Consider the following 144,179-nt stretch of genomic DNA (forward strand, 5'->3'; position numbering starts at 1 on the left):
CACATCTTCTACCATTACTACTTGCTAGTAAGAGCAGCGTAGTAGTTTCTATTCCTATAGTTTCAATGGAATGGAGTTATAGATTGCTATAGCTCAATGGAATGCTCGAGCGAATGCCACTGGGCATGTCACGTGACAAGAAACCGTTAGTGACCCACTCTCGCTAGCCAGCTGTCTTATACCAGAATGTACCAACTATCAGTGGTTTAGTCTATACTATTATTTATAATCTAAAGGTTACGAGGCACCTTTGTCGATTTCAGCACGCTACTTTTTGTTTTAAGCCATTATTAGAAAAACAAATTCACTGTTGTGAAAAGAGATAATAAATACAGCAACACCTTTCTATCGTGATAGAAAAAGGCTAAGCTGTATCTTCAATCCTTAGCTCCTGTAGCTCAATCCTTATGGAAAGATCAGCTCCATGTCATTTTTGATATTGATGAAAATTACTGATGACATGCTTAGCATGCCCATAGACTATGTGATCTTGTACACCTACCTGTACATCCAGTAACAAGGGAACCTCAACAACTGGAGATATAACCAGTTGCAGAGAGCAATTTAAGATCAAACATCTTTTCTGATGTACATGATGTATAAATTATCTTTTCTGACCACCAGAAGCCTATGAGTATTGAACCCCAAATCCCTTGATTGCAAATCGGCACACTAGACCACTAGACCACGGCTGCTCTTACCAAAGCTTAGGATTTTTTAATTATTTGTTCCAAAATCTGGCAGCTGACACATAAGCAGGAAGTGAGGAAGTAAGCATTATAATGCATCACCTGAGATTATAAATACACTAAATAGTGTATATTAGACTTCCTTCTCTACGCAGATTACACAGCAAAATAGAAGCAGGTCAGATGAAGAGATGTCTGATTGTTCAATAAAGTCTGAAGTGAACCCCAACTCCATAGAAAATTCCATTTACAATGAATAAAGCGATTTAACAAATTATAAAGATAGGCCTATGACTGAAAAGGCTATCAGAACAACTATTTACCACAGTTGAGGCATCTCTAACCGTCTCTAACAGAAATATTGTATCAACTATGTCGACAACAGAGGATTGCTCTAGTGAAAAAGCTGTGAATACCAATAAAATAAAAGTTAAAATAATATTTACATTTAATTTTTATTACAAATACTCTTTACCGGTAAATCAGCTGTAGATGCCAGTCAGGTCTGAGGGTTGAGTTAGGAGTTAGGCTAGGCTAGCGGCGACCATTTCTAAAACAGAAATCGGACAGTCTCAAGTTAATAAGGACTTGGGACAAGTTTTGAGAAACCATAAGGTGAGTTGTGCAAGACAAGACTTGAAACTTAGAATATTTTGACATGATGGGTGGCTCTGTCGATTGGTTTAGTTTGTGTGTGTGCTGCTCATCGGATTGGTGAGATATTTGGGTGGATACTTTTGTTTTTGCTCATAACTAGGTAGACCTTTGTTGTTTTTTGTGTGTGTAGACTATGGCCCGGCTTCGGCAATATCCCGCTAAAGGACACCTGTGGTCATAAAAATCTGCCTCATTGCTCCATGTCAAGTTTCAAGTTGTCATGGAGGTTATATTTTCAGTAATATCCAATTGTTTAAGAGCAGCAAGAGTTAACTGACGCAGTTTCGAGATTTCTATCTGCTCTAATCGATCCTGTCTTATCAGATTAAGTAAATTCAGAGAGGGCTAAATCTCTTACGTACATAAAATAACATGACAGATTCATGAAAAACGAGCATTAGCCTATTTTTGTTATCGCCTTATTGTAATACTCAAAAGCATAACATAGAAGTAAATACAAGATTATAATAACCTTCCCGGCGATTCACCATTCAACCCTTCTAGTAGTGAAAGCTATTAATGCAAATTGTATTTTCTGTTTGATATTTGTAGAGTTACGCTGGAGTTAGTTGATGTATATTTTCCAATTGTTATGAGTATATTAGCATAGCTTTGATAGAGACAGACTACGAACACAACTCACTGTAACAGAAGTTTTTATATAACCGAATTAGTACAGCTTATATAGCTTACAGCTTACATATAGTAATGAATCATTAGCATGTTCTGGAACAGTATTAATAGTATATCACATAGCAAACTTAGCATAGTGTGTATAAGTAAGGATGATGAGTGTGCCCCTATTGTTCACTAGAACGCATACGGTATGGAGGTTCAGTCCTATCTAATTACAAATCTCATCATTGATAGAAAATTCATTTGCAATATTCTATGATTAAATACATATTCAACTCTATGTAATTCAGCCTACTGAATGTCATATGGTTGGAGTGGAGTTATTGCTTACCAGTCGTGTACAAAATTACATATCACTTAACTCTAAGTTGGTGCCTGTCCGGGTGACTCAGCGCTGACGTAATTTACTATTAATTTACACTAGAATTCTTCTCTTTATTTCACACTTTTATCAATTAACTTGAAAATCTGGAAAAATTTTTGCAGATTAACAATAAATCATCTACTATACTAAGCTCTGAAAACTTAAATCGAAAGCCAGCCCATCATTAGGCCGCTAAATATTTCCATTATAAAATGGATTATGTCATCGCTATGATTAATCTTCTTTAAGAAGATTACCTCGAAAGAGTCATTCAAGCCTCTAATATCAGAGATGATCGCAGTCAGTAAGCATGGCTCTTTCTGATGGCTCGCCTGCTAAAAACGTAATGAAAACTACGCCTATTACGAGAGTAACGTGTAGCTGTAAATTTAAGGAAAGTAGATGGAGGTACGTACTTCTCACAGTTATGGCGGTTCATGTGGTCGGCAGCACGCTACAGCTATGTATTTCAAAAATGGAAATTAAAAATCTACAGGAAAGTTTAGATGCGACTGACAAGATACTAGAAGAAATTATTAAAGGAAATGTGAAAAGTGCTATGAAGGTTAGTAGGTAAAGACTTATTCACTTATATGTGTACTTTTAACTTGCTATCAACTGAATACTCGCGAGAAACAGACTGAGTTAAACACGCTGATCTCTAAAAGTGTGACGTGATTTCTGTTTACAATGGTAAAATATAGAACAACTAGCTGTACTACCCGGCGTTGTCCAATTGACTTTGTAATAAAAAAGTCTTTGGACAGAAAATTGATTTGTATTTAACATATATAATAGCATTTGCCATTCTAACTTTCAAACTACATATCATGAGAGAAGTGTTTTGTGTAGTTTAAATACATTAATAGAGAAATAAAAACAACTGTAAAAGTTTTCAAACTTTGGCAAACAACTGTAACTTTCAAACATATCGTGAAGAAATGATTTTGCGCAGGACAGATTCTTTTCTTTAGGGGCATTAGACAATGTGTAACTTCTGAGAATACATGTATTTAACAAATTAATAAAAAACATATGACAGAATATGGTAGTATTTTGCAGTTGCATGTTTATTAGAACAATGTTTACCAAAAATGGTTGAATGAAAAATTAATATTAATAATAAAAGTTGGAAACTAACTAAGTAATAATAATAGTGATAGGAGAATAAATAATGTTTAAATGTCAAACACGATACTCAAATTATGTTTAAAAAATGCAAGTTGAAATAAAAACGATGATGCAACAAACTGGAAAAACTGATAATACAAACTTCAAAAGTATAAAAAGTTTATCAATGTGATAAGAGAATGTAAATCTATATATACATATTTTTCAAAGTATGTAAGTGTATGTAAATATAAGAGAGCGAGGAATAACTGATACAATATACTTGTAATCTTACACGATAAAGCTTACAGTAAATCTTACAGATAATCTAACAGATAATCTTACAGTAATCTTACAAATGTTTGTTGTAAAATGTGAAATTAATTACGAATCACTAATTGGTTAGGTCTAGAAGGAAAGATGTGAAAACTAATACACAAAGCGAGCCTTGATAGAAACTTTTGTGAAATACGTGTTTAACGAACGCACTACTTGTCTGTTGAGGAAAAGAAGTTACGCTTGTTAACATACTATATTGCTATTAAAATAAACGTTAAACAACAAATTGAAAAATATTCATAGAAACAAAGATGCTTTAAATTGAACTAAAAGAAATAACGTAAAAAGATTTTTTAAACGAACAAAATCTGTTCGTATTTAAGGATAGTGGAGCGCAAGGTACCAAATAAGAATTCAAAAAACATAATTTACATGGAAAAAGTTTTCTGAGCAGCTGGAATAAATTAGTAGCGAGCTAAATGTAGACGTAAAATAAATAGCAAGTATGTAAATTATGAAATGTCAATGCAACGTATATATTTTGGTAACGTATATAATCAGTACAAAAATCGCTAAATTTTAAATTCAAGATAAATTATTAGCTTTAACGAAAAAAAACGAAGTAGCATCGCGTTGCATATACGTAGGTCCCAAAATGCTTCAGTATAATTATCCGCGTGAGAAAAATTGGCTTTGACCCCAGATATAGCGATTGAGCCTTGCGAAAAATATTTCTTAACAGGGGCATCGTAATGCGTGGTGGCATTGGTAAAATAATCAGCGTGTGCTATAGCTATGGCTGGAATGACAGACACGCATACTTTGAGAAATATATACCGTATATACATGTAGATTACCTATCAAATTCAAATTTAAGCAACAAGCTGGTTATACTTGACTGCAATGGTCCACTGCTCATTAAGTTATGTTTTACAATGCTATCCTAAGAAATGCAAATGAATGCATAGAAGTCAAAGTAGCTGAAAAGAGACAAATATATGTATTCTTAAAACTACGTTATAAACTTTTATTGATGTTGATCTATTCATATGTACTGTAAGGCCTGTATCACTCGAATTTTAATAATAATATACAAGTGGGATTATGAATATATGAACAAAATTCTATATTTATAGTTTCTAACTTTATGATATTTTCAACAAAAAATTACTAGACAACCATTAGCAAAACTATATATATAGCAAAACTAAAATATATTAACTATATATAACTATATATTTTAGCAAAACTAAAATATATATAAAATGTGGCTTGTCCAAATACCGACAGCAATCAACTCAGCTGAGTTGCAGAAAAGTGCGCTATTGGGAACAGCTAAAATCTTGAGGCGCGTGCTCAAACTCCCAGGTCTCTGATAGGATACCCGAGTTAGAGCAGAAACTACCACCCATACGGGGTATCCGGGGTGAGGAAACAATTTATATATATATATATATGTATATATATGTGTATATATATACCCTACTGAATGCCAGGCATTGCCCAGGTAATAAAACAGTCTTTGGACACAATTTAAGAGACAAAAGAAAACAATTGTAAAGGTTTTCAAACGACTGTAACTTTTAAATTTCATATAATAAAATAAGCGTTTTGTTGAAATTAATTAGAAAGAAAAATAAAGCTATAAAGGAGTTTAAATGTAAATTTGAAGTCATGAGCAAGTAATAGCTAAATATAGTCTGTTTTGTTACGATTACAATAAAAAATTAATTAGTATATAATTATATGATTTTAGTTTGTTTCAGTGTTGGCATCATAAGGCAAAAATATTGTATAGACGTATAGAGTGGTACAGAAACCCATAGTAGTTATTTAATGTAATTACTTCCTGGTAAAAATCATCAAAAACATCATCATTAAAAATAGTAACAAAACAATATACTAACCTTAGTAACTATAGTTATCTACAGTAACTGTAGTTCAATTTGTGGTTATTATCTGCAAGACAATGTAACATTACAATGTACTACATGCAGAGTTTTTACCTTCGAGAAAGACGTGTAACATAAATGCTGAATCTAACTTATATGAATTCGCAAACAGATAATGCATAACAATCACCAAAGTTTAATTTCAAGAAAGGTTATTGTTGATATCGTATAGCCGAAAACAAATTTGCTCTAGTATGGGGAGGATGAAAAAGCATCGAGTTGATAGTTTTAATTAATATGTCACTATAATATAATATATACGGTATGTATGTACATGTATATAGTAAACAATATGGTAAGATGTGTATGATTATAATATATTGCTATACAATCATTATCAGATTATCCATTTCCTAGTAGTTTTTTTGTGTGTAATAGACGAACATGTGTTTTTAGTCTAGATACATGTTCGCCTCAACACATGTCCGCCTCAGCACATATTGGCCTATTTAAGCTAGCAAATAAAAGTTCTACTAAATGTGTTTAATAGCATCTAGTGTGTGAGATGGTGACTTTACCCAAACACTTTATTCCTTTGCAGAGTCTATATTCCCATCAGCTTCGTAGACACAAAAGGTCGACTTTTGACAATCTGTTTGAAATAGATTTTGATGATTTATTCTTGGACATGAATGATGATGGCTGGTTTGAAGATGGCTTGTTTGAAGACTGTGTAGCAGAGGCCACAGAGACCACAGGGGTCACAGAGCCCACAGAGACCACAGAGACCACAGGGGTCACAGGGTATAGTATAGTACTACAGATTATGTAGTATTTATGTTCTGTGTGTTTAGTATGTAGTTACTACCGTATGTATTTTTTATTTATCAAACAGGAAGTGATATCAACATTGACATGCCATTCATAATGAAAAATGAGAACATCACTTTAATTTTTCTCCTGAACTTCAACCATAAATAATCATAATATGAACAAATGTGTTTTATTATGAACGTTAACAACCAGGAATATTAACAATTGGGAACATATAACAACCAGCGGTGTTTTTGGGGTATGACCTGTTGACATTCTCATCTCAAGATGAGCATCAAAGCAATCAATACCAAAGTTTCCAATTGTTACCTATTGATATCTATTTTCTATTTTTTGCAGTTTCACAGTAAATCCCTTGACATTAGATTCACATATAATATATGACATTAGTTGGCTTAGTTCATCACTCCTCAAAATGTCATTTTAAAAGTAGATTCCTAGAAAGTTTGCCAAGTTGAATAAGGTCGTGAATTCAATGAAGAATCAAACTAACATATTCAACAGGATTAGTCCTACAAGGCAACGGAAGGATCCAAACTCAGTTGGCTCTTCCAACTCCAGCTTTACGTTTGATGTGCCCTATACTATGGCAAACCTCAAAATAACTCATCATGAAGGTTGTACTAGTTCCTGCTGCCTCAGCAAGGATCAGGCTTGCAACCATTATAGTGATGTCAGTATTGGTGCAACCCTAATACTTCAGTAGGTTGTAGGCCTACTACCATTGCAGCAACATTAGCATTGGTGCAGCTCTAGTGTCCAAGGCACAGACCTGCTGCCATTATGATTATGTCAGTATTGATGCAGCTCTAGTGCCTTAGCAAGGCACAGTCTACTAACATTGTGGTGATATCGGTATTGATGCAGCCCTAATGTTTCAGTATGTTGTTGGACTACTACCATTGCAGCAAAATTAGAATTGGTGCAGCTCTAGTGCATATGCCTTTGATGCCATATATGTAGATTACAAACACGCAAATTTTTTAATTCCATGCCTAACCAGTTTCTTTAAATTTTATCATTTCTGGAAGCACAGCTCTGGAGCATAACTATTTTAAACAAATCATGCATGTAGCTATTACCTTTGTTTAATATTTCTCTATTAAAGCCAGACTGCCACTTTATGGACAGCAGCTGGCTTGTAAAGCCATGTAGTTTTTGTGAGTTAACATGTACTCAAAATAGAAACTAACACATTTTAAAGATAAAATTTACAATTGAATGTTACCTGAGTGCTGAAAGATGACTTCTGTACCTGTCCTTAGTTGGGTTATCAAACACTGGCAAGTCCAATGCTAACAAAACTGGTTCGAGCGCACTTGAATTTGAGCATTTTAAAGAAATATTTAGGTACAACTTTGCTCAAATGTGAAGCATATTTTTCAATCGTTTTATTAAACAATTTATTTCGGGTCTAATTTTAAAGATCACCAGCTATAGTTGTTTCATCATATAATCGGACGCTTGGTCAGAGGTAAAATAACTTTTTCATATCCAACTGAATGTATTACAAGCAATTACTGCTTAATAATCTCACATTCTGTCAGTTTTTCTATATAGTGGTGAGACGGGTAGGATGCAAGACAGACAGAACAGGGGTAGAAGACGCAGGCAAGGTAAAAGAAATCAGAACAGACAGCCAAGTGGAGGAGGAGAAGGAGGGGAAGGAGGAGGAGAAGGAGGGAGAGGAGGAGGGGGAGGAGGAGGGGGAGAAAGATGGGGAGGAAGAGGAGGAGGAATAGGAGGAGCAGGAGGATATATTGGCGGGTATACAGAAAACCGAGGTGGGCGACGAGGTTCAAGCCGATCTTCATCAACACCTGCAGGTGATTTTCTGTATAATTTCTTCACCTGCCATCCATGAGATCTCAACATAAAATACATAAACATAAACATATCGATTGACTTGTGCCCGGTGACCATTTTTCTTATTGGTCATTCCGGTGAACACTGAACCTACCAGTATACAAGTACCTACCACCAACCTACACCAACCTACCAGGTATACAAGTGCAGGTGTGAGTTACTAGTTAGGGCAGGCAGGTGTATACTAGACAAAATGGGTACATGCTAAGGCTGGGCTTGTACAGTATAGGCCAGGGCTGGGCTTGTACAGTATAAGCCAGGGCTGGGCTTGTACAGTGTAGGCCAGGGCTGGGCTTGTACAGTATATGCTAGGGCTGGGCAGGTACATGCTAGGGCTGGGCAGGTATATGTTTAGGCTGGGCAGGTACATGCTAGGGCTGGGCAAGCAAGAGCTCATGCTATACAAGAAATAACTTGAACCGCGTAGAATTTCTGAGTTTGGTTGTGACACGTGTGGCTGTTTCTCAAAACTGTTTGTATGGGTACATTTTTGAATATTTGGTTCGGTTGCGTTTTAGACAAGCTTTAAATTATACTTGCGTCACTCTATCAGTTTCCTGTGCTCTAGCATGCACATGAAGAAACCCAACTTGCATTTACAAAAGTTGGGTTTCCTCAGGTGCTCGTTAGACGTGCACAGAAAACTAAAATTATAGAGTGACGCAAGTATAGTTAAAGGATTGGTCACATGGCAGTTGGACCAGAAGTTCCCAAGTGCACCAAAACAACCAGTTTCAAGGGACAGCCACGATGATCCGAACCAAATTTAGATAATTGATGTAGTTCCAGCTATTTCTCGTCTTATAGTCTAGCGATTCTTTTTGCTGTGTTCTGAGTAATCACTGAGTTGATTGTTTGTCACATGATAAAGTAAATAAAGCATCTACTATAATAATAACCAAGAATAAACTGTCTAATCAAGCTTAACTTTGGATGTGACTAGCCAATCAAATTGAGGATAGGTGAAACCTTGTCATTGCAAGTTTTTAAGCTCGCATTCTTTCAAGCTCTATTCTAATTCAAAGCTTCCATTATTTTGGTCTTCACGTGGCCACCCTTACTGGCTAAACATGCACTTGTTAGGGCTGCGCCAGTAAATATTAGGGCTGCGCCAGTCAATATTAGGGCTGCGCAAGGCAATGTATGTCAGCATGCACGCAGGCAACGCAGTTTAGCTTTTTGATTTTGTGCTACAGGTAAGGTAAACTTTTGACACCATTTGATACGAGATGTATATAACAGTACTGTAGCCTACGTGTATATTTACCCATGTATATATTCTAATAAAACATTATGCAAGCAGACTACTAAAAGGTTGTGTCAAAGTTACCTTTCTGTTGCAGAAACTCCATTCACTGCGTGGGGAAGGTCTATTTGCCCGCAGAATACGAGATTAATATACAAAGGTATCAAATGCGCGCTGTTTCCTGGTGTTTCACGGTGCTCTTAATTGGATGCAACTACAGTATTATGGATCTTTTAATAAATAATTCTACCCTAGTTTTCTTATAGCACATATTCGCAACAGTCTTATGCATCTATTCAGTTCTTATCAGGAGTTATAGACTCATGTCATGTACTATTACTAGTTATGCACTAGTACTAGTCAAATATTAGTACTATTTGCATTTTCAGGTATGATTAGTTATCAAATAATACGTGACTGGGAATTAGTCAAATACTAGTATTATTTATGCACTTGCACTAGCCATGAACTAGTACCAGTCACACACTAGTCGTGTACTGACACTTGTCATGTACTAGCCATCTACTAGTTACTAGCACTAATCATGTACTAATAATGTACTAGTACTAATTATGTACTAACCATGTACTAATCATGTACTAACCATGTACTATCCGCATACTGACTCAATTCACACTTGCAGGCTATGCAGCTGGAGCTTATCCAACTGCTGGATCAGGCGGGTCTGCTTCATTGGAATGCCTTCCTACAGGTCCGACATGGTTTAACAACTCCACATCTACACACATTTCTAGGACTCTCATCACGGCCGCTAGATTTTCTCTCGGTATGCATGGCAACCATTTCTAAGAAAACAAGTGAAAAACAAACTGCTAGTATGCATATTAGTTTATTTGAAGGCATAAACAACCGAGGGAGAAGGTGATTAATTTAAAATATGTGACATATGCTGGTATTTGATATAACTTTGATAACATTTTGAGGCAATGCTGATAATTGCTATACATTGTACTTACATGCAAGATTAGTTGTCAGTGTGAAATTTTACCTTCGACAAGCTCTTTAGAAGTTGGTCCATAATAATATCGCATACCTTCATAATCTCCGAATCAACCAGCTTTGACTAATACCGCAGTTATATTAACACAAGGGATAGAGGCAGTTAGGAGGAGTGAAGACTGTAGCAAGTGTTTAGAGCGTATTGCGTGGCTGTCATTAATCAGAGGTACATGCTTTAACGCTGATGATTGATATATATATATATATATTTTTTATATATATATTTTATATATATACATTATATATATTACAATATACATGTATATTTAATGTAATATATATATATATTGTAATGTATATTACAATATATATTGTAATATATATTATAATATATATTGTAATATATATTATTTTATATAACATTAATTATATACATGTATATATTATTAAATCATTATTATATAATAACATAATAAATTAGAAAATAGCATATGTATAATACCTTCCTGGCTTCTCTTGCGAAAACACACCGGTGCACTAACATGATAGCTCATCTAAATCTCCTTTGGTGTTAGAGAAGTAACAGATGTAAGACACTCAGTCATGAAGGCATATGTCATGATTGCATCATTCATGTAATCACAGATGGGAGTCTATGACAACCAACTGGACTATTGGGTGAGCACTGTTGATGCTGGTCATCTGAACCTGCCCATATTAATATTATTACACTCATGATTTTTGTTATTAATCTAAAGCGAGGAAGGCTAGATGGCAGATTGAGGAAGAGTGTATTCAAACATGATTAGGCAACTAACAAATAAAGTTAAGCTAATAGGCATCAGATCATTCTACACAATGTAACCTTACTAACATCAGATTGCTCTGGATAACTAAACAGCAAAACAGCAAATCAACGTGTATCTATTACACCTTCTCATGAACTCTATGCTGATTTCCTGGTTAAGGGGCCCCAGGCTACCCAATTTAGCTGCATTGCTAATACAAATAGCCATATAATAGCATCCTCTTACAAAAAGTATGCTCCAGGTCTTTTAGAGTCTCACCGATAGTTCGTATAGAATATACATGAGTTGCTTAACTAAGAACCTGTACTAAGGAATAGTACGACTATGCCTGTTACTATCAGATTTCCTCTTTGGTGTTACTTTGAGCTGCCAACACTATGAGAAAACACTATTAACAGAACTATTAAGACTTCACATGAATCCATAGTTTTTCATTCCAAAAAATGTCATAAAAGGAAACATTTTATCATTATTCCAGCTTTTCTAGAGCATTCCGCTGAACTGAACAGTAAAAGATGGTGTTGCTAAAGGTTGTTTATGTTATCTTTTTAGTAGTTAAAACCTGCTATGGTAGATAATATGGAAAGGGTACAATTGGTCTGGAGATTCGCTTTCAATAACTTGACCCAGATTTGTTTCCTTACTTTAGAGTAAAACAGGCATGAGACTGTTTTACTTTTTACCTTGTTCAACGAAACAATGTGAAAAGTAAAATGTCTCACTGATGTGCTGCTTTTGGTTGTGAGCTTAAAAAAGTGCAACCTTTGAGATGTGAAAATTTTTTGGCATATGTGAACCATCTGGTACATTACCAATCTATATATATAAATCTAAAAGTTTGTACGTTTGTGTTTCGGTTTGTCCAGCTATAGCCATTAAAATATAAGATTACAATATACATTTCATGCTGGATTTGATCTCGAAAACTTTCATTCGCCAGACAAATGTTTTACCAAATTAAGCTATGCAAGAATGATGGATTCATTGAGTGATGCATATCGCTATGTGGGTGAAAACATGCTACCGCTCTCCATTACAATGCAACGTCATTTTGTGCTTTGCCCTCAAGGCTCTTATTAGTAAAAGCCATAGATAACTAGCTTATTCAAACTGGTCATTGGCAATGCGCTAAGCTAATGACAAGTAGCAGGCAGCTACATCACCTGTCACCATTTATAAACTGATTTTCAATACCTGTGCAACGCTTAACATTCCGCTAGTACCCGTTATATATGTATGTAGCACTATTTTTATAAAGTCAGTAAGAACGCGTGCATTACAAAAATATTACTTATATTATAATAGTATCTTCTTTATAGGAAACCATCTGGATGTGGAATACTATGGCAGTTCAGTGGAAGGGTCATATATAACTTGTGCAGTGTGCCTTAGCGCAGGCCCAACAGTGAGTATAACTTTTTTACTATTAAGGGTCAGCCATTGGGTGTTAGTGTGTTTTACCGGAAGCTCGCAAGCAAGTCCAGCATTCATGCTCTGGGTCAAAGCCTACTCAAAAGTAATAATTGTCATGTGTTTATATAGAAAATCTATTTTGTCAAAAACTTCAAAAGATAATATTTGCAAAATCGTTAAAAGCGGTGTGGTTAACTTGGGAAATGTACTTTTTTAGTCACTTGTGTTTAACTGAGCATGAAAGAAGCACTGTATAACACGAGACAAGTACTGTATAATATGAGAGAAGTCAGGTATAACATAAGAGAGGTAATGTATAGCATGAGAGAAGTACTGTATAGCATGAGAGAAGTGCTGTATAACATGAGAGAAGTAATGTATAACATGAGAGAAGTACTGTTTAACATGAGAGAAGTACTGTATAACATGAGAGAAGTAAGGTATAACATAAGAGAGGTAATGTATAGCATGAGAGAAGTACTGTATAGCATGAGAGAAGTGCTGTATAACATGAGAGAAGTAATGTATAACATGAGAGAAGTACTGTATAACATGTGAGAAGTAATGTATAACATGAGAGAAGCACTTTATAACATAACTTGAGAAAAGTACTGTTAGTCGTTGAAAATACGATTCAGTGAAACTAAAAATATTATTTCTGTTTTTAAAAATGGCAATAACATAATCATTATTCTTTACCAACATCATCACAAAAATAATATACAATAATAATATTCAATCAGTATACTGCTTCTGACCAAGTTTGTAATTTATTGACAATCATAATCGGTCTAGATGGTTTCAGGTGATGATACCTGGAAGGGTGACATGCCCTGGCTCTTGGGTAGAGGAATACAGTGGCTACTTGATGTCTTCTCCAGGTATTGCACATACTTATGATTTTAATTGAGTCTAGCAGTAGTAGACAATCAGCTAACCAACCAAAATCAACCTGAAAAACTGGCCTCATAAGTCTATCTTTTAGGTTAGCAGACTCTATTCTCTGAATGGCCGCTGTCTTATGTTGACAAAACCATACAACAGAAAGATTCAAACGTAATCTCGCTCAAGCTTGTAATACTTGTCTGAAGTCGTGCTTTCACAAGTAGGGCAGATAGATACTCACAGCTGTGCTAATAAGTGCTTGTATAATCCTACATAATCTAGAATAAGCTAGCGGAGTAATAAAAACATAATTCCTTGGCACCAAAATGCAAAAAATATTCTTAGTCTGTGATACATACAAACTGTATGTAGTTTTTATGTGACAAACAACCACGTCTTTACACGTGGCCAAAAGTAATGTTTATGTGCATTTTATAGCTGATCTTTGAAAATTTAAAGGCGCTAAAATGTTAAATTATTAAGAGAAAATGAGAGGGGAAGAGAGAGGGGGGAAAAAAGGAAAGAACGGGAAGAGAGAGAACAGGATTTTTACACACTTTGCATCCAATGTAGTTTTGTAACTTATGACATATTATGACATATGACATATGACATATGTAACTTATGACATATCTCATATTCTTGATTTAGATGACGTATGAGGCAACAAAGAACATAAAAGCAAGAGTTTTGGTTAGCCTGTCCGCTATATGGGTAGATATATTTTAGGGATTGCAAATGAATATTACCACTCATCAGAGAATTACTGCGTGCACAGAGTGCCTATGTACTACTCAGAGCCCAAAGACTCGCGTGGACCTAAGTTAACATTTGTTCAAGCTGGCCATTGCTATGAAGACAGAGCACCCTGTAATGATTTTGCGGAGGGGAGAAGAATTAGTTGTATTGTCTGCACAAAACTTTATTAAATTTTATTTATTAGTGATTTGAAAACTTTGCCTTTTGAGTAGCTTTTGTATTTTTATAAAAACCAAGATAAGCAGTTTCAAGTTCTCATGTAATTTTTATATTTGTTTCACTACAGAGCTATACAAGCTTCTAGCAAATATTCAGCTTTTTGACCAACCTTATTGTCAAAGGTTTTCAATGCTCGCTGTTGCCTTATTTTCATGAAGAGTTAAAAAGAATTCAGAAACATTTTCGAAAAAGATTAGCTTATTTTGTCGTATAATCTTTCCTTTTTGATATGTCTTTTTACCAACTTTATGAATTCTATATAAGCTTCTCTATATCATGTAGATAAATGTTGTCTTGTTGACTTCGTTACCATTTTCATAAAAATCATAATGTGTTTGGTTCAGTATTTGCTAAACAGCGGTTGCACCATCTATTAATGATTACATATAGAGAATGTACATAGTGTGCTATACATAGCATAATATTCAATGTATCTCTATTGTAATGAATCATTGATAAAGTTATTATTGGTATTCATCTTAAACTTTTGGAAAAAAAACTTCTTTTGTGGCAAGGGGTATGAAATTAAAATCAATTATCCCACGCCAACTCATCAACAATGAGGGTGGTTCATAATGTTGTAATAAAGTTGTCCTCTCATGGTTTCTTTATTGAACTTTAGATCGAGCGTTTGCAAACGGAAATGCGAATGTAAGATTACGTGCTATGCATTATCTTTGAGGGGCGCATACAGCTATTTCGTTTTTGATGTACGTATTTTGCTGACTTCGTACCAAGGACACTAGGCTTGACGGTAGATGGGCGTTTATTACCGAACGCGTGTCTAATTTTCGTTTATTTTACACGAAATACAAGATAAAAATATTTCAAGTGCATGGTTTGGTATAAAGTCGTATTATTTAATAAAATGATATATACATGTATTTACTGACGTAAAAGCACTTTTATGTTCATTAATTTCGTGCTACCACTAAGCCAAACTCCTTGGCTGACTCAAGTACAGCTTAATGTATTGGCAAGATCATACCAGTAGCTGAAATGATTAGATCAATCACGTAGTTATTTTTCAAAAATATACAACATTTAAAGCAACAAAAATCAAATGGTTGCAGTAAGCCCTTTCAATACAGCAAAGAATGTGTACTGAAGAAAACTCGCAAGAGTGGGGTGGGGACAACCCCTACCTATAGTCTCTGCACTGTAACCAGCGCTACAACCTGCTGAACCCAACTTGCAGGAGGAAGCTGAAACCAACTCATTTATGCTCTGCTGAACCCAACAGATTGCGCTGAACCCAACGCCGCTGACTGTACAACCTGCTGAAACCAACAGGAGGGAGCTGAACCCAACTCACTTGTGTTTTGCTGAAACCAACAGAGTGCGCTGAAACCAACGCTGCCAACTGTACAACCTGCCGAATCCAGCAGGAGGGAGCTGAAACCAACTCACTTGTGCCCTGCTGAACCCAACAAAGTGCGCTGAACCCAACGCTGCCGACAATACAACCTGCTGAAACAAACAGGAGGGAGCTGAACCCAACTCACTTGTGCTCTGCTGAAACCAACAGAGTGCACTGAAACCAACGCTGCCAACGCTATAATTTGCTGAAACTAACAGCAGAGAACACAACTATTGTAAGGATAATTATTTAATTATCCAATTTATTTGTAGTAATTTTGTGTGAGCTTGCTGTTAGTAACGATTATAAACGATACTTTTCCAACACTAACGACTTTATTATAGTAATACTAATCATGCGTCTATTTCAGGAGTCAAACCCAAGCTGAACTGCCTAAAAATTAGTGGCAGTATTTATATTACATAAGCGATTGGCCTAGAGATTGACGGTAATCGTTCAAACCGACCAATCATATCGTCTTGCTGACTGACGACGTTCTAGAAATTTTCACATTCATAACAATGAAAAATTATTGCTAGACAATAAACCATTGCAGCGTAACAGTCTAAACACTAACAAAAAGCCCAGAAAATTCTACATATACTGGATAGGAAACGGTAATCGTAACAAAACAGTCAGACATATTTTGATAATGAAAAGGGCTAATTACAAAATCTTATCTCGAGAAAACGTACTAATAAAAACGGAAACAGTATTATCTAAGTAATCTAAATGACTAATACTTAGTTGGAACAGAAACTAGATTATTTTGACACGGAATCATGAACATAACAAAATTCTTCAAACGAGCGAACAGTAAGAAATAAATCATCAAAGACTGTTCATTGCGTAAAAATCTTCATGCATGACGTCTGTTATCTTTCCTAGGTCAACTACTGTCCCAGAAGTCCCTTCTCTATATATATTGACTAAGTCACCTTTTCCTTTGATCAGTCTATTGTGCTTTTCTGTGTCGAGTGTCCGAATCGCCTCGATGAGCCTGACATCCTTGGGACCGATAGCATCCAAGTAGGAAAATTCTTCGGAGTTATTCCTCCCACAGCCTTTTTCAGGGCCACCACTCTTTTCATAGAGTTTGTTCTTTAGAATATCTCTCTTGATTTTCAAGTTTACTACAGTACGACGGATTTGCTTTCCTATAATGATGTAGGAGTACTATCAGCTTGAAATAGCAATCGCTTGAAAAGACTTCTAGCGAATAGATTATGACCTGTAGATGTCCTTGAAAAAACTTTGGATTTCAGAATAATTTGATTAGTCTAATGCTTTACCTAACTGATTGGTTATAAGTCGGACTTTCTTTTAATGTCAGCCATGTCTGATAGAAGATTTAACATCAAACATTGTTACTTTACAACAAATCATCGAAATTCTTGTAACTGTCACAAATGCATCTGTGTTTTTCGTTTTACCATACGTAACTTAACATTGTTTAGCAAAGCAAGCTTACAGTGCTCACATCATCCTTGTACAGAAGGTTCATTGAGATTCAGATGAAAGGAAGAGGAAACTGTCCCGAGCCTTCTTCATGTATAATATGACCTGTTGGAATGCAAACGCATAAATAATTAAAAATGGCCAAAGTTTCATTCAACCATGGAGAAAGCACCAGCATCTCACGTGCCTTTAATTGGACATTTTACCTTGTTTCAGCTACAGCAACAAACCTATTACACTTGATAATCTTCCCATTCTTACACCATAATCTTGTGGTATGGTAGATGTTGATCCCAAAAGTTGTTTGTCTTCACAAATTTTCTTGTTAGTTTATGGCATTGCCCCATACTTGCCAAGTCTCCCGGTTTGGCCGAGACCCTCCAGTTTTTTTAAGCCAGTCCCCTTTTGCACAAAAGCTCCCGTTTTCCTCCAGCTTTTTCAATAAAGGTAGTAGTTTAATTTTTTTACTTGTCGTTTTCCCTTTGTTTACTAGTTGTGAGCTCTCATCATCATACAAAGTTAGCGACAATGAAACAGATTGCTATTAAACCGTATGTTTGCCATAAAACCTGGGCTATTTAAATTTAGCAACATTGATGTCTAACGATTCGCTCCGCAGTTTTTCATCAATAAACAAAGATTATACATGGAGCTGTGACATATCGTTGGCAAACGACCATGACCTCACATTGATAGCAGAGCACCTAAACATTGAATAAAATCGTGGAAGGGCCTCCTATGTAGGTACCAATGAAAAAAAAACTTCACAAAGAAATCTAGGCTTCAGATTCAACTACTACATTTACCGTCAATTTCACGCTTTTTTTTCTCAACTATTTGGCAAGTATGCATTGTCTTGTGTAGGTATTTTCTTGTATATACATTTTGTCGTTTATTATCGTACTAGTTGAATGCCCAGCATTGTACTCGTAATAAAACAATTACCCAAGGAATTTGAGTAACTTACCTGATAAGCTAGTAACTTAGCTAATCTAAATCTTTACTATAAGAATATGACGTTACGCGGGATGACGTTACGCGGGATGACGTTACGCGGGATGACGTTACGCGGGGATGACGTTACGCGGGATGACGTTACGCGGGATGGTGTTAAGCTAGCCGGTAGTATTTTTACAAGTGCTGCATAAGTATGTGCGCTATTCTTCATTAGTATGAGAAGGACAGCATAGTGTATCAGGTTAGTTTGCCAGTCTGCAGACTTGCTGGTGCCAAGTTCAAATCCAGTGATAAGCAGAATTTCCATTCCTAAGACCTTATCACTATGACCGGACAGATGACAGACAAACACTGAGATTTATATATATAGATGCAACACTGCCATAGTTTTGTTTAGGCTGGACTAGTCTGGGGGCTTAGAATAAATGCCGTTCATCAACTGGCTGAGTGTTAGAGCAGTATATGGGTGAGACCTACTTTACGTGAATTGTGAGACTATCAACCAGAAAGAGTTCAAAACAACCAGACTGAAAGTACTAATTTGACTGCTAGACTGAAACAGTCTTGAAAGGGATGATAGTGAGTCACCACAAGAACTCTCACTAAGGGAACAATAAAATGAGGCTGATCAGATCTGACTAGCCAGACAAAAGGTTGTATAGAAACTTGTCAAGCTTGTCAACATTTGAAGAGAATCATCAATCAGGCTAGCTTTGCGTTCAAAAACTACAGATATAAAAGAAGAGATGATTTAAGCGACCATTAATCACTTTTAAATTATTTTAATTTTATCAAATAATTTTTTGAGATGAAACTGTTATTTTCGTCCATGTTGGTAAGTCTACAGCAGGCTACAGTTTTTGAACAAAAGGTACATGGATTTGCATACTTCATTACAGTATCTCGAAAGTCCGAGCAAGAGGTCATATAGCAGTTGAAACTATATAGCACATACTGTGAGCTTGGAGAGAGCAAAAAACTTTCCTGCACTATCGCTGGGAAATACTGTCATCGAAAAGATATGTTTATATATAAAATGACTAAGAACTTCTGATGGTCGCTATTGATGGGAAAAGTTACCAAACTAGAATTTGTAAATTTTTCTATAATCGCATTGTTTACCTATTACCTTTTTATTTCAATTTTTATGGCACATACGATTTATTTATCAGGTTATACATTATAGGGCTGAGCAGTAGATAGGTAGATATGTAGGACAACTGTGCGTCTGTTTTTGACTAATACGAAAGGAATGTTTTGTATTAATAAAAGCTTCTAAAGATTAAGAATATGTTCGATACGGTGATGAGGATTGGATCATTATTGGTTAGTTTCAACAACCACTTAATGGGATTAATTTTGGCTTGTAAGGTATATAAGGCCAGACATCCGCAGAAAAAATGCATAACTTGCTAAGTTGCAGTCTACAGCTGTAGCATAGTAACCTACTGGCTCAAAACTCAATGTGTTATAATAATAAATAAAATAATATAAAATATAATAAATAAAATGAGGCTGATCAGATCTGACTAGCCAGAAAAAAGAAGAGAATTTGAAGACATTTGAAGAGAATTATCAATCAGGCTAGCTTTGCGTTCAAAAACTACAGATATAAAAGGAGATGATTTAAGCAACCATTAATCACTTCTAAATTATTTTAATTTTATCAAATAATTTTTTGAGATGAAACAGTGTTATTTTCTTCCATGTTGGTAAGGCTACAGCAGGCTACAGTTTTTGAATAAAAGGTACATGGATTTGCATACTTCATTACAGTATTTGAAAGTCCTCCAATTTGACCAAGAGGTCGTATAGCAGTTGAAACTATATAGCACATATTGTGAGCTTGGAGAGAGCAAAAAACTTTCCTGCATCATCGCTGGGAAATACTGTCAAAGAAAAGATATGTTTATATATAGAATGACGAAGAACTTCTGATGGTCGCTGTTGATGGGAAAAGTTACCAAACTAGAATTTTAAATTTTTCTATAATCGCATTGTTTACCTACTACCTTTTTATTTCAATTTTTATGGCACATTCGATTTATTTATCAGGTTATACATTATAATACTGAGCAGTAGATAGGTAGATATGTAGGACAACTGTGCGCCTGTTTTTGACTAATACGAAAGAAATGTTTTGTATTAATAAAAGCTCCTAAAAATTAAGAATATGTTCGATACGGTGATGAGGATTGGATCACTATTGGTTAGTTTCAACAACCACTTAATGGGATTAATTTTGGCTTGGAAGGTACTGTATATAAGGCCAGACATCCGCAGAAAAAAATGCATGGCTCAAAACCTACTGGCTCAAAACTAAATGTGTTCCTTGGTGGTAGTCTAGGGACTCATTAGAGTCCTAACAGGTGGCGTCTGTGTGTCAGCATTTTTTGTGACTGTTGATTTCCGGCCAAAGACCGCCGAAAATTATATATTGTATAATAAATTCAGAATTAGGAATATTCTGCCCAAATCATTCATGAGGCAAGTCCTGTGTTTCAAAGACCAAAGTAACTATTTACTCAAGATGCGTCAACCTGTTTAGATATAAAGAGCTTCAAAATATCAACCCGTGAACTGAACATTCAAAAGGTACAAAATTCTGGAACACATTGTCGATCTCCCTGTGCATACTAAAGTTATCATCTATTTCAAATTTGGTTGTGGAGGGAGGTGAGCATTATGTAATGGATATCCACCAATACTGTCATTGAATATATTCAATAAATAACCAACATTATTCAATGTTATAGACATTTTTATTGGATGGAACTTTGTATTGTATCAGATGAATAAAGTTTGAAATTTATTATTGCTAAACTTGCATGATCGCTGTATTTATGGTTACTATGATTACACTACCGCATAACTTGGGCAAAACCACTCTATCAAAACAGACATTGATCATAGTTGTCTTTCGGCAAGAACTAGACTAGTGCGCTATAACCAGGCGGTGACACTTTTGCAAAAAAACAGCATGCAAACTGGCTAAATGTCACAGTTGTTTGTTTGTAACATTGCTTTGCAAGTCAAGTTTTTTGGACAAAACATTCAAGTGTGTGATTTCTTTTAGCAAGTGAGGTATCTTAGCCCGAAAAATTACTCTGAACCTTTCATTGACAAAAACAAGTGTAGAGCTACGGTAGTATCAAAGGAAAAGTGGCCAGTCCTTAAGACATACATTACAGTGGTGCTTCAGTTGATTTACTTTTTGACTGGAAAGATGTTGAGATTATACCGAGTACAACGTATCTGCTGAAAGATTTGTACTGACTACTACACCTCAATTGACTATCCTTTTTTATTAGCTAACTTGTCATTCCTATACAAGTCACACGTCATGATTGGATAATATGGTTCTAATAAATGGACTGTGCGGGTTGGGTACTGCGATTTGAATTCTTGGGTCCTAGGATTTACTAGTCTGTCGTTAGAAACAACATTTGATCAAATTCCTAATATGAAAAGTGTTGGAACATGGATTGGGAAATTTTAGAAGACTAGTGCAATTATGCAAATCTTTCTTCATCAATTGGTGTAACAGCACAGAATAGGTGAATTAACCATTGCAGTTCTACAACGATGATAATTACCAAATGGATACTTGATATATGGTTTAAAAAGAATGATGTTGACTAAACAGTGCATGAAAATTCTCACAAAGTGCATAGTTTCAGAACCATTAGAAAATCAACAGTTTCAGTTGTACAGATTAAACCATGTGACTGCAATTATTTTAAAGTTTTTTGGTTCTTTCATTTTTTAAAGTCACATTCACTTTTTTATATTACTTTGACAGCCTAGTTATACGGCAGAGTCTGTGTAGTAGGGCATAAGCAATGGTTGAGAATATCCCTGAGGTGATATTTTTCGAGGTAATTGTTAAGCTCTGTAGTGCATTTGAAGTGAACAAAATTGCACTGAAGATGTCTTTAATAAAAGTGAGGCAACAATACAAGCATAGATATGAGATCACTTCCTTCTGGTTTGCTACCTTCTGAATTAAGTGGTCTGTTTAAGGTATAGTGAAGCTAAGAAGTGCATACTGTAGGTAAACTCAAAACTTGCAAAGAAACAGCCCTCACAGGATGGCAGCGCTAGAATCTAATTACCTCACTATTTTTAGATAAATAATTGGCTTCTAGTAAGACAATAAGTTTATATTGTTGAATTTGTTGTATGTTGGTAAAAACAAATGTTTTAAATGTATTGTGTTGAAATGATTTTTTTAACTAACATATGAGCGTTGATTAAAAAATTATGACTGTTTGTATTAATTTGATCAATAAAGGAAGTCATAATATAACTGATGGGCCGTCTCATGTGTTTCATAGGCAAAATTATGTGATACATTAGTTTTTTACTTTACTTAAAACAGCTTATATATACTTTTCAGTAAGACCTTCAAGGTAAGGTGTGCTAAAATAAGCCGATAAGTTAAACAAATATTTAATGTCTGAAGAGTGAAATAAATTATAGTAAAAAATCACAAACGCAACTGACAATTTCTAATCAGACATTTAAAAGAATAAAGGTTTCGCTTACAACAAAACAAATTTAATGGTATAAACACTCATCTTATAGATATGAGTAACGTGTGTTCAATTAAAAACATCAGTTGAAGGCTTAAAGTTTTTTCAGACATCTTATCATGGCCTTGACATGCTGATAACATTCATTATTGGCAAAAAATATACCTATATATAATTTACCACTTTTGTCTACGTTTAGGACATAGATCTTGAAGATGCTTTTTGATGGGTACATTCCATGTTTAATATTATATATTTTTAAGTTAGTTTGATCCTTGTAAGATGTCATAATTCTATAGTAGTAGTTTTCTGAGTTATAATTATAATGCTGCATTGTTTATCTTTGCAATGTAGTTTTTGTGAATCTTGTAGTCTTCACTACGCTCTTTTCATTGCATCAGTTTAGAAAATAGCTTTAGCATCTGGTTGAAAATAGCCTTATCTGGTTGAATGTACACGATACATAACATAGAAAGGTGAGTGAAAATAATATGATTGATTTTGCTGAACGTCAATTGTAGCCTCAAGTATGGCTGCAGAGTCTGAGGATTTGAAACCTCATGCAACAGATGAGGACCTAAAAAATGTAGTTGAGTCGCTGTATGGCCTGAAGGTACGCGCTTCCATCTTCATCGTGTTATTTATGTTTGGGCTAAACTCGGGTGAAACTTTGTGTAAGTTATGTGAGACCCATAAAAAACTTGAGAAGCTATCTGATTTAATAATTCCTAACAGGAAAATATTATTGTACCAAAATCTTTAAAAGCAGTGTGGTTAACATTGGAGATGTATTTTTTGAGTTACCTATGTTGAACTGAGCATGAGAGAAGCACTGTATTATAGAACAAATACTGTATAGAATGAAAAAATTTAGAGTAAAGGATCAGCGGTGGTTCAGTAGTTAGCACGCCAGCCTATGATCAGTAGGTCAGTTGTTTGAATCACACAAGAGCTGTTGGTGGTGTTAAAAGGGCATCAAACCACAATTGCTCCTGATCTTGAACTAGCTTGCCTGTATTAGAAAAACATACAGCTGCCAACAGTGATTCCGCAATGTGTGTAAAAAGCTAGTAGAAGCAAAAAACTATGTCTATTTTTCCTTTCAGAAAACTAGAAAGGAATGCGCCATTTAGAAAGGACCAATAAGATCCTTTCTAACTAGCATATTCATTTATAAGACCACAAAAAACTGAGTTGTATGACACCACTTCATACCTAAATAGAAATGTTCTTATGTTGAAAACAACACCTCTGCTAATGCATACATCACTGTCTGTTGGTCACTGTCACCTTTTGCTAGATTTATTACCAGCTTCAATGCCCTTTCGCAGGTGCTGTCAATGAAAAGGTTGAATGGCTATGACGATTTAAATATACACGTGAAAGTCAACATGTCTGAATGGGACAATGACAATATTATAAGCCCATGTCAGTATGGGTATGTGTTGAAGGTTCTTAACACTCTTGACAGTCGCTTGAACCAGCAGAGTGTTGGTGAGTAGGAAAACTCCATTCTTCTCAGCATTCAATCACGAGTTTTAGATGGCTGCAGTATAGCTTAATAAGATGTTAGACAAACTAAAGGTCGGTAATGGTAGAAGCTATCAACAGACCTTGCCAGTATTCGAGTCACATCCATATTGTTGTTAAATATAAAACATAAATATCAATGTTTATTACTTTTTCCTCGCATGGCGTCAGCAATATTTATGGCCTCGTGATTCACATTTACCTCTTTCTAGCTGCTCAAGTTGATCTTCTGAAGATGCTGTTAGAAAAGGGTCTTGTATGTCCTAAGCATGTTTATGACAAAGAGGGACGGTTCTTCAGTGAACAAGATCTGCCGAACGGTAAGCTTTTTTAGAAAAAAATAGTCTACCTTGTTATGACTGATATAATTGCTATGTGAGACATTTTTGAGTGAAATTTTAGATGATATTATGACTGATTTCAGTAGCCCATTTTGTTCTAACTGTAAAATCTATCAATTTAAGTGGACCATGGATTAGTTCCAAGGCCAACTAACATCATGAGCATCTATCCAATACTAGCAAGAAGCCGTCGTGACCCGATATTTCCTTTATTCTCAATCAGGTAGGTGGGTGCTTAAGAGGCTGGTTCTCAGAACACAGATGCTCTTTTGAAACTGAATATTTTGGCGACCCTGCGGAAAATACGGATATTGTCGACACTTCATATGAAGTTTCGACAAAATTGGCCAAAAAATGTGGAAACGCGCGCCCGCATAATCACAAAGTGAGATCTATCTATACAATAATTTTGATGTTCATCCCCAATTGAAGTCATTACTGTTTACTTTGTCACTAGTCATCAGTCTCATCAATGTTAATGAAAATACAAATAGATAAAAATGCTTTACTCTGTAGGTTCCTTCGCCTTCATCTTTATAATTTTACCCAAAGTTCTCTATCTCTGAGCTGCTATCTAATGTTAAAAACATTATAGTACGGTAGACGCCCTATAATATAAACCTTCTTTTACGTCTATTCCACTTAAGGTAAAGAATTTATGTAAAGGTTACATTTACGTAATTTATGTAATGCTTTACATTACATATTCTATATAATGTAAAGGATCGAGTTGGTGTAAGCTCTTAAATTCGACTTAAATAACGAAAGCCCTATATTTAGCCTTAAAGATATCGTTTTTTATATTGCCGAACTTGGAAGAGAAAACGAAGTATAGGGGTCTCTATTATATTTTTTATTTTATGTTAGGCATAAATAATATTTTTATAATAGTTTTACATCCTTTTTTGTTTGCACCACAGACCTACTAGTAAAGAAAAAAGTGAACAAAATTGATTTAAATAGACATTACAGATGTGTTTAACTTAATCCCCTTAACTTAAAATAAAATTACTGTAAACTTGCAGCCTAAACCACATGTAATTGATAAGAAAAAAGGGGAAAGTTGTCAATACAAACTAATAACACTACAATTACTGTACAGTCATTAAATTAAGAAGTTAAATTTAGTTATTTTTTTCGTTTTGAAGGGCCAAAGGAGTGAAATTGAGAAGATCTTGGAATGGATTAAGCTATGTACATATGTTTTACTGTTCATATTAGGTAAAATTTCTATAACATAAACGTTCTTGGAATGGATCATTTACGTTGTAGGGGCATCTACTGTAGCTAACTTATTACAACTCATTGTAAGTATTCTGCACATGAGCATTTTTATATATTTTAGAGGATCGCGGTGGCACAACGCGACATGTTGTTAGGCTGTTGGAGTATATTGAAGGTACACCTATCTGTATTGCCGGGCTCACCAATGAACTAGCTCGTCAGTCAGGGGAGTTGTCTGCCAACATGGTTAATATGATGGAGGTGAGTGAGCTGGGAAACTAATACATATCTTTACAATCTTTACTATTGCAGAGATACAAAGGGTTGGGTATCCTTACAATATAAGCATTTCGCATAACTTATAATCTTACGTGATCGGTTAATTTTTGCTTACTTTTCAGTGAATTGCATTGTGTGCGCTATAAAGCACTAAAGTTCAAAGTCTAGCAAAATATTTGTACTTTTTGGTCGATTGGAAGCTTTTCTTTCGATTTGTGTAAACAGAACTATTCCAGCTAATACGATTTCTTAGTTGGCTGTAAAACATGTTGCAAGGGAGTATTATACGATTGTTTAAAAACGTGGCAGTTCGCGAGTATTTATTGAGAGCCTATGCGACACTGAGGATATAAAACAAGTAGCTAATATCCTGAGCAGTTACTAAATACAGCCGGACCTCTACTTACAATCTCATCATTCAACAAGAGATGTAAAATTTGAGCAAATCCAACTTTACACATGGAATAATCAATGTTCAAGGTTTCTTGAAACATTGCAGTATTGTAAGTAAAAGTGACAAGTCTGGTAAAAATAAAACTGTTAGAAATATAAAAACAATAATGTTATCTTAACCAAGTTAGTTTAAACTTGACTTGGTATAAGTTAATGTAGTTGTGCCTGTAGCTATTCCCGAGCCTATGCGTTGCTACACAAACATCTGTCTTTGGGTGTCTATAAAATAACAGCAAAATCCTTTTTAAAAAAAATCATTACTTTTACAATTATATTTTAAATATTTTTAAGTTTTTATATAGTTTCATATATATTATACATCTGACATAATATTATATGTAATCACTTTCAGTATTTATTATAGAGTTGATCATGTTTTTGGGATGTGGAATAATCAAAATGAACTACAGTGTTTTATTAACACCTGTGTGTACATATCATGCATTATATACATGTACATTGTATTGTATTAGTACTCGCGTTACTAGTTTTCGTGACTGCTAACTTATGCACGAGATTTTGTTATCAGTGTTTGTAGTGTTCTTTCATGTAGCATTCTTTCATTACGTGTACATGTTGGTAGCAGACAAACAAATAACTTTCTGCAAGTTTGGAAGATTCAAGTTTAAACCTATTTTTCGTGGTTACGCAAAACTCAGATAGCTTTGGAACTGATAATAAAAGGTTTTTAACGCCTTATAGAAACACGTTGACTGCCTGTCAAAGTGTTGTGGTACCCTGAAAGCATTTTTACAATCAGAAAGAAATGACGCAATTTCTGAAAATATCGTACAGCGATCGATATTGATTGACTTGGTAACAAACAGTGTTTACTCAGATAATTTATTATTGAAGAGGTGTTATTCGTTGTACAAACTTTTTTATCATCAGGACCAAGGCAATACACTACACCGTGTATATACTATAGTGTATATTTATAGATTGATCACAAAGAACTATAATATGCCATACACATAATACAGCTACAAATACTATATTTGAAGGTAGATTAGTATGAGAAATGGCATCATTGGACATTTATATTACAGTAAAAAAGCAGTCTATATGACAGGCTCAAATTGACATCTGGTAGTGCCGACAACTCTATTATCAGAAACGTTTAGATGTTAATATTTTGATGAGAATGAAAGGTGATATTGTCTGTTGAGTTTCCTGAAGAACCAATCACATCAGACCGGGCTGCTCTAACTTATTGATCTTAAATTCCTCAAACGCTTCCTTTTATTCAAGGATATGCTTTAGCATGTTTAGTAATACATAAGTCCATTTTTAGTATAAAAACAACTGTAAGCGTGGCATTTATTCAGGGCTATGAGGATGAAAGATTGCGGAAAGATGAGTCTATTTGGAATCACGACAACATTGCAAAGGTCCGGGAATACTTAGACTATGTGACTGATGAAGAGTACAAGAGAATAGCAAGAGAGTTTCTTGATAAGTGGGAATCATTGCAGGAGACAATAACTTCTTTACCTCGAGGTGAACTTTTACACTTATTCAGTACGATGGTTTTGCGCTTGCACTCGACATTTTTAGTCAATTCAACTTTCATACTTGCACATATTGGATACTCCATATCATCTATTTTCGTACACAAACAAACCTTTTTGCTGCCACATATGACAAATCATCTTCCATGTTACTACATATGACAAATCATCTTCTTTGTTACCACATATGACAAATCATCTTCCTTACTGCCACATATGACAAATCATCTTTTTTGTTACCACATATGACAAACCATCTTCCTTACTGCCACATATGACAAATCATCTTCCTTACTACCACATATGACAAATCATCTTTCTTACTGCCACGTGTGACAAATCATCTTCCTTACTACCACATATGACAAATCATCTTTCTGACTGCCACATATGACAAATCATCTTTCTTACTGCCACATATGACAAATCATCTTCCTTGTTCCCATATGACAAATCATCTTTCTTGTTACCACATATGACAAATCATTTTCCTTGCTGTTACATGTGACAAATAATCTTCTTTGCTGCCACATATGACAAACCATCTTCCTTACTGCCACATATGACAAATCATCTTCCTTACTACCACATATGACAAATCATCTTCCTTGTTACCACATATGACAAATCATCTTTCTTGTTACCACATACGACAAATCATTTTCCTTACTGCTACATGTGGCAAATAATCTTCTTTGCTGCCACATATGTATTAAGTTAGTTTTTGCTTTGCTTTTCTAACATACGCCAAAGAGCTGGTTTATCGATTAGATCTTTGTGTGCCAGAAGTTGTGTTGCTAATAATTTTGGGTCATTGTTGCTATATCAACTCCATGACAACTTGATGATAGTTAGCCATGAGAATTAGCCGGCTGTAGTTAGTTTTTAACAAATAATGGAGGTAATGCCTGTTATATTACCTTATAATGGTGAACTTGGAGAAGATATTCATTTACACATATATTCTGTAATTCTAGGACTTATACACTATGATGTTAATGAACAAAACATCCTAGTGAGAGAGGGTGACAATGAAGAAAAGGAAATCGCAGGCATCTTAGACTTTCAGGAAACAACCTACGGATTACATGTGTATGAAATTGGCATCTGTATTATGTATCTGATGACAGTGGCTGATGAGCCTATGGATGTTGGTGGTTATTGTTTGCAAGGTTTTTTGAAGAAACATGCACTGTCACAGGCCGAGCTAGACATTGTGTACTACTGTGTGGCAGCACGATTTACAGTATCGCTAGTGCTTGGCTTATATTATTACTCTATAACCAAGGATCCCTATGTTTTGGTAACGCAAAAGAGTTGGAAAGTCTTTAAACAGCTCTGGGATTCACCAGCCGCCGATGTCACAAATCACTGGCTTTCACCTAAATTTCAGCAATCAAAATAGTTTGCTACTAGTCAGTTAGTTATAGTTTACCGGTAGACTTGTGACTTGAAGGTGCTCTCTAGAAGATAGACATTAGTAAGTGGTAGAGCTGTTGTGGGCATCACCAAACACAGCTTTGCACAAGCAAAATGCCTTACAATAATGAACTTGTAAATGCTGCCATATTAATTCTTGAAAAGTTTATATGTTGTATAATGATGTGATGCCAAATAATGAGCTATTTTATACTAATAAGGACTGTTAACCTTATAGACAATAAAAGTTATTTAATAATAGTCCTTTATTGATTTATAATTGTTGTAGTTGTAACAGCCAGCCTAATGTTTCCACAAAATTCCAATCTTTTACAAAAGTATATTCCATTACATATCAGTTGGGTCATTATTTACCTTACAAGTTTTTATTCATATAAAAAATTTCATAAACTAGTGGACCTAATTAGTAAACCACAACGATAAATAACTCAATGATCTTCTTCATGAATTCAGAAATGAAATGATTTACCCAAATTGTAAATTTAGATGTACATGTATAAACAAATTTTCTACGTACAGTATTTGGAGATTTTTATTGAGGCGACATGGAAAAATGTACCAATCCTTGGAAGATGGATTGGTCCAATGGTTGCTTCGTCGTCTCATCTTCACAACGACAGAAGTCGATTCGCTACGATTGTCGAGTTCGGCGCCAAAGCTTTGCGACTGACATCGTTCTTTGGTACAATGTGTGTATTACGATGGTGAACATGTATTTATTGTTTACATGTCTGAATATATACAATTGTGAAGTGAAGTTCTCAGTCTAACTGGTTCTAAACGTGAGGCTACATAGAAGAAGAGAAATCGGCGTCATTTAAATTGAAGGTCTAACAAAATTACAAATTGTTGATTTGGAACTTCCCAAAAGACGCTAATGCGTATCTAACCGAATAAGTAACTGAAAAATAGCTGATGAATCATCTGACTGTATCTTGTTTCCATACTGTATTATGTAGTGTTAGGCCTACATCTTACGCCCAGACCTGCCAACCCAAGAGTGGGGCAATGCGTGAGATTTGGTTTTGGGGCAATTGATGTATCAATGATAGTATATATAAAATTGTGGAAAATGGGGCAAAAATTCCACGCGTTTCTCACGCATTTTCATTTTTTCTTTGGGGTGATTGCGTGAGTCTCACGCCCAATGCGTGAGAGTTGGCAGGTATGCTTACGCCTTCCTTTCTAGTAAACACTAGATCAATCACAAGTAGTGTGGTTTGTATAATTTTAAGCTTTCAAGCCAGCAGTTATCAGTTGTGCTACTTGACCTCGTGACTAAGGTTTCAAACATGTAATCTGTTGTATTACGCTCGATGAGTCCGATGAATGCATGGTGTTGTAAACTTGAAAATCAAGGAGATATTCAAACGAATAAACTCTATGAAAATACTGATGACCCTGAAAAGGGCCGTGGGAGGAATAATTCTAGAGAATGATCCTATTTGGATGTTATTTGTTCCAAGAACGTCCAGGTCATCGTGGCCGAGAGGATCTCGGGGGGGGGGGGGGGGGGGGGAAAGGTTCTTGGCGACTATTCGAGAAGAAACCTCGCGTATCGGAGTGGCCAATGTCCTAACCGAGTTGGATGGACGCCACACCGGTCTCCGGTGCACACTTGGCCAGTGTCGTATAGGGAGAGTTACGCCACCAACGGAGCCTATACAAACGCATCGAAAGTTCCAAACAAACATCGGCCACGCCTACTTTTATATAGAGTTACAATTGACTGCTCTTACCTGTCTTTGTTTATCAGTTAATAAAACTACTTTGGGTAACCTTAGAGCACTATCAAGTATACCACAAGAAAGCTCAGGTTTTGCTCTAACTCACATAGCAGTTGTAAAAGTGAAAACTCCATATTTACAGGTTTTCTGCTACTTCATAGTAAATACCTCCTATTATCTGCACTAGAATGCCTCAGCTAAATTGGGTTTACTTGCAATTTCACAACTTTGGGCGACCAAACAAACAATTAAATGTATTCACAATGCTAATTATATTTATAATACCATCACTTGCCAATTTTTTTTGTTCATAAAAATAATAAACGGGCTTGTTTTATGCAATTTAATGGACAACCACAAATTTATTTCGGACAATGATTTCAACTAAACGTGCAAGAAGTATGAGGTACAACATAAAAATTGAACAACTTTCCATAATAAAAACTGAATACTAAAAGGGCATATTATACTACATAAAAAATCTTTCATAGTAATGTTACAATAAAAATTATTAACTTTGAATAAACAAGTCAAAGTAGCTAAGCTGTACTAGTACTATAGTGAGGTATGCCAACGTACTATTTTGTGTGCAATGGCTGACTTACACATGTTTATAATATATATAAATATAATACTAGTCAACAAGAATGAGTACAGTAAAAATACAGAAAGCAACAACATTCAACAACACTTAATAATGAATATTCTGAACTAGTGTTCGCATGGCCATGCTTTTGCTACCAAACTGCACTGACTGTGAGGTGGAAGTATGTTTTTTACATAAAATATGAAGTCTAACATTCACAAACTTTCTCACTAGTTTCTGCAATATAGCATGACAAGTGGGCAGCTCACGTGGCATATCAATATTCTCCATGCATTTAGAAGCTATCAAAGTACCTATATGGTTGTTCTTAAGATGAGGCTAAAAGCTTCTCACGACAGACTCCCACTTTTTGAACAGAGCAAGTGTGTCACCAGAAACTTCACACAAAGCACCCCTTCTTTAAAGTTTTTAAATTGCAGAAAACCTGACCTACAGTGCGGAGCACCAGATGTGTTAGATAGGCTGGTGCAACAACCTTCACATACTTGCTTCAACTTTAGCAAACTCGGTAGACAATAGCAAGCAAGATAGTATAACAACTCTTTTTCTGCTGCGCTGATTTCCTCAAGTGAAGCCAGAGGTACATCTATGAGCAAAGGTTCGGCAGTTGGTACTTCTATGGTAGATGGCAATAAATCTCTGAAGTACTCTTGCCCATCTTCTACATAGAAGCTTTGGTCGGTTTGAGATACTGTGCCACAGTGATCAGTTTTAGAGCATATTTAAATTCTGTAGCTGTTGGCACAGGACTCCTACATCTTACCGCGCTGAAAAGGTTCTCGATACAGTCTTGTGTCAACCTGGAGGTGAGTAAGAACTCCATGTTGGCAAGCAAGTCATCACAAATGTTGAGTACGGATCGTGTAGATAGGTGAATACCAGCTTGGACTGGCTTCCATGCATACCTGACTCCTATCCGCATTGACTAGTTTTACAAAATCATAAAGAAATGAACGAGCATCAGCATAAGCGTCAAATTTGTGTTTAGATAAAGCCATTACAGAATGACGAGAGGCCATAAATCAAAACAATGATCGACTGTGTCAATAAACCAAGCCGTTGTCAAATACTCCTCAGATCTACCTTCCTTACTAACGGAGGTACCTCAGAGCAGCACTAACAGACTTACTAAAAAGATGCATGGCATTCGCCACATTCATCTTGCTGAAGTGTCCTGTAGATGAGACAGTTTTATCAGACAGATTAGGTGCTAATTTTAAGTCTTTACTAGACTGGAATTCAAAAAGATCCACAACATAGGATAGTTTTATGCAGTTAAAATGAAGATTATGTTTTCTACAAATATCGTCAGCTATTGTAAAAACTTTATGAGTGGCAAACGCATTTCTCAAGTTTTTAATAACGTGATGAACGTCAGCTAAGAATAGAGGTACATTATCACCAGACACAGGATGTGGAATACAGCTCACTAGTGAGTCCCTTTTGCTTTCAATACCAAACGTCTTCCACATCGCTTGGTTGCTTGACCCCATGTCTGAAGTAACAGCAACAACTTTCAGATCAATACCGCTTGCATGTGTTATGACATCAATAATAAGAGAAGCTAGACTGTCCCCGGAAATAGATTTACCAGTGATAAGGAATGCGACAATTTGTTTCCATCTTTCAGTAATTTCTGCAAAGATACAAACAACACTTGGATTCGAAGTACATGTAATATTAGTGGTAAAACTGCAGGCACAAAGAGGAAAGTAATAAATGAAATAAACAAGAACTTAACGTCACCAACCTCCAATCATAACCACTAAACCATGACTAGCAAGGCCACTATGGCCAGGTAACGTCACTTCTCCTATTACGGAGCTGTTGCTAGCATCATACTCAAGGGCTTCAGTAATCTCCATCTCATCCAACACAAGGCAACACTGTCGATTCCTCTCATCCATACTCGCAGCCTAAATCAAAGAAGCTTGTAAATGCAGTATAATCCGCAAAGACATCAGAATGTAAAAAGAGCGATTAGCAAAACAAATAAGAAACATAAAATTGAAAATAAACATAAGATAACTCTTTATTACACAAGCTCACCTTTTCCTTCATGTATTGAAAAACAGCCGTGAGAACTCCTGGCTCAAAACAAATAGTTTGAAGTCGTCTTTGCAGTGTCCTAACAGACGGAAGAGGCATTCCTGAACCCAGGAGATGGTTGCAACCTGTGGACCCACAAGTAAACCGCAACTTCAGCCCTTTCTTTATTGTATCGAGTTGCCATTGCAATCTTCTAGTGGAATGTCTCTGAAGAATTGAAAATTGGGAATTGAAAAACCTGTAGGCCTATCTCTGATCTGCCTGAGCATCCCACAGCCCAACAATTAACTATTATGATGAAGATGCTGTTTAAATCACAATTAAATTTCAAAATTATAAAAAAATAAAGGGAAAAAGTGTTAACGCAAAGATTGAAATAACTCCACGCTGGCAGATAAACGGAATTTTGATTTTAGCCTGGTGTAAATCTAACTAACCACAGATAAGATGCTCGTGTTATACATAAAAAGAATCAGAAAATTCTGACGATCTTAGTGGTATATAAAAAGGCTAAGAAAATGGTGATTTCAACTGTGTATAAATCGTATTTCTGATTCGATACCTTAATATCCAACGGAACTTTATATAGCAAAGCGAGTTTGTTTGGAACTATCGAAAATGACGTAACTCCAGTTCGCGTAACACTCCCTATACGACACTGCACTTGGCAGCTGCCTCGGAGAAGGCACCCTCCTCTCCCTTGGCCTACCGATGCATGGTGGCTTTGTGGGCGATGTCTGTGTGGCCACAGATCGCTGGTGTATCTCTTCTATGTGCTGTACTAATAACGCCCTGGTGGCGAAGACGCCCTCGCAGGAGGAACACTTAATTTTCTTGATGTGACATCGCTCATGTCGTTGCAGCTCTCTGAGTGAGGTGAAATGCTTAGGGCACTCTGACTCTATTGACGGCAGTGTTGGTTACAGCGCAATAAATAAAAATAAGAGTTGTCTCCACCCCACTCTTGCGAGTTTTGTTCAATATTTACCCAATAAATATGTATGCAGGAATTTACAATGAAGGTTCCATGTTTATTCGTAAGTAGCGAAAGAACGCGAGAGCAATGATATATATCAAAGCACTTACTAAAATATTCGAATATTGTGTTGTTCGTGATCTTAGGTGTAATATTCAAGAGCACAAATTATTTATTTATTTCCTGATGAGAGCGGACACACAGACCGTGCGTCTTTTATAAAATGCGAGTACCCTAGGACACTTATATTTCGCTAGTATTTAGTTTCGTGAGTAGCATACAGAGTAAAATTTCGCTGGAACTTAATTTCGCAGCTCTGATGAGTGCGAAAATATAGTGATGTGAAAATAAATGCAGTGGAACAAACATTAGATTCCTCAGGTCCAGTTCACTGGTAAGAAATATTTTTCAATTTGGGACTACCGTACTGTTTGGACTATAAACCGCACCTCTATATAAGCTGCATGTGCTTTATTTTCCAAAAACGATAATAAAACAATACATAAGCCGCACCTTACTATAGGCCGCAGAACTAAGGACTGCTTTTTTAACATGGCAGCAACTTTGCCATTTAAAACGGAACAGTGCAGAACGGCACAGTTTCGTATTATCCGACGCTTTTTAACTTAGTGCCTAACGGGACAGTACCGTGAGGCATTGTTTCGTATTTTCTTTCACAGCTAGAAGTGCACTAATTGGAGATTCCCGTTAGTGCGCCCTAGCTTTGAAAGAAAAAAGCCACAGAATAAGCCACAGTGATTAGCCGCACCCTTGTAGGCCTACCTATAAGCCGCATAGCTCAAATCATCAGAAAAAAGTAGCGGCTAATCGTCCGAAAAGTACGGTAGTTTGTATTTTTGAACCGCAGGTAGAAATGTGTAGGCGAGATCAATAATGCAATTTGATCGCTTGCTGCAGTTTGTCTCCTGGGCTATCAATGACCTCAAGGTCCCTGCTGCAGTGACTGATGTTGTACCAATATTAGAATTCAAGTATTTATAGCACGCGGTGCCGCGGTGGCCATGGCCCCAGGTTGTTATTGCTTTCGGTTGGTAATAAAATTCATCACCACAATAATTATTATTCAATTTTATGACTTTCCCTACCAGACTGTCATACTCATCAGTTACAAATTCAATGACTAAACTAATATCATCATCTTCTTCATTTGTCTAGGCTTTTCCAAAAAAATTTATTATCTTAATTTGTTTTACCAAGCTGCTCAGTCGGTGTATTAGCTATAATGAGTTTAGCAAAACTTGCCCAATGAGCCAACCACACACGAAAAATGCCTGCATTTCTAATATGACGATTTTATTGTGAATATCAATGAAGAAAGCCATTTATTTTCGCGTTTTCGCTCGTTCGTTATGATAGTTTAGTTTCGCTCATGAAATTTTCGCGAGAGGCTGTTGCCGCGAAAACGCGAAAGTTAGATGCCGTGAATACATAGTGTCCTAGGGTAACTCAAAAACATAAGCATAGAGCAACCGCAAATAGGCTGAATAATAAAGGAATGATAACTCCAAAGTTAATGTGATAGCCATTACGCAACATCTCCCTTCAGGTTCAGAACTAAGAATTACATTACACAAAAAGCATCAACTATAAAGCATATAGTAACGCGAGTATTCAGAGTTGACGGTTTCTCCGTTCTATTTTATAAGTTGATTGTCAAATAGTCATCGATAGCGTTTGGCCAATCGAAACAGCTCCATCAGCTCAGGCTATAGTTGTTTCTCAGGAATCTGTGCATCTTCCTCAGCCTCTGCGGCCTGCTATTTACTGAACCTGAAAGTAGTTGCCTGGCTGTGGTCATCTGACGCTGACTGCTGCCCTCTGTGACAATACCCTCAGGTACCTGAAAACTCGTGCTGGCTGGATTGGTCATGTAACGGTGACCGGCACCCTCTGCGCTACGATTATCAGGTGAATTTGAGGTTTGAGTAGCATATTTGGTCATTTAACGCCGACTGGTGCCCTCTGCCTTATTCCTCTCATCCTTTGGCTGGTCTTCTAGTTTGATGAGTGCACTTCTATTACACCTAATGACACCGGTAGGGGTTTCAACATTATAAGTACGAGGAGCTGCCTTTTTAAGTACAACTGCTTCTTTCGCCATATCTTGAATGAAGATGTGGGATTTGAGATCTAGTTCAGGCAGAACTGGTGCCTGGTGCCTACTGTCATGGTTTTGGCTAGCTCATGGGCGCTGGTGCTCTTCTAGGTCAATAATGTTTTCGCGTCTGGATTGATTAGGTAGGAAATTCGACCCATCAGAAGGTCAGATGGTGTATAACCATTTTCCAGGGGAGTGGCTCGGTAGATCATCAGACTCGTATGAGGTTCGGCGGTCTTTTTCCATAGCATTTTTATGGTGCCAACTGCCCTTTCAGCTTCGCCATTGGCTTTATGATAAGCCGGAGAACTCGTTACATGGCAGATCCCGTACTCAGATACGAAGTTCTTTTGACGCAAATTGTGGTCCATTATCTGACACTAGCGGTTCGCAGATGTCATGCGCTGAGAGAATTGACTCCATTGCTTCAATTATGGTATGGGAGCCAGGTGAAAAAAGTTTTCTCACCTCTATCCACCTGCTGGTAGTCCACAACCAGCCGAAACGTTCTGTTCTGAAAGTGGAATAAGTCTGCCCCTACCCTCTTCCAGCTCCGTTCCGACAATGTAGATGGACAGAGTGGTTCTACTTGCTCTGGAGCCTGTAACTTGCACGTCTCACACCTTTTAACCATCTCCTCGATCTGTTGAGACATGGGCGGCCACCATATTGCCTTGCCGGCTCTCGCTCGACATTTAACGATTCCTTGATGGGCTTGGTGGATTTTATACAGCATCGTCAACCCCAGATCTGTAGGAGTCACAATTCTGTTGTTGTACAGCAGCAAATCATCAATGACTGGCAGATGAGCTGCGTCCCAGTAAGGGTGAATGGCGTGGTTTGAATCAGTCTTGTAAGCGGGCCAACCTTCTTTGCCAAGCCGAGTTACTTCTCCACATACTGCATCCCGTTTCTGTGTTTCTTTCAGAGAGAGCATTTGCTGGTTTGTTGGAATAATGATGTGTGCCATTATCTCTAGTTCATCGATGAAACGATCGTCAGTTTCATCAGAAGCATCCACTGGTGCCCAAAACAAAACGTCAGCTATATGATGTCATGTGCCTTGTACAAGAACTAATGCCGCACTGTACCGCATCATTCTCAAACACATTCGAAAGATGCGCGCAGGCACTGGATCCAGGTCTTTCGTGGTCATTAGCGGCATCAGTGGTTTATGGTCCGTCTCGATAGTAACTCGTAATCCCCTCACATACTGGTCAAATTTTTTCATTGCCCAGATTGATGCTAATGCCATTTTTTTTTGATGGCGGCATAATTCTTTTTTGTGTCTGTCAGAGATCGAGATGCGTACATCACAGGCCTCCTTGACTTGTCAGATTGGATCTGGAACAGCGTAGCTACAATACCACAGTTGCTGGCATCAGTGGTGACAATGGTCTCCAGCTTTGAATTGCAGTGGGCTATGGCCTCCACAGATACTAGAATTTGCTTAATCTTTTTAAAAGTGTCTTCTTGAGCCGGTTCCCAGATCCATTCTCAATTTTCTTTGAAAAGCTCCCTCATTGGAGCGTGCAATGTAGCCAGGTTGGGCACAAACTTCGCCATTTTGTTGAACATGCTGTTAATTCTTCTTAATTCTGTCTTATTTGTCGGGTTGGTGAGCTGAAGAATGGCACGGGTTTTGGCCGGGTCGAGATTGACACCCTGTCAATGATGTGGCCAAGAAAGGCTACCGATCGTTTTCTAAACACACTTGTGATTAAGTGTTAGCCCTGAGCTTTGCACGGCAGTCAAGACTCCTTTGAGTGTATTGTCGTGGCTTGAAACGTCTTTGCCATGAATGAGGATATCATTCATGTGGCAAATAACTCTATTCCAGATAGCACCCTGGTCACAGCTCTAGAGAGAATCTCAGGGGCACTAGAAATGCCAAATGGTAAACGATTAAAGCAGTAGAGTCCTAAGGGCGAAAGGAAAGTGGTTGGTTTTTTAGATTTTTCACTGAGGTTAATCATCCAAAAACCCCTGTTTGCATCAAGTTTAGAGAAAATTTTGCTGCTGGCAAGTTGGCTAAGACTGTCTTTTACAGTAGCCATTGGATGAGCTTCTCATTTTACTGCATTAGTCAGTCCTGTTAGATCGACGCAAATCCTCACGTCTCCAGAAAACTAGTACCGTGACTAGCCCGCTACACCAGTCGGTAGACTCCGCTACAGGTGAAATGATGCCATCTCGTCTAGTTTTGATTTTGCTTTTTCTGTAAGTGGGTGTGGAATAGACCACGGTGTGAAAATATGTACTGGCTTCATGTCGCGCTTGAACGATATTACATAGGTGCACTTCTTCAACAGGCCTAGGTCTTTAAACAGGTCTGGGTACTCGCTGATTATTTCTTTGTCTACCTGGTTGATTCTTTTAATGTTGCAAATAATCAACTCAAGGTTCGAACTAGCTTTCTGACTCAGCATCGACACCTGTTGGTTCTGTAGGACATATGCAGTCTCATTGTGTCTTCTTGGTATTCCATATTTGCTTGAAATGTTCCAATTATTTTCAGTGGTTTCTTGCCTGGTCCGTAAAGCTTTTCAGAACACAGAAAAAGAGGAATCTGCTTTATCCAAGGTTTTGCATCACTGTTTCGTCCACTCCAGTATTGAGCTCGAATACGCACGGATGTGTGTTCACTTCAATTTTAGCTCGCCAGTGAACAGAAATCCGTCTTCATTTTTGAGTCCGTAGTTCCCGAATATTGCTTGACCTGTTCTACCTTTTGACTTCGGCAGCACACCTGGCAATGCCCTGCAGTTTCGACATTTGACATCTTCAACTGGACACTGCTCTCTTGAATGTGGTCCGCACCCACATCGTCTGCATTGTGGTGCGGGTTTTCCTTTACCAGACGGGGCTTTACTCATCAACTTTTGTCCGCTGGCAGATGGGGATTTTCTAAGTCTTTTGCAATACTGCATCTACTGCTTGGCTAGTAGTTCTCAAAAACTTCATTGCAGACTAAGCTGTTTCCTCACATCTGCATGTGTTCACGGCCACTCCAAGTGTGAGTGCATTGCCTAAGGAGATCAGTTTCATTCTTAAACTATCTTCTTTAATGCCCAGTACAATCCTATCTTTCAGCATTTCATTTAATGGAGGTTACGAACCTGTACCTGTGGCTAATCAAACTGACGCTTGTTGGCTAGGGTGCGTAGCTGAGAATAGAAACAAGCAAAAATTTCACCTGAAAGTTGGGATCGGGTATGAGACATATCTTTAGGAATAATATCTGTTTCGCCTATGCAAAACTGTTCCAGGATTTCCAGAATTGTGACACAAGATTTATTTTCAACATATTTGGTGTATGACTTTACAATCTTAGTGGCCTCAGGACCAGCTGTATAATTTAACAAGGCCTGTTAATATTCTGCAGGTTCATCTGAGATTCTAGACAGTGTGAAATAGAATTGCCAACGGCTCTTCAAGTCTCTAAAATCTATCTCCTTATTTTCATCTAGAATCAGTTTTGATGGCGGATGTATGTTAGGAATAGCTGCCTTTGGAGGCATATTGTGACCTGTCTCTGCAATCGACTTTCACTGAAAATAATGTATCTCAAAAATCTATCATAACATAGTTTTACCGCTGCCACCATGTGTTGTTCGGTGATTTTAGGTGTAATTTGCAAGAGCACAAAATATTTATTCATTTCCCGACTACAGCGGACACACAGACTGCGCGTCTTTTATAAAACGCGAGTAACTCAAAAACAAGCATAGAGGGAACAGCAAATAGGCTGAATAATAAAGGAAAGATAACTCAAAAGTTAAATGTAATAGCCATTACACAACAACTATAATAGCGGCATAGACACACGCAATACAACATCTCCCTTTTAAGTTTTGAAACTATGAATTGAAAGAAAAAACCAACTATTCTATAACAAAAGCTAAGCAAAACCTTTTTAAGCACTAACAGTCAAAACTACACAAAAACATGAGACACAAAATCCTGCAACAGACTTCCTGTGCTGTATCTTCCTTACCCTCCACCAAGCTGTGCCCATGGGCTTGAGTGTTTTTCCCTTCAGAAGTGTTTATGGTAGCTTCTTGATATAGTTTAATCCTGCCTTCAAGCAGCACCAACAATTTTCCATTTCGTTCCATTTTGTGTGTTTAGTAAGGCAGAGATTTTGTATCAGAATGGTTTTCTGGTTGAGGGTTATCTAAAATACCTTGCATTTTCACTAAGATCAGAATATGCGCCTGTGTTTTTTAACATGACTTAGAAATTTTACAGATGTTTGTTACCGGATCATATTCGAACTGGTTTTGGCAACAAGCAAATTTAATAATAGTTGAGTTTATTATCAGCTTGAACTTGTACCCTATAAAGGTACACAAATAAAAGTACATGAATGACATGTAAAACTTGAACTAAATTCTAAAATACTGACAGAAAATGTATGTATGTATGACTTTGATTATATAACAAGCAATACAGCATATGAGCAGGAAAAATACAGTGCGTGATTGCATAATAAGCAATGCAATACATGATACATGAAAAATACAACATAATGTAATACTACACAGCCTTCCTTGAACAATGGATTCAATAAAACGATGTACAAATTACATGTAGTTAATCAAAACTAAAATGTATTAGAATTTACAAATCCTTGTGTCTTCCAGTTCTTTTGATATCCAGTAACTGATTAAATATAGTGTGAAGTAATAAGATCCTCTAGTATAGTTTACGATAACTGAATTATTAAATATATGAAAATATAAAGTTGAGCTATTGATCTGATATTTACGCTTATATCTTGCCTGCTAGGAGGCTAGCTGCCTTCTGTCCTTTGGGCACTTTTCAGTTTATAGGATTGTCGCGTGACAAATTATGACAATTTTATCTACCATATATGGTTATAAAAATAGCTGACTGTCGTATTGGCCAATGAGATTAAACTTGATGCTGAAACATTCAGTAATACAAGTAAATAATGTGAAGTCTGGCTAGGCTATCACATCAATTGAACCACCACACAATGCATCCTGATACAGTGTTTTACTTGACATTTTTTCTATTCAAAGAGAGTCAAGCTTCATACAATTCCAAACAGCGGCCAACTGACTCATGTTCGGATTATGCTCTTTCATGTATGAGGATGTCATTCATATAAATTATGACCTTCTCTAAGCCGGCTAATATCTCATTCATACAGCTTTGGAACATTTTAGGGCCAATGATATTCCGAATGGTAGTCCGTTAAAACAACATCGTCCCTTCGATGTAAGGAATGCTGTTAATTTTTTCGATGACTCAGTAAGAGGAATCTACCACAAGCCTGAGTTAGCGTTGTGGCGGGTATATACAGTCAAACATGGATAACTCGAACTTCAAGGGACCGAGCAAAAGTGTTCGAATTATCAGAGCATTCAAGTTATCAGAGCACTGTCACAAGTCCATATATTTACTTATTTATTAGTAGATACATGTACATATACAAACTATAATACAAATCAAAAGCACAAATGGCTTGTTTCAAATTAAATGCTTCTAATGTAAAGTTTAAAACGTTTTCATGAAAAAGTATAGAGATTTTTCTATCGCTTGAGATTGGTTTGTTGTTTGAGGTGATGTTATTGCCAGGACGTTTTTCAGATTGACATTGGCAAAACTTGATCGTTGTTGAAATTCTCAAAAGAAAAGACATTTTTTTCTTTTGGGGTTTTACCCACCATCAATTTTGCCGTTTTTTCTTGAAGTTTATGCAGATTACTTTACTTTACCTGGGATTCGTTAAGAGCAACACTCCGAGGCAGTTCAATTAGAAGTTTTACGAGGTTTTACGGTACATTCTATATCACTTACGCTTTTTTAATAGATACTTATTGAATGTACACACGTATTATGTGTTTAGGTCAATCGATGAATAGTTTTTTGTAGCTCAGACAACGTATACGTTTAATTACAACATTTTTTAAGACGTTTTAAACATTCAACATTCCGACGTTGATTCAACACGGAATCAACGTCGGAAACTATTCATCACGGGCTAGCCGAGTCACGCACTCAAGGATTTTCGCCACGCACATACAAAACAACATGCGATTTTTGTTTTGTATGTGCGTGGCGAAAATTCTTGCGCGCGTGACCCGGCTAGCCCGTGCTATTCATCGTATCGCAGTATAAATCAAATTTCACCAAACTTTTAGAAAAGTCGTTGACAAAAATATTTTGCCGATGGTGGTAATAACGACGCTTATGAATTACGAAAAGATGAAGTTTACCTCTATGGCTTTGAATAAAGTGATTTTCTAAAGCGAAAACAACCGTTTCGGTAGCTGTTGGGCAAAAAAACAGTTCGAATTAACAGTGTTGAATTCGAGTTATCTATAGCAATTTATCATTACGTGGGAACGGACCAAAGGAAATGTTCGAATTAACCATTTTTTCGAGCTATCCGTGGACGAGTTATCCATGTTTGACTGTATCTTGCTTTGACATAATTTAGCAAGACTCTCGTGTGCTGATGACTTGAGGTGTATTTCAAGCTTAACCGCCTTATTTAGATTATCTAATCGCCTTGTTAGATCAAAGCAAATTCTTACCAAACCATCTGGTGTAGGCACCACCACCATACCACTACAACAGTCTGCTGATTGCCTGCTGCTTTTCTTTTACCTTTGGTCTTAATAACTGTGGTACAGTTTTGAAAGTATAAATACGTATTGGCACTGCGTGTTCTTTTAACTAAATTATATAAACATAATCTTTGATACAACCTAGTTCAGAGAAGAGTGATGAGTATTGTTGTTCTATAGTGAATTCAACTTGGTTGACATGGCATGATAAAAGTCCTAACCTAGAACGTGAATTTCTATCCAACAGATTGGTATGTTGGTTACGGTATTTACGGCGTATATCTCTTTCACATGAGACCTATCTTCATAGTTAGATGGTCTGAAATTCATCGATGGTAGCCAGGGTTTACAAGATGATATTATTGTCACAGCAGTTCCGCTATCAAGCTTTAAGTACGTTAAAAAAGAATCAACATACCCTAGTTGGCCGCTGTCTGCTATCTATGCTATCTATTAATGACTTGACAGTAAAGATATGGGTTTTAGTATTTGTGTTTCCTTGAATGTCAACTTCATTGAGTGTTCTGGATTTGTTTTTTTCTGATCTATGTACTTTAGAGCAATGGCCAGCTTTTCCACAAGAATTGCAAAGTGCGCTTCTAAATCGACATTAATTCCTATCTGACGTTCACCTCCACACCAGCCACACTTTTGATTAGAGAGCATGGTTAGGTCTTTGCCGGTTACCGCGGCATCGTATGGCATCTACTGGCATTATATTACTGTTGGCTGAAGGTTTAATGTCCTTCATCATTTTCATTGTCAATTCCTGTGATCTACAGAGACTTACAGTGACATATGATGTGAGATAATTCCCATAGGCTATGGGCCGTTTTCTAGCGTTATTGTTGTTAAACACAAGTACAATTCTGTTCCTAATCAATTTGTTCTTGGACGCACCAAAATGGCATCTGCAACCTGTCTGCTTTGCTTAGAGAGCGGAGCCTGAGTTATTGAGTTGAATAGCTAGCGGTCATGAAAAATGTTTCTCTCTCCACGCAAAAAGTGGATAATATCTGAAGTATCTGTGAGGCAGTGCTTTTAGCCGATAGTCAGTGCTAGATTCTATTATTTTTACACATTCCGGTCCGACGCAATACTTCAGTAAAGTTATCTGATAAGGTTCCTTTTATCTAGTCCAGTAAACACAGAGAATGTCTCCCAACTGGATTTGAACTGTTTAAAGTTCTCTTCTTTCTGGCTACTAATGTCAATACCACCTGGCGTCTCAATCCTCGAAATGAATTCTCAGCAGGTTCAACTTGCAACAGTTCAGCTGGAACATGTGTTATGGTTTTCTTTTTTGATGAGAATATGCTTCATAAGAATTTTTCAAAATGCTTTTGGACCATATTCAAAACGCTCTTTCAAAACACGAAACAAATATCTTGTTTTATTCGTTTTTCAGGAAGCGCATCAAGTTCAAACCTATCATTAGCAGTAGTGATACTCTCCCTTTTGTATAGCTGATATTGTTTTGCACCATTTTAATGTCTTCAATCAGTTGGCTAATGGGTGTATGCCACTCTGAAACTGCATATTCGATGTGTGCTTTGCTAGAACTTTTGTATGTTCGTAGATGAGCTTTTTTGGAGGATGGTGCAGAGCATGCTTAATCGTACCGCACTGGCATTCAGTACATATATAGTACTTTTTGTTGATGCGAGTTGAGTTTTCAATCAGATCGTGGTCTAACTCCAAGTTATGTTGTCATAAATTTGGTGCGAAACCGGATATAACATGTCTCCCTGACTTTTAAAATTCACAGTCCTTTGTGACTATGTTACCAATTTAGTGGGGAGGAAAAATAGCATCTCCCATTAAACCAAGTAATGACCAGGAATCTATGTCTAGTCAAAATGTACCTAATGTATACAAAGTCTTTTTTTGTATCTCACACAGCGAGAAGAACAGCAATATGACTTACCATAGCGGTTGAAGTATACCACCTGTTATTTGTTGAGCCCACAGAAAGAGAGCAACGTCGGTCAGACACCCATCATTGGAGAGTAAGAATATACAGCGGATTAAATATAGAGCTGGTGATGTCTTCTGACGTCTCAATTGGCCTATGATACGCCTACTGATAAAGCAGAAGCATGTAGCTGGTTATCACGAAAATGATGTATATGGGCATGTCCCTAATTAGTCGTGGGACAATCACAGCACTTTTCTAGTGATTTTTCCCCAACCATTAGAATTATTTGACAAAAATACACTTTGATAAGAAGATACATAGCCTGTGTAATTGTTTATGGCAAAAAAAACATTTCCCAACATTTCTAAAGGGTGCAATTTACATTTGAATGCGTTAGTCGTGGGACATCACAGAAATAGTAAAAAACCAGACTTCAATTATCTTATGTATATTGCTCTGAATTATTATTTGACAGAAACAGTGCATATAGCCAACATCAAAGTATACACTTTGAACTGTAAGATACTTAAGACAGGTTTTTCTATCATAAGATTGTACCGCTGCTATATCTAAATACTTTTGTTAGTCGTGGGACATTTGTGACATTTGGGACATTGTATACTATTTTGCACACATTGAAGTAATCAATTTGAGCATAGAGCATGTTACATTACTTTATTATATTTTTAAAACTTATAATTATTCGTACAGTATAATAATATGTTATAGATCAATTTCATTCATAATGTCAGAGTAACGAATTCTGGCAGCTCTCTCTGATGAAAATCTGTGTAGCTTTGTCGGCCCTGGTGCCACTGTAGAATAGGGAATGCTCTTATTTCCAATTGCAACTACATGATGAACCTTTTGGATGCTTTGAATTGACTTTACCTCAGCCCAGCACTCATTAAGAAATCGTCTCTTGTCATCAATTTCAGCAGTCTTTACCATGCAAATGTTAACACTGGAGTGCTTGGATGCAACTCTGTAGAAATCTTCAGCTGACGCAACCACTTCCTTTCTGGCCCTCACTAATCTCCACACTTGTCTCTTTACAGCTCCACCAATGCCGTCCACTGCACCTTTTCCATGAGATGTGGCAAAAAAGTTCCATTCTAAGTGGCCAAGGTCGTACGCTGCCTTGAGATAGTTCAGACTTGACATCATAAATCTTTGTTTGAACTGTTAGGCAGCTCCATCTGAGAATACATGCACTTTGCTTATATTGAGAAATAGCTACTTAATATTCACCAGCATGTTTTCCATAAAAGTATGCACAGCATACTTGTCATGCTGCAGATAGTCACTGATGATGCACTAGGATTGCTGCTGGTCTTTGGTCTATACTGAGCTTGTAAAGACGGTAACTTGCTTGTAAGGAAAGTGAGCCGACTGTATCTCATCTTGGTAGGCCGTCTGGTAGTTCTCAGAGAAATCAACCTGCACCACACAGCTATTTACATCAAGATTTTCACGACAATTTTCAAAATACTTGGATTGCTGGTCTTTGTAGAAACAATGATTCAAGTATTGTCTTCATTGTGTTTCTAGGGCTGTAATGGCAGTGCTGAACTTTCCAATGACTTTCATCTTAGCACTTCTTCCATCAACCAACTTCCATACAAGCCAATTGCATTTTTCCTCAGTATGTTGATCACCATAAAACTCACTTGGTGATTTGCAGTTTATGCACCCAATGTCATTGATCTTCATGCAGATAAGGCTCTCTCTATCACAGACACATGCATCAACAAGCTCTCGACCAGATTTTGGTGCACCAGTCAAATGGTTTAGGGCATCAACCAGAAATCTGACATTTTCATGTATCATGCAGACACATACAGTATGTGGCATATCGTTAAATGGTAGCACATGCTTTGGCCGAAGACAGGCAATCTTGCTTCTTCCTATTTTACATTCTGGATTGTCAAGCTTAAACAACTCATAAGTTTCATTGATGTTGTTGTATAGATGGCGCTTTTGAACCAGTTTTTGGCCAACCTTAACTCACACTTTCTTTCCAGGAGCAACTCTTGATATGTCATCATTCTCAAAGAACTCCTGCACTCTGTGGATAACATTCAGATCCTGATGCAAGGTGCACTTGATTACCATACTCTTCTGCCAATGACTGGATGATATGAGTCATTTTTCTTGGACTTCTTGGTAGCGCTGATTTTACTCTCTTTATAGCTTTACCAGCAGATTGTACGGAGCCAAACACTCTACGCTCACCTAAAAATGTTAAATGTAAACCATGTAGTTTGAGTTGAAAAATACGTTAAAACTTTGAATGTACATGTTAATACGGTAAATCTGATTTAGTTAATCTGGTAATGTCTGAGTTAGGTAATTTACCTCTAAATGAATCCAATTTAACTTGTAGTGGTTTACTCTTGGCTTCGCGTTGTTTTCTTTTCCTTTCTCTTTTATACTGCCGTCTGTGGTCCAATTCTTCAACAGTCATAGATTTTGTTTTTTTACCTCTTGATACTCTTGACTGATGAGCCTTTCTCCTTTTGAATTCGTCATACTTGTCATTGTCCAAATTCAACTTTTCTTTGTAGTCTTGATATCTCTGTGCAGCAGTTCTACCCATTGTGTCTGTCTATTGAGAACTGATTTTATGCTTGTTGCATGTGTGTATTTATGGGCAAAATATCAGGCCATTAATTGAACAAGTCATAAGAAAATCAGCTGATTACTTAACGTCAAGATGTGAGGCCATAACATCATGACTTTCAACAATACAGAAATCATGCCATAAAGAATAATTATGTTATGCCATAACATCAGGCCACAATGCTAATATTTCTATTCCAATAGCCCCATAGAATCATCCAATGTTTAACTAGTATGACATTAAAAGAACAAGAATATTGGATGAAAGTTACTTATGAAATTGGAATTTTTTGTGTTGGCAAGTACTGTCCCGCTACTAACAGTGTCCCACGACTAACATCAGTTTCCTACCATATAGTCAAGCAATTAACGAAAATTGCTCCCATGTATTGGCATTTTAAAAGATAATTTAAAGTATGGAGATTTATTCTCAACACACTTTCTGTAGAATAAACTTTTAGAACTAATTTTGTTAGTCATGGGACGTGAATTAGTGGTCAAAACAATATACCAGGCCACCAACTTCTACAGTTCAAATGCAAAAATTGTTTTGTTTTTAACATTATTTATATTTTGCACTTCAGTCAAAAGTAGCAATTAGATGTGTTCAACATAATAGGTGGAAGAATTTGTCATAATTTGTTTCGCATTATTTTGAGATAATATTTTCTACTTTCGTTCTCTGAACTTCAACAGCCTAATCGTAGCGACAGCAAATACATTTGATATAATATTGTGCAACTGTGACGCCAGTTTGATCAGCAGTGGCGATCATCCCGCACCACTTAGTAAAGTGATCTGTAAACATCAGGATGTGCTTCATACCTGAGTCAGATTCAACAAATGGGTCTTGGAAATCCAGAGATAAGACTTGAAAGGGATAGGATGCCATCTGATTCTTCAGTGAAACCCGCTTTAGGATTTTTCCTCTGTTGATTAGACCCACATTGAGCAATGTGCTCAGTGACATGTATAGTCATGTGCGGTAACCAATATTGGTCCTTGAGTTTTAACAGAGCTTTAGTGACACCAGGGTGTAAAGACAAGGGATTCATGAGCAGCATAGAAAATAGCTTTCTGCTGGCTACTTGGTATAGCTAAGAGCAGTTATAAGTCTTGATTTTTGTATAAAACCCCGTTTACGATGCTAAAACTTTCATTATCACTTCATACTTGGTTACAATTTCTATTTGTCATGTCTGGGGGAAACTTCGATTTCTTCAGGAACATCTTGATTGGACCAAGATAATAGTCACGGTTTTGTGCGATACACATTTCGCTTTCTAACTTGTCAGGTTCTGTGTTCAGCGCAGCAACTAACTCGACTCTAGAGAGAGCATCTGCAACACTGTTATGCTTGCCTGGAGTCTGTTCGATATCATAATCGAAATAAATTGCACTGCCCATCTGGCAAGCCTTGGGCTTAACTCAGCTTTCTTCAAAATTTATGTACAGGCTATGTTGTCAGTGTGAATCCTGAACTTCGTATTCAATAAGTAATGTCGAAAGTGTTTGACACTGCTCAAAATGGTGTACAGCTCTTGTTCGCAGACATCCCATTTATGTTCGACCTTGTTGAGAGCTTTTTGAAAATAATGCTATGAGATGGTCCTCACCGTTTTCTCGAATTTGAGAGAGCACACTTCCAACGGCTATGGATGAAGCATCTGTAGTTAGAATGAACTGACATGATAGGTCAGGGAAGCACAGTATAGGTGCTGAGGTTTTGACATTCTTCAGACCAATGAAAGGGTGCATCCTTATTGGTGAGTTGTATGAGAGGAGCGGCTATTTTGCTGAAACCTCTAATGAAGCTCCGATAGAAACCAAATAGGCCTGGGAGTCTTCGAATGCCACTTTTGTCTTTGGGGTTGGGAAACTCCACAATTTTCTTAACGTTGTGCGGGGCTACAGCTAATTCGTTTTGTAAAATGAAATGTCCTAGGTATAACACTTCTTTTTGACAGAAGAAACTTTTCGAGAGATGGTACTTCAACTCAGCAAAACGTAAGCAGGTGAAAACTGTTCTCAACAACCTTAGATGTGAGGAGAAATCCTTGGACGTCATTATCCAATCATCTAGATAGACTGCGCTACCTTCGCTCATTAAGTCGGCCATTATTGCGAGGGACAGTCAGGATAAAGTAGATGGTGACCCCGAGGCACCCTGCATCATTACTTTCCACTTATAGGGCCTCCACGGTGTGATGAAGATTGTGAAGATTCGTGCAAGGTGACTTGTATGTATGTATGTATGTATTTATTTTCATTATTTTAATATACAACATATAAAAGGTGAAAAATTTGTATCCATTTGATCCATGATCCATGGATTTGGGTCCACATGCGCAATAGCAGAGTTAATCATGGCGCCGAACCCAAGTCAGCAGACAAAGCAGCTAGAAGTCAATAGACCTAAGCTATCCCAGTAATCCAAGCAGATGTTGTTTCAAAGTCACTTTAAATTTGTGAGCATTGGCAATCAAACGTAGACTGCTAGGCAATAAGTTCCAAGCCCGTGCCATCTGATAAGAGACCTGTCTATGTCCACGCGTAGTGGTAATCAAATCTATGTTCAATGTTTGCCACTTTCTCTTCTAAATTTGACATTTTTGAGTTCATTATTTTTAGCTGCTCTAAAATCTGTTTGAGAGTGTCAGTGTTCTCCGACTCTGATTTTCCCGACTCGGCTTTTCCACGAGTTCCTGGTATGTTTTAAGTGATGTATTAACAACTTACCCAATTTGGGGATGGCTTATATAAATTAAACCACCTCTTGCAGAATTCCTTGTCTAGCAGCTGTTTCTTGAGATGAAATATAATCTCCTTAAAGCTTTAACTTAGCTATAATTAGCGTAGCTTGCATAGCACACAACCTGCCTGAACAACTGCCAACTGACAATTCTATTTACTTGAAAGAAACCTGAGCAGAGATCGATTGTGCTCAAGTATTTCTTTTCATGCATGATCTCGGCTACATTATCTATAGAGGATAGAGCCATAAATTGTTTAACTGTCACAGCGATAAGCTTTCGATAATCAACACAAAAACGCTAACTATTGTCTTTATTTTTAACAAGAACAATTGGGGAAGACCATTATCCAGTACCGACTGTGATCAACCCTTGCTTCTGCATTTCATCATGCTCTGCCTTGACTTCAGCATGGAGTCTAATGGGAATATTGTAAGGTTTGCTACGAATCGGAGAAACACCAGGAATGGTCTCGATAACATGTTGGACAATCTTGGTTCTGTCAAGCTCGGAAATGGATTCACCAACAATGTCATGAAACTCATTCAGGAGCCTACGAAGTTGTGGTTTCTCATGTTCATTGAGCATGGACCTATCTAAGTTGACCTGATCGCCTGGTTTCATCCTTTTAGCATTCGGACGCCTGGGTTCAGTCACTGTGGTAGTCATAAGAGCATCATCATCATCGCCAATAGTTTTGACCTCACCGATAACAGAATTTACTCTGGTTTCTCCTGTCATTACTCGTGTTCATCACAGGTATGTATATCTTGCTTCCTTGAATTCTATTTACACTACCAAATTCTATTTACACATCAAATCTACCTAGGGACTGTGGGAGTCGGACAAGTGTATCTCAGAGGTGCATGATACCCGCATTCAATGTCGTTAACTGGTAGACAATTGACTTGAGCCATCGGTGGCTCTCTCATCTGCTGCCCACCTGCTGTCTGTCATCGGCGACCCTTCATCTGGGCTGCTCGAGAGTTCATCCAGCTCAGCATCGATATTGGCTACCATTTGGGTTTTTTAACCAGGGCGTCTAATGACGAAATTAGGGCTAGAGCTGAAACGAGACCAAGGAATGCAGGGTTGGCCCAGACTCAGGGTCAGCAATGAGGGCCAAGATCGAGTCGGACCTGGTCAGCACGCGCGATTTTTTATTCATTCAAAGTTAAGAGATAGTTCTATTACAGCTTAATGTTGTGACATCAATAACCTAAGATAAAAGAACCCATTTTTACACCAATCATTATATTTTGTGGCTTGGTTTATAGATGCAATCTACAATTTATGGCTAGACATTGGTGGATCAATGCTATTCAATGGGTGATAGATTAATGGCATGACTTTTGCTAGAGTGTTTTTATTGCAGATTTTATTTTCAATTCTGCTATTATAATCAACAAAAAGAGATTAGTTAAGAAATGCTTCACAAATATAGAAATAGATAACCTACCATAGTGGAAAGCAAAAGTCCATCACTTCCCTAAAACTTCTGGTATTAGTGGAAAAAACTCAAATTAAAAACTGCTTGCTGACAATTTTGATTTTTTTACTCATGAAAGCAACTAAAGCCGGTTGTTTACCGTCTTTATCATTCTTTTGTTCTTTGCTGGATTGAAGGTTCTTAGATGCGCTTTCAAGTTCTTCAGGATGCCTTCATTGTAAATACCTCAATAGTATTGAGGTGGACCCTTCTTTGAAGCTTAACTTGCTTTCGCATATTTTACAAATAACTTGATCTTTCCCTTTCGTGACTGGCTTTTTCATGAACTCCCAGACCACCGACATGTTGATTATTTCTTGCCGAAAAACGTTGTGAAACCTATAGTCCAAAGACTATTGTCACAGACGTAAGAACATAGTCTTGACTCACCTTGTTCTATTTCGCCTGGTCATTCCGCGCTAAGACTAGGCGACTGTATTTTAATCGCACTTGAAAAGAAATATGCAATGTACAATCGCTCTCGTTTAGCCATAAACCTACCCGTGTCTTTGTATAGGAAGACCCGATGGTCCGGTGGCCCCACCCGGGCACCTCTGACCCGGTGGGTCAAGACCGGACGACCTCCCTGTGCCAGCTCTAATTGGGGCAACACTTCTTTCTTAATCGAGTCAGGACAATTTAAAAACCATCTAAGGTGACCAGAATGTTACAGGTGAATGTCCATAACTCGTAACCATAAGCAACATGACCTCCAAAAAGTAAAGCGAACAGAGAATTCTTAAGGAGTGATTCTTTTGATTCAAGTTCTTTTTTTTTTAAAGATTGTGTTTGTAACTTTGGATGCCCATGGCTGTAAGTACACTCCCTTGTCGGTCGAGGGTGGACAGTAAAGTGTTCATGCTAAAATAGTTACTAAAATTTTGTGGTTACCGAAATTTTTTTACTAAAATCACATCATAATGGTAGTTGTTTTCGGAATTTTGTCCATTGATATGCTTTGGATTGCCAATCTACATGTACAATGTTTTTTTGATACAGTTGCAATTGCATATCTTGAGGACCAGTTCGATTATGGTATGTTGTGTTCGGTGTGCATTCGTATCTGTGCGTAATGTTATAGATGTGGGAAGGTTCAGGAGAAGACCCACAGACCATAGGGTTGTGGGGAAGAATGACCTGGGCTGACTCAATGCAACCAACTAGGGTGAGAACCATTATGAAAGTTAGAGAGAAATAGTCTCTAGCTTAGAACCTCGAGATGTAGACCGTCTCTTGGGCGGGTTTGTCACGACTATATTCACTTTAGCTTCAACCTGTTGAAGCTGAATGCGATAAAGTTTGCCGTATTGAGAGGGGTTTAAGTCTTTTGACTCATTAGCGTCGACGCGCTTCCGAGGGAAACGGTTGGGCCAATGCTCGGGTTAACAACATGTCCAGCAACCATTGTTTCGGTTTTTGGCATGACTGTTGTTAGATTGAGGTTGCTCACCCCAGCTTTGTCGACTATGTTGTTCCTCCTGCCTTGATGGATTGCTGTTTGGTTTGCCGAAAGATCTTTGGTTATCTTTAAGACTTGGCCGAAAATTGAAGTTATGATGCTGTGGTCTTTGGTAGGATCTATCTATCTCTATAGTTCTTCTGAGGCTGCTGATTTATTTTTGGTTTTGTATCTTTGTTTTTGGTTTGCTCTTGTACAATACGTTTCAAGTCTGCCACTTGCCATTGCAGTGAAGCGATCAGTGGTTCGAGGGGACTTTTCTCTACAGCCATAACCTTAGAAGAAGGTTTGTGGTAGAGTTTGCCAAGCTCAGCCACTTCTGCCTCATGGACAGCTTTATTCAGGGTTCATTTGCCCTTCGAACTCATACTTTTCCGGATAGAATCACGGAGTCCTTGAATGAATATATATCGACAAGGAAAGTATCCTGTTAGTTATCAGGACTGTTACTATGCCCCGTGTCCGCTATGGAAGCTAATTCTATGTAGTATTCTCCAATGGGCCTTTTTCCTTGTTGGATTGTATTTAGACCTTGTAGGTTGCGGTGGTCTTTGAAGACTTTATTCAATTCCTGTCTCAGCTGGCCATAGTTGGCCATTACACGTGGCTTTTCTTTAATGATTCTTTTTTATTTTGTGTACGCTGGGCTTTTAAATCTATCAGGGAAAACCAGTGCTAACTGGCTGGCAGAGTACCTATAAAGTCTTATCCTTATCTCCCACTTTTCAATGAAAGCATCCCACGATTCTCCAGGGCCATTTGAATAAATCTTCCCTATTGTGGAAGTTTGGCAAAACCGTAGGAATTGGTATGTAATTGGTTTGTGGAGGATATGCTGGTTGTATGCTCGGCATGTAAAACAGACCATTTGAAGGTTGGAAAGCTAGTAACCCAGCTGGTGCTGATTTAGGTGGAGCACGTTCAACTTGTGTCACGCCTGGTTGGTAACCTGGAGCAAATGGATTTGTTTACACATCTGATCTTTGCGGGAACAGCAAGGTTGGTTGAAGCTGTCTGTTTAAAGCTGCAACAGGGCTTGCATAAGGGTCATCAGTTCTGGCAATTGCCTTTCCTTACACTCTTTAATAATGATCATATTTCTCATTGCTTTAGGTAGAGTCTCGAAACTTGCAGACTTTCTGTCAATCATTGAGAGAGTTTAATGGGCACTGTACCCTGGTGTCTTCAACCTGGCTTTACGCATATCTTCATTAAAACCGGAAGCTTTGGCCATTTTGTATCAAATATTAATGTTCTTGAATTGAATTGTTATCAATTTCTATAGAACAAGCAGAGTGTGTTAGTATCACTAATTTATATTTTAAACCGAGTTTTATTGTTTTGTCAAAAGTTACGCTGATTGCAGCCCTAGAAAAATCAACAGTGATTCCTCGAATGCAGGAACACACTGAACAGTCAATCATTTGAAAATGACACAGCTAAAGGTGTAGGCACAGCAACAGTGGGAGAAATGCAACACAAAGCAAGCACTCAGTACCTACCTCAGTACCTCACAGGACGAATCGTCACCAGACAACACTATGGAAAACAACGAACACACGCCAGTGTTGCAACAGCCGGATCAAACACCAGCTAAGACCTCAATATGAAGACGCGACGCCAATTGTAAGGTGGCTTACCAAACAACTTACAGGCGCAGCAAGGCTAGCTAAATATAACAGAGAGGTCGGACTCTCAACAACGCTCAATACAGACTGGTGCCCTTCACACAGTCAAATCTGCAACAGCGAACCAAGTGAACTAGCACTTACGACAATAGAACCAGTGCATTAGGGGTATGCACTAGCCACTATTATTATTAGTATCTTATTGTAAGATAGCAGAGACTCACACACTGAGTAAACTGCAGACATATATAACGCTTTTCGGCAAAAATCATGGTAATGTTAACAACAGGGCTCACTACATTGCGAACCAATAACTGGTATTTATAAAAACCTACCAAAACAAAACTTTCACCGCAAGAAAATGTTTGTAAGAAAATATGAAATGGTTAGATTAGACCTAGTACCTGCTTGAAGGAACAGGCACCTCCACCAAATGTTATGACCGAATGTAGGCGTTTTCAATCAGTCGAATTAACAAAAGGGGATGAGAGGATTAGTAGCACGAACAAACTAGCCGCACAACCCGGTATTACAATGATTATTAACGTTTGCACTCGCTTGGAGCAAGAGTTTTAATTACAGTCATACTTCGACTTACGAGCTTAATGCGTTACGAGACTCAGCTCGTATGTTGATTTACTCGCATGTTGGTGCAATTTATTTATATATAGAACAATTAAATATATATTGATTGGTTTCCATGCTCTAAAAAATGCAAATAAAACACTCAAAACAAGATATTGTAGCAGAAAGAACATGTTGGTTATTGTCCTAACTTACCATATGATTTCAAAAAGCAACAAATAAAAAATAATGCAAGGATATGTGATTAATTTAAATGTAAAATTAAATACATGCACTAGCAGCTAACGCTAGCATTTGCCAGGGAGGGAGATAAGTTAACCTTCATTACAACAGTTGGCTTTGATAAATTTGGATTTTATCAATGTCTTAAAAGACAAACTTGGAAGCAAACCTAAAAGCAAACTTTCATTTTTAACTTTACGTAATTAAAATTTCTTTGGCGTTCGTAGTTAAAAGTTTCAGGCTGGTTAGCTAATTTTTCCTTGGTTTCGCTTTCACGACTAGCCGGCCGTTTTAAGATAAACCTATCTAAGGACGTTGGCCTTAGTCGCCTTTGCAACATGTTGCCATAAAGATGAACACAGGTGTCGTCACAAAGGGTTAATGCACGACCACTAGCCAACTTGTCCGAATGTCTATTTTTATAGTTTTGATAGATAGCACCGGCCTTTTCACATAGCATCGTTTCAGTTACGCCGCCGCCAGCCAATTGTTTATCTTTTATCCAATGCCTGAGCAGTCTCTTCATCAGCAGTCGTGTAGATCGTTGCGCCGTTTAGAAACTATGGTTAGTCTTTTTGCGAACTAAATTCCCTGACTATATTCATTCTGTTTGATAATTGTGGATGTATTTCTGTCATATTGCTGAGCTAGCTCAATCACGCATACACATTTTTGCATATTTTTTCAATAATTTTCCGTTTAATATCAACTGTTATCATTCGCTTTTTCTTTGCATTATCTTTCATTTTACTCGCAAACTTTCGGTCAATGCACGGTACTTTTAATTCACATAATTCTGCACTAAAAATCGCGCACAAAAAACACGGTACAAAAGTATAACCTGAGCAGTTGAAAAATACAGAGTGATGCTGTACTCATAAAACACCTCCAGCATACTTGGCAACTGACTTACGTGCTCGTATCTCAAACATGGCTCGTATGTTAGTGCTAAAACTTGTTTAAAAGCTGGCTCGTATCTCAAGTTTCTTGTACGTTGGAGCACTCGTAAGTTGAAGTATTACTGTATTTATTATCTTACTTCCTAAACAGCCATTATTTTTAGTTTTTAATAGAAGTGATACGTGTGCAATCAGTCGAACCAGCTAATCAGAGCCGTAGACCTACATTTACGTCATGTTGTACTACTGGGTATTGAATTACGGCGATAGCAATTAGGTTTGTAGTCTGATTTTGGTTTCGCCTAGTGACTCGTCAGCGTTGGTAGTAACAGTCGAAAACTTCAATTCACAATCTATACAGATTTCCCAAGCTAGCTATCATGGATTGCATAATTCACTATAATCAAATACCACATTCTAATGAGCTAATGGATAAAGAGTTGTTCAATGCACTAGCTCACTCAACACTGCATTTTTATGGCCAGCATGATTTTACAAGTCTAGCCGATGCCAGATACAGCTTGTTTTCATCAAGGGCATCTTATGAAAAAGCCCTTCCACCAAAAGGCTTTTTTCCATCAGCATTTAATGAGGGTCAATTACCAAACAACAATATGGAATTGGGCAATTCAACCATTAATCATGCCACCAGATTCCACAAACATGGCTGGAGTGAAGACGATGATAGGATTTCTGTGCAATGGTTTCCTGATTGACATAAAGCTGTTCCCAGACAATTTCTCCAATAGACCAGTTGCTCATACAAAAAGCGTAGATGTAAAAGCCGGTGATCTTGTAAACTGCATCTTTAGTTTGCACAAGTCTATGTGGCTGTGTAGACTGCAGCAATGAAATGACCGACGAGATTGAGGATTGTAATCACATAGACAGAGATGATGAGCTTTAAGATTATGTGCAATAGTTTTGTGATAGTGCTACCGGTACAATAAATCTAAAACGAAGCAATAAGTTTCATATATATAAAGGCCAGTTGAATAAAAAAAACATATACCAACGGAAAGTACTAATAAATACTTTATGCTTGTCATGTGTTGCCCAGCAGTGTTATGATTTCATTTACAAGATTAAACATCAGATTCGTTAGTTAGTCTGCGTCACAAACAGTGTACCCAACAGGTACACAGTATATCCTGTCAATCAGTAGTTGTACAAGTCTTATTGTAGATTATGGAAAGGGTTCAAGGCATACTAGTGGCTAAGATGATGGCTAGAAATGTCTGTCATATTGAGTCCCTGGTGGCTGGCTACAAAGTAAAGAGTCACATCAGACAGACATTGAGTTCAAAATAAAAAATTATCATATAGACATATAAAAGCTCACTTTTATGGTGCAAGTTTGATCCATCGCCCATGAAGTTACAAAGAGGTAAAATGATTGTTGTGAAAATCTCAATAAACTTGAGCAGATACTGCAATATACCTAATCATCGGCTTCTGTGAGCAATTTACAAAACCAATTTCATTGCGGAGGTTTGTTTAGCAAAATCTTTGTACAATTATCCCTGGGCCAATTGTGAAAAACCTTTCTACAACTTTTTTGGATAGGTCATAAAATATTAGAAAGAACAATCTATCAAAGCGTGTAGCCATAAACTTACCACTTAAAAATAGGAGTAGTTTGAGAGAAGTTAAGACAATGATTCATTATAATCTGTTATATTTTTAGTAGAGAAGCTTTCTTTGGTAATTGCTCTAAAGGTGTATTGTGTATAAAGACATGTTAGCAATAATAGCTCAACGTGACAAGAGAGAGTATGCAGCAAATCGTGCAGGTGTTAAAAGTAGGACAAATGATGAGTCAACAATTACTACTAGAAGAAAAACAGCAATTGACTTAATAGCAAACTAATTAACTAAATAGGAATATATGACACTCCTCCCACACAAGTTATGAGTTTATGATTGGTATCGCTCAGGCGCTTTCCTAACACGAAGAGGGTATCGTCTATTAGGTATTAAGGTACTGTCAGGCTGACCAGAAGACTTTTTATCCAGGTCAACTGGTGCAGGAGCAGCACTAGATATGCTAGTTTCTGAAATGCGAATTTGAAGTTGGTTTGAATGTCTTTTCCAAAGTCCTTTATCAGTAGAAATCATAAAGATTGTAGAGCCCACTTTAGAAATGACTTGACCTGGAATCCATTTAGGGCCAGATGAATAGTTGCGAGCATACACCAAAGAATCTACTGCAAATTGTGATGCGTTTAAGGTGGTCGTGTTCTTAGATACATGAGCAGCCTTATTTTTGGATTTAGTAGGGAGAGTAGGCATCTTGGTTGTCGCCCGTGTAACATTTCGGAAGGAGTTTTCCAGTTAAGGCTTGGGTGAGGGAGCATTCTGTAGGTGGCAAGCGCAAGACGTACGCTGTCCTTTAGCTGAATTCCTCCCACACAGTTTTTTTCTACTGCTTTCTTGAATGTCTGTACAAAGCGTTCGGCTTCACCATTAGATGATGGATGGTAAGCAGGGGAGGTGATATGTTGAATAAAATGTTGGCTACAGAACTCCTCAAACTCTTTAGATGCAAATTGTGGGCCGTTGTCTGTGACAATTGTTTTTGGTAGGCTCTCCAAGCTAAATATATCTTTGAGAACATGAGTTGTTTGCTGAGTTGTAGTCTGCCCAATGTCCATCATGCCGACGTAGGGAAACTTCGAGAATGCGTCAATGCACAAAAGCCACATCTTGCCTCTAAACGGCCCGGCGAAATCTAAGTGAATGCGACTCCAGGGCTCTTCTGATGCAGGCCATGAAGTGTAATGTTGTGGAGGCGCAGGACCCTGCTGTCTACAGATGTCACACGCGCCTGTCATTGCCTCAATGTCAGAATTAATTGACTCCCACTATACGTAACGCCTAGCCAGCTGCTTTATTTTCATCACTCCCCAGTGGGATGTGTGTAGAGTCTCTAGTGTTGCAGATTGTAGTGCCTTGGGTACAACAACTCTACAATTGGCATCTCTCTGAATAAGCACCACGTCGTCTTGTATGGTGAGGGAGTCTCTGTGCTCCCAAAATTGGTGAAATTCTTTCCCTTTGAGATTGTTTATAGGCCATCCTTCGGAAATCCATTTGGAGACAGTTTGAAGTGTAGGATCCTGTTTAGTGTACTGCTGGATCAGCATAGGGTCTATCGGATGGGTTTCTACTTCTTCTCTCAGCACGTGTGATACTTCTTAACTCTCCAGCTTTTCAGCAGAATCAAACTGGCTGTCAGGACCAAGTGGTAGTCGAGACAATGCATCAGCATTAGAATGTCTAGACGTGTGCTTGTACTTTATGTCATACTGGAAACCCATAAGAGTCAGGGCCCATCTTTGAAGACGCTGGGCAGTCATGGTGGGTATGTTCTTGCTTGGAGAGAAGATGCTTACTAAAGGCTCATGATCTGTTAGCAGAATAAACTTCCTTCCGTAGAGAAATTGACGGAACTTTGTGATACCATATCTAATGGAGAGTGCTTCCCGCTTTATCTGGGAGTATCCTTTCTGAGAATCAGTGAGAGTCTTGGAAGCATAGGCTATTGGTGTTTCATCATCACCATTAGTGTCCTGCATTGAGAGTACAGCACCCACTCTATAAGAAGATGCATCAGTTGCAAGCACCAATGTTCTAGTCTGGTCATAATGTGATAGGTGAGTGGCGCTAACAACATCATTCTTAAGTTGGATGAAGGCCTGCTGGCAAGAGTCACTCCAGACATATGGTACACTGTCTCTGAGTAAATAGTACAATGGTGCCGCTTTGTCTGCCATATTAGGAATAAATCGACCGTAGTAGGTTATTTTTCCAATGAATGCTTTCAACTGCTGGACATCTTGGGGCACAGGCAGCTGTTTAAGGGCAGCAATAGATAAAGCAGAAGGGCGTTTACCTTGCTTGTCAATAACATGGCCTAAGTACTCCACGGAGTTTTGGAAAAATTGACATTTGTCAAGCCTTACACGAAAACCATGTTCCTGCAGTTTTGCTAATACCCGTTTTAGGTTATCCCAATGTTCTTTCTCTGTGCTTCCAGCTATGATGAGATCATCAAGATAGGCAGCCACACCAGGAAGTTCTTGAGTCAGAGCATCCATACATCTCTGAAATTGTGCTGGGCTTGAGGCAACTCCAAAGCACATGGTCTCATATCTGTAGAGACCAAATGGTGTGTTTATGACACACAAGTTCTTGGAAGCATCATCTAGCTCTAGTTGTAGATATGCATCTGCAAGATCTAACTTCGAAAAATACACACCCCCTCGAAGTTTTTCCATTAGGTCATCGAGCTGTGGCAAAGGATGCTGATCTACAGATATACTTTGATTGAGTTGTTTGAAATCACCACAGATTCTTACTTTACCAGATGGTTTAGATACAACGACTATGGGCGCAGCCCAGTCACTGAAGTCGACACGTTTTAGAACACCTTCTGAGACTAGGCGGTCTAACTCATCTTTTGTCGCTTGTTGTTTTGAGTAAGGTATGACACGTGGTTTAGAAAAGGCAGGCTTAGCTCCTTCTTTCAGATGAATGGAAACTTTATGTGATTTACAACGGCCTATACCTGATTTGAAAACGTCAGGAAACTTTTGAGATTGAGTTTATATTCGATTTGGGAGCTTGGTCAGTGTCAGTGTTTGAAATAGCGTGTGCAACAGAGGAAAGACCTTGCTGAGATAACCCAAACTCATCACTCCAGTCCAGTCCAAGAAGGTTTGTGCCTTGGTCCGAGTCAACGACAAGTAAGCGCAAGTTTCTTTTTAGAGTTTGACCAATATGTACATCAACAAAGCATTGTCCTTTTACCTTGAGAGCGGTGTTGCCATAGGCACGAAGTGACGTTTCTGAGGGTTGGTATGGAGGAAAACCTAGCTGTTGATACCCTTTTAGACCTACCATTAAACAAGTAGCGCCTGTGTCCCATTGAAACTTAGCCTGTCTGCCATTTACAGTGGCATTTATCCAAATTTGTTTGCCTTTGCGCTCGTAGGTGTCCGAGATTTGGAAAACACTGCTTGTTTCATCGACTACATTATTAGAGTTGTAGCCATTACAGTCATACTTCAACTTACGAGCTTAATGCGTTCCGAGACTGAGCTCGTATGTCAATTTACTCGCATGTTGGTGCAATTAATTTATATATAGAACAATTAAATATATATTGATTGGTTTCCATACTCTAAAAAAAGGCAAATAAAACACTCAAAACAAGATGTTGTAACAGAAAGAACATGTTGGCTATTGTCCTTACGTACTACATGCTTTCAAAAAGCAACAAATAAAAAATAATGCAAGGAAATGTGATTAATTAAAATGTAAAATTAAATACATACAATAGCAGTTAACACTCGCATTTGCCAGGGAGGGAGATATAAGTTATCCTTCGTTACAACAGTTGACTTTGATAAATTTAGATTTTATCAAAGTGTTAAAAGGCAAACTTAGAAGCAAACCTAAAAGCAAACTTTCATTTTCAACTAAACGTAATTAAAATTTCTTCGGCGTTCATAGTTTGAAATTTCTCACTGGTTAGCGAGAAATCTTTCCTTTTTTTCGCTTTCACGACTAGCCGGCCGTTTTAAGATAAACCTATCTAAGGACGTTTGCCTTTGTCGCCCTTGCAACATGTTGCGATTAGGATGAACACAGGTGTCGTCACAAATGGTTAACACACGATCACTAGCCAACTTGTCCGAATGTCTATTAAACAGTTTGGATAGATAGCGCCGGCCTTTTCACATTGCATCGTTTCAGTTACGCTGTCACCGGCCAATTGTTTGTCCAATGCCATCAGCGGTCGTGAAGATCGCTGCACCGTTTAGAAACTATGGCTAGTCCTTTTGCGAACTAAATGCCCTGAATATAATCCTTCTGTTTGATAATTATGAATGTATTTCTGTCATATTGCCGAGCTATCTGAATCACGCATACACATTTCGCATATTTTTCAATACTTTTCTGTTTAATATCGACTGTTATCATTTGCTTTTTCTTTGTATTATCTTTCATTTTACTGGCAAACTTTCGGTCTACGCACAGTACTTTTAATTCACATAATTCTGCACAGAAAATCGTGCACAAAAAAACACGGTACAACAGTATAACCTGAGCAGTTGAAAAATACAGAGTGATGCTGTTCTAATAAAACACCTCCGGCATACTTGGCAACTCACTCAAGTGCTCCTATCTCAAACATGGCTCGTATGTTAGTGCTAAAACTTGCTAGAAAGCTGGCTCGTATCTTAAGTTTCTCGTACGTTGGAGCACTCGTAAGTTGAAGTATTACTGTACTTGTATTAGTCTTGGATAATTTCATGCACACAGAACTAATATGTCCAAGGCCTTGGCAGAAGTTGCATTGCTTGTTGCGATGCGGACACTGTTTTCGGTCATGCTGTATGAAACACTGTGGGCAAGATTTGAGTTTAGACGTCTTACCTATTTCTGGCATAGTCTTATCACTATTATGTCGTTGTGTATATTGCGCTTTGGGGTTAAGGTGTCTATGCTTGTACGACGATGCCATTTGATGAGTGGTTGGTTCCACTACTGTCTCACCTTTCAAGACTGTCAGTCTCTGATGTAGTAATAAAAGTGGAAGCTTTTTTAAGCACATCCTCAAGACTTGGATCCGTATCTAACAGGCATTGGCGTCTTATGTCAGCATGAGGCGTCTCTTTTATTATGACGTCTCTAATCTGATCGTTGACATAACTTTCGCCACACCCTGTGTTTTTGCAAATAAAATTGCAGTTGCGGGCAATGCCTCGCAGATCAGCTGCCCAATCTGAGTACGACTGATTTGGCTTCATTCTGCAGTTATAAAATTCATATCTAGCTGCTTGTACGTGTTTCTTATCAGCAAAGTGTTCACTGAGCTTTATGGTAAGCTCATCAAACCCTTTTGTTGTTATGTCATCCTGCCCATACAGCTTTGTTAGTAACTCATAGGTTTCTGCACCAACCCATGACAACAAACATGCACGTTGCTGAGTACTGTCTGTTATGTTGTATACTGTAAAGTGTTGTCTAAGGCGTTGTAAATACTGTACCCAAGATTCCTTTTCTCTGCAGTAGTCATCAAACCTCGGTACGTTTACGGATGATGGCGCTGCAGTTGATTGCGCTGTTTGGTTCGTAGCAAGTTGTCCAAGAATCGCTGTAAACTGCTCCATCTGTGCCTTTTGTTGTGCTTGCATTGCTGCTATCAATTCTGTAATATTCTCTGCCATGGTTGTGCCTTTACTAACTTCAATAATCCCAGTTCCGACACCAACTGTTATGTTTTTAGTAGAGAAGCTTTCTTTGGTAATTGCTCTAAAGGTGTATTGCGTGTATAAAGACATGTTAGCAATAATAGCTCAACGTGACAAGAGAGAGTATGCAGCAAATCGTGCAGGTGTTAAAAGTAGGACAAATGATGAGTCAACAATGTGTATGTTTCCATGATGCGCAGTGCTTCGGAGTTGCGCTATCTCCGAATCATGGAAACGGCGTCTTCGCACTGAAATCACTGCGCACTGATCAGTGCGAAGCCAGTGCAAATTCGCAGCAAGGAAACAGCGACTGCGCAGTGGCTGCGCGTAGCTCTCATGCCGTGGAGACAGATTTTTCGATGGCCATAAACTAGTACAAAGGTTGTTCTGCTAATCTTGTTTTTTTACTATTCTTCCGATCTTCTTTCACATAAACTTAATTATAGTCTGCATTCACGAGGATGATAAGGTGATTACTTTCCTGGACTTTGTTATCGATGCCAACACTTCGAAAAATAGGTGGCAAGTCCTAAATTAACGTTTAAATAATATATTACTTAAAAATACTTATTAAAAATATATTACTATGTAAAAAGTGTGTTAAGGTTTGTAAAACCTTGTGAATGTGTATTGTAAATAAAAGTATAATGACGACAGAATAATAAAAAAGACTGTTTATGACGTTCGGTATCCGTGATCGATTCTATTTCTCCATCAGGCGATTCGATTTATACAATTTCTCTTCTCTGGCTAATTTGCGGTATTTGCTGAAAACCACTGCGCAGCATGGAAACGTACAATCCCCTCGACTTCGGAGGGGGCTGCTTCGCAGTACTGCGCACCATGGAAACATAGTGATTTACTATTAGAAGAAAAACAGCAATTGACTTAATAGCAAACTAATTAACTAAATAGGAATATATGACATAATCAACACCTATCACTCATTGATCCAGCTGACTACAGTAAATACCAACAAACAAGACTCAAGCAAGAAGCTGCTTTGTTTTGGAAAATGCAGTATTAGATGAAGTAAATGCAGGACTTTTAATGAAGCAGTGCATCTAATCTTTGATTGATGAATCGTTTGATTATTTGTTGAAGTATGAAGTAAGTGAGCTTGCTATCATCCCACCTTAATTTTTCAGGAGTTTGAGATTCCTTGCAACTTGAAAAGCTCTTTGTTATTTCGATTCACTAGCAATCCTCTTCAAACATTCAGTGTGGTATTTGCATAAGGCAAACACTGCGAGTTGCTACGATGATTTTAATTGGTTTGCTATGGACCTTTCTGACTGGTTGTAGATGGTGCTCCACTTCTCATAAAAATTTAGATTATAGGCTTTTTCCATTAGTAAGGCTTGTTGGTTTATTAGAATGTAGAACTTGATTACAACGAATTATGTAATCCATAAGAGCTAGTTGTTGTAATCACTGTTAATAATAATACTGTAATAACTGCTGTTTTTAGTGCTATTACCAACGGTGATGGCAGTTTTTGACATGGCGATAGCAGAAACAGACTAAGGACTTATGTGTTATCGGTGCAAGCTAATACGTTACATATTAAAAAAATGATTGATTTATGTTTACGGAGTTTATTGGCTTATTTGGCTAATTGCGCATGGCACAAAGAAAATCTTATTCATGTATTTCTACTCACTTTTTAATAGCAAATAATCACTGCTTGACAACATTATCTTCGGTAGGTATGTTAAATGAGGTATAGGATGCTTTATTCTATTTATTAAACCTAAGACCCGTTATACCCTGTTTTCGTGCCTTCTTGGCAAAAAATGACACAAAGATGCCCTGTGGCCATCAGACTATAATAGGCACTCATTGATTGAGCTACTATAGTAACTGCTATCAGATAACTATCACAAAACCGAGCTAAATCTTGAAAACGGTCTGTCGGACATTGTTGAGAAGTTTAGTGGCTCAAAGGGTGTGAGAGGTTGTATCCTACACAGTTGGAAGTGTCACACCACTCATATCTGTGTGGAAAATCCCGGTGATCACACCGACCTTGCTTTTGGGAATGATTTTTAAGATCTGAGACCCCAAAATGTCATGATAATACTTTCTGATTAAACAACTGTAACATCGTTTTGAGTTTAATGGCTTTTTACATCTTAGCATGGATGGCTGGCTGTCTCGACATTGTTTTTGTAGATGTTCCATGTATCAGCTAGACACCTCAGCATTTTTAACATTTAGGATTTGAGGATGAGAGAGCTCCTCAATTATGCGATCATCTGAAAAGGGAAAAATCTTACAAGCCTCCTTTTTCTCAATTAGAAGTCTGTCTCTCATTGAAGTATTCTCAACTAGTGTACACGAGAGGTCCTTTGCATTTTTATGGTTGTTGTTGCTCCCAGGAACATACAGGGTTTGCAAAAAACATCACATTAGTCTTATTATCATTTATTCGACTAGTCAGAATCTTAGAATTCAAGAGGCTTGTGCTTTGTCACACTCTAAAATTGAGTTAAGAGAAACTGATCTAGCTTCTCATTGATTCAAACCATGGCTAGTGCTTTGTTATGTTAGTGTAGTGCTTTTCCATCTCTGTCAATGTTATGGTTGGGATTTGTCAAGATATGTCAAGCTGGATATGGATTATGGGGTCATCTAACCTCAAGTCACCGGCATCGGTGCTGATGACAGTTTTCAGTTCAGTAATGTAATGATTTTTTTTACTCGAACTGACCAGCTGGGGTGTTTAGAGTATGCTGTATATGCCCCCACTAGCATTTGAAACAGAGCCCCGGCTGCTAATGCATAACTGTTGTTTTAAGGTCACCAGTTACCTTTGCCAAATCCAATGTAGCAAGATTTGAGAAGAGTAAATTACTCTGTCACATCCACATTTAAAAGCCAATAGCTATGCTACAAAGGACGCGATGTGAATAAACAATGTAAACATAGCAACTGTACTTTTAAATTCCTTCAAGAAGGCGTGAGGCTATAATGGGGTTATTATTTTATGACATAATGTCATACAGTTTTTATTGTTTCAAGCAATTGTTATATCATATACAACCTGACAGTAACAACTTTTTAAAATTGAGTTAAATTTGTAAATTCATGAACAACTCAATATATATTACCTATTGCAAGGCAAAAATCTTCTAAAATAACTCCTACAAAAGGCTGTATTTTTCATCAATAGCTGGTGTTTTCTTTTTTTAAATCAGCATGTCTGTGACAAAAACTACTATTTGAAATATTAGCATGTTTTCTATTAAAAATCTTAGCAAGGGGATTTACCAGTGAGATAAAGATGTTATTGTTGATGCAGTTCACTGTGAGACTGTTTGTCTGGTCAGAACAATAGACGTTCATATTTGAGAAAGCTCATAATCAGCGCTGGTGTGAATAGCAGCCTTATGCTTTTTTATGTTTGTTTGTAAGGTGGCTAGATTATTTCTGAAGTTCTTAAAAGGAACTATCTTGCTGTTGGCATTCAGGTAGAATCTCGGCCACAACATCTTCAATTTCTTTTCACCCTGCACTCGCCGACTCTGAATTCCAGTTGATGATTAATAGGCTCTCTTAACTCTTACACTACCGCATTAAAATCTTACAGAATGAATGTTCTGCCCGAGCTAATAAAACGAATTTTTCGAAAAGCCGATATACCGCTAGTATTTAAGCAATATCTCGAGAATAAAAACAGATATCGCTTTAGTTTAAAATGCATCTTATTCAAAACAGAATTTTCTACAAGATAAGTACAAAGTGAATTCTACTCTCTTACAATATCTAATGTTTTATTTGCGTTGAACGATCGTGGTGTTTTTCCTTGCCATGAGGATAACTATCTGGTTTTGCCGTTTTGAAAAATAATTAGACATGGAATCGTTGAACCAAAATATTTTCTTTTAGTTGCACGTGATTGGCAACAAGGTTGTTTCACCTGAGTCAAATTTTGATTGGTCTAGCTAATGTGTAGGCTTCGTAATGAAAAGAAAAGTAAAACCCTATTGATAAGCCGATATATCGTTTTACGATTGGTACTTTTATCACCGCGAATTGTTGAAAATATTTAGCCAAAAAAATTTATATTGATAGCAAGTGATTGGCAACAAGGTTGTTTCACTGGAGACAAAATTTTATTGGTCTAGTTATTGTATAGGCTTCGTAATTGAAAGAAAAGTGAAACCATATTGAAAAGCTGATATATCGGCTTACGGTCTGTACTTGAATTACCACGAAAGCCGATGATATATCGGCTTACGGTAGCGAAAAAGTTAAATCTCAGGTGGTCATTTAGAAAGGTCTATAACGTCCAACTGCTCTAAAAGGCTCACAAACCTTAGGTGCCTTAAGCCCCACCAGTTCGTAAAGACAATTTGAAAGTTGTCGATCATAGCAGGAAAAATGCGTTTATTCGGCAAGCGATGTTCTACCATCTAATTTTACTTCTTTAAAACTGCCCTCGGTGCTAGCATAGATAGGCTTTATAGTAACAGCCAATTTTTTCTGGCTTTTAAAGGTATCTCCTTATAGCTATATTGACACTAACATACAACTCTTTTAAAAAAGCAGTTTTTGCCTTGTCGGACTTTTGATAGCTCAATTGTGGCTTCTAAAATGTCTAGTATGACAGCTAAATTGCATGCAGACTGGTCAGTTGCTGAAACGCTTCAGTCATTCACATGCTGTTTGTTTGTTTAGTAATTTTATCTGTGTCAAAATCAGAGCAGAACTGATGAAGAACAGTGTTGCCTTTCCTGACTGTTAGCAGACCCCCTATAGCTGGAAGCACCCTCATTTACATCTAGAACCCTATCTACTTTACACAGTTCTGAGGGAACCTGTAATACGCACTGTTATATGTAGATTCAATTGCAATGAAAGAGTGCAGTAAAGTACTTGTGCTTTATTCAAATGCTCAAGGCTGTCTGTCCAAAATACATGGAACAGAAACCAAGCATGACTCACATGTATGATACAATCTACTAAAATACATGGAACAGGAAGCAAGCATGGCTCACATTTATGATGTATTCCACGATACACACTTTTCAAGGTTTCCTTGAGCTTAAACTAAATAACTATTTGAATTGTCTGAGTGGCAAAAACTCTTAACACTTATCTAGAACCTGGTTTAAGCGACTATCATGTTCTTGTAATGTGTTACTCACCACAAAAATATCATCAATATATGTATGAGCACCATCTATATCTACAAATATATTACTCACAATGTTATAAAATATTTCTGGAGCTGTCTTGATTCCTATCGGCATTCTCTTTTATCTAAATTTACCAAACAATGTCACAAAACTTGTCAACTTTGAAGACTGTATCAATAGGAACCTGGTGGAAACCCTTTACAGCATTCAACTTGGTAAAATACTTTGCCCCATGTATACTAGCAAATATTTCAGCCATAGTTGGTATCTCACGTTTATTCCAAATCAAACATTCGTTCAGATTTTGTGGATCTAGGCAAATTCTCAAAGACTCAGGCTTTCTGACCCTAACTATTGGTGGTAACAACTCACATGGCTCATCTCTTACTATTACACCTGCTTTTACTAATCTCTAGTTTTTTGCAATTATCTTCTAAGGGGATGTGTCTACTAGGAGTTGCTTTAGGGCTTGAATTTTCTCTCAGTTTTAAATAATAGGTTTTCCTATGATACCTTAACCTGTAAATACTGAAAGATACTTGGCAGCCCAATCTTTAGCTTCACATTGAGAATTAATATCATGCACAGGTACAGATTTATCGGAAATGATACCCAAATCACACCAATAAGCTCCAATAACTCAGCGCACTTGTTACCAACCAGCGTTTCATGAACAAAAAACCTGCCCACAGTTATTCTACCCCATATTCAAGATCAACTTGTCCCATGAGCAGAATCAAATCTACAGTAATTCCCCCATTAGGTTAACTAGTTCTATAGACATCAAATTTACTTCTGCACCTGTGCCAATTTTCACATTTATTATTTTGTCAGACACTTAAAACAAAACAGGTAAAATTTACTAGCAGAATTCCCAGATGCTACATATTAAATTGTGTCTAAAAACAAATCATCATTTGAATCAAAACCTTTCTCCCTAGCCCTGGTTCTGTCTACTTCAGCGTTACTGACAGAGCTAGTGTTAGCAGTTACTTGCTTGTTGCTCTGACAGGCTCTTCTAGAGTGATTCATCTGAGAACACAAATTACATTTCTTTCCATATACTGGACATCTGCCATACTCGTGTGTATTTGTACAGTACTTACAGTTAGTTACTATGCGCTTACTGTAACTTTTACTTCATCCTCTACATCCTCTGTTACCACGCTTTTTGGCATTGTAGTCTGGTGTAGGTACATTACTCCTTACTGCATTAATGTTAGTGTCCACACTTTCAGCTCCATCTATCTCCAGTCTGATTCTCCTGTCCAACCTATTTGGTGCGTATCCTGTTAATGACAATGTCCAAATCCAGTTCGTTTGTCAATTGTAATTCCTGCAACAGTCTTAATCTGCCATTCTCGTTAACAATTGTGTTGTCATCTGAGACTTCCTGTGATCTTCATCCCAGCCACATTTTAAACTCAAGCTTTGCTGCTCTGTAATTAAACTCTCAATTGTTTCCCCGTTCTTCTGCACTCGTTTGTTAAACATTAACCTGTGATGAATGCTTGTCGACAGAGAATTTAAATACCGCTCAAAAGCTGTCACAATCTTCTCACATAGTGTAGCATCATCAGTTTCACCCGTTGGAGGCAAAATTTTTGTAGTTTAAATTAGTTTGAGTTCTGCCTGCTTTAGCACAGTTATGTTGATTTTTAACAAGCTTTTGTGATTCTACTGCTAATCATACTGCAAGAATTTCAACATTGGTCAAAAAATGGAAAGTGGTTCGTTTTGCCCTTTTGGGGCAAAATGAACCACTTTGGAGCTGAATCATTAACTGATTTGATAGACTGAATCACTGTGGAAATTTGGTAGGGTAATCTGAACAGAGAAACAAGCCTCATAATAAAGCACTGCAATTGTTGAAAATTTGATTTATTTTTGTGTAAGAGTTTACAATGAAATGTATAGTGTTTGTGGTTTGAGTTCTCTGTTTCAATTGCAATCAAATGAACTTGTGTTATTTGACATCTAGATTGTTCTGCAGTCTTAAACTAAAGTTCATGGCGTCTCTTGTTCTTGTGGTGCCAACTGAAATGTGGAGGAGCTATTGATTCCATTTAATATTTAGTTAAGTTTGTTAAATCAAGTATTTCTGGCTACACAAATTCATTGCTGCTTTTATGGAAAAAATCAGCTAAAATTCCATTATTGATCTCTTTTATTTTTCCTATATAATAGAGCATGAATTTCTTTATTAAAAATTTTAAAAGCACAAATTGTCCAACTTTTGCATCTACACTTAAAGGCTCCCCAGCTACTTCAGCATCTTCCTCACTTCAGCACCCTTCACTGTCACTTTTTACAGGGTCAACCCCGTCACCTTCCTAATCGGGATAGTTTGCTTCTGCTGCCTTTCTTGAATTTTTGGTGCTGCATCTTTCGTTTTTCTTTAATATTTCATTTTTTTCTGGGGTTTCAATGGAGACTGCTGAGACTTTTCAGTTAGAGGTTTTTTTGGCACTTCTCTTTTTTAATGTAGCAGACGTAATATTTCTTTTGGAGATACAAATGAACTTGTGGAAAAAGTGCATCAATTACTTCTAATGCAGAGGATGACTCTCCAATGCATGATTTTTGTTGAGCTGGCAATCCTGAGTGATTCAAAACTATTACAAGAGCAAACTCAAAATCTTAGTATATATCAGGAATATATATTCAGTAAATGAGACACTGCTAGTTGTTATCATTTGTCATAGAATTTTCATAAGCAGTGTTAACTATTGATGATGAGATATTGTATATAGTTGGAGGATGCCCAGGATTGCTTCTACAATATCCATCCATTGCCCAGTTGTAGTAAGTTTTTGGAAGTCACATGAAAGGTTGCAAATAAAATAATTTACAATTCTCCTTCCACAATTTAGGGAAAAATATAATCACAATAAAACCTAATTAATTGTGGGATGTTTGCAGACCATGAGTCATCCCTTTCTTTTTTCATAACTGCTACATCTTTTATAGTCCAGACAATGAAAAAACAAAACTTTCTACAAGACAAATACATTTATCCCTGGACTTGATCCTAGTACACATGGTCTTTCCTCAAGGTGTAACCCTGCCCACTTTCAATTTTTTCAAGGTAGAATGATGTTGAATTCAAAGCCTCTGCTATTGTTGGGTTTCGTTCAGTATATGGACACTTTGCCTCCAGAACAGTTTCGTCGACGACAATGCCATCAGGTGAAGCACCAAGAATCCCAAATGAATCAAACCAGATACCAGTATCCCTAACAATTTTCCCTGTTTTCAAGGTGAACGCTGTAATGATTTCTTTCTCATTTCTAACTCTCCAATGGACTGTTTTGACTCTTGCTAAATCATATTCCCCAAGGAGACTTTTTACTAGTGAAGGAGTGACTCTTTTAGCTTTGAGGACCGAGCCAAAGTTTTTGGCAGTAAGTCGACCCCTTCTGGCCAAATGCCAATCAGGGTTATCTTGTTGGCCCACAGTTAACCGATTAATCCTTGCAATTTTATGTACATCTAGTTTGGAACGGGAAATCAATCAATCCAGCTGTTCTTGACTCCCTTTTGCTCGAAGAAACTCGTCAGAGAAAATAATTTCTTCAATGGAAGGCATGGGCAGCTTGGTAGCAACCGGTGGCTCAGGGCTGAGCAGCCAGCAGTCCTGTAAACTTTCCATATTCCTTTAGATCCTTATACAGTGTGGAACAATTGGCTTACGTAGGGTTCGTCGACAGAGCACAGTACCTTTTTGGTCGAGGAAATAGCTCTGAAACCACTTGAAACCACTTCCTTTTTCTCCACTGGCATTCAACGTCTGTTCGACTAAGATTGTGGATTTTGTGAATAAAAAGTGCAGCTGCATGGCTACATTTAAATGCTCGTCTTGGACATTCGCATTTGGTCAATTTTATCTCTTGTTGGTCATCCAAGTAAGCTTGCAATTTTTAATATTGAAGGCATAAAAGATAAATTACAATAGATCATCAGAAAGATGTTTGAATTGGCTAAACGGGCACTGTTTGTGGTAATTTTGTGAGCAAACCAAAAGATATGCAAATTTGTTTGTTTATTTTCGATCTACATCGAGAACATCGAGAAATTCCTGCCTAGACCATCTGAACTAAATGCAATGACATTTTCGGATCAAAACAACACAGTATGCTTCCTTATTTGATAATTCGTAACGTTAACTCACCGTGACTATAAACTTTCTTTTTCATACTTGCGTGGACTTGTGCTCATAAAATTCCTTGCTGGTAATTAAATGCTTCCACATGATCAGAGTGAAAGTGATTTTCTCCCTTTTCAATCGACTTTTCATCTGAGAAAAAAGAAAGCAGCGATGCGATAGATAGCGTGGCCATTTCAATCGAAATGCGAGTTTGTTAAGAACTGAGTTTTTCAGTGCCATGGCAACATGACGCAATCGCTTAAGGTCTGCTCTCAGCTTGCGGTCCTTCACTCCAACCACAATCCTTTCCCTGATTAGTTCATCATGCATTGCACCATAATCACAGTTATCAGCTTGTGACTGTGCTTCTGTAATAAACTGATGGATTGTCTTTGCGCCTCTGTAAGGCTGTTGAGCATTTAGCGCTCGAAGAGTTCATTTCTGACTGGCTCAATGTGCCTGATAAACATCTAAGGTGTGACTACGGGTCGTAATTCTTACATCTTGTGTAGCATAAAGTATGAACTGGTTGACTATAGGTACACCATCTGGACGCATGAGTAACAATAAATTAGTAATCTGCTTTTCCTTGTCCTTATCTACATAATTTTTGGCAGTTTTTATGACTTCAAACTGGTCTTGGAACAGTTTCTTTTTTACTGCTGTTTTCATCATTCAGATTAAAGTGTTTGTACAAAACGTTCCTCCCTTGACTCAGCCATTTGATTGTGATTCTAGTATTAGCGGAGATTATCGACAAAATACGTTAAATTTAATACATGTGGTTATATTGGCGATGGCAACTAGTCTCCTAAATTACTACTAAAATCCAATCTCGTCAATTATCATCTGTCCAATATTAAATTACTACTATGCACCCTTACTACTGTTGTATCATTTACTAATAAGCTCGCACAGGTATATTCTGACACCATCTCGTAGTTTATGGTTTGGTTAGTAAAGTTTTAGAATATCTGTTAGATGAAGAAGTCCCTAAGTCATGTCGTGTCCTCATAATATCGTCATGTCCTTTGCACTCCATCACCTACATCAAGGTCACTTTTACACCCTCTAGCATATGTCATTGCTTCAACGCTTACAAGTGACTCATAGTTGTCTAAAATTAATTAGAATGGACACTCTTTAGTTAATAAAGAGTGGTTAACAAAATGTGGAAAATACACTTCAGGAAATATTTTTCAAGTCATCCAGCTTGATCCTGATTTTTTAGCAACTTCAATAGCTTCAGCAGTTGAACCGGTAACAAATTAGTTATAATACAGAGCTTTTGGAAATATTAGGCAGGTGGAATAGGTTCCCTCAGCATTTATAGTTGCAACCACGGTTACTGATTCTCCTCTATCCTGAGCAGTGATAGTTCCTATTTGTTTATTTCCCGTAGCCGCAACAACACCTTTTGGTTTTTGAACTGTGGTGAAACGTGTCTCATCAGTACATCGTAAACGTTTTCAGGTTGAAATTTGTTCTGGTCCATTACTTCAGCCAGTTTATCGAAGAACATTTTTACAGCTGGTTCACTAATACCAAAGGCGCTTGCCAATGAAGTGGCATCTGGTGATTTAACCGACCGATGGCATGTTTTTCAAGCCAGCAAACCAATCTTTGCCTGCTCTTTTCTCCTTTTCCCATGAACATCATGTTTTAATATTGTTTGCTATTCCAAGATTTCAAGTTAGCTCTACAATGAAGAAGATAAACCATAAAACGTATCAGCAAGATCTTTTTTATGTACCCAGCTAAATCTCATTCCATCCGCAATGTGAATATGCTTTTAGCGTCTGCTGTTCCTTGCCATCTAACAGTTGGCTCGCAACTGGCAGAAACATTTTCGAGATCATCTTTGACCTGTGTTAATGTTACCTTGTCCGTTCCATATTTTTGCTGCTCCCTGTATTGAAGAGCCTGCCTGTTTTTTCTACTGCCTGTTTCTGGCATACACAGTTTGTCTCTTGTAATTATAAGCTAACAGTAATAGATAGATAGACTGTGATAGACAGTAATATGCTGGTGTAAATACATACTTCCTGTATAAACACTCATACACCTATTACATCAAGGTTTTAGGCTACTAGACATAAAAATGACTGCATGTGTTTATTATCTTGCATGTAGGTTGAATCTGGTTTTAAAATAAGTATTTGCCCATAAAACTTTTGCAAAGCAGAAATTTTGAAAGTGTTTAAATATTACTGTGTTTAAAGCACTTAAATTTCATACAGCTGATAGTATTTAGTTTAATGTGTGTTTAGAAACTTTAGACAATTTTAGAAACAGCACAAGGTAATTACACTTTCTACAATGTTGTTTGACAATGGGGTAAGCTGAACACTATGTTCGGTTAGCCCCACTGCCATTTTGAATTCAAGTCTTATGTGTTATACAAACAGTGCCAGGAATTCATATTTTTGGTAAATGTAGGAAATACAATCGAATTTGTGTGCAAAGAATATAAACCTTGTACTTTAGAAGATTTTAATACCCATTAAAAATATTTCAGCAAAAAATATTTTACTTTCAGAGCAAATATAATTGCATTAGAGTTTTTTCACCTTGTTAATGTAGACTTCTAATTTCCTTTACCAAAGTGATGAGGTCAAGGTTAGCTTATCATATTATGAAAACAAAAATGTAATGAATAAACAACTTTATAGTTATTGTAGTGTCAGTCTGGACACCTGTTCAGTTTACAACACTCTTCCCTACTTTCTGAGGTGTATAAATACTGTAGGTAGCTGTAATATCTTGACGTAGCAGATGGTGAATGAATATGTTAGAATATCTATTAGGTGTTGTAATGGAGCTAAACGGAAGAGGCAAGATTGCATCTGCCCTAACCTTAGAACCTCAACCAAGTAAACTAAGTGAAACATTAGCCTTCGACAAATACTATAAATAGAGCAAATAACTCCAATATACTAAACACATTACATGTCTATTTTTAACTACAGGGGTTGAATATATAAAAAAAATACTTTGAAATCAAGATGAGTGTAACAGATTGGAATAAACTTTTGTTCAATACAGAGTATATAAGAGCTTGAAATAAATTTCCAACACCAGTACCTGCATGTGAATGCTCAAAGAAACTGTTTCCAGCTAGTCATTTCATAGTCACAAAATCAGGCAGGTGTTCTAACAAGCCTTTCAGCATGAAGCTGACATGAAAAACAGGGTAACCTTAATAACGGCACTTTTACAGGTGTAGCACTATCTGGGTCAGAAGGCCTTTCAGCCTCCTGCTTAGGAGTGGTTCCGGTGCTGGTCTGCTGCACACTACCTGTAAGGCCTGGTTCAGCAGTAGCCACTTTCACATCCTTACTATTATGTCACAGCGTGAGCCTCTGAAAAGTTTCAACATACGAGCGGTCTTCAATCACCTCTATTACTTCACCTGGCTTCCAATTGCTAGGGGCCTTAAAGAAGACTAAGGATCTTAAACATGACTTTAGTGCCAGGTTTTATCTACATTGGTTTTATGAATACCAGCCCTTCCATCATAAGAATATTATTGCAAACTCTACTTTTCAATTGGTTTTGCAAAAGTGTCATGTCATAACCCTCAACCTGATACTGTGTTGTTATTTGGTCTCTTTTCTTTCAGTCTTGTAGAATTTGAGCTTGTGACATAAGCCCCTTACCAATAGGAGTGTTTTGTATTGTAAGGAGGGCTTCCCGCTACTAACCTTGTTTTTTGAGAAACTTTTTCATGTCTGATTTCACAGTAGTTATCATGCGTTTAGCTTGACCATTTTTTTGTTGGTGATGTGGAGAGCTAGTCTCATGCTTTACATTGAGACTTTAACAGAATACAGAGAACTTATTTGAGCTGTATTGAAGATCTTATCTTTTATAATATACTATAAAATTGTATGACTAAAAAGTTTGCAGTTTTCACTACATCTGTAGAAGCAGCGTATTTTATGGGTATCGCTACAGGCCACTTACTAAGGTAATTTCCGATCATGAACTAAGACCACTCACCTGAAATAAGTCTGTACCAATGACCTGGAAAGAGTAATGTAGTACAAGGTAAAAATAAGAAGTTCTTTCTTTTCCTTTCATCTTATAAAACTGCATGGCTCACAAGCAAGGCACTTGTCAGTAACATGACCTCTTATCCCAGGTCAATAGATTGTCTTTTGTGCTCACTGCAAAATCTTAGTAACATCCTGGTGTTACTTATGCAGTTAAGTCAATACCGAAGGTCATTTCGAAGTAGGAATCACTAACCTGTTGTGAGAGAACATCACACCTCGACTGCAACTCCAACCAACCAACTGCAACCATGAACAGCCCAGTACATCAGAGCATGGTCAGGGCACATTTTGCGGCTGGTGAGCCAGCAAGACTGAATAAGTTGATGTACCACCTGCAGATCTTCGTCTAAATCAGTAGCTTCGCGTTAGCGATCCATGGCAGAATCAGTTGTGAACACTACATTACAAACTTTTTGCTTAGGATCCAGTTTCCAGTGTTCATACTCACCTGTGCCAGCAGGCCACTCTTTAGATAGAGTATTAGCAAGGACCTTAGATCATTGAGTCTCCTGGTATTTTTTCTTCTCGCTCCATCGATAGTCAACATATCTCTTCAATGATTTTTGTTCTCTTTGTAGATTGATCATTTGTGATTTTTTATCCTTGAGCTATTCTAACTCGGCATTAACGACTAGCGGCATCTCTCCAGACTTTTCCTTCACCGCATGAGCTTTAGAGATTGCGTCACAGTCTTTCCAGTTTTTGTAGTTTATCTGGTGATTGGGCTCTTGGTATGTTCCTAATGAGTAGGTCATAAAGCGTATTTATAAGTACGCCAGCATTGATGATGCCTTTGTAGAAAGGCGATGCTACTGAGATTCTTGCATAATTGGCTTCTGTGACGCTGTTGTCCGTCATCCTCAAGTATGTTCCTTCACCTGTGCAGTGCTCTTCCTTGATAAACTCTTTCTTGACAATCACAACTCCACATCCAAAGTCGCGCATCACATTTGTTGGTTGCCCATTAAATTTGCTCTGATAAATTTCTGTTCCTTTACTGAACTTTGGTTCATCCTCACACGCAACAGTATTAATGAACTTCTGTCCATCTATGATGATTTCCTTTGACGTATTGTTCCTATCCGTGGTTTCTTCATTGTAGCTATAGCTAATTTTCGCCTCATGGTTGCTAGTCTAGAAGACAACATATGTACTAAGATCTCTCTGCAACAGTTCTACTAGACGCTTATGATCAGTTTTTATAGCCACATGTTGGTCAAACAGATAGTAGTGAAATTGTGTTCAACCAAATAACACTGCTAGCATTTCTTTCTCGATTTGACTATAGCCTTGCTGAGTAGCAGTAAGTGATTTGGATTTGAACCCAATAGGCTTACCTTCTTGTACAAGAACAGCTCTTAAACTTTGAGCAGATGAGTTGACTGTTAACACTACAGGTTTTATCTGGTCATACAACTGAAGAGTAGGAGTACTCGTGGCCTTGCTCCGTATGGCCTCAAAAGCATCTAAGTTAAAGATGCTTCGATTCTAAATTCGGCAGACTATTCAGATGCCAATTCATATTGAAAACTAATCTAATTCAGATACCGATTCAGATTTTTGCATTGCATAGATCTTTTGTGTTCAGGATATTACCGGAAATATAAATATTAATGTATTTATTCATTTGTGGTAATTTATGAAAATAAAATATATATACTCACATACTGTGCATCTAGTAATAAAACGGTCGATGTTTGTTGTAATTTATAATTAATAATAGTAATTACAGTTATAGTTACAACTTTCTCTATGATAAAGAAGTCTTCTCTTCTATTGCTGACCGAACTGCTGTCTGTACAAGTTTATAGCAAATCAATGTTTCTTTTAATTACTGTTAGTGATCAAGTCCTGTGCGGCTTTCTTCAAAACCATGAACATTCAAAATCCTTCACTTGTTAATGGGCGTCAGTCTTGTTCAAATGCTGGAAATGAGCTGTTAGAAAACTCATTGATCTCCACTCGACTAGATATCTCTTAACTAGATTTAAGTTGTGAAACTGATATGTCCATTTGATTCAAATAATTCTGTAATCATATTTGGTATTTTATGCTGGACTTCAGCACACATTTTTGATATTTGCTTCTCAGTGAAGAAAGTCCTGCCAAGTAGTTGGAATCTAGGCAAAGCTTCGGCCATCCATAATTTGAACCCTCATTTTCAACTATTAAAATTTGTTAGTCATCACAAGCAATCTCTTTGCCAATTCATCTGTTGAACTTCACAGCATCTGTAGAATCAGTGGCCCATGATTGGACTGCAAGAAAAGCTTCAGTGATTTTCGGTTATTTGCTAGTAGTACTAGTAATTGCAGCCTGAGTTTTCATAGCTTGCTCAGCCTTTTCCTTTTGTTGAGCACAGATAAGTGACTGATACAAATGCAAATGTCTTCTTTTTAATGGTTAAAAAGGTTTGTGGAATTGAAGTTCTGCTTGTCAGTACCTCCCCTACTAACAGGATGTGCGCACTCTAAACACTTTGCTATTGGTGGCTCATCAGAATCAATTTCAAAATATTCCCTGGCTTTACTTCTTAAACTCTTTCTGTTTCTAGATTAGCCATAATTCTGTAAAAATGAAAAATAGGAATAAAAAAAGAACAAGATGAAAAGATAAATGAATAAACAATAATAATATCTGGTTTGTTTGGCATATGCAAATCTTGCAGTAAATAAAGTGCATTAGTAGTAATAAAACTAATACTATTAGCAGTACAGCTAAATTTTTAAAAATATGAATAAAACTCATTCAGTTATTTATTGGCTGGTAAACTGAGATAACGCCAGCAGCACCGGTGAAAGAACAGCCGATTACTATACATACCGTAGTAAACGTAGTATCAGGGCTTACTATAATCTTTTTTTAATTTATAGTAAACCCTGCAATAATTAACGCACAGAGAATTAGTTCATTAAATGATCTCTACGACCATAATTATTTAAATAAACTTCAAAAGTTAGTATGTAAATAAATATAATAAAAGAGAAACAAATTTCCTTCACAGCCAAACTAAAAGAGAACAGTCCAACAATCTATGTATTTTCAGACCAAGCGAGAAATAGATAACTTGTGGATTGTCTTCTAAATTACTTTCATTATGCAAGTAAATAGAAATATTACACTGCATTCTTACTTATCTTCTTTGTTACCTTGTTCGTGAATGGTATTACTAAATCTTATAGCTTCTTCCTCAATCCTTGAGCGACGTCATATTGTTTGACAAATCGATTCCTTCGGTTTTTTCTAGCATCAGTGTAAGCCTCTATTGTGTTAGTTAGAAAGTATCTTCTAACTACATCAAATGCCTTGTCAGCTACAAATTTTTTCAGGCGTCTCATCTGCTGAAGTACTGTGAGGCCTTCTGATTCTACAGATACATCAAAGTCTATTTCCCACTCTCTGATCACCCCGAAAAACATCGGGTTTAGAGTTGATCTCTTGGTTGCCTTCATTGTCGCAATCCATGTGTTGGTAAGTGATCGTATTTTGCTTGTTTCAGAACTGTGCATACTTGTCTCATCTATTGATGGAGCCTGAGTTGGTTTTGTTGATCAAGAAGTTATTTTCTTGTTAGGCAGTGGTGAGCTCGCTACAGTAGATTTGTTCAAAACTTTAGTCTTTTTTCTAGCCATGAGTTTTTTAAACTTGGCAACCACTTGTTCCAACTCTCTTTCAGTCTCGACATCCACATCATTTTCTTCTTCCAGCTCCTCTTTTGTTGCCTCTTCTATCTTCCCGAGGATGGCTTTCTTGTTTTTGTCAATTGTTGATTCGAATAATTCAAAGATTTTTTTTAGAATTGCTGTCTTTTCTTTATCCGCTGTCAAACTATCTAATTTTAACCACTTGACATTTATACTATAAAACAATTTATCAATGTTATCAAGAAATCCTTTCTCTTATGGTACTGTATGGGAATCTTGTAAAGTTCTCCATGATTTTAATTCAGCATTGATCTGATTGGAAATGTCTCTGTGTAACACAGACCTTTTAACGCGCTCGGAGCTTCTCGTTGTCATGGATGTTCTCTCGATGCTTGTTCCACCGTGTCTCAGAATAGGCTCTGTAGTAGTTTCAGGTTCAAAGTCACTCATTTTTTTACGTCAATTCACCTCAACAATACTATTTGCTTATGCTGCGAAATGATGCCAATACAAATGAAGGTTCTGCTTGAGCCGATGCGCTAATGTTAAGCTACATATACATACATATATACACATGCAACCAGTTAGCAATGGACATGTAGGAGAGGTGAACAAACCGAGTAGACCAGTTGTGTGTTTAACCGCCTAGTTACCCAAGTATCTAATCTGCAAGTCAACAAGAGCAGATTATAGCGATATAAAAAAGGAACAATTTCAAAAAAGTTTTAAAACATTATCGTACCACTTCTATAGAATCCCTATTTTGATATCTAGAAAATCTTGCTATAAGCACATATAAAAATTGAGTTAATTTACAAGTCAATTTAATTTACACACTATTCTATCTATTTCAGCTCGATTTGAAATTGATACAGCTTAGCTCTACCTAGTATGTCGGCGAGGAAATATTTAATAGTTGTCTGTACATCGGCAAGGAAATGTTCAATAGTTGCATGGACATCGGCAAGGAAATATTCAGTAGTTGTCTGTAATTCGGCAAGGAAATGTTCAATAGTTGCCTGTACGTCAGCATAAAAATGTTCAATAGTTGCCTGTACGTCAGCATAGAAATGTTCAATAGTTGCCTGTACGTCGGCATAGAAATGTTCAATAGTTGCCTGTATGTCAGCATAGAACTGTTCAATAGTTGCCTGTACGTCAGCATAGCAATGTTCAATAGTTGCCTGTACGTCAGCATAGAAATGTTCAATAGTTGCCTGTGTTGTATTTTTGTTGTTGAAAGGCTCCTAACAACATAGATATACGGTTATTACCTTTGTCATACGTAGCCTGTAGATCTCCTCAATATGAAGTATGGTATGGCGATATGGTTAATAACGAGTGTATTTTGTTTGCGTAGCGTTTGTGCAATGTGATACTTATTAGTGGCTGGCCAGCCCGGTATTAGATAGTACAAGCTAAACGGTTGTGATTAAAATACAGTAATAATATATAAGGTTTATCATAAGCACATGTCTCTGAAGCATCTGAAGATGGCGTACTCTAATCTTGCGTGATCTCGCGATAACTATGAGCGTCATCATGACAACGTAGATAAACGTAATGTTAATATGTAATTAATGTTAATGTAATTAAGCATAATGTTACATTCTCCCTTCCAGTGAGGATGTCGAGGTGTAGTCAGATAACCATAGATGAATGGCGCTGATGAAGCTCAATTGAGATGATTAAATAAAAATGAAATAGACAGATGTCAACCGTAGGACAATAGTAAACTTATATGAATAGGCGTATCCACCAGCTAGTACATCTGGAAGTCTTCGTACTTCGCGGGACGTGCACCCTGATTGTGCCTTCTTGCACGATATGATGGTGTCGGCTGTTCAGATCGCGCATTCATGTCATCAATGGTTTCCAGTGGTATGTTGCTGTCCGTATCCGGTTTGGAAGTTGAGTTCTTACCTGCGTCGTTCGTATTGACTGATTCTCTGCTCCTGTTAGTCTTTAGATGAGCACGATTACGTCTCAGTTGGCTAAAATCATTTTCAATGATATAGGACCAGGGACAAGGATGTTGGCCGACAACAGTCGCCGGGGTCCACTGCTTATCATCACCTGTCCGTACAAGTACAGCTTCGCCATTCTGAAGGTCTGGGAGTTTTCTGGCGGTTCTACCATAGACCTTCTTCGCTACTTGTTGGCGTTGTTTTAGGGAATCCATAGGCTCTGTGACTGTTGGGGCCAAACTGCGATCAGTAACGGGCAGGCCACTTCTGATTGCATGGTTAAACAACACCTCAGCTGGGCTGTATACACAGCCAGATAAGGGGGTCTCCCGATATGCTAGCAAGAAAGGATAGATGTCTTGATCCGTCCCCTCACTCTTCTTTAGAAACTGCTTCATGGTCTGGACATAGCGTCCGGCCATGCCATTGGATCTTGGGTAGTGTGGGCTTGATGTTGTGATCGAGAAGCCCCAGTCCTGTAAGAAATCATGCATCTGCTGACTGTTAAAAGGCATGTTATCAGCCATAACTGACAACGGAACTCCATGGACCAAGAATATGGATTTGAGGGCCATGATTACATTACTAGCTGTCTTGTTGTAAAGTAGCCGAAGTTCAGGAAAATGGGAGAAACAGTCCACAACAACAAGGTAACTATTGAAGCGAAATTCCATTATTTCCATTGCTACACAGCTCCATGGCAGTTTAGGCACCTCATGCGGTATCAGTGGTTCTTTTTGTTGACGATTAGCCAATCTAGCACAGGTTGAACAGCTGGAGACCATCATCTGAATGTCATTACTCAAACCAGGCCAGTATACTGATCAATTAGCCCGCTCACGGCACTTCTGTATCCCTAAGTGGTCCTAATGAAGCTTTTCTAACATCTTTTTTCTCAATGAGCCAGGTATGACTAGTCTTTCGCCCAGATAGGCAAAACCCTCCCATTCATGAACTTCATCTCTGACATGCCAGTATGGATGCAGCAGGGGAGGAGCAATCCTCTTGCTGTTCCAGTTCCATCCATCCCTGATGGCCTGAAGCAAAGCTCCCATGGAGGGATCGGCTGCATATGCTGTGGCTAATTCCTCACGCACAGCATCCGTCACTTCGAGATTGTGGACCATAGCAATCTGCTCTCCCTCCAGATCTACTTGACCGCTAACTCCATCTGAAAGGTAGGCGCTCGACAGCGTATCAGCTAACTGTAGTTGTTTTTCTAGTACATATATCACCTCGTCAATATAGTAGCGCTGTAACCTCACAAGTAACCATTGCAGATGTAGAAAGGCCTTGTGGAGTGATTTTCTCACAATGGTGACAAGAGGCTCGTGGTCTGTTTGAACAGTGATAGGGCGTCCATAGACATAGTGATTGAATCTCTCACAACCAAATACGATTCCTAGCAATTCCTTATTGATCTGTGGATAATTTACCTTAGCCGGTGTTAGTGAGTGTGACGCGTATGCTATTGGGTGACCCTCCTGCATGTGCACAGCCCCTAGACCATGCTGTGAAGCATCCACTTGAAGCTCAGTTTTTTCCAGGTCAAAGTATTTCAGGATGGGGTCATCGGTCAAAATTTTCTTAATGGCACCCAAGGCAGTTTCCTGCTTGGGGCCCCACATCCATACAATATCCTTTCTTAGCAATGTCCTGAGCGGCTGAGTTACTGTTGACATGCTGGGTAAAAATGGCCCAAGAAAGTTCAAGGTGCCAATCAATCGTTGCATCCCTTTCTTGTCAGTTGGAGAGGGCATTTGCTCAACCACTTTCACCTTCTCAGGGTCAGGTCCTAGCCCCTCACTTGAAACAATATGGCCTAGATAGGTAACTTCGTATTTATTGAGCTGGATTTTCTCTTTATTGAACTTCACGTTGACATCTCTAGCACGACTCAATAGTCTCCTAAGGTTATCGTCATGTTCTTGTTGATTCCGACTAGCAACAACCAGGTCATCAAAGTATATGGCAACATTCAAGTCGCCAAAGAGTTGTTCAACCCTTTTTTCAAATACTTCGGCAGAGGAATGAATGCCAAAAGGCAGTCATAGAAATTTGTACCTGCCATGCGGTGTGTTAAACATTGTGAGCAGACTGCTCTTATGGGGCAGCGGGATGTGCCAATAGCCATTTTTCATGTCTAATATTGTAAAATGCTTCATTCCATTGAACTTGAATGCAATATCATCTAAAGTGGGTATGTGATGGTGTTCTCTTAAAATGGCTTTGTTGAGATCTCGCGGATCCAGGCAGATTCTCACATCACCATTCTTTTTCTCCACTACTACCATGCTGCTGACCCACTGAATGGGTCGGTCAACTTTGGCAATAATCCCTTGGTTTTCCATTTTGTCAAGCTCATTCTTGACTTTTGTCAGTATACTCAGTGGTATTCTCCTCGCTGCATGAACCACAGGCTGAACACGCTTATCTACTTGAATTTCATGTTCACCATCTATACAACCAATCCCTTCAAACACATCACCGTATTCATCAAGAATAGACGAAACTGTATCTACACGTTGAACTATTGCCAGTTTGATACACGAGTCCAGTCCAAGAATTGGCGGATAATTACCCTCCACGACTTCAAATGATAGTGGCTCCACTCACTGTCCATGCTTACCAGTGAGGTCAGTTTTCCCTACATTGTTTATTACAGAACGGTCATACCCAACCAATGTGGTACTTGACGGTTTCAGCTGACCTTGCAGGTCATTTGAAATTTGCGAGTTATAATGTTCACTTCAGCTCCAGTATCAATCTTGAATCTAACGTCGAGTGATCTTATCTGACTGCTCACCTTAACAGGAATGACCCAAGACCTAACCCCATCTACCGCCTCATGCGATCCCGCTCTTCCAACAAACAAAGTGTTCATTTCTTCTTTCGCGGTGTTTGTTTCTTCTTGATGCCCTGCTCCCACTGCTTGCACTCTCCTAGACAGGCATTTCTTAGAAAATTGGTTCCTTTCACCACACTTGCGGCAGGTTTGCCCATAGGCAGGACACTTACCCTTTACATGCTGATATCCACAAAACTTACAGTCAATCGTTCCCTGTTTTCCCTGAGTCACAGTCCTTTTGGATCTGGTTTCAATTTTATTGACGGAGGCTGTGGCGTGATCACCAACAGCCATATGACTCAACTGTACCTGCGTAACTTCTGATGCACGAAGCTCATTCATAGCTTTTTCCAATGTGATGTCTGCATCTCTTAGCACCCGCTCCTTGAGGGAGACTGAGGAAATTCCAAAAACCAGTCAACAGAGAAGTATCCGATTCCTTAAATAACCAAAATCACACTTGGCTGCTTGGGTATTTAATCGTTTTATGAAACCGTCCACACTTTCACCATCAGCCTTAACCAACGACCAGAACACATACCATTCATATAAAATGTTGCGACGAGGGTTGCAATATGTCTCAGAATTACCCAGCACATCAGCCAGTGTATCTGCATTATGACCTTCTTCATACTCAAACTGTGAATATACTTCATACGCCTCCTCACCAGCTGCATTAAGCAGCACAGCTACCTGACGGCGAGATATGGCCGTGTTGCCAGCAGGTGGGTCTTTCGGATCAGCAACCGGCTCCTGCACTAGATCAATGGCCCTGAGATAGTTCTCAAATTGACGGCACCATTTGCGCCAGTTATCAGACACGTTACCTTCAAACAGTAGTTCTCCAGGTGGCTTGATACCCTCCATCACCACCACGCAATTCAGAAACTCCAGATAAACCAACCAGCACAACCAAAACACTCAAGAGCGTCGGAGACGATCACTCTGCAACCATGTTGTATTTTTGTTGTTGAAAGGCTTCTAACAACATAGATATATGGTTATTACCTTTGTCGTACGTAGCCTGTAGATCTCCTCAATATGAAGTATGGTATGGCGATATGGTTAATAACGAGTGTATTTTGTTAGCGTAGTGTTTGTGCAATGTGATACTTATCAGTGGCTGGCTCGGTATTAGATCGTACAAGCTAAACGGTTGTGATTAGAATACAGTAATAATATAGAAGGTTTATCATAAGCACATGTCTCTGAAGCATCTGAAGATGGCGCACTTAAATCTCGCCTCATCTCCCGATAACTATGAGCGTCATCATGACAACGAAGATAAACGTAATGTTAATATGTAATTAATGTTAAGGTAATTAAGCATAATGTTACAGCCTGTACGTTAGCATAGAAATGTTCAATAGTTGCCTGTACGTCGGCAAAGAAATATTCAATAGTTGTCTGTACGTCGGCAAGGAAATGTTCAACAGTCGTGCGGTGCCCTTGTTGTTCTATCTCATTCTCAACAGATGAAGATTTCACTATGGTTTTTTCCTGCTAGCTTCAAAGTTTGCAAGTATGTAGGATGGTGTTCGATGCACTGATTTTTGATGACATTTATTAATCCATCAAACTGTGAAATCTACAAGGTATCAGAGGCAACACTAGTCTCAAATTAAAAGGAATAGGCTAATTCTCAGAATGCATTTGGAAGTATTACAATTACAAAGTATTACAATTAAGTTTTTAAAAAAGGCAAGGAAATAATATTATTATAAAACAAACCTTTTGCTATCTGTGTACTCGCAGTGCTGTTAGTAAAACGTGTGATAAAAGAATCAGAACTCAGCTAGCTTACTAGTATTACTCACACCGAAGTCAGTCAGCTGCGCACTGTTTGCTCTCACTTGGTGGATTGCGAAACATTAAAAACACACTGCTAAAGAACACAGGATTGGTCCACTCAATATGATCAGATCTCCCCGGCCAAACACAAACCAGGTAACACTATCCCAGGTAGAGACAGTGTTCGTTGCCCAAATCACACCACTAGAAATCGCATTTAGGCAAGCCAATCTATTATTTGATTAACAAAAATTGGGGACACCGAGTCTATAAACTAAGAACATTGGGTAATAAAACATATGTTCGGAAGTGCAATACATGCATGTAATCCTTTAGACAGATTATAGGTAGCATCATTGCTTGCCTCCATCTCGAATTTGTGATTATTTGTGATACATATTCTATTTCTGCTTATCAAGTAGCAACCGCGACTAATATTTACATATTATATACAGTTGAGCACAAAATATTATATTTAGTTTTGGGTTTGTAATGAGCCACCAGTCCTAGCAACACTTAAGAATTATTCACATTACAGCAGTTGCCACATGTGTTTGTTTAAAAACTGAGGTGTTGTTTTAATGGTGCATGACAAACGCTCTATTTTTGCCCGCATACTAGCATATGGCTAAAAGTAGATTAATTTTGAATTCAGCACTTCCACAAAAGCCTCTTCCATAATTTGATTTTTAAACTCATTTAGATAGGTTCAATCGTCTAATTTTTGTAGCTGAAAACCAGTTTGCCGATATGTCGGTTGGGAATTGGGAAACGAGGCCAAATACCACCGCAGATGACATTATGGAGCTGATGCACTCAGTCTATGGATTGAAGGTGTATATCTTCAGCTTTGCCTAATTTGTCAATTATTATTTTGTCATCGTTAATAAGTTTGACTATTATAATCTATTCATACACTAACTGAAGCTTGTGTGTTTAATGAAGGTAAAATGCTGGAACCATCTCACTTGCCACTGATAGCAGTCATGAGTTACCACGCCCTTTTCTAGGTTCTGTATGTAAAGATATTGAAAAGCTATGATCATCAAAACGTTTACATCAATGTGGATTTGTCAGAGTACGAGAATGCAAATATCCTGAAGCCATGCTCCACAGGCTATGTGCTGAAAATCATGAACTCTCATGATAGCGCGCTATGTGCTCAGCATGTAGGTAAGAATTGCATCTCCTTTCACCTGCAACAACAGCGTGACTGTATATGCATGTTCCTAACACGCATATATGCATAACATACACGTGTATAACTGGACTAGTCACTTTTTTGCCAAGGTCTGAAACTTTAATAATTGATAATACTAGCCTGCACTGATCACTGACTTCATTAATCACTTGTAGCCATTTGTCTGTAGATGTGCATTTTATAAAATCCATACTTTCGCTTGGTTCGATAGAGGGTGAAATTAATTTAACAAGAAAGCTGAATGAAAATGGTCTCGCTTGCCCAAGCTATGTTCCGGACAAGTGTGGGCGACTTTTTAGCCAGCAGGAGTTGCCTAGCAGTAAGTCTTCCACTAATTAATTAGCTGTGTATATGAGCTGTCATGTGATTCTGCGCTCTTTCCCTCGTTACTTCTTAATATGTCAAGTTGGAAATATCTTTGTATATTTGAGAATAACATGTTGTTTTCTTTACATACTGTTGTAATTCATAGGAAAATTCACTGTACATGAAGTAACATTGTAACTTCATTGGTGAGATGATAAATTTGGACCATGTTATGAGTTCTTTTGTGGTTCTTAGTTCCGTTTTATGTGGCATTCTTTATGGATTATTTGTTTGACATGTCAATGAAGTTCATATTTGAAGGACGATGAGGTACTCTTGATTGATGTAGGACATTAATATACACAATTATACTATGCCTGACCATAAGTGCATTTGCTAAGTATTCATGGTTATTACACTGCTGATGTGATGAAGAATACAACTTTGGCTGATGAAATCATGTTGCTTTAGAAACAAATGGTGGGAAAACTGCTCATATCATAAGGCTCCTAGAGTATATCAAAGGAGAAATTCTCAGTGAAGTGTCTGTCAACTCTCAACTCATTCAAGATGGTGGTTCGTGGCTGGCAGATATGCATAACATTTTAGAGGTTTGTCTCATTTTGTACTAGTTGCTTAAATTAGTATTTTCATCAATCTAAACCTATGTTTATGTACTGCAGAGATATTTATTCGACTACATATTCCTTCTTTAAAGGCATGTATGGGCAATTTGCATACATCTGCTTTGCTAATGACTCGCTCTATCCCTGTTAACTCTCTACAATTGTGTAATCTATCTATAGATATATAAATCTCAGTTTGTCGTCATCTGTTCAAATGTCTGCCTGTCCAGTTATAGCTATTAAAATCTTGGAATGAAAAGCTCAGTGTGCTGGATTTGAACTCGCGCAGATCGCAACTGTAAGTTTCAAACCACACACTTAACCAGTGAGCTGCTTTACAGTCCTTAGCATTTTATCGCTCTTATCATATATCGTATGCACACGCTAAATGTGCATTTTTGAGTATTAACTAATATTACTTTTTGCATTTGTTATTTTTTGAAATCGTTTAAAAACTTTTTTTGTTGCTACCAATCACCTATTTTTTAATCTGTAATTTTTAAATGTCCCATTTCAATTTCAAATGTGCCGTTACGCTTATATTTCCGGGTTTTTGTAAGGTCTGATTGCTAAATCGGTAAAGGCTAATATTTTTCACGTTTGAGTTGGACTAGCCTTTACATTCTCTCTCCGTTCCGTCAGACAATGTACCAAACAGACAGTCTGATATCTCATTTTTACATTTGTACCAGTATCGTCGTATTCAAAGTTTTGATGGATAGCTTTTGCTGGAACGGTAACCTTTTGTATACACACACACTTCTATGCACGAATTGTTATTGCTAATTCAACATATTCAGGATTTGTATTTTTTCTCAGTATATATTAATTGTATCATTACCAAATCATCTTTTATTGTAATCATAGCAAAACAAATTTAATTTAGCTATTACTTGCTAATTATTTCACACTTACATTTAAACACTTTTATAGTCGTTTTATTTTGTTTCTTAATTTATTTGACCTTCACAAAAAATTTTCCTCATATGAAGTTTGAAAGTTACAGTTGTTTGACAAACTTTGAAAACCTTTACAGTTGCTTTATTTTTTTTCTTAACTTATTTAAACTGCACAAAACACTTTTCTCATGATATGAAGTTTGAAATTTAGAATGGTAACTGTTGTTATATGTTATATAAAAACAAGATTTTCTATGCAAAGACGTTTATTACCCGAGCAATGCCAGGCACTCACCTAGTGGATTCTATAAAAGCAAGTAATCTAAACATCCAACCAATCGCTGATGCTGCTGGTCCTCTTTTCGTGCTCAAACCCACTCTAAATTATCCACTGCAGGTTATTTGATTCAAAACTAGTTGTTGCAGTTGAAGACATTAATCAGTAGTTCAACGGAACATATGATGTTCATCTTGAATAACTCATTTACATTCTCGGGAAGTTACTTTTGGATATTACCCAAAATCACTTGTTACTGTCAACAAACTTAATGCAATGTACCTTGATGGAAAAAAATACTGCTTACAATTTCAGGGATATGAGGATCCTTATATAAAGAGTTACTACACCTTTCACTATGAGGCTGTACCTCATCTTAGAAAACACCTTCACCTGGTACTTGACGAACACGATAGAGACCTACTTCAAAGTGTTTTAGACAAATGGGACTCCCTTGAGCAGCAGATGAGCTCACTTCCCCGAGGTGATACTATTATTTACGAGTGAAAAGTAAGAAGTTTATGGAGAGTAGTCGTAGCAGGTAACCTGACCATAGTGAAAGGAAGAGTGGTAGAAGTTTTTGGCCCTAAATGTAGTTGCAAAATGTATGTGATAGTTTTATAGAAACACCTTACAGTGAAAGCATCTAGCAACACTGTTGAAGTATGGATTAGCATTTTGAGTTTGAGCATTTGAAGTATGAAGCGGCACTGTCAAGATATATAGTGTCACTGTATTAGTATGTAGTAGTATTATACAAGTATGTAGGGTCACCATAGTGGAAAGTTTGAGCGTTATAGAAGTATACCTTTGCACTGTACAAGTTTGTTGTAACACTGTAGAAGTATGTAGTAGCCCTGTAAAAATATGTTTTGGTAAATATGTGGTAACACTGTAGAAGTATATACATGTAGCTGCACTGTAAAAATATGTTAAACATGTTTTAGTACTTTAGATGCTATTTAGCAACACTGAAAAAATATGTGGTAACATTGTAAAGGTATGTGGTGACATTGTACATGTATAAGTATATAGTAGTAGTGTATGAATATGTATCAGTACCCGAAGGAGTATGTTGTGGCACTGTAAGGGAAGGCTGCTTGGCATTAGCGTAATGTGATTCTGATGAAGTTTGTAATTATTTTAGGCGTCATCCATTATGACATGAATGAGCAGAACGTGCTGGTGAGAAAGTTTCCCAAGGAGGGATGGAAGATAGTCGCCATTATCGATTTCGATGACTCATCAAATGGTCTCAAGATCTTTGATCTTGCTATTTATATTGTGTACATGACGTTGATTTCTGATTGTTCCCTTGATACAGGATACGACTGCCTTCATGGCTTTATGAAAAAGCGTGAACTGACAAAAGCAGAGCTTGATGTTTTATATTACTGTGTAGTGATGCGACTTGTTATTTCACTAGTGAATGGTTTAATGTCATATTCTAAGGAACCAGATCCATATTTCCTAGAGACACAGAAGCCTGGCTGGAAGGCTTTACGTGCCTTATGGGCGCTACCTGCCGAAAAGATTTTAGAACGCTGGCTTGGAAGTAAACTTGCCCACGCAGATTCGCAGGTGTAAATGAATCTATATGGTCTATATTGAGCAGGAAATATGCTAGATTGTACTATTCTTTAATTCGTGCCATTTGGTTTATGCTTTCCTCACTGGACGCTATAGGGTAGACCCGCTATCAGAATTGCTCAGAGCGTAAAGAATTGTGGTGATGTCTAGTTGTCTTAAGACCCAGTGCTCTATTTGCTAGCAGCTATCACTGGCTGACAATTGTCACAAGGTGGTTTTCTTATTTTGTTGAAAAATATTGATGGATGGTATAGATTAATAGCGCGTCTGTAAATTAGTTGAATAAATTCTATAAAACCCACAACTTTCTAGAAATTCTGTATTGGGTCATTATATAAAAGCACACTATAGCAAAAGTTTATTTAACATTTTGTGTCATAAAAAATAAGTTTCTGCATGAGTTACTTATACTGCCATATTAGATAAGACATTGACAATGTCTTGCCATATACGTAATTTTTAACCTACAGTATTATATGAAACATTTGCATAGTTACATTGCATAAAATATTAACATTTTAATATTATATGATGTTTTGCTTTTAGTACTGTTATCTTATAAAGGTACTCAATCAAAGCTCACACTAATGGCCAGTTATGTCTAAGCCATATTTATAGGACCTTTTGTATTTGTTTCTTTTATATTTATAAGTTTGTATGCATAAACATATTACACAATACACCTTTGTACATACACATGCCTGTATTTGAATTTAAACTTGTGGGTGCACCTATCAGCATTTCTTGTTTTACAAAAAAGTATTTTGTTTGCCAGGAAAACCGGAGATCACAGGCAAAATATTATATATTCAGAGCTACTCATTTAAACAACGACAACCATAACATTTTTCAACAAAATCTAAATATCCTTGAGAACACTTTACACTTTCTATTATTCAGCTTATAATTTATAATAATCTATCTACATTGTATAATATAATCAACAATGAACTGATGTAAAAATTTAAAAACAGTATGCCTAAGTTTATTGAAATTTTGAAATTATTTAACTTAGTAATCATTCAAGCTTTAATTAAATTAATAACGCTTGTGGCAAGAACCTAGTTTCATTGTAGAATATCATATTTTATTAAAAGTAAAATTTATAAAATCATAGGCAGAAGGGTAGAACGGAGCAACCGATAGTTTTCAATAATTTTCGTACAATTATGAACGTCGATCCATCGTAAGTTTTATATATGACGCTGTCAAATATGCCATAAATCGACAAATTTATAAGTTATATAATGATAAACTATCAAATGCTACAAATATATATTCTAGAACAACTGACATAAACACATCATACTTATCATACATTGAGAAACAAAAATTAACATTTTTGAAACAAAAATATTTGCATAACTTGCTCGGACAGTTGCGTTTTGATTGTTGCTTTTGTTTGGAACGATTTTATCTTTTGGCTGTTCAATACCTTCCATATTATCTTCTGATCTCAACTCCTCTGCTGAACAAGTCGATATTAGCGTTCAAGCAATTTTTTGGCAGAGCACCTCTTCTACGCGTTGCATTACGCACAAAACTAGTCATTCATATGCTATCGTAAATGTAAACCAATTTTCACAAACATCAAAGTATCGAGACCACCTTAAACAATGAATTACTATCAGCCGGATACAGTTATTAACCCTTTCGCGGGCGAATTTTCAAAACTAAATCAGACTCCCATGGGCGAATTAATTTTCCAAAAAGTCAATTTTTTTTAAAAGGTTCATACACTTTTCTGTGTGTTATTATGTGCATATATCTATGTTTAAAGGTGCATATGTATACATGTATATGTCCATAGGCATATATATATATATATATATTATAAACAAATAAAAATGTATAACATAAAATATACGCTTTTCATAATAATTGTCTATTTACGAATGATATTTTCGAAAGCATTCTCCTTTACAAAGGCCCACATCACAGTCTTTGCACCATGTTCTTATTCTTGTAACAAAGAGCTCCCACAAAAATGTACTTCCTGGATTGACAGGCTCAAAAAACTTTTCAAAATACTCTACTGCTTGAGCATCTACTGGAGTAAATACTGGGCCTGTCACTGCTATAAACTGCTGAATTGTAGATTTATCTCTGTTTATGTTGGTTATATTCTTCCAGGCACTGGCATCACTCCTGCTCACACCCTCATCATTACTGCTACCAGCCTTTTCATCACTGTCACTTCCAGATATAAAGTCATTCCAATCACAATTCCAACCTGATTCACTGTCATCTCTTGCTACTAAATCTAAAAAGTCACTGTCAGCTCTGAATCTCTTAGTAATTTCGGTACTAGTACTTGCTTTATTAGAATAATCTCGGGAGGTTCTTTTAGAAGTCGCCATGACGGTAAACTAAAGTCAAACTCTCAAAAAATTCGGTAAATAAAAGCAAAAACCGAAGCAAGAAAAATAAAAGTTGATAAATTATTTAGAACAATTTTCTGATTTTTTTCGAAAGTTTATTTATTCATCATTGCTAAAAACGATCGTTTTTTTTTCAATCTTAAAGTCAATTTATGAGATTAACCGAAACTACTATATCGTAGCTTGCTATTGGTAAAAAAAGTAAACAAAAAACGGCATTTAGCTAACCAGAAACTGCAATAATAAAATACGTTACCGAAACGACAAAAACGTCGCACTGCCCATTAGCAGCCATATCGCAAAGCGACAAAACCGTCGCTCTGCCCGCGAAAGGGTTAATTATTTATGTGGTGTTGCTTTTAAAGTTTCAATGAAAAAACTAAGAATCTTTGGGGTTGGAAAATGGACTTCGATATGAACAGAAACAAGAAATAATTGCTATAGATGTAAACAATTTATTATTAATACGATTTTGTGGACACTTTTCTACTGATCAATTAAAATTATGGGTTTGTAAAAATCAAAGATTGTCAAAGTGACGGGCAGATAGAGGTGGATTTCAATTAGAGAATGCCGCTCTATTTTTCAACCCTTCTTTCAGGGTGGCGGTCAAATATAGGTGGCGTTCAAATAGAGGTGGCGTTCAAATAGAGGTGGCGTTCAAATAGAGGTTTTACGGTATACGTTGTAATGCTTCTACATATACAGTGAACCCTTGCCATAGGATTTCAATTCATTCCAGTATTAGCATAGCAAGGTAAAAATGTCAGAGGACTGTAGAAACCCATAGTAAATATCTAATGCAAACACGCCTTGGTAAAAATCATCAAATTTTTGTATGCATACTGTACATATTAAAAATTAGTAATAAAATAATATGTTAATCTTGGTAACTATAGTTACCCACAGTAACTTTAGTTAATTACGTGTATTTAGTTATAATGATCTGCATAAAATGTAACATTACAATGTACTATTTGCAGTACGTACCATTGAAAGTTCTTACCTTCAAGACAGACATATAACATAAACATTGAATTTAACTTAAAATGAATTTAGCTCACTAAACACATCCTAAAGCTAAGTTTTAGTATGTATTTTACTAAACTTCAACTTTATCCTCGTCTAAAATTTTATCACCTATCTGTTTCCCGTTTCGTTTTCAGTATAATTGATAACGCATAATGCTGAACGGAAAGAGAGCGAGCATTGTATCTCTTTTATGCATTGTTGGAGATTTATTTGTTAACATTGTATGGCAAAAAAATGTTGTATGTCAATTGAGAAAAAACATTGTGTTCCACATCGTAAGGCGAAAAAATCCTACAACAAAGTCATCATAACCCGAGGGCGCACTGTACGGGATGTCACGAATTTTTTACATTATACTGTTTGGTATAAACTTCTTACATTAAAAAGTATTTTATTAATATTCTGTACTAACTGATCTGTTGGAAATGAAGATAATGTGTGTAAGGCGTGTATTCCATTTAGTCTGTAATTACCACTGCTGCTTGAGTGAATTTCTTGTTGAGTTGAGTAGTATACCTATATATAACTTGAAGAGATATGTTGTATTATTTACTTAATTTAATTAGCATGTTTCATATGACATGCATAGACATTAATAATGTACTTAATGTGGTTAACATATATTTGCGGCACTCTATGGTTTCTTGGGAACCAGAAATGGTTTCTTGGGAACCAGAAATGGTTTTTTGGGAACCAGAAATGGTTTCTTGGGAACCAGAAATGGTTTCTTGGGAACCAGAAATGGTTTCTTGGGAACCAGAAATGGTTTCTTGGGAACCAGAAATGGTTTCTTGGGAACCAGAAATGGTTCCCAAAAACCATAGAATGCCGAAAACGGGTGTTCAATTCATATCATTTTTCGATTTCTGCGTATTTGACTGAATTCATAACTTTACAAATAATATGAAAATCCTTAGAAAAATAATGATTAGGACGACATCTGATGAATCTAGCAGTTATACAACGTTAACTAAGAGCTGAAGTGAAGCAAGAGTCGCACTCATCTCATCAAAGGGTCAAGGCTACATTAAGAAGGGCAAGAGAATTCTTTTATTGGCCTGGTATGACCGCTGAAATTGAAAAATTTCAGAGCCCAGTGTGATATTTGTCAAAGACAGTACAAGAAAACACAGGAAACCAATGATAAAAACTGATCTGCCAGTTCAGCCATGGCAGATGGTATCTAGTGACCTCTTCACATGTGATGAAACAGAGTATCTGGTGACTGTAGACCACTGTAGTACTATATCCTCCATTCGTTGAAGTGGATTGAGTTGAATAAAAGGACACGAGGACCATAGTAGAGAAATTGAAGAGCAACATGACTAGCTATGGTCTAACTAAAACTCTAATAACTGACAATGGTCCACAATTTATGTTTGAGAAGTTTGAAAAACTTACACAAAAGTATGACAGTTGGCACCAACCTCAAGCACACATCACCAACAGGAAGACGGCAAAGCTGTATCAGCAAAAAAACAGCAAAAAGACCAATTATTAAAGCTAGTGATGATAGAGCTGATGTCTATTTGGCTTTACTAGCTCACAAAACACTCCTCAGGAAGGATTCGATTTGACTCCTGCTCAGCAAATGTTTGGTCGCCGTTGTCGAATAACCCTACCAACCACTGCATCTCTATTAAATCTAAACACAAATAGAATGAAATCAGCTCTCAAACAAAAGCGAGCTATAGATACAGCGGAGTATGACCAACACACACAAAGGAATCAAAACCATTGCAAGATGGAGATGCGGTTCGTCTTAGCCATTAAGTCTAGGTCAGAAAGTCTGGCAGCGTGCTCAAATTACACATTGTATGGACGAGAGATTTTATGTAGCACAGCCAGAGAGAGGAGCTCCTACTCGATTGGGAAGATCCCTCATTCAACAATGCCTAAACAAAATCGCCTAATCCTGAAGTGACGATTTCATTATAACCGGTGAACATAAACTCTATTTCTACAAACGGCCAATAAATTGAGGTTACAAGATGCAACACCCATCAGAAACACGCGCTATGGAAAGATAATCTATCTTCCATGTCGCTACCAAGAGTAGTGCGCTGTTAAATAACAGCATGATACATGCTACTACCATACTTACACACCTTACATTATATTATATAAATACTCACATTCAACTCAATATTTCACTCATTACTCACATGGATAATCAACCAAGAACAGCTCTATAACAGTCTACATAATAGTAGTACGATTCAACACATTATGAAGAGACGGAAAAATGTTGTGCTGAACCATTACCGGCACTAATCTAGACTATACTTCCCAAATGCGTGAAAGTCCATGTTAGATAAAAATATCTGTTTGGATAAGTTCAGGGAATTTAGCCTGGCCAGCTTCAACTGTTAGCAACACATACTTCATAACACATATAGCTCATTACACAGTTAATGTTTGACCACACATTTGCGATTCAACATACAAGAATCACGTATCAATACAAGTAAGGCACAACACTGTAAGCTTCATGGCATACTGTTAGCGAAAATGCTCCACTCCCTGACACTCGAACATTCAAGAGTGATTGAAGACTTCATTCTAGTTAGACCAGGTATTTAAAGGGTTCAAATGACTGTCATAGACTGAAATTGACACATTGTGGATGAACAACCCTTGTAAGGCCGACTATTATACTCTCAACACATAATCATAGTTTCGTTTCACTAGACATGATCATTTTGAGTGATTCTGTAGTTGCACATTTTATGTTAGCGCTAAAATGTCTGATCGACTTGGATTATCTATCTATCTATCTATCTATCTCTGTAAAATATTTCAAGTGGCCGCTAGGCCTGTAGAAATAAAATGGTGCATTAGGCATAAAAATAAGATCACAAATAAGCATAGACTTATTTATCTAAGACTGAAGGATAAAAGTATAAGATCGCTTGGTCTAGTTATAAGAGAATCAGATGTTAAAATTTCATCGCACGGTTAAAAAAAGAGTGTTTCATTGCACTTGTATTGATTGTGTGTCTGATATTGGAGCCTCGAGTAAAATAGGATGAGTTCTTAATTACAAATCTATTAAAATCGACCATTAGGTCTTGGCTTAAAATTTTTTGCAGTGTGCTTTCGTCCTTGATGCGTCTTCTCTCTGCAAGTGTCGCCTTGGCGAATACTGTGACAAATTGATTAATGTAATGTTTTGCTAAGTCTCACCGCTTTCCTATCAAGTCTTTTTTTCATTTTTACGCTTGACAATTGATCTTGCAAAAGTATGTGATAACCTTGGTAATTGTTTAAAAGTTTTCATGTTTGCTCCGATGCTATTTAGTGCAACACGGTTGCACTGAAATTTATATGACTTCGTAAACGACTTGAAACCAAGTCATATTCGTGATGCGTGCGTTGAATTTGGTGAGGGTTTGTTCGTATGTCGTGTATATGGCATTTTGACCATGAACAGTGGATAAGTCATATTTTATGCCAACAAATGTCATAATCAAATTTTTAAGTCACACGCATAGACTGGGTGCCTAAACTATATAGTTGATATATAATAAAGATACTATTACATAGACACATAAATATCACATTTTGCCGCATAGACATAATATTAAATACCTTCGCAGGTGCGCTACATGCACGATAATCGCAGATGCTGCTACACGCAGAATATATATGATCACGTGACGAGCCGCCATAGTCCAAATGCTAAAAACTATTGTCTACGTCTCGTTGTTTACATCCGACGTGAGTGTTCGTTGAAAAAAATATTTTTGTATCGTGAACTTCTAAAGACCGTGCTATTGTCGCCATTGATTACTAGTTATAATATCTGGATACTTAAGGTACGGATCATTACATAATTTAATTAAGGGGCAATCATCACTTATTAAAGAATGTTATCATAACTATTCTATTGTACGTGGTTGGTTTTATGCTAAAGACTAGATTTGAAAGCTGTGATATCGGGTGAATATTTTATACAGCTGTAGTACTAGTCTATCAGTTTGTACCACTTGTTTTTTGTGCAACATTTATTATAACATTAGTAATATTTTTTGCAAGGTGATAAGGGATATCGACCAAGGATTCATTAAGTTTTTAACAGACCATCTACTTACTATTTTGTTTATAGTAGTAATTGAAAAACTGGTCAGTTTCTTTATCAGCAGCAATAGTAACATTTTAAAGTTTTGATGCTAGATAACCCGTTTTAATTAGGTGCAAAGTTTGATAGCATTCGGCCACACTAGACAAATGGATTATCTTTACTTTGCCCTATACTTAAGCTAGTGTAAGGTAAGACCTTTTATTAGAGCCATGCGGTAAAAGTGGTTTGTTAGCACTATCAGAAAGAGTACGTTTTTAAGAATATGCAATAAAGTATAGTATTCGTATACGCTTGAAATACCTTATGGTTTATGGTACTTCGTTAGTTTTTACAAGTTGTGCAAATATCGTTATATTAGCGTAAAAGGAATAGGTAAAAGGTAAATAGCAGCGGCTCTTTAAACACTGCAGGCAACTTGATATAATATATACTAAATCATAATTATAATTATTATTCAGTTATTGAATTTATTACTAAATTCCCTGAGTGACAATAAACAATATATAATAATACATTTGCATATGCGCAGTCAGAAAGAAAACAAGTCAAGTGTGCACTTGGCTACTTGCTTTAAAACGAACAAATATAAAAAATATGAAGAGAGTTGCTTAATGTCGAGATTATTGCACCATGATTGCAATTAGCTTTTTGTAGATATAATGTGAACGTCACTCCTATATATGGGAAACCATTACTCTATATTGTTAACAATCAAGTAAGGCATCATATAAGCATTTATATGGAGAAGAAAGCTTGGTATAAAAAGTCACGCTGATTTAGAATCTAGAAAAATGATATAGCCAACTTTCAATAGTCTTAAAATAGCCGTAAAATTGAATCATGAGCCCAATTGCCTACTCAAGTATGAGACCAGAACTCTTTGAAGTAACTCGACTGCTATGATTTCAGCCAAATTTCAGTGTTGTGAACTAAGTAGTAGTGGCATGTTTCTGTCATATGATGACAATGCTTGGTAGTGTTTTCTCATGTTCCTGTTTCCTTATCTAGAGTTTCCTAAAGACTTTTTGTGTCAGCCTTGCTGCCTGAGTAAAGTTTAGTCTTCCATTGCACTTTGTTCTTTGATACCGACATCCAGGTGTTAGGGTCAATGTTAAAATTTTTGAGATCTTGTTTATGTACATCTTTGAATCGCAGACATGGTCTGCCAATTGGGTGGGTCCCATTCTCCAGTACACCATGAAGAAGCTGATCAGGGATTCTGTCAGCTGGCTGTGAACTAAACCTACTGCTAAAACTGAGATTGTATTTAATGATAAACTATTGTCAGTTTGATGAATCCGACATGTAAATTTGAAAATATTGGAAAATGGGATCTTTTTAAATTTGATGTTTGAAAGACAAAGAATAATAGAAAATGAACTCGATTCTGGCAAAAGATTAATTTTTTTTACTTTGTTATCTCATAGTCTAAGTAGAGACCATAGTGATTTCGCAGAGTATTTTGCAGTTTTGCAATAGCTTCTGCTTGAAAATATTTAAAATTTCAATAAATGTGGCAATCATGAAGAGTGGTAGATAAATATTTAGTAAAAAATGAGTTTTCATTTTTTTTATTAACATTGTGAGTCAACTGTCCTATTTGGTTTACAAGTTTTACTGAGTATTCTAGATGAAAAAAGTTATGCTATTAGTTTGTCTCATTTCTATGAGACTTTTGGTCCACAAGAGTATTAAACAGCTCTCATGTGTTTTGCGAATTAGATTGTCAAACAATTGAGTGATGACTAATTTTGCTGTTTTTTCCTAGAAAGCCAATTTCCTTCTTTCTAGTGGTTGTAATGGGTTTTTACGTTACCGATTTTCTGGCTGTTTTGAGCAAAAAAACCGTCTAGTAGCAATTCTAGTGGACCACATAACTGCTCCCAAACAAGCTAATCTTTCTCATAAAAGGTTCATTCCATTCTAACTCATTTATATCTTCTGACAGGACAATGTTATCTTGCCCTGTATCAAGGCCCATACGCCAATCGCTGATACAGAAAACACCAAATTTTGTTGCTTTATCATTATTCAAAATGAAAATAACATTTAAAATTTAAAATTTAAATGTATATTTGCCAGCTATTTCCTCTTGAATACATATTATGTTGGTTTCCTCAAAAGAATCGTGTGGTGCATGAAAATCTAGCATGATTGATCAGTTCAATGTTTTATTCCCAAGTCATCAATTATGAACCATTCTCTGCTGTCTCTTAGCGTCACTTCAAACTCTAAAGACATGAGTATGTGTTATGCGTGGCATGAGTCACCAGTACAAAAAACACTGAGTATGACTTACATTTAGTAAGTCAGTGTTAGTAATATCCCGATAGAAAGTTGAGTAAAAGGGGAGGAAAAATCCTTCATAGAACACCATCCCTGTATCATGAACTGAATTGACAAGTTATCACACGCATCATGCTCATGTTAATACCTGCTATCAGCAGATGCATTCCTATCCTATTCTCAGTATATTAGGATATATCCCTAGTGCCACAGGCTTTTATGTTAATGTGTACTGATCTGTGTTACCTTCATGAACCAAACAGGAAGTTTATAAGATGCTGAGTCTCATTACAGAGTCCAGTTGTTTGTGGTAAGAATATCGGTCCACGATTGCAGTCTCCTGTAGGTTGGATATCAGCATCTACTCATGATATGAACATCCAGAATTCTGTGATGAGTTGATCTTCAGTGTAGCCTGTGTACCATTATTATGGACAATCGAGGGTTCCCTGCGGGAGGTGAGAAGCTAATATCCCATAAAGTTTTTAAGCCTAACCAAGCTGTGCAGACGTGTTGCACAGCCATTATGTGTTTGTCTTGAATGATCTGATGGATTTGAGTTTAATAGGCTATATATGCATACTTGAGTAGGATGGGATACATGTTCTATGTCACATGCATCTCTCCCTGTAATCTGTCCAGTTGATTAGACATTTATTTAGTGTACTATTAGGGGCAAAATTTAACACGTTTATTAAATGATGTAATTTTAGCACCCATCGCTGATGGTAAAGCTGCATTTCCATATCAGGCTATGAACGGAGGTTATCATGGAATGTGTTACCCAGGGCCAGGTGAGTTTAGCAAATTGTACAAGATGGCTCATGCGTACATAGTTGTACTAGGCGGTTTTACTAACTGCAGTTGCAAGCGTTGATTGATATTACTACCTTTTGTTGTATATTGAAAGGTAATCAAGTGGCACTGCTATTGAGGGGGTAATAGTCTGTTGAGGAGGGTATTGCGCAATGCTCATTACACAACATATACAATTATATTTATTAGTGTGATTAGAGGATGTTCAAGATGAATTGTTGCATGTCTTTCTAGAAATGGTGATGCCATATGGCCAGTATGGAGGGAATACGGAGGCTCCGTTCAATGAACAGTGCGCGGTTGCCCAACAGGTACCTTTGTTTCCTGCGCTTTTTCTATTCACCACTACAGTATCATCTTATCTATCAGTTCTCTCTGACTATAACATGTTATCGTTAATGCTATGGATTCAAAACAATTGTGAGAAAACGGCACTCGCAAAAAATATGACAAGATTAGAATGGGCTGTGTAATCTGATGAACAAACACCAGTTTCTATGGCGATTAGACGTGACCTAGGAGGTGCAGAGTATGTGGTACGCATCAGGCTGCAGTTGTTTTCTATGAAGAGCACCTTAGCAAGACTATTTTTAGTTGATAAATAGTTGTTTACCGTTTATATGCCTTGTACACTAGACCGCAGTGTTTTGTGTTGTCCTACCCAAACAAGCTTCTCAGACTTTGTGTTATTGAGTGCTTAGTGTTTAGTTGGACATATGGTGTTTTCTACTAGGTTTGTAGTAAACAGATGTAGGGACAGGCACTTCGGAATTTCGCTGAGATTCAAATCTTTACGTAGTGGATGTTTTTCTTTCAGGTAGCTCAGACTCCTGCCAATATGTCTTATGGCTTTGGCTCTCAGGCTCACCAGTATATGCAGCATTACCGGCAGCAGGCACACATAATGCAAGCCTACAGTAATGCCCAACAGCAAAACCGTGTCACAAACCCGCAACATATAGCCGACTCCATATATAACATGGCGGCTCATGTAAGTATGCGAACCTAGTTACTATCAAGTACTACGCTCTGCTCTCTTCATGCATCTATACTGTCACTTTCCAATCATTAGCAAGATCGTCAAATCTCTTTGTCATCACAATGGCGCTAAATCAGAACAAGAAAAATGGTATAAGTTGGTATTAACCGAGTTATGGTTTCTGCAAGGAGGATGGTGTATCGTGTATGGTAGAGCTCTCATGGAAATTGACTCAGGTTTCTCTGATTGTTAGTGATCGGTTGGTACATTCTGCTAGGAATCTTGTCACTACCGACTCAGTCTATTGGTCTAAGTAGGTTGCACAACACCAGCTAGGAGAGGTTTTGAAAATATAGCTATCATTCACCGTTTGCTGCGTGTTAAGTGCCACCCTTATGGTGCATTTTAGAATTCGGGTATCACTAACAGGCATCTCATGTAAACAAAAGTATTGTCTTGTTGCTCTATAGATTACAAGGCGGTTCATCTACACCCAAATGTCATTTTTCATTCATAATCATTCTGTAAGCACTCTCTTTATATGCAGTAAACGTGTGGATGGGAGTTTTTTAGTTAGTGTGCATATATATCCTTATACAAAGATGTCTAAGTTACCACACAGTTCACTAAAATCTCATTAATCCCTCACAGGCCTACAACTACCAACAACACCAGACACCACAGTTGCCTCAGGCTCAAAACTCTTATAGCCCAGGCTCTGGGGGGCACAACATACTGAGTGTACGGACAGGACAGAGTCCTGCCAACTCTATTCACTCTCCAGCAGGTAGAGTTTGGATTATTTCATGTGATGGTTTTCTAACACTGATATGGGGTTAATGTACTGTACCCATGATAAACCATTTATTTAATGCCGAAGCTCTGCATGTCACTCATGGCTCTGACTGTCGGAAACTGAGCCAGGCCTAGGTATCAACCTTGAAATCGCCATTATGTTTATGTTATGGCAGTTATTTGTATGAGAAACAAGCCAATATTAGGAGCGCATAAATGGCTGCTCTTACTTGTCACCTGCCCCCATCTGTCCTACGCTAAGGCATCACCTGTGTTATTATGGCTATAAATAACACTGCTGAGCTATCTAGCTGGCTGGACGGTTGTTGCTGCAGTTATTGATTAGCTGATGAGTACTTGGAAGCATCGCCAGCAAGAGTCATTGTACTTGATGGCCGTGCATAATGTTGTTGCCTCTTCACAACCGTGTCTTCTAGCACACTACTGCACTCGTAATATCATTGTTAATTTATGCATGTTTATCTATATAAATCTATCTGGTAACAAGCTTGCAATGTATGCTACATTTGTCATCACATAACTTTGCTAGCTGTGGTTAAAGCTTAAGTGTAATTTAGCGCAATTTGTTATTATTGAGAACAAAATCTGGCTTTCTTTAGGGTACATGGTGCTCCTTCACGCGTGACAGCTCAAATGTAGGCTTACCGCTCGCAGGTAGGAGGTATTCATTGTGTGATTTCATTTTGCAGGAAGTACCCATTCGCTAGGAGACCGTCCGATGCTCTCTCCCCATGTACAATCTAATGCTCAAATATACAATTATCACCAAGCTAATCAGCAAGGCGCTACTCGGCACCAGTCAGCCCAGCCTCAGCAACACGTCTCCAATATGAACTACTATAACAGTAACAACAGTCATACCACGCCAGCCATTAACGGCTGTATGAGCTCAGAACTTGAACATAGGAGGTCTATAGAAAGACTGGCCGCTATTAGTAACTCGTCAGAACAGTTTAATCACAATCAAGAAGTCAGTTCTCCAATTCGTACTAATAAGGTTGGACAATACTTCCAGCCATCTGTGACAGTAACTAACAGTTCTACAATGTCTGGCAGCATGATGCCAGCTCCAAGTAACGCGTGTCAGCATAGCGCGGCAACACCTAGTCATAACGAACACGACCTTTCTTCCAACAAGCTAGTTACTGAAGTCGTCTCCCCTTCTAGCGCATCTAATCAACCCGTGTCTCAATCAAAACCCTCTTCTACGAGCTCTTCCGGTGATTTCGAAACCCTACCCCGTAGTTCACTTGCTGAATTATCATCTGCACTGCCTAAAGAACATTCTAGCTCAGTATTGCAAGAGCTTGAGTCATTAGATGATGAGGCAAAACCAAAAGAAACCGCAGCAGACAGCGGGATTGATAGTGAGCAGATCGACAAGGACAATGATGAGGAACATGATACATCTACAACCTCCAACAAAAGTGAGAACAGTCCGCATCCTCCTAAAGCATCAGATCTTGCGAGTGAAGATTGTCTCTTGTCAGACATTAATGAGAAGGCTGGCATGGATGCATCGGATCTTCACAGTGAGGCTAGTCCTGTGGGAGCAGACAAAGGGTTAGCTTTATTTTCCGAAGAAGCATATCAGCTTGTTTCCTCGTCCCCAGATGTTACCCAAAAGGGTTCTGTACAACCTATAATAGAGCAAGCATCGACTGCTTGTGGATTAGAACCGTTTTCGCCACTTCAAGTCCCATCTGCCTTACAGCCGAATTCGTTGGAAGCCTCCTCTGCTACTCGCGATGATTTGACTGCAAGCTCATCCAATAATAATGACTATTCTGATTCTGGAAAGATGGAGGAGTCAGATATGAAACTTCATGATGACCTACTTCAGCAATCAGACTTGAATGAAAGTTTCTCTTCGCAGATGAGCTCTTCATACAGTAGCAATGGTTGTAGTGGACAGCTACTGGGAGACGAATCTCGACTCCCACCTAGGAAACGAAAACACAAACTCTCTGAACACACAAAGTCTCTTAGAGCTCTGATGCCTCTCAAAAAACGAGGAAGACCATCAAAAGAAGCTATTCGTTTAAGAGAAGCGGCCAAGTTGGCAGAAAGCCAACAATTTCCCGAGACCGCAGAGCCGGCAGATCTTGGTGCTATTCTGCCACAGTCTTTCAAAGAGCGAAAATCATCGGTATCATCTGGCAGCAAAATAAAAAAACCGGTTCACAGCGGCAGCTTATTACATAGTCCAAAGCTCAACCTTATAGCTAAGGACGACCACAATCTTAGTTCTTCCCCTATTGGTCAACCAATGGATTGTTCAGATACTGATGCAAACTTTGCTGTACAGTCGGGGAACAAGCATGGTCTGCCTCTTCCTCTCAAGTCAAATGCTGTTCTAGTCTCCCCTCCACGCAAACCGAAGGCAAGTGTGAATGAGATGGAAAAGGCTTTAATGAGGGTCGTTAGTAGTGATGTGACTGGGGAAATACTTTTTACTGGGAAGAAAAAGCGAGGTAGGCCACCTGGCTCAAAAAATAGAAAGACTCGACTGTTGGACCAGAGAGCACGAAGCAACAGTGTTGGTAGTAGCGGTAAGGGTCAGTGTTCAGAACAAGGTCCAAAGCTATTGGAGTGCAGCAAAGAGTCTAGTAAAAATTCGGCCAAGTCCAATGCCAGTAACACTGTGTCCAAGAGCACACTATCGCAATCTCACAAACTCTCACTGTCCGTCCAAAACAGAACAAAGTCTTTACACCATAGAAAAACAGAAAGTTTAAGTCCGAAAGGGGGCAGCACCGCAATTGAACTTAAGTTGCCAGTTTCAACAGACCAATGGGTGTGTACTTTCTGTCAGCACATATCCAATTATAGAGATATGGGAGACTTATTCGGCGGATATAATATACAACCGGCTTGTCCTGTTGTCGCCAAAGTCTCACACAAAAAGACTTTAGATTCACGACAGCAGCAATTTGACAAAACCAGTCGTCCTAATGAAATATGGTTTCATGAACGATGCATAGTATGGTCTCCCGGTGTCTATATGCTTGCAGGCAAGCTCTTTGGAGTTTATGAAGCTGTCATTGCTGCCTTGCAAACGGTAAGCACACTTTACTAACTCTTATAACAGTGAGTCATACCTTCGTACCGGCTAGATTGTTAGAAAACTTGGCAGTGTTGTGGCCCTTGGCAAGCTGCTCTCTAGATGTTAGTGTCAACAACAGTCAACAAGGCTAGCTAGCTTTTGGAATGCCGAGTGGAGGCTGATTTATAGGTATTAGTAATCTATGCAACTTTGTACATTGCTCTGCTATGTGCGCAAAACCCGCTTATCATGGCCAATTTGTTGCAGACTTGCTCCTCTTGTAAGAAGAAAGGTGCAATACTTGGGTGCTTCTGCAAAGGTTGCTCTCAGCGATACCATGTTCATTGCGCAGAGCAAGCGGGTGAGTGTTGCCTACACTACTGGCTTGCCAGCCTCGTTACCTTCTTTATTTTTTCGATCAACATCATTTTCATTTCTCAAAAAACTCAATCTTTAAATTGTGAAATACCTTTATTAATTGAACAGTATTGTTTAACGGGAGAGTAGTGTCAAGATTCAATTCTCTGTGGAGTAATTTCTGTTTGCTTGTTTTCTTGGACTGACCTTCAAAGATGCACTATGCCTGTCGTAGATTACATTAATTGTGTATTACACATTTACGGCGGAAGGTTTGATTGGCAATGTCAGTTGTCGTTTTTGCTTCCACCTCGGCAGCTATCACTTTGAGGTGCATCGGCGTGAATAGTTGGTCTAAACAATTTTTGCCACATCACAGAGTGTTTTGTAGCAAAAACTGGCAAATGTACATTAAGACATTCAGTTTACGAGCAAGACATTCAATGTTTGCTCTTTTTGGCTTGAGTTAAAATCAGTGAGGGGCAGGGACCAGAATTTGCAACTCTGTGTGATGCTATAGAGCAAGCTGCAAAATGTAACACCTGCTCAAATCCTCCGCAAATTCCCTCCTTTTTGAACGGTTTGCTTCCTGTTGAAAGGAAAGTGTTAGTGCAAATTACTATAAAACTTTTGATGCCAACTGCAGAGCATTGCACATGTCTTTCAAACAAAATATTTGCGAGTTCATCGTAAACACTGGCTAATATAGCTAACTATCTATTCATGGCGCATATGGGCTAGATGGAAAATTTTTGATCAAAGAATTCAAATTCCGTGCATACCATTACTACCAATAACTATTGTATACTAAAAATAATATCAAAGTTTGTTCTCAAATCTTTGATAGACTGACTGTTGTCTCTTATACCTTGTACTCAAATACCTTGTTACAAGCTTTCTTACTGAGACAGGAGTTCCAATCATTTCATCAGCTTATATATGTGTGTGTGTGTGTGCGTGTGTGTGTGTGATCTCAGGCTAATCGATCGGCCACATTTTAAACCTTGCTACAAGTGATCTGCTTTCTAATTATTGTCTGATAGTAGTAGAGACTGTGGTACTAGTTATTTTGCAAGGTTTTCTGTGCAGAGTTGGACCTTTTTGTCAGTTCACTTTCCGCTTGGTTTATTATTTATTTTCTCGTACTTTACGTTTTCTTGATGAACTTGTGGAGCTATGCACTGGCTTGCAATTTGTATTGAGTACTTTATTAATACTTGGTTAGAGTCATCCACTCCACGCTTTCTTCCTGGCATAGCACAATTTTTGCCATAGCAAACCTTGGAGTAGCAGTATTGAGGAAATAAGTAGAAAAACCCCGATCTACTCGCAAATTATTTGTTTACTTTTTTCAAGCTGCTTTTTATCAGACTTTTAAATATGATTAATTTATTGTTTCCAGTTGTGTAAGAAGGTCACAGATGTTGAGAATTAGCTCTAAAACTATAGCACCCTGCAAGTTATTGCATTCTTTCTCTGGCTATGAAAAATGTATTTATTTGATTAGCCAGATGTCTACATAGCGTTAGATGTCTCATAGATGTTTCTATATTAGCTATTTGTCACCACAATTGTTACTCTTACAAGCATGTGCACAGGTACAAACGTTATATTCAGGCTATCTAAAATGCTAATTTATATCGTATATCCAATACCTGGTCACATTGGACGCAGGTTGTAGTCTTCATTTTGGAGCAATGCACTCTCAAAAAATGTGTAATTACATGCCTGCTATTTGGTCGAATTTGATATTTTTCTAGAATTTTGTATGTGATTACTTTATATCTCGAGTTGCTGCTCTGGTTTGGTAAATAGTTTTCATATACTTTGTTTCGATTGTTATAAACCTTGTTATGCCTCTGTTGCAATGTTCTGAAAATCTGCAAGACTTAAAACTGATGATGTTTTGATCGTTATTTTCAATTAAAACTGTTTAAGCATACCCAGAGAGAAAATATGGCATTCTTCATATTTAGTTCATAGAAAAATATATGTACTATGGCTTATATGTATGTAGACAGTTTTGAAAACTGCCATAAAAAGGTCAAGGGAGATAAATCTAAATTTACTTTGACATAAATTTGGAAATAGATAAATTGTTTCAAAAAGCTATAAATTCTCTTGTCATGTTGTTAATCATCAAATAGAATACTTTTTGCAGATATGCTTTTTAAAAATGTTTTTATTAAGAAGCTGTCTAACATTTATTAATGTTACTCTAATATTTTTCGATACAGTTACTGTGGAAACTTGCTGTTTAAAAATGTTAATGCAATGTTTGTTTGTCTTGCCCCTGACTGAAAGTTTAGAACAGATTCCAAGTTTTCCAACATTTTTATGTCTGTTTTTATTGTGCGGATCATATGTACCTAACTGCAAGTCGATAATTTTAATTTACCCAATTATTTTCAAATTATGGTCTTTGTTTGTTCATTTCAACTGAGTATCCTTCAACTTTTGTACAGTAAACAGCTCATGTATTTTATTTGTCAAGGCTTTTTGTGTTTTCTTTTTTAGAATGTGTTTTAAACGAAGAGAATTTCTCTATGCTTTGCACAAAGCACAAGGTAAGGATAAATCACATGCAATTCTGTGAATATTTTCTATGATTAAGTCTTTGAGAATTGAGTGATTTATTCATCATTTTGATGTTACTCCAGATTTTTTTCTGTTTCTCCTGGATTGGCTTGCTCTATTAGTGAAACATCAGCCCTGATTCTGGCCAGCCTGTTCTCAGTCTTCTCACATCATTCTATGGAAACAGCTTAACTGGTCTTTGCAGATTCACTAGTATACCATTTCACTTTATTGCTAATAGAGGGACAGCTTATTAGATGGTTGGTTTGTGAAGTGGCAGCAAGTCTGGCGTCATTTGACGAAAATGGGTTTAATTTGTGTGAACACCCAGAGCAGGTGTTAGTAACGGCTGTTCGAAACCTTTCTGCTGTTACCAAAAATACATGTTTATTTATGAGTGTTACTCTATTCATGGAAATGTTCAACAAAGTTACACACCAAATTCCTAAAAAATAAAATGGAGTAAGATTTTTTGCAGGTTAGCCAGCATTGAGATAGTGTGCAAGTTAGTACCTGGTTTACAAAAGCACGAATCTCTCCAACTCGGCACAATTTTGATCTGGGTAGTCGTACCTCACCAAATTGCTCTGGTCATTTTGTCAGAGTCAATTAGCCAATTATAGCACAACACGTAGTGTGCTATCATTGGCTAATCGTAAACATTAAGCAACATTGTTTTGCCACAAACATTTGACCAACAGAATAGATTTAGCTTCATGCAATTGAGTGGCGACAAAAATTATAACTAACCAATCGTATCAATCCTCTCCCCTAACAATTTTTTAAAACTTAACATCGCTTCATCACCTTGAAACTCTAACAGATCTAAAGGTTTGAACCAAACAAATTTTGTTAGCGATTCATCTCCGTGTGAATTAGGCATAGGGTTTATGATGCAATACTACTACTTCTACTATGCAATGGCTACTGCGAGATAGAAAACTGGTTGTTTTTAAAATAACTGGCTCACAGTTATAGCGCAGTTGGTTGGTCGATTCTTTGTTACTCTTGATTGGCTGATTCTGCGATACTCTGCTCATGACAGAACAAGTAGTGGCATTATTAGCCTTCTGTGACAGATCCTATAAGTCAAACTCAAACCCGCCTTGAACAGACTGTTGTATTTCCAGCTTTCGATTTCAAAATATCTATTTTCATTTGATAATATCTAAAAACGATTTTCTTTGCTTCACATTATAGTCCTCTTAAAATTCTCATCTATTTTTAGGACAGGAAAATAGTACTAATGTGAGAGATGGCCATCGGTCTATACTTGATGGGCAAACACATGCACAGTTGACACTGCTCTCCTTTCGTGTGCAATACTGCCTTTGGAGTCGTGCTCTCTGAATTAAGCGGAAGGGGAAATAAGACGAGAGTTTTTACACAGCATTGCTATTTGTTTATCCTTATTATATTGTGCTGGCATTCGTATCAGATTATTTTGTTAGTTCGTATCAATGCTCACCAGCAACTTATGCATTTGCTTTCATCGAATTCTAGCATTTACCATCTTACAGATTTAGGGTCTATTGATCAAGTATTTTTACAGTCTTGTCTTTTGAAGGTTCGTTCATAAATCTTCAATGTGTCATAGGTTACACTGTTATATTTCCATGATGTTATGGACTTGTCTATTTATATAAGATGAGATAAAAATATTATTGCCAACTGTGACACCAAACAGCTTGTCAGTATTGCCTGATAAGAAAAGGAATGTTTATAACGAAAATCTCTCTCCTAGCAAACACTTACCCGCTAAGCCTTGTTGAATGAAAATGGCTAGCCCAACTGACCAGCTACTATATGTGTTCTCATGCGCAGTACAATTCTTACAACAGAAATTTAAGTTACCTGTATAAATTCTGCAAGGGCTGCTTGTGTATATGTATATGACTTATCTCCATCATAGCTGTAAGCAAGTCGTATTATATTAACTTACTGTTGTGTCAGTAAAGGTGATAATAAAAATATTCTCACCACTGCAGTTGAGGATACTTTGATGAATGTATCAAGTGGCACAAATTTTCGCAAGAGGTTTATCATTTCTAAAGCATATTAGAATCACATTAATTTTTGGCTTTGGAAGTCTGTAAATGCTCTTTATTTTAAAGAATTTGAGTTATATAAGATGTTGCTACAGTTCACAATTTAAGATATTAATAGTCTAATTTATCATTGTAGATATGAATATTCGTTCGGTCGTTTGAAATATTGTTGTAAATTGTTTGTTTTGTGAAGATCCATGACAGGCTTTTCCTGTACTGTTAGCTTTTGCGTAGGTTAAATTCGAACTCTTAATTAAAAATAGTATGTCTAGTAGCCAAAAGCTACAAATACGGTATTTGATTTTGCTTGCCTCCCACAAATGTACAAGTTGTTAGTGGACTGCGTTGTATCAGTTTTAGGTAGCGCGATTTGGCATGACATTAATCATGACGACGTGATAACTACAATTTAAATTTGCCTTATTCAAAGCTTCAATAGTTTTAGCTACACGTAAATTCGCAGGTCAGTGCGACGGGTTTAACCAAAAAAATACCGACATTTATTTGGTAATTGTTTACTCATGGACAGCTAGGCGCGCGTTAGAATTTGCGGATTAGGCGTGGTCAAATGGTACACGTGACCCACACATCTCGAATTCCGGTAACTCGAAGTTGCTCCAGTTTCCTCAAAAGTTTTGATAATCTGAGCAGTGAGTTGCCAGAAGCACACAGCTATAGGTGAAATCTGACAGTGCTGCAGGTATGCGTAGTGTTATACAACTTTTTATTCAACATAGTTTTTAATAAGGGTTTGGAAAAAACTGTACTTTGATTTTGTATCAAAAGCCGCTATTTCTTTGATTTTTGCTACTTGTTCGCGCATAGATATTTTTGCTACTGGTAAGCCTGTCATTTGGTAATGGCGTGTATTGCAGTTTTTTATTTTAATAGAATGGCTGGTTCTGTTTACTTATGAAGCTTATTGGTAATGTTTGTTACATCTCCGTTAAACGCTTCCGGATACGTAATGTAGCCATCGGCTTCTGAAGCGCTTCCTTAATTAGATAATTAGTACTACCAAGACGTCGTTACTACGCTATGGTGAAGATTTATTTTTTCATAAGTTTGTGAATTGATGGGATGTTATAATTCGCTTAAGCTATACTATATAAAAGATTATGTTGCATTGTAAAACTAGGCGGAATTCTGATGTATTTTAGCATTCTTGGTTGTCGGTTGCCGCAAAGTACAACCAGGAATAGCAATGGCAGGATTACAAGAAGAATTAAAGTATTTGCAAGTTGATAGAAGTCTCATTTCCGATCCGGCTAAACAAGCTGACTGGGCTTCCAAAAAGCTTGTTTGGGTTCCAAATGACGAACATGGATTTGTCGAGGCTAGCATCAAAGGAGATAAGAATGAAGAATATATCGTGGAAATTAAAGACACTAACAAACAGATTAGAGTCTACAAGGATGATGTGCAGAAAATGAATCCTCCAAAGTTTTCCAAAGTGGAAGATATGGCTGAGCTAACATGCCTCAACGAAGCTTCAGTTTTGCATAATTTGAAAGAACGGTATTATGCAGGCATGATCTATGTAAGTCTATTAAATAGTTTCTGTAAAGTTTATAACAAATTTTACTTTGCCATGTTGTTCATGCTTATCATTTCATGCTTTTATCTTAAAAGTCATTCTTTTATAACCATATTTGGTTTAAATTCATACAGACCTATTCCGGACTTTTCTGTGTTGTGGTCAATCCCTACCGACGATTGCCAATCTACTCTGAGAAAGTTGTTGAGTTATACAAAGGCAAAAAGCGTCATGAGGTTCCTCCGCATGTTTATGCAATTGCTGATACCTCCTACAGAAACATGCTTGCTGGTAAGTGGAGTTTCTATATTCTCAATTTGTGAACTATTCCTATCATGCAAATTATATTTTTACGAATTAATTTATACAATATCGACTTTTTTGACAAGTATTTGAACTATTATTTTTAGATCGAGAAGACCAGTCCATCCTCTGCACGTAAGTTAGAAATTATTTTCACGATAGTAGCTGAATGTGTAACCACGTATGAGCCGGTATTCTAGTAGAGTGCTGTGAATCAGCCATTGTCGTAGGAGTTTTAGCCTTGACAGTAACTGTCGCACATGAATAGGCTTAGTAAATAGCATACAATAGCTTAATCTCAATATGCATCTGATTTGGCTGATATGCAAAGTCACACAAATTGCTTGCTTTATAAAGAAGTATATTTACACAAAAGCAGGCTGGGCATATCTCTTCGCTTCTGTTAAGCGCCTAACACTATTTGTAAGTTGTTTTATTTCTTTGAAGTACCTTTCACAACAAAAGTACTAATATTGTCAATCACTCTAAACAAGTAGTCCAAAACTTTTTTCACCGTGTATACCAAAGCCATTCTCTTTAACGCTACAAGATTCAGCAGATGTTTTTATAATAGCATTCATAACTCACGGCTATTTCAAACAAGCTAGTGTTTAGTGCGTTAATCTGCTCAGTCATGTGAAGAGGGTGCAGTGTCACAATTGGTAGGTAGGTCTGTTCTACTTCACTGGCCCATACACGTAATATATATGGTATATATGCACAGGCTTTGGTTAAAACTACACGGTAGCCATTCCAATGACACCAATCCTCTTATATTGCGCTTGGAGATCAGACCGTTCAATACTAAGTTGTTCAAACACTCGTGTTTATCTTTGAGATTATTAGTATCTACGCATGCTCATGTCTTCTAGCTCATGTCTTCTATCGTTTAGTAATAAAGCTGCAAAATGATATCGTTATGGAAGGTTATTGCCTATGAAAGCTTGTAAAGGGCCTTCATGTGCCCACTTCGTGCAGTTAAGTATATGCAAGACCTCGTGGTCCCTTCAATCTTCATCTCTGGCAATGTTTTAATTAGGGTACATTGCGTTACGAAAAAAAGTGAGTCATTCGGGCTGTCTGTACCAGCTCCTTGTCGTTTGATTGTGAAAATGAGACAATATTCTCTTGCTACAGAGGGGAATCTGGTGCTGGCAAGACTGAGAATACAAAGAAAGTCATTCAGTACTTGGCCTTTGTGGCTGCGTCTATGAAATCTTCGAGAGCGTCTGGCGCTCCATCAGCTTCTCAAAGCCTACAGGTTGGTAGCTGCAATGCTGTCTTTTAAAGTGAAGACTTTTTTGTCTCTCTTCCACTAGGCGACCATCCTTATCCATGTTGTTAATTTCATTGTTTTAGACAATTTTAAAGCAGGTAATACACTGTCCACCTCATTAGACTGTCTCGCATGGGTTTAAGATAATAGTTCGTTTTCAAGCCAAAAGATTTTCTTGTTTGTGGGATTAGGAAGTAAAGCAAGTGTTCACTTATAGAGTAATTTTCATGCACTATCTTGGACAAAGCCAGACAGTAGGAAGTCTCCATCAATTATTTGATCCACATGAACCTCTGTTCTTTGTTCTAAATTATATTCACCAGATGCATGAACGGTTTCTACTAGGTTTGGTGATTGGCACTAGTGTACCATACATTTCCATGTTCTGTGTTATATACCCAAATGCTCACAATAATACTGCCTTCTGTGTTATATACCCAAACACCTTTGTTAATGCCTTGTGTGCTATGTATCACCAAGTTTCTCATATTGACACCTTCATCGATGTACGGCAAAAACCGTCCAAAGAATCTTTGCCAGCTTTTTTTGTCATCGACACCAACGATTTATGTGTCATGGTATGTATGTACATACATATGTATGTTGACAACAGGGTCATCTTCATAAAGAGGTCAATCTTGTAAGTAGACCATCTTCTGGCAGGTTTATTTCTAGCCTCTAGCAGGGCATGTTATCCAGAGAAAGTAGATGTTAATGGCCAATGCTTCACTCGTCCTTGACCGTGCCATAGGTCAAGTACAACTAAACCTTTTTGACTAGCTGATGTAGTTAAACACAAACACATCTCTTAGTGTAACTGCTCGTGTTAGTTGCTGTCGAGCTGTGCAAGCCTCATACACGAAGGCCTTACGCCGTAACTTGAACACTAACATTCACAACTGATAGCATGCGCTACCATATTATTTAAACATTGTTGCATACGGTTTCTATGTCAATTGGGATCTAGACATGCCAAAAGCTTAACATTATAATGTATGGTAGGGTGCTGCGGACGCAGTGGTGACTTCAATCTCAATGCATCGCTGGAAGGGTCATCGCTCTGGATAAGCTGTCTTGTGCCGAGTCCCTGTGTTGCTGTCCAGTCTGTTATTATGCAATAGAACTTAAATATCTGCTTTGATTCATTGTCACCGCATTGCTGATAGATTAGGAATACGTCTCCCAGCAGTGGTCAGTGGCTCTTGTTAGACTCTGATATATGAAGAAGGAAGTGTGATACTCTCTAATCCTTTCATTTTTTCAACCCTTGAGTTCCACAGCTCTATTCCTCGCTTTCTATTCTCCGTTCATAGATTGTGAGTTTGGTTCATCGTCGTGAAAACTTTACTGGTTTGGTGTTTAGCAAGTAGATTACCTGTAAAAACTGTACCACTAAAAACATTGAAGTGTTTGTTGTATACGAGAGTAACTTGCAAGTTGCTGCTATACTGCTGTTTGGGCTGAAATATAACTATGTATTGCTGGTTTTGTGGCTTGCTATATCTTTGTTCATTTCTGTGTACATATTTGTCTATTTAGAGTTAAGCTTCATTGTCATGTTTGGTTTGCCTCATTTGCCTTAGATGGCTATTTGAGTTGCCATATCAAAATAGAATGGCACGGAGGCTTAATCTCATATCTTTGCTCTCGCTAAATGCTTCTAGCATACCTTTTATGCAAGCTAATACTCATAGATAACATTGTTAAACGTTTACAAGTTGCGTCGTAATTTATTACCCCCTCAAGAGTGATAAGGGAAATACTTGTCATGCCGCAATGTCGGTCCTTTTCAGGGAGAGCTAGAGGCCCAGCTCCTGCAAGCTAATCCAATTCTCGAATCCTTTGGCAATGCTAAAACTATCAAGAATGACAACTCCTCACGCTTTGTAAGTTTGTAATGAGCTCATTTTATCACAGTCTGACTAGAACATGTCAAGTAGATAATGAGCTATTGTGTTTAGTATTGTTACAAGTATTGCTACATTTCATTTGATTTAATTCATCACTATTGAGTTGCCTCGTCTCGCATTGTCGTTAGGCGAACATGTTTTGATTCGAACCCTATTTTATTTTTAGGGCAAGTTCATCAGAATCAACTTTGACAACTCTGGATACATATCAGGAGCCAACATCGAGAGCTACTTGCTTGAAAAGTCTCGTCTCATTCGGCAGAATCCCGATGAACGGTCATTTCACATTATGTATCAGCTGATAGCTGGATCCTCACCACAGCTCAAGAGTAAGTATCCTGCGAAGTTGTGAGCCAATAAGTAACTTACTCTAGGTCACTGCATTCGCTCCAATCTAATTACACGCTTCCTTCCTTGAGCAATGCCGAATGATTGGTTTCTTATAATGTTTACACTATTATACAGCTGTACGCTGCACGATTGTATATATTACTATATTAATAAGTTATGTATAGGTATATTTCATGCAGTTGTAATTGATTAAAGCTGTCTGCGTACATGTAACATTTGTATCATGGTTAAGATTAGCCCAGTATGTGTACTCTGCTTTTCTACTAAATACCCTGCAACCATTTGGCATCTTTGAGCAACTGACCGCATCTGCCCTCGATGTTTATTTTACTTTTTTTGAAAGGCAGCTCATAGTATGCCTACTGCCGCTGCCTCACAAGATTAGCGGTGCCATTTTTGTCAGCAATGCGTTGCACATCAATCACGTGATGAGGAGTTGGTTGAATTCAGGTCAGTCAGACATAAAATGGCCATGGTTGTACATGATTAGGCTAGTACTATTGGGTTACATCGTATTGCAGTCGAATTCCAAAATGAACCATAGACAAAGATAAGGTGTCTCGTAAACGTAACCGAAGAGAAGTTGCGTGATAGCATCACAAGGCATATCGTCTGCTAAGCGAGCTAGTTTGTCACTCATTACTGGCAACCCTTATATGTATGAAAAAGGCTGCAGTAACAATAGCAGCTCTGTGATGACAGCGGACCAGAATGAATAGGGATGTGCTGCTCACTCCACACGCAGCTGTTGAGTAATATACCATACATACAAGATAAATGACCTATTTTACTGGCCAGGCGCATGCAGAGAGAGTGGTACTTCAGACCATTTTTACTGGATTAGCGGATTTATCCATTAGTGTAACTATCTATATATCCATTTATCCATTAGCATAACTCCATCATAATGTCTGTGAATACTAATACTTCACTTTTAACTTAGAAGTTGTTTCCCTTCTCCAATCATCTCCTTCCTGGTCTGAACCCTTCTCGAATCTTTGTACATTGTAACTGCGCGCATCTTATCCAAATATCAGAGTAAATGTGTTGTAGAGGACTTGCTTTTGGAGGACCTAAAGAGTTATCGGTTTATGACAAATGGTGCCGTTTCGCTGACGGGAGTTGATGATGGAGAGATGCTGAGGGAAACTACCGAGGCCATGACCATTATGGGCATGTCTCCAGAGGAACAAGCCTCCATCTTCAGATGCGTGTCCGGGGTGCTCCTCATGGGCAACATGCAGTTTAAGACTGAGAGAAACACAGATCAAGCTGTACTTCCTGACAATACGAGTGAGTCTCTTCCAATTTATTTCTCTTTGCACAGTTGCGTTCTCGTGTCTGGCTGCACGTAGCGCTTGCATACCTCTTACTAGTTTCATTGGCTGCTACAAATACTAACCCACGGTCATTGCTAACCTCAATTTAGAACTAATGACTCGCTGGTTATCATTGGCTGTTGTTTTTGACGCGCCGCAGTGGCCAGGGAATGTAGATGAAGGATTTTACTGCGAGGTCATAAAGCATATTTCCAGCTCAATGCGTGTGAATATTCAAAATGAAGACGGGTCTCTAAATCATATTAGTCGTTTAATCTTGAGGCAGTCATGTTTACATATCCATCTTGGTAGATGATACTGAGTCTTCTATACCATTTCATGGTTTTGTGGAGTTTGGAGCCGCAGCTTTTGTCTCGCATCATTGTTCTCTCCGTATTTATAAGTTAGTGATGCAATATTATCTTGTCTCTTCTTTGACCTGCACTCGCTGTTTCCGGCTGATGACGAAGCTGTTACTTATTCATCTGCCTAGCATTTAAGTTAGTTGGTGCCGTTTGCTACCGTCTAATTTGTATAGATATGTAAATGTGTCTATGGAAATGGTCTGATGTCGTTGGGATCATATATGGCTAAATATTTAGAGAGCCAAAGTGCAGTGCTTAGTTCCTTAAGCTATCACAGCAAAATTTGGCTGCGCATTTCATATGGCAATACTATGTTCAAATCTACTGCTTCAATTCATTGTCATAGTTAATTACAGCCCAAAGCAATACTGGTCGTTTCATAAAACTATCGAAATCGGATATCAAAATTGACAGCAACATTTGGTGGCTTTTTTGTCGTTTCTTGAAAAATTATTATTTGATGTTGATAGGGAGTGGCATTTTTTAATGGGTGATAGCTGGTAAACGCTCCGGAGGTTACACAGGTTATGTTATGTATGTAGCAATTGAGCAATCACTGTTGGTGACGCATCACTTGTGTTGAACAATCTCTGATAACATTCCTTTCTATTTCCAAGTTCAACACTGAGGCATCATGTATCTCTGAACCCTTGGCCTCACGTCATCTCTCGCACATTATTCCAATTAAAGACACGAGATGATAGCTATGTGTAAATATTTATTATATTGATTTAGTTTGGGTATGTCAGATTGGGATTCGCTGTTGTACCAGAGATATACACTTGTGACTCGATTCTTGTCTAGCCAGCTAGAATTTCAACTTAGTTGCAGCGGTTCTTGGCCTTTTTGTGTTCTCTTTAAAGCTTTATTTTCTGTCAGTTGTTTGACAGAAAGGTTGGTGAACTCCACAGACTTCTACCCTCGATCATGCTATAAGTTCAAAAGTTCTGGTTTTTGTTGAGCCTTTGTCTACTACGTTATTATGGTTGAACTAAACATGCTTGATTGAGTTGGTTGTGTTGTAAACTTAATTCCTTAATGATAAATGCTGTCGCTTGTGTTCCCATGGCTTCGGTCCATTTAGGATTTCAAAGAGCTTATGAAAAAATAAGGCAATGAAGCGCCACATATTTTAATGCTGTGGTACAACAGTTATTAGCAAGGTACATTAATTAACATGGGAATCGAGTTGTAGGTTTGTGAATTTGTCGCCCCTGGTGTTGTGCTGCCAGAGTTGCGTCTGCTGACAGTGGATGATTTGTTTTTTTACAGTCGCTCAAAAGATTTCCAAGTTGTTTGGTGTGAATGTGACGGACTTTACCAAGGCCTTCTTGCGACCACGTATAAAGGTGGGCAGGGACTATGTGACCAAAGCTCAGACAAAAGCGCAGGTAGAGTTTGCTGTAGAAGCCATCAGCAAAGCGGTGTATGAAAGGATGTTCAAGTGGCTTGTTGCTCGAATCAACAAATCTCTCGACAGAACCAAACGCCAGGGGGCTAGCTTTATTGGCATTCTCGACATAGCCGGATTTGAGATATTTGAGGTGATTACCTTCCCTTGTATCTTTGCTTACCTAATGTCGCATCGCACAAATTCTTTTCTCACCTTCAAATGAATAATGTATGTAATGTGTAATATTGAAGGGAAGCAGCATAGTCTAGATACCATAGCAACTTTAACACCTGCGGTGTCAGGTTATCTGTTGATGACTCATTGATACTTATGATTTCCTCCAATATCTTATTGCCTTGCGTGGCTTTTTCAATATCGCAAACATTCTTGTTAAACTCCAGATAGAGCTTAACAAGACTGTTTGCTAAATATAATTGAAAACTCCAGTTTAGCCGCAACAAAATATTGCTGTATTTTACTTTGATGAAATAGCCCATTTAGGTATATATAAATGTCTACTGCTATACATATGTACATGTATGTTGTTCCTGTATAACTTGTCGTGTTTCATGTCCTCTCAGAATCAGGAGCTAGAAAGTGGTGAAGTATTGAATGTAAGTAGGAGTCTATTGGGAGGCTGTCTGTTTTGTTGTTTTCCAATACTTCATTGTACTTTTACTATTTCCTTCAATGTCCAGAGTTTGTTTGTGCATTACTTTGAGCCAATCATGTTTATGCGTAGGTTTGTTTAAAATCGTGTTCAAGGATGTAATCATTTACCGGAGAAATATGAAGCTCAGAGATGCGAACTATTATATAAATCTGCGAGTCTTATCCGCGTAGTATGCGTTATCGAAAGCCTTTCATTATCTAGAATGCCTGGAATGCACTATAGAAGTGGATGACAATGGAGGGAGAGAAAACAAAAAATTCTTAGGCGGTGTTAATCATATTTTGCGAAGAGCGGGCAGACAGTCTTTATATGGTCGCTATTGATTTGTGTGTCATTTCGTCTTAGCAGGGAATGCCTGACTGGAGATGTTGCATGCTACGCCATGCCAAACGCGTTATACCATGCGTGGAGTTGTATGGCATTTGGCCATATCACTCATTCACCTATAAACATCACAAACACCTAAGTCAAATCATACACAATACTACAAATCATATACAAACCACTAAGCACCTCTTTAACCTTGTTGAAGCAAGGAAAAACTGATCTCGCATGCTTTTCACCTCGCATGACGTGCCCAGTGTTTCTCTTCGCATGAAGTAACGACTTCATATTTCTTAACTGGCTATACCTTGTCTAAACGAACCGATTATCTAACGCCGGTTCATTTGTTTCTGTAGATGAACTCTTTCGAGCAGCTCTGCATCAACTATACCAATGAAAAGTTGCAGCAGCTCTTTAACCACACAATGTTCATCCTTGAACAAGAGGAGTACCAACGAGAAGGCATTGACTGGAAATTTATTGATTTTGGTCTTGACCTGCAACCCACCATTGAACTTCTAGAAAAGGTTTGCATTCAGAGGTCTTTATGCACCACTAAATAATTTATATATCCTTTCAAGAATTGTTCAATTTGAACAGCAATTTGTATAATAGACTTTGGTCTTCATATGAATTTCCACTGATGTATTATCTCCCGCTGAAGGTAATGGGTGTCTGTTTACGTACTGTGTTCAGTCTGGCGGACTCGTGGTAGTTTATTAAGTTTAGGGTAGAGAAAAGTGTGAAAACAAGTCTTTAGCTTTGAAATCTACTTTAAAAATGAAAAATCATTTAAAGCTGCCTCATGGTCTGCCTGATGGCACGTATGCTGAAGGTGTAGTTTGATTTCATTAGTGTTTTATAGCTTGTCTTAGCAAGGAAAACTTGTTAGCAATCTTTGTTCTCTGACTCATTCAGTTTTATTGCATTGTACGACTCTGATTGCAGCCCCTCGGAGTGTTGGCCCTGCTTGATGAGGAGTGCTGGTTTCCTAAGGCCACTGACAAGTCTTTCACAGAGAAGCTCATTGCCCAGCATGGCAACCATCCGAAGTTCGAAAAACCGGAATTTCGATCCAACTCGGACTTCCGTGTCATCCACTACGCCGGCGCAGTGCCGTACAACAACACCCAGTGGCTTATCAAAAATATGGACCCTCTCAATGAAAATGTGGTCAGCCTTCTCCAGGCATCTAACGACCAATTTATGCAAGGAATCTGGAAAGATGGTGAGTTTCCTTTTGCTGAAGTGAGATACAAGTCATGCTTCTATAGTTCTGTTCCGCTATATTCATTGTGAAGCATTAGAAGCCACCGCTTTTTACTGCGATTTTATAAGAGTTTAGTTTTGTTTATCAGCAAATTATTTTCTATTGGTTTGTTCCAGCGCTATTGTTGCTGCCTAGCAGACATCCATCACAAACTGTATTGCTGTTTCAAGTAGCACATGTGTATCATAACACCAACTATTTATTCTACAGTAAAACCTTTATTTCTAAATCTAAGTCAATTTTCTAAATTGAATCTCCTGGCTACGTACAAATAGTCTTTCTTACTAGTATCCTACTACTGGATAATTTCTCATTTCACTTGATGCCTAGTATAAATTTTGACTCGGGATTTCAAGCCAATGTTGAAAAAATTGTAAAACAAATGTTAATGATTAGTCGATGTCTTTTATAGAACAATATGTGTTCATGGAAGCGTCTTAAAATGCATTGTTCTATCATGGCAAAATTTTAATGTCTTTTATCATAGCATTGCTAATTCAGTAGTGTCATGAAAGCATCTATGAAATGTTCTTTTTAGAAGATTTTGATTACCGAATAGGTCAGTACAAGTTGCTAGTAATGGAATCGGTTAAAGTGACGAGAGCTAGCATTAAGCTACTAAAATTCAAACACGATTTTACATTATTATCAGATGCAGCACTGAGAAAAACAAGTTTTATAAAAAGACAAGTTGAGGACGGTATTGGCTGGGGGGCACTGGTTGGGGCCATTAGTTGTCACTATGCAAATGCACTTCGGAAGTTTTGTCCTCATACTAGCTATATCTTTTGCAGCTGAGATTGTTGGCCTGGGTGCTGCGCAAAGCGCAGACTCTACTTTTGGAGCCCGTACTCGGAAGGGTATGTTTAGGACAGTAGGCCAGCTGTACAAGGAGCAACTATCCAAGCTTATGGTGACCCTGAGGAATACCAATCCTAACTTTGTCCGGTGCATCATACCGAACCATGAGAAGAGAGCCGGCAAGATTGATTCTCATCTCGTTTTGGACCAGCTCAGGTTTGTTCATCACTCGCGTATCAACTGAATTATGGGAATAGTAAATTAATGTATTATTTGTGCATAGTCAGGCTGTGAACCAGTAAGTGGAAAATCTCAACACTAATGGTGAGTAATTTCTTTTTTTATGTTCCTAGTGTAATTTTTGAGCTAGAAACAAAAGCGTGACACTCATTGTGCCTTCAATCTAATAGGTCGGGGGTTGTTCTTGATAACTCTCTGCATCGTTTGAGACAACTTCAGGTTATGCCATAGAAACCTTTGCTTTATATTTTCTGTAGAAACTTGTTTGTTCAGCATGATAATAACAATGATAAAATCGACACAGTATTGTTTTACTGCTGGCAGCATATCAAGCTATTAAAATTATTTACCAAACTAAATTACATTCGGCCGCCATTAATTTGTTTAATATCTCCCTAAGAGTAACCCTACAGTATCATAGCATTATGTGATAGTAAATTTAGTCACATCAATAAACGACAGGGCACTTTTTTTAAGTTGGATTACCATTATTGGCTCAAAAAGCAGATTTTAATTTGATGGAAGCAAGATAAAAAAAGACCTTTTCAACTTTGCTCGACATCAAGATCAGTAGTAGTGTTGAGTCACTCAGCATTTTACCTTGATATGCTTGATGCTTGTGTACACCAAGCTGGTGAATATTACAGGTGCAATGGTGTACTGGAAGGAATCCGTATCTGCCGTCAGGGTTTCCCTAACAGAATCATCTTCCAGGAGTTCAGAACCCGCTATGAGCTGCTTACCCCTAATGCGATTCCTAAGGGATTTATGGATGGAAAGAAATGCTGTGAACGCATGGTACGATAGTTACTGATGTAAATGCTTGTTATTTTGTGTCTGGTGTTTTGTTGCGTTACTGTCGCATGGCAAAGCAGAATTTTCAGGTGATAGAATATATTTCAGCTTTATGGCCTGGAAGGCCAGCAATTGCGGGCATTCGTGGAACAGAGAAATGGTGTAAGGTTCTGTTAGGTTGTAGAGTTTTCTTGTTTGGCTGTTATTTTATATTCACAGTTGAACAAGTATTATTGCACTATAGATTAGTCACCCGGCATCAAGCCTTATGTTTGCTTTTCTGTAAATGAGCATATTTTTTCATAGATTCAAGCCTTGGAGTTGGATCCCAATCTATACAGGATTGGACAGAGTAAGATATTCTTCAGGGCCGGTGTGCTAGCTCACCTGGAAGAAGAGCGAGATCTCAAGCTATCTGAAATTATCATTAGGTTCCAAGCCTATGCTCGTGGAATGTTGGCTAGGCGTAACTACCAAAAACGTCTCCAGCAACTGAGCGCTATCAGAATTCTCCAGCGCAACTGTTCCGCCTATCTTAAGCTGAGGAACTGGCAGTGGTGGCGACTTTTCACCAAAGTGAAACCACTCTTGCCGGTACGTCTATCCAGTGCGCTCATGTACTTTGACAGCATTATAGCTTCCACTTCTGCTTCCCCAAAGCATATTCTAGTGTACATAGTTTATGTGGATTGTTTTATGAGGTATCACTTGGTTTGTAACTCACTAATGTAGGTGACGAGTGTTGAGGAAGACTTGAAGATCAAGGAAGCAGAAATGAAAAAGTTGGCTGACATGGCTGCCAAGAGAGAGGCAGATCTACAAGAGATCGAGCGACGCCAGCAGCAGCTCATTAGTGTGAGTTGTCTACTTTTCATATCTGGATCAGCAGCTGTGCAAAATGTATTTCAAAACTAGTTAATGTTTAAATTATTATTTTCATTTGGTATTGAATAACTTGACACATATGTTGTTGTCCGCTTAAAATCTTTCTTGGGCACCAGCTTCAGGCAAGAACATGTAGGTATGGTAAAAATAGGAAATTCGAACACCATGGCGAGTCTTTCGTGACATTTGATTGATTTGGCACAGTAAAAGCTTTATTGTAAAATACCTTTTAGACTTGGACGCAATTAACTTAGCTCGGAGCCACTAAACATGTGCTAGTTGCCCTCTCCTCTGTTTCTTGTCCTTATACCCTCACAGACTTTCCAGTAGTATCATCTCCAACTTTCTAGTCCTGCTTTGCTAGACTCCCTAGTTGTACCTTTCTGACTTACTAGTTGTACCCTCTCTAACTAGTTGTACCATCTCTGACTAACTAGTACCCTCTCTGACTAACTAGTTGTACCCTCTCTGACTAACTAGTTGTACCCTCTCTGACTAACTAGTTGTGCCCTCTCTGACTAACTAGTTGTACCCTTGTTCTTTACAGGAAAAGAATGAGCTAAGTGAGCAACTGCAAGCCGAGCGCGAGGTCTGTCAAGAGGCAGAAGAGGAAAGGGCCCATCTTGCTACGAGAAAGCGAGAGCTTGAGGACACAATGGTTGAGTTGGAGGCACGGTTAGAGGATGCTGACGACCACATCGGCCGCATGGAGTCTGACAAACTGCAGAGTCAGAAACTGATACGAGATCTCGAGGAACAGTATGTATGGTGTACCCTGCACTTCTGATACTGCTTTTTATTTGCATCAACAATATCTGTCTCACTTTATTGTAGCTGTTGCAACACAGGCCAACTAGTGCCCAGTTAAAATCGCAGCACATGTAGTTGCGATTGGTATAGAAAATGGTGCATAGGTCACTGGTTATAAAGTACTTTGTATGCCAGGGGGTAGTTACAAATCTGCTCTATGACAGATTGGAAGATGAGGAGCAGCAGAGACAAAAGTTGCAGTTGGAGAAGGTGACTACTGAGAGCAAAGTGAAGAAACTAGAAGAAGACCTGGCAGTTTTCACAGACAACAATGCAAAACTATCCAAGGACAGGAAAGGGTTTGAAGAGCGACTTGCTGAGATGACCTCTAATCTTGCAGAGGAAGAGGAGAAGAGCAAGGGACTAATGAAACTTAAGGTGCGTCTTTATATTTGATTCATAGAGTTATTAATCACAGCTGTGATGATCTAGAATAGTAATTACTAAGGCGCCTATTAGACTGGTCTTGGTAAGGGCAAGTTGAGAGGGTTGGGCTGATTTTGGTAAGGGGAAGTAGAGAGGGAAAGACGTATGTTTTTTACACTTCCATGTTTTCTTAGCGTATTTATTGAAGTTTGTTTCTTTGATTTGTTTAGTTTGGTGCTTTCAGTGATTTTAAGTACACATTTTTATACACATACTCATTCTGGCCCTTTTATTTGTCTCTCTAAGTATTGCTCCTTGTATGCAGACTAAGTACGAGCAAATCATAGCCGACCTTGAGGAGAAACTAAGAAAAGAACAGGAAGCAAGGAAAGAGTTGGAAAAAATGAGGCGGCGACTTGAGCAGGAGATCTCTGACTTGAAGGACCAATTAGCAGACAGAGACAACCAAATATCTGATCTGCAGTCTGCCCTGGCCAAGAGGGATGAGGAACTGCAACTGTCGCTATCATCGGGTGATGATACCTCTCAGAAGAATGTAAGGGTCCTTTGCCTAGCCACACTAGATATTGGTTAAAAATCCACTTTTTTAACCTAAAATGGTATAATAATTCAAGTAATTTTAACTTATAACAAATAATTTGTTCACAATTAGTGTTGATTGATTAAGTGGTGGAGTTGTCTTCTCTTTTGTGATTTTTATGGCATTCATTTAGGGTACACACAAGAATGGCTTGAGAATTTTCATTACAGAACCAACTGCAGAAGGCTCTTAGGGAAATGGAAAGTGAGCTGAATGATGTCAAAGATGACCTTGACACTGAAAAGAAAGATAGGCAAAGGGCTGAGAAGCTTCGTAAAGACCTTTCTGAGGAACTTGAAGCTCTCAAGACAGAGTTGGAGGAGACAACAGAGACAGGAGCAGTGCAGCAGCAGGTGGCCAGTTTCTCCTTTAAAATATTATGTGTTTTCTATTCTAGGTTACTCCAGATAACTGCCAAGTCCTTAGGTTTAGCTGGAGGATTTGTGTGGAATAACGTCCTAGTTAGGCAGTTTGTTTTGTATCGTTATATACCTGCACTTTGTTTGCATTTACTTTGCTTGTGCTCAGATTCGACTGGAAAGAGAGCAACAAGTTGAGAAGCTGAAGAAGTCTCTAGACCAGGAGTCTACTCAGAAGGCCAATCACATTTCAGAGCTAAAGCAGAAATATGGTCAACAAGTAGGTTTACGTAATTACAACTCTGTAGCATTTTTAATTTCGTTCTCATTATTTTGCATACAATCAAACTCCTATTGAGTTAATGGCAGGCTGTTCAAGGCCGATTGTATTTTATCGGTATGCTATTTTAGGTGGAGAGCCTGAATGTTGAGATAGACAACTTTAGAAAGAACAAGGCTGCTTTGGAAAAAGTGAAGACACACTTGGAGAATGAGAATGCCGAGTTGGACCAGGAGCTTAAACAGATGTCGACCGCCAGAAATGAAAGTGAGAGAAAGAGAAAGCAATTAGAAGCTCAGAATATGGAGTTGCAAGCTCGTTTCTCCGAGACAGATAAAAACAAAACAGACCTACTTGAAAAATCTACCAACCAACAGGTTTGTCTTAGTTAATCATCTACATATACATGTGTTTGCTCTGTTCGTCATTGACAAGTGACATCCTCCCATGTGTGAAGTATTTCCTCGCAATCAAGAGGGGTCTATTTGTTTTAGGCTGAGCTGGAGCAACTTCGTGCGGAGTACTCAGATGCTGATCTTAAAGCCAACACCCTCGGCAAGCAGGTAACAATGCTTACCCAACAGCTTGAAGACAGCCAGGGGTCAGTGCAAGATGAGACGAAGGCGAAGCTCGCCATGCAGGCAAAGTTGCGAGCTAGCGAAGAGGAAAAGAATCTTCTGCAGCAAGACTTGGATGAGATGGAGGACATGAAGTTGGCTGCTGATAAGGAGAAAGCACAGGCTACGCAGCAGGTTTGTCACCATTAACAATGTCATATATTTGGCATAATTTAGTAAGCCAAAACAAGTGTCAACGGTGCATATAGCTTTGCAGCTTGCTCCATTAGTCGAGTCATACATTTCAAGTTGGCTGGTCGTCATGCCTATTGTATTTGTTTGAATAACTATAGCTGGCTGACCTGACAAAGAAGCTCGATGAAGCAAACAAGGTTATCTCTGGACATGAGAAGCTCAAGGATAAGCTTTCAAAGGACCTGGAGCAGAAGACGCTTATGTTGGAGGAGCAAACAGCCGCCACCCAAAAGGTACAAAACCAAACATCTGGCCAATTTTTGTGGTGCATTTCCTTTTTTTGTGTTCTAAATTTATGTTCCTTGTGTTCTCTCTTCTAAAACAATGTGGGACAAGTGGTTTAGCTGAAGTGTAAATTAGACATATCGTCTTCTGAGTGTTTTGGTCTTTAGGCTGACAAGTACAGAAAGAAGCTGCAGGTAGAACTGGAAGATGCTAACAATGCCCTTGAGCAGCAAAGGAGCAATGCCTCCGAGAGAGAACGTCAGCAGCGTAAATTTGATCAAAACCTTGCCATCCAAAAGCAAGAGCAACAGAAGTATGTGCATCCATTTTACATTTTACATCTTTTACTGCGGGTTGGCTAAATTTGTGTATGTTTTTTCTATTTTATTCAACAATGAATAGACTTACATATACAGTTTATAGCGTTGCTGTTACATCAAAGCTTGATCTGCATATCCTGACTATACGTTGATGATTCCCAGACTATCCTGTGTTGCTTCCTCAAGAAGTCTTCTTACGCTAGCATTCAGCGGACACTCTTTGTTTTAGGATTCAGGAAGAGCGAGATTTGGCCGAAAAAGACGCTCGAGATAAAGAGACCAAGATATTATCGCTCATTCGTGAACTAGAAGAGATGGAGGATCAGATGGCGGAAATTCAGAGGAAATATTCTTCACAAAAGAGAGAATACGATGAGATTGTTTCGAGTAAAGATGATGTGGGAAAATCTGTACATGATCTTGAAAGGGTAATAATATTATTACTAATAAAATTGGGAATAATAGGCATACAATGTTTTGACTATATATAAAATCCAAATTTCTATTTAATCCAAAATTCTATGAGTGTTTATATTTCAGTAGATGGCCAATAACTATCCATCACGTTTTTACCTCTCTATTAGACAGGGAGTATGGCACTTTCTGGTTCTTCACCGATAATCACAGTCATGATGAAGATTCGTACACAATTATCGTATCAAACATTATTAAACAGTAACAAGTCCAACCAGTTCATCATTTGAAGGTCAAAGTTTAAATTCACATTTTTAACCAACCTTCATCAAGGCAGAACGATAAAAATTCTGCCATTCGTAATGCGTGTTTTAATAGTGAACAAGCAATTGTGGGCTGTTTCACGTCAAATCAATTTTCTATGTGGAAGGAAATTGCTAGATTGTTTCCTGTTTTCATGTTATATCCAAAATTGTTTCTTGTTAACGAGTTATATCCAAAAAATTTTGTAGATTTTAGTGGTGGCTCCTTCCATCTCCAAGCATTATACATGCCCAATGGTTTTTGATTATCGAAAGAAACTAATTTGCTTAGCCTTTCCCTTTAGTGAAGGTAGTGCATTCTGTGCAGGGTTTACTGGGTTTGACATTTCGTTGTAATTTGTTTGTCTTATTCCCCTCCTAAGATATCAATACACTTACTCGATCTTGAACAGGGAATCGCAACCTTGGTAGAATGCTGCTGTGTAATTACACGTTTTACCTGGAATGCCGGTGAAACATCCGCACTGCATTATCTTGTGAAGTCTCGCGGAGCAGTTTGACTCCGCGCTGTGAGGAGGTGATGATAAGGACACTTGGCTGTCTGATCTCGGCTCAGCATTGTTGTCTTTTCCAAAAGGATAATAACTACAAACAAATTGTTTTTCAATCTTATCGAGGATATGTTAGCCTTTGCTTGTAGCCTGTTGCATTCAAGTGGAAATTATATGGAGGTTAGAGAGCTACACATAGCATTTAGTTTAGTTTATCTAGTGGCAGCATGTTGTCAAGTCGTTCAAGCTTGGGCAGCGGCGCCAGTTCAGCGCCTGTCATTAAGGAGCTCAGGAGTCGGTTTGACACGGGAGCTCTGAGGCAGGGGAAACTTTTGCTTTCAAAACCACCTCTTGTGGTCCAACCAGGCATAGGCACCGGCAGTCGTAGTAATAAGATTACTAAAACATTTGGGGATAATACAAAAGTTGATCCCAATGATCGAATGATCAAGCAGGAATCTGCTATGGTATCAAAAGTGCATTCGTTGAAGAAGCTTACGAAGGAAGAAAAATCTGTTGTGTCAGCGCCAATATTGGCTGCTCCGGTATGCCTATCTCTGGAACCAATTCACTTGCACATTATTTGCTTATCATTGGCAGCTCCATTTACCAGAGATTCATTGTGTTGCAGGCCAAACGCGCTCTTGAGGCCCAGGTGGAGGAACAGAGGCAGCAGTTAGAGGAGCTCGAGGATGAATTGCAACTGGCAGAAGATGCTAAGATGAGGATAGAAGTGAATCTGCAGGCAAAGGTCACACAGCTTGAGAGGGATCTGCAGAATAAGGACGATGGAGTGGAGGAGTCGAGAAAGGGTCTTCTACGTCAGCTTCGTGACATGGAGACCGTAAGTAGTTATCCTGTTCAACTACAGTTGCCTTAATCATCATGTAATATTGTTCCTCTTCGCAATTACCATACCTTAAAATATACCTTATAACATACCTTATAACATACTTTATAACATACCTTATAACATACCTTATAACATACATACCTTGCAAGACTGTAATATTTTGAGTTGAAGGATTCAGCTGGAAGCTTAAAAAGTTTTTTTCATTGGTAGTGCTTAGTTTTTATTTTCGGGTACAGTGGACCCCTATCTTACGCCATTAATTAGTTCTGGTGTTGGCATCGTAAGACGAAAATGGTGCGTTTTGGGGGGCCATAGGAACCTGTAGTAATTATTTAATGCAAACACTCCTTGGTGAGATACATTAAAATTTTATATATGTACAGTACATGTTGAAAATTTGTATAAAAAAAAAGTATTTTAAGCTTCTTAACTATAGTTACACAAAGTAACTTTAGTGTGTTTAGTCATTATGATCTGCAATAAAATGTAACATTACAATGTACTATGTGCAAAACGTACCGTAGGGAGTTCTTACCTTTGGGAAAAATGTATAAGACAAACTTTGAATATAACTTAAATGAATTTTTCTGCGCGGTTTCTGTTCAGGAACTCGAGGAGGAGAGACGCCAGAAGACGGCAGCAACAGGTGCAAAGAAGAAGATTGAGAGTGAGTATGCTGAGATGGAAGCTGCTGTGGAGAATGCTAATAAGATGAAGGAGGATGCGCAGAAGCAGTACAGAAAGATGCAGACTATAGTGAGTCAGTACACAACAGAGATGGAGGAGCTGCGAGCATCTCGGGAAGATGCCATCAATGGATCCAAGGAGGCTGATAAGAAGTATAAACTGTTGGAGGCCGAATTGGCTCAGCTTCAGGAGGTCTGTATCATTTTTCACGAATGTTTGTGTTAATTAGAAACGCGTGCATCAACTAGATACAGTAAAAAAATTTTGAAGCTGTACTTCATTTTCAAAACTTATATTTATATTTTTAGTTAGCGTAAAGTTCTTCTGTGGAAATGTTTTAATGAGAGCATTGCATGCAACTGCAACATGCATAATGTGAGTGGAATTGACTATGTATGCTTGGAGCATGGTGTTGTATGTGACACGGGTACTTTATGATGCAATGGTAAGAAAATTCTGCTGTTCTTTATCTATCACATGATCGTTTGATTTTTGCTCTACAAGTGTAGCTCGCTGTAGCATACAAGCGTAGCTCACTGCAGTATACAAGCGTAGCTCACTGTAACGTACAAGAATTCATATCAAAGTGTGATCTTTAATAGGAACTGGCAGCTGCTGAAAGAGGAAAGAGAGTCGCCCAGAATGAGCGAGATGAAACAGGCGAGGAGCTGGCAGCTGCAACCATGTCGAGAAATAGTTTGATGGACGAGAAGAAGCGACTAGAGACAAGAGTGAATGCCCTCGAGGAAGAGATGGAGGAGGAAGCAGGCAATGCCGAGCTTTCTCTTGAGAAGGCAAGAAAGCTCCAAGCCCAGGTAAAGGATACATTGCATAAAAGAGTTATAAAAATTTTCATCCATTACATTTGACAGGCTACTTCGTTCTTCTGCTATAGTCTTTCCTCTATCAGCTTGTGTAGTCACCACCGCAGTTGCTGAATGGCTGAAGGCCGTTCGCTGGTTTATCATGTGAGATCGGTTGGTATTTCCAGGTGGATCAGCTACAGCTTGATCTTGGCAATGAGAAGGCTCTATCTAACAAGGCTGAATCTGCAAGAAACCAACTTGATAAGCAGAACAAAGAATTGAAATTGAGACTATCTGAGCTCGAGGACGTAGCACGAAGGGGCAACAAAAACCAGGTGGCTCTTCTCGAGTCCAAGGTGCGTTTATATTTAAAATATTTCATAATTTTCATGGGTCAAAACGCAAAGTGAAAGTACCCAGAAGTGGAGTTGGTTGTTTGCCCATTATTGTACACTGCCACATGTTGCACGCAAGTGTGCACCGGTAAGCCTTTGTCCTTGCGGTTGCGCTAGAGTTGTCTAGAGCCATACATTTGCTTAATTAGGTATCAAGTTTAGAGGATCAACTAGAAGTTGAGCAAAAGGAAAGGCAGCAACAAAGCAGACTGAACAGGCGCCAGGAGAAGAAGCTAAGGGAGCTGACCATGCAGATGGATGAGGAGAGACGCCATGCTGATCAGTACAAAGAGCAGGTAGGTGGCTATATAGCATAGCGTCACTGTGTGTAGTACATTTATTAGTGACTCTTGGACAGAGCTGTGTGAAAATAATTACGCGAAAATTAGAATTGGGGTATCCATTGTCAACGTCGCAGAAGGTCTCCTCTACATGTAATAGTTACGGATGGCTCAAATTGAACTATATGGTTAAGCGCAGAACAATTAGGGAAGGCTCAATCAAACTAAATTGTAAAGTGCGGAACAGTTAAGGATGGTTCAAAGCGACGTAAATAGCGATTGCTTCATCTCCTCCCCACTGTTTGAAAGTAAGCCACTTTTGACAATCTTCTCAATCTCAAAAATCCAGCTCTTCAGTCTAATAACATATGGTGACTCAGCTTGCATGCGGAAAGATTTTTGAATAAATTTATAGCATATTATTTGATAGCACCATTCTGATGAGCCATTGGAAAATACAGCTCCAGTCTCTATTTAACGCTACCTTTATTTGACTGCCACTATAGCGGAAGGGTTGAAAAATAGAGCGCCATGGCGTTGTAATATAGGTTTTGTGGTAACACTAGTTTTGCATGTACTTGTTCGATAGATCTAAAAGTGGTAGTGTTTGCATGTGCAGTAGATTAGGCTCTAAGTGTATCTTTTAGCTGGAGAAAGCCCAGAGTGCAAAGAAGACAGTTCAGCGTGACCTCACTGAAATGGAGGAAGAAGTGTCGAGGTTGAACGCTCAGAGACGACGACTGCAGAGAGAATTTGATGAGGCTACTGAGGGGTTGGAGGCAGGGCAGCGAGAGATCAGCGCTCTCAAATCCCGGTTGAGGTAAGCACTGCCGAATCGGTGTCAATACTCTCCAATAGCTAGCTTAATCTGTAAAGCAGCACATTGAAATAGATTCGTTTTTATAAAATCTTGCCAAGTTGGCCTTTCATGTATAGTATATATACAAGTAAAATTTAGCTGGTATTGTAAGCGCAGTGCGCAGTTTGGAAATGTGCACGTGATCATTCATCTAGTTTGTAAAAAATCTGGCTGTTTCAGAGTTATGGAAAATGTTAGTTTTATATTAAAAATCTCTGATTTTGTGCTTGTTGTATTGCTTGTGAAGTTGTCGTCCCTTGGTATTTGCTTGTTTAACATCGTATACTCTCCTTACTGCTTCATAGCCTCACTATATAGCCGCCTCTGTCACCCCGTTATCTGTATAAGTTTGAATTGACTTCTGTTTTTTACACGGTAGTGTAACTGAGAGCGTGTAAGTACAATATGTACAATGTAAGTACTTTGCACACCGTACGTCTAGCCTGATGATGTTACTGCCTGACGTGGTGTGTCTCATTGTTCCAGCCACGGAAGTGGTCTGTCCTCACGGCATACTCGCCGTAGCGATAGAAACCTTGTGACCAATAGCTCTATCTCCAACACCTCATTGGACGAAGAGCAATAACTTGTCTTAGTCGTTGACATGCACCAGTATGTATGAAAAGTGTCTGCTCATTGCATCCCTCTCATGCTGCTGACGGTACATTGCCTACTACTGCTCTATCCTTGTCATCGTGCTGCCAATCACCTGCCGAGATCTGCCAATCACTTGATCACACTCGCAGGACTGATCAGCTTGTTATGGGCAACTCACTGTTATGCGCTTCACACTAGGATACTACTGGAGAATGCAATAATAACTGTTTGGGCTGTACCCGGGGAGACGAGGCTACATAGGCGCTTTAACTGGTTTTCAATTTTCGGTTAAAACAGACACTGCCTAGCTCGCTATTATTCTAACTGGCTATAGATAACAAATTACATTTTGCTGAGTTGTGGAAGCATGAAGTATTTATAAAATAATCGTGTTTAGTGGGTCCTTTTGACTTGAGAGTGAAAAAATAAATTACGTCCTGTTGAGGTCAATGAGGTGGGCTATACAGGGGTTACAAATTCATTGTATAATTCTCAAAGAGCTCATCACCTTCAACTTCTTCTTTTGCACAGTAATAATTGTGTATGTAAAATTTGCTTTCTCTTCAGGGTGACTGATAAAACTTCATCATCCAGGTATATTGTGGATCATAAATGGTATCACGGTTTCTATGTTTCATTTAGATTGCCTGTTGGAATTGTGATCACTTGTTCCTAACAGCTCGCTCCTAGCAACATACATATATTCTCCATATCCATCAGCTGCCCTGCGATGAGGGTTTTTAATTATTTTGTAAATGCATTTCATAATTTATGTATAATGCACGTCGCATTCGCACCCTTGCATCTTTTAATGCCAGCATTCAATTTTTTGCCTGCCGATTTGCATGTTAAGTTGAACGTAGAGCATGGTCTGACATTTCTAGTGGTGGTTTCATGGAGTCTTGGGACTTTCTATGTGGTGTCTGGTTTGGGTGTACGGATTAGGTACATCGCACTAGCATAAACTAGTTACAGTACACTGTTCTTTCTGTACCTTAACAGTACTTATGGTGACAGACACGTTTCTATAGACGTTAATCAGTAATAATGCACCTATAAACGCTTAGGCATCGGTATGCTTTAGTTCCATGCATGATTGGTAACATCTCGAATTAGGTTTTGCTCTGTGCGATGCTGCATTTTGTGATTGTTCATTTGAAAGTACGCGGTGCTCATCATGTGGGTTAACTTTGGAGCTAATTGTGTCTTTTGTCATCTTATAGGCAAGCTCCACTGCCAGGAACACGCAGCACTCGTTCTTCATTCCTTACTACCACCACAAGCACCAGATATGTGAGCGATGATGACGCTGCCTCTGTGGATGAAAGCGGGTCAATTGGCAGCACTAATGATGACACCAAGCATAGTGATGCCTAATTCATCGTAGTGCTTGTGGTGGTCATCTTGGCTATATTATAATTATTATTTACATAACACTATAAATTAATCTGTCATTGCTAACCTGCAGATTTTATAAGGGGATATGGTGTAAGCTCTGCATTGCTCGGATCACGTAGTTTTGTTCTATGATTTAAAGGGAGTTGGCACACTATGGATTTGCCCCCTCTCCTTTATTGCACTTTTATCAGCAGAAGGTCACCTCTTTCGTCTATTGCATCAACCAGGCAAAAGGCCACAATTTTTAGGAAAGTTCTGTTGCATGTTTGAGCACTAGCAATTGCGGTCTATTTTTTATTTTATACACGATTGTTATACGAGTATTCTATGTGGATTATTAGGTGCATTTAAGCTTAGAAATTCTGGCTCCTTGACAAATAATTCTGTGTGTATTTAGAAATCTCAACCCCTTTCCCTTGTTTACGTTCCGCTGCTTTCTATCAGAAGCTGTCACTGTTTTATGGCAGATTAGTTTCCTGTGTCATTCCCCATACCTGTGCTTGCTGAGTGTTAGGCATCATTTCGGAGCGTAACAATTAGTACTGTTTTGATTCTGTTCTCAATATCACCAATCGTAACGCTGCTATTATCCCAATGTTTCCTATTACTATTATTATTAGCGAAAATAAAAATCTGGTTTTGCATTACTCTTGCTGTATTGCCGGTAAAGCCATGCATTATATTTAATAGACTGGGCGTAATGCGTATCCTTGGTGCAGTTGTATTATTGGTCTCCGAGGCTTTAGAGTGGCTTTTCTTGCATCTGCGGTACTGTTATAAAAATCTGAGCTTCATGGCGCACTCACAATTGGGTTTATGCAAATAGATGTAGTAAAGGTAAGTTCTGTTTGATTGTGCTGACTGCATGTCTAAAATACAATATTTATGCAGATGAAGTACAGTAGCGAAACCTTGATGCAAGGTGAGAACAACTACCTTTTTATAAATCTGAAAGCTAAATGTGTTTATTATATATTTATGCAAGAACGTTGGTTGAGCTTCCTTGACCAGGTTAACAAGATGTTAAAATTCGCTTTTGCTTACTGTACAATGTGGAAGGTGAGTAGGTAGTGACGACTTCGTATTAGGAGAAATGGAATGAACAGTTGGAGTGCAAGATCGTGAAGACCCTGTTTGAATGCTATTTGTTAGCTTAATCTTATTCTCTCCAATGATTGTTCCACTCAAGTTGTAACAATTAATATTTTTATGTTTTGAATCTAAGTCTAGAACATTGATGTACTTTGAGATTTTCCTCAACCGTATCTATTCGAGTAGAGATTTTTCAAACCAAACAAAGTGCTTAATGATAAGGTGAACATAAATTGAAATGCCGTCGATGCTTTACGAGTGGTCGCTAGTTACAATTTTAGTAAAACCGGTTGGTTGATTAGTCCGGCAATTGACTTGCCAGCTTTCCATTACAAGTAGTCCAAACTAACATTTAGTATTTGCAGTTGACAATCATTAGAGGCCATCGACCAGATATTTGTGTTGTATCCTTATTATTCTTTTCTACATAGTCAAGGAACAGCTGTGAGGTTATTGGTAGCTTTTACACCATACCAACCATATAAATGAGGTATCATCGCTTAGTAGATTGCAACCCTAATGTTGAGTAAAACAAGTGTTTGTTACAAATATCTTGGAGCTGTTGTACACATGGTAATATGAAAAGTTGGTGCGTAGCATAATAAATGGCATGATGCTGCCCGATCCGTCATGTAGTTCTCTGAGCTCTAATTATACATCAACTCCCAGCAGTAAAAGTCAAACTACTCGTTATCGAGTCACTTGCTCAGCTTCGTTTGTTTTTGTCATCGGCCATTTTTTTCGATGTTTTCTCAGTGAAGTGGCACGCTTTTCATTAGTATATAGTGCATGCTGGCTAAAATTAGTGAGGTATTTATGCCTGTGTAAGCCACGAGTATTTCGTCTATTCTTTTCGCAATCTGAAGAGGTCTTGTAGTATTCTGTACATGGCAAAACCTCACTACTTGCTGCATCGGTAGCTAAAATAATAGTAAAAAATCAAAACGTTTACCAGATATGACAAATATAATATAATGTTAGAAAATTAAAGTGTTTTTTTATATTGCTTTTGTTTTCTAAACGAAAGCAGATTCCAAACAAAAAAGATCGCTAAACCTTACATTCAGTGCCTGATGGTCTCTTCCAACAATTTTTTCTTGTAGAGTTCTCTATATCTAACGAAAAGATATGATATTAATATGATGAAAATAATCTTTAATGTATAATCTGTCTGTATGTCTGCCAAAGCCATGGTTGAAGGTAAAGAAAAAAAGATTGAAGCGTACGGAAATTAAACTCTTTCTGGTAAAACGTAAAAGGAAGGTTTTCTATTATGTGTGCTGCCAATAGTGCTGCTAGCACTTCATATTCACAAGCTAGTCAGCTAGTCGGATTACTAGCAAAGAACTGGCTGAGAAACAGGAAAATAGAAATTATGTTTGAATAATTAATATAAAACTGAGTTTATATGCCCTTTTCTTTCACACCTTTGCTCTACAAACGCATCTATGTTCACAAACTATTCATTGCTCATTAAATTCACTACAAATTCATTCAAATTGCATTACAAACTTTCCTTCATGTTTAATTACCAATTTATTATCTACTCAGTTTTTTGCCTAAAGTTGATGAATCAGAATCGTAACTGGCAGTCATATAATATTCTCTTTACCTTTATAATATTCCTTTTTTACCCTTCAGATGTCATGCTGAGGAAAATGTTAGCCACATCGCAATATTGTCATATTCGCCATCTCTTCTAACTAGGTTATACACTACCTCAATTAGTTACCAAATAAGCAATTTGCGTTCCTAAAAAGCAACACATTTTTTGGACATACCTGCAAGATAGATGATAACTCCACAAATACCTATGACCAAGCAAAAAAAGCATATCCAAGTGAGAGACCTTCCTGTGTCTAGTGTTGTCATTGTCTTTCGGCCCTGTAATCCATTTAACAAGACATTGGTCACACCAAAAGGGTGTGAGCGTTTCTCCTCCTCATGAGCAGTCTCAATATCCTTGGTGAGGTCTATCATCGCCTATTAAAAGGTATGAGGAGATACTAAAGCTCACATATTTACGCTTTGTTGTATTTCCACTCTACATGCTGGTAAAAATTAATTTTGCTGTATAGCAAAATGAGTACTGCTTGTGGCCTGTCGGTGTATACAGCGTTATACAACGGGCTTTTTAAGGAGTAAGCAAATGGTATTGAGTTGAAAATATTCTGTTTCCATAAAGTAATAACGGAGTGGCACACCCTCATATAGTGCATCAATGCCATCATGGAAACAGTCATATTGCTCTCATTCTGTAGTGATTCAGTTTCGCTGTTTGAAAGTGAAACACCCGTGAACTGTACCATCTTTGTGCCATGGAACCGACAGTAGTGACCAACGACATCCCACCTGGGCATGTGCATAGGTCTTGCCTCGCTTTTCCTTCATATGAAGACATTTGCTTTGACATAAGGCGTCGGCACATAGCTCTATTATAGCACCCTAATGGAAACATGATCTGCTTGTCGGCTCAGCGTAGCGCTTCAGCACTGGTACATCCAGGTGTCGCTACACTATCACTAGATAGGAACTTACTGATACACGCATAGAAAGACCTCACAGATTACCTTATTAGCTTAACTATTTACCATACAATGATATTCTTAGAACTTGTAACAGAGAAGGTGATTAAGGTGGCACATGCACTTACACTTTAACTATTCGCCAGTATCACAACTACAGAATCATATTGAAAATGAGTAATTAGTGACCATTATCTTTAAGTCCTTATGATAGTACTCATTTACTCAGAGATCTCAACAGGCTATTTGAGCATTAACAATCATTTTTTTAATACTAAACGCACGGAAATCAAATACATTCTTTACAATCATCACAGAGGTCCTCGTAATCTACACAATATCAAGCAAAATGCTGTTTTATGATAGTTTGAAAAGCTTATACATGAAAATGACAAAGTCTACTAAAATAACTTACAAATCCTTCCCATGGTACTGCCGTTGACATTTATATTTTTAAACTGGAAAGTTATTGCAAATATACGAGAGATAGAAATATATGTCGAGGTTGTGTGACACGTGAATTGTAACTGCTTCCTAGAATCAACTAATCTTCAGTCAGTCCTCACTCTGTATACATATGAAAATATTGATTTGTCTGTCGACAAGCACTTCTTATAGTAAACACGTAAGTAGTGATCATTCCATGAATGTAATGTAGGTTAATTCTATCAAAGTCACGTCATTAACTGCAGTAATCAGCTTTATCAAGAGACCATAGCAAACTCTACCATAGATGCTCCTATAACGTATATCTCCTATAATGTATACCTCCTATAACGTATACTCCCTATAATGTATACCTCCTACAATGTACATGTATACCTCCTATAACAAATACCTCCTATAACGTATAGGCCTACCTCCTATAACATATACCCCCCTGTAACCTATACCTCCTGTAACCTATACCTCCTATAACGTATACCTCCTATAACGTATACTTCCTATAACATATACCTCCTATAAAGTACACCTCCTATAACGTATACCTTCTATAACGTATACCTTCTATAACGTAAAAAATTTGTAAAGTTTTTGCTTCGTGCTACGTAAGAAATTCCGTATAACGTAAAATGTGAAGTCCGCGCAAGTTCTCAAATTTGATTTGAATAAGGCGCATTTCGTTGATAGCCTTAAAAATATTGCTTTCTTTTTTGCTGCACTTGAGAGAGAAAACAGCATATAGGATTATCTCTATAATACATACTAGTACCATGAGAGTCTAGTTTGCTGTGAAAAATTGTCAGGTGTGTCGATGATAACACGCAGATAATAAGTAGCTTGGCAAATACCTTAGTACCTATTCGGTGTAGGTATTAGCATGCCTATCTATCGATCTAAATGTAACGAGTTGGACTATCGTCGAAAGCTAGCTTTTATTAAAACCTTGAACCTCTTCGACAAATAAACAGATAGGCACAGGTCTTATTATAGTAAAGTTATATTTTGTTTTACTCTAATTTAGACATAAAACTTTCGTTTTGCAAAATAGACCTTAATGTCTAGAACAAAGGGAAAACTTAAATAGAAGCGTTGTCGATACAAACTAATAATAATAATAATACTAATATTACTACAGTTACTGTAAACTCGTTGAATTAAAAAATAAAGTTTAGTCTTTTGTCTTTTCGAAAAACTAAAGGAGTGAGTTTTGGAAGATCTTGGAAAGGATTAGTCAATTTACATGTATTTTACTGTTCTTATAACATAAACTTTCTCGGCATGGATTGTTTACGTTGAAGGAGTGTCTACTGTAGTGCTCTAACAGAACAGATGGAGAAGACATCTGATGTGCAACATCAATGGGTCAAAATATTGTTGCAGACTAGCTAGGACAGTTTGTGTATTTTCATACAAAGAGCCTTCAATTTTTTCACATTTGTCAAAAGTCAGCTATGATTTTTCTATGCGAAAAATAGATACCTAACTACGAAGTTAAAAACGACTGTGTTAACAAGCCGCTATGTACATGAATCACCTATTAGATTTGTATACTCTTGAAAGAACATATAAGATACAAATAATATACATTGTATATTAATAAATCTCACATTGTCTTTGTGTGTCTGTCTGTTAGTCTGCACGAATACTATGTTTCCCTATTTTTGGTCAAATTCATTCCTATACTTCCATGCCTTTCACCATGGTCACAAAAGTATTTGGCTTCTAATCTCTACCTAGTTCCTGAGAACCAGCCTCTTGAGCACCTGCTTGCAGGCTATCTTATCGACAATGTAAGAAATCTTGGGTATCGCTGGAGCTTGACGCTAATATAATATAGAAATATGTGGGTAGTTTACCATTTCAAAGCATCATTTACAAGATTGCATGTTTTTAAACCTAGGTGTTTTCAAGCAACCAGAGTTGAAGATATACGACAATGAATCTGTCAGAGTTACTAAAGATTAATGCATGGCTGTCGAAAGTAATGTATTATTGTTATTTGATTATAAGGTAATGCATGACTACCAAGAGTAATATAGTATTGTTATTTGATTATAAGGTAATGCAAAGCTGTCAAAAGTAATGTATTATTGTTATTTGATTATAAGGTAATGCATGGCTGTCGAAAGTAATGTATCATTGTTATTTGATTATAAGGTAATGCATGGTTGTCGAAAGTAATGTATCATTGTTATTTGATTATAAGGTAATGCATGGCTGTCAAGAGTGATATAATATTTGATTCTAAAGTAATGC

The 144,179-nt window shown here is 37.7% G+C and overlaps 4 protein-coding genes and 2 long non-coding RNA genes across 11 annotated transcripts; 5 read left to right on the top strand and 1 right to left on the bottom strand.

Moving 5' to 3' along the window:
* Nucleotides 1-2,638: 2,638 nt before the first annotated feature.
* LOC137385708 (uncharacterized) lies at nucleotides 2,639-8,110 on the top strand. The gene is made up of 3 exons (XR_010977795.1): nucleotides 2,639-2,911; nucleotides 6,229-6,431; nucleotides 8,022-8,110. It is a non-coding gene; the product is annotated as an uncharacterized lncRNA (long non-coding RNA).
* Nucleotides 8,111-23,445: 15,335 nt separating this feature from the next.
* Nucleotides 23,446-30,300, top strand: LOC137405903 (hydroxylysine kinase-like). The gene is made up of 6 exons (XM_068092358.1): nucleotides 23,446-23,541; nucleotides 24,260-24,422; nucleotides 24,671-24,778; nucleotides 26,145-26,284; nucleotides 28,084-28,255; nucleotides 29,244-30,300. Exons 1-6 carry the CDS (start codon nucleotides 23,458-23,460, stop codon nucleotides 29,669-29,671), a joined length of 1,095 nt encoding a protein of 364 aa, XP_067948459.1. The 5' UTR covers nucleotides 23,446-23,457; the 3' UTR covers nucleotides 29,672-30,300.
* Nucleotides 23,799-30,317, bottom strand: LOC137405909 (uncharacterized). The gene is made up of 3 exons (XR_010979822.1): nucleotides 30,224-30,317; nucleotides 24,144-24,262; nucleotides 23,799-23,940 (listed from the first exon to the last, which is right to left on the bottom strand). It is a non-coding gene; the product is annotated as an uncharacterized lncRNA (long non-coding RNA).
* A 184-nt stretch (nucleotides 30,318-30,501) lies between these two features.
* Nucleotides 30,502-93,806, top strand: LOC137401300 (hydroxylysine kinase-like). Of its 6 annotated transcripts, none has more exons than XM_068087682.1 (8): nucleotides 30,502-30,534; nucleotides 81,302-81,443; nucleotides 88,953-89,056; nucleotides 89,233-89,395; nucleotides 89,635-89,742; nucleotides 90,201-90,340; nucleotides 91,847-92,015; nucleotides 92,679-93,806. In XM_068087682.1, the coding sequence occupies exons 3-8, from the start codon at nucleotides 88,973-88,975 to the stop codon at nucleotides 93,116-93,118; spliced, it is 1,104 nt and encodes a 367-aa protein (XP_067943783.1). In that variant the 5' UTR covers nucleotides 30,502-30,534; nucleotides 81,302-81,443; nucleotides 88,953-88,972; the 3' UTR covers nucleotides 93,119-93,806. The 6 variants fall into 6 exon arrangements, with proteins under 6 accessions (XP_067943783.1, XP_067943785.1, XP_067943786.1 ...); XM_068087683.1 differs by lacking the exon at nucleotides 30,502-30,534 and adding an exon at nucleotides 55,483-55,823; XM_068087680.1 differs by lacking the exon at nucleotides 30,502-30,534 and adding an exon at nucleotides 77,871-77,964.
* Nucleotides 93,807-100,249: 6,443 nt separating this feature from the next.
* LOC137399351 (transcription factor 20-like) lies at nucleotides 100,250-113,323 on the top strand. Its single transcript, XM_068085433.1, has 10 exons — nucleotides 100,250-100,352; nucleotides 103,251-103,362; nucleotides 103,618-103,698; nucleotides 103,955-104,031; nucleotides 104,538-104,711; nucleotides 105,351-105,486; nucleotides 106,205-108,576; nucleotides 108,829-108,922; nucleotides 111,436-111,485; nucleotides 112,724-113,323. Exons 2-10 carry the CDS (start codon nucleotides 103,335-103,337, stop codon nucleotides 112,745-112,747), a joined length of 3,036 nt encoding a protein of 1,011 aa, XP_067941534.1. The 5' UTR covers nucleotides 100,250-100,352; nucleotides 103,251-103,334; the 3' UTR covers nucleotides 112,748-113,323.
* An 805-nt stretch (nucleotides 113,324-114,128) lies between these two features.
* On the top strand, nucleotides 114,129-138,509 carry LOC137387020 (myosin-9-like). The gene is made up of 33 exons (XM_068073336.1): nucleotides 114,129-114,243; nucleotides 114,704-115,083; nucleotides 115,215-115,371; nucleotides 115,491-115,518; nucleotides 116,521-116,644; nucleotides 118,453-118,545; nucleotides 118,736-118,898; nucleotides 119,974-120,213; nucleotides 121,877-122,148; nucleotides 123,351-123,521; nucleotides 123,943-124,222; nucleotides 125,059-125,281; nucleotides 125,953-126,103; nucleotides 126,407-126,694; nucleotides 126,833-126,955; nucleotides 127,533-127,744; nucleotides 127,960-128,173; nucleotides 128,487-128,717; nucleotides 128,933-129,115; nucleotides 129,291-129,401; nucleotides 129,533-129,778; nucleotides 129,896-130,153; nucleotides 130,312-130,446; nucleotides 130,606-130,751; nucleotides 130,988-131,186; nucleotides 132,618-132,830; nucleotides 133,446-133,718; nucleotides 134,129-134,341; nucleotides 134,518-134,688; nucleotides 134,877-135,023; nucleotides 135,656-135,828; nucleotides 137,032-137,058; nucleotides 137,688-138,509. Exons 2-33 carry the CDS (start codon nucleotides 114,748-114,750, stop codon nucleotides 137,839-137,841), a joined length of 5,955 nt encoding a protein of 1,984 aa, XP_067929437.1. The 5' UTR covers nucleotides 114,129-114,243; nucleotides 114,704-114,747; the 3' UTR covers nucleotides 137,842-138,509.
* Nucleotides 138,510-144,179: the final 5,670 nt, after the last annotated feature.

Source organism: Watersipora subatra, chromosome 1 (genome assembly GCF_963576615.1).
Source record: "Watersipora subatra chromosome 1, tzWatSuba1.1, whole genome shotgun sequence".
NCBI lineage: Eukaryota > Metazoa > Bryozoa > Gymnolaemata > Cheilostomatida > Watersiporidae > Watersipora > Watersipora subatra.

Bases quoted from the DNA above. Each gene is read 5' to 3' on its own strand.
- LOC137405903 (XM_068092358.1), top strand. From the start codon at position 23,458: ATGGCTGCAGAGTCTGAGGATTTGAAACCTCATGCAACAGATGAGGAC. The intron at 24,779-26,144 runs GTAAGCTTTTTT...TATATATTTTAG, and splicing joins TGAACAAGATCTGCCGAACG to AGGATCGCGGTGGCACAACG. The intron at 26,285-28,083 runs GTGAGTGAGCTG...GCATTTATTCAG, and splicing joins ACATGGTTAATATGATGGAG to GGCTATGAGGATGAAAGATT.
- LOC137401300 (XM_068087682.1), top strand. From the start codon at position 88,973: ATGTCGGTTGGGAATTGGGAAACGAGGCCAAATACCACCGCAGATGAC. The intron at 89,743-90,200 runs GTAAGTCTTCCA...ATGTTGCTTTAG, and splicing joins CCAGCAGGAGTTGCCTAGCA to AAACAAATGGTGGGAAAACT. The intron at 92,016-92,678 runs GTGATACTATTA...TAATTATTTTAG, and splicing joins GATGAGCTCACTTCCCCGAG to GCGTCATCCATTATGACATG.
- LOC137399351 (XM_068085433.1), top strand. From the start codon at position 103,335: ATGGACAATCGAGGGTTCCCTGCGGGAG. The intron at 103,699-103,954 runs GTGAGTTTAGCA...ATGTCTTTCTAG, and splicing joins AATGTGTTACCCAGGGCCAG to AAATGGTGATGCCATATGGC. The intron at 111,486-112,723 runs GTAAGGATAAAT...ATCTATTTTTAG, and splicing joins TGCTTTGCACAAAGCACAAG to GACAGGAAAATAGTACTAAT.
- LOC137387020 (XM_068073336.1), top strand. From the start codon at position 114,748: ATGGCAGGATTACAAGAAGAATTAAAGTATTTGCAAGTTGATAGAAGT. The intron at 130,154-130,311 runs GTTTGTCACCAT...GAATAACTATAG, and splicing joins AAGCACAGGCTACGCAGCAG to CTGGCTGACCTGACAAAGAA. The intron at 135,829-137,031 runs GTAAGCACTGCC...CTTTCTCTTCAG, and splicing joins GCTCTCAAATCCCGGTTGAG to GGTGACTGATAAAACTTCAT.